A 144,179-nucleotide genomic window follows, 5' to 3' on the forward strand; every position below is an offset into this window, starting at 1 on the left:
ATTAAAAATCTTCCAACAAACAAAAGCCCAGGACCAGATGGCTTCACAGGTGAATTCTATCAAACACTTAGAGAAGAGTTAACACCTACCCTTCTCAAACTCTTCCAAAATATAGCAGAGGGAGGAACACTCCCAAACTCATTCTACAAGGCCACCATCACCCTGATACCAAAACCAGACAAAGATGTCATAAGAAAAGAAAACTACAGGCCAATATCACTGATGAACATAGATGCAAAAATCCTCAACAAAATACTAGCAAACAGAATCCAACACCACATTAAAAGGATCATACACCATGATCAAGTGGGGTTTATCCCAGGAATGCAAGGATTCTTCAGTATTTGCAAATCAGTCATTGTGTTACACCATATTAACAAATTGAAGGACAAAAACCATATATCTCAATAGGTGCAGAAAAATCTTTCAACAAAATTAAGTTGTTTTGTTTTTTTAAAGAAAGAGAGTTCAAACGCCATTCATAGTAAAAACAAATTTCAACACACCCTGTTGAAATTGGTGAATAAATAAGCTACTCCAAGAGTTAAATAATGCCAATTTCATACAAATGATATATTCAATAAATATTACTTTTATCTCTTAATTTAAAAAAATCTCTAATGTCCATCTGAAGAACATATGTATATATATATATTTATTTTATTTTATTTTTGGCTGTGTTGGGTCTTCGTTTCTGTGCCAGGGCTTTCTCTAGTTGCGACGAGCGGGGGCCACTCTTCATCGCGGTGCGCGGACCTCTCACTATCGCGGCCTCTCTTGTTGCGGAGCATAGGCTCCAGACGCGCAGGCTCAGTAATTGTGGCTCATGGGCCCAGCCGCTCCGCGGCATGTGGGATCTTCCCAGACCAGGGCTCGAACCCGTGTCCCCTGCATTGGCAGGCGGATTCTCAACCACTGCACCACCAGGGAAGCCCTGAGGAACATATTTTTAATCTAATTTTATCCCAAGAAGAAAGTCATTTGTTCTTACAGATTCAGGATTTACTCACATTGTTCCTATCATAATAAATAGTTTAATATAAACCATAAAGCACATTGCTTATAAAAGTGGATTCGAGTTTTTGAAAATATCTTTAAACAAATCATTAAAAAGTAATAAATATGAGAATTAAAACATAAAGTCTATCCGAAAATTTCATGTTTTCTCTTCTCCAGTAAAATCAAAATATGATGTGGAGGCTACTATTTTCTAGCTTTATTTTAATCATCTTCTGATATATTTTAAAAACATGGGAATCCAATAGAGGTGATTGTCTCAGATCTTGAAAATTATAAAAATTAAGAAAACTCCCCTACAATCTTTTACAGTACTCTACACAAGACACATTCATGTTTGTAGGTAAAGAATAGAAGATATCAAATATCTACTGTGTTCCAGGTACAGAGCTAGACATTTTCTTATAATTTTCTGACAGTCCCATGATTGAGCTCGTGGGGTTTGTCATGTCCACAGTAGTGCACAGAAACAATGATTGGGTTACATTCACCAGGTTGCAGGGAATTAAAAGATTTATGACTTGCAATAAACTGTGGGAGGAAAGGCATGAATGTTACAAGACTTATGAGAAAAAACAAATCTTTATAAAAGCAATTTTTCTTTCTCTAGCAAACCTATAGCTTAAGTTAGATTTAGAGGATTAATTCTGATATTTTCTTTAGAGGATTTTTTTTTTCTTTTTTTTCTGAGCTGGACTCCCCTACAGTGAGGTAGCAGTTTAAATTTAAAAAGATTAAATAACCCAGGAACTTCATCTCAACCTACTTAATTTCCTAGGATTCCTGGCTTGAATACTAGGCTGTTTTATAAATGTACAACAACCTAAGATCGTGGGAGGGTTTGAATCTATTTGTGCAGCAGCTAAGCAATAGAGTGCGAAAAGACCAGGATTTTTACTCCGAAGATCCAAAGTTAAGCCTTGGCTTCAACGTAATTTTGTGTTTGGTTAAAACTCTTCCTTTTTCCAGATCTCAATTTACCTATTCGTATATGAGGAGTTTGAGGATTATACTCGCCAGGACTTTTTCAGAAGCAAATGTCAGAAAGTGCATTAAGAAAATAAGAAATTTATTGGTGCACATAACTGAAAAGTCCAGAGTTACAACTAGCTCTAGGTATGGCTGGATCTAGGGGCTGGAATTACGTTGCTAGGTTCTGTTTTTCTACATCTTGCTGCCCTACTTTCCTCAAAGAGTTGGCTTTATTTATTCATTTATTTTTGGCTCTAGGTTTTACTCTTTTCATCTAGCAACTTTTAGAAAAAGAGGGTTTCCTTTCCTAATAATAATTACAATAAAAGGATGGAATCTTTTTAGTCCAACTTGTTTCATATGCTCTGCCTTAAACTATCACAATTTATTTGTTTAACTAACTTATTTACTAATTATTATTTGAGCTCTACAATGGGATAGGTACTATGGTCCTAGACATCTGTGATACAATGATGAACAAACATAAAAAAATATGTAAATATATAAATACCTCACCTCCAGAGTGGGACAGCTAGGCAATACACTAATACATGAATAAATATATAATTTTCTGCCATGCTTGTCATGTTTTAAGGAAAAATAAAGCAGGACAAGGGAATAGAGAGTGATAGGGCCTATTTTGTATATGGTGATCAGACAAGCCTTTTCTGATACAGTGATTTTTGTGATTCTTCTGGGAGAAAAGTGACTCTGGAAGAAAACAATAAATTCAAGAAGCTTGTTTATTCTGTCACGGAATAGCAAGGAGTCTAGAGTGGATGGAGCAGAATGATTTAGGAGGAGAGTGGTAAGGCATGAGGATAGGAAGGTGGTGTCAGGTTTTATCCTAAGTTAGAAATTCTGGAGGACTGAGAACAGTAGAGAGACAGGAGAATTATCTAACCTATGTCTTCAAAGGATGACTCCTGTTAGCATTTGGAGAATAGACTGTAAGACACAGAACTGGAAGCAAGGGATCATTTGGGAGGTTATTCCACTGGTATTGGTAGGAGATGCTTGTGGCTTAAACTACAGTAGCAGGTGGAGAGAAATGGTCAGATTCAGGACAAATTTTGAAGGTAGAGTTGACAGGATTCACTGATGGATTTAAAATTCTTCCTTAAAGAGAAAGACCAAGAATCATAAGACAGGAAGAATTCATCAGACACTCCAGTCTTCCTCGGCATGTACTGTAAATATACAATTAGATATACATGTCTAAGGGATTCTTGGCTATTTTTCTGTATATTCTATAGTAACATTTGTAATGATATTTACAGCTCTGGCATGAATATGGAATATACAGATGTTCCTTTCCATTGGAAGTGGATGTTAGGTTAGGCCATTTGAACCACACCTATTGAGAGTCAAGTAGGATATTTCTCTGAAACAAACCTTCATGCTGTTACTAAGGGAGAGTGAATATTGGACATAAAAAAAAGTCACAGAAGACGTCTAGTATAAAAAGATGTTTAGTGTAAAATTATTGTAAACTGTAGAGCTTTTACCATACCTTTCTGTTAATTCTCAGAAAAAAAAAAGTTGTTTTAATCTTTGTAGATAGCGAAGCACCTACCCAGATTCCTTAATCTGAAATTTGAATCTTTGCATATGCATCATCTCCATTACACTTTCTCTTCGCTTCAAGTACACTGGGTCACTTCCCATAACTTACACATTTTGTTCACTGCACTGCTCGATCCCTACACCTCTGCACACTCTGCTCTCTACTGGGGATGCTTTTCTTTCTTTTGCCCACCTGGTAGATTCTTGACCATTCCTCAATGTTTCCCTCTCTATCAGCTTTCTCAGACTAAGTCTCCTCCTGTCTCTGGGCTCCACTTAGTACTTTAACATCAATAGTGTCACCTCTATTATAACACGGTCATGATATGTACATGCGTTGGCTTCTCAAGGATACATATCTCAAATTGACATTGCTGGATCACAGTGAAAGATCAACTTTTACTAGGCATTTTAAAATTGGCTCTCTATAGCAGTTTATCAATTTACACTTATAAATGAGGGTGAGCACTCCTTTCTTCATATCTAAGCCAACCCTTGGCATATTTAGATTTTAAGATTTTTACCAATCTGAAGAATATGAAATTAATCATTTTTCCTGATTATTAGTGGTCATTCAAGGTTCTTACCACAAACCTGATTTGTATCCTATTTGATTTATTTTTATGTTTCTTTTTATCCATTATTTCTGTTTTTGTGGCCTGGGCTATACACTGCACAGCCTATAGGGGGCATCATTCATGTAGACTACTGTGAGAATGGTGCCAGTTTGGGTTTTTGCAAAAAAATGGCCCTGAGGCAAAGACTATGTTTTACTCATCTTTCTACAGCAATTCTGTTTGGTTCAAGATTTGGCACAGAGTAAACACTAAATAAATGTTGCATTGAATAGAGGATAGTTTCACTGAACATTTCAGCAAAATTGCTTTGTTTCCAACATCTTATGAAGAAGTAAAATATGTAGTAATCTGGCTGCATCTAGACATTATTTTTATTGTATTTACATTTTCTGTTTTATCCTTTTTTTTTTTTTTTAAGAAGGCACATTATCAGAAAATGTGCATGTCTGTATGATACATTATGATAACTTGGCTTCTCAATTCTGTAACATGGGACTCTCAATGCTGAGTCTATATATTAATCTGGAAGACAGACAATGAGGTAGGTTAACATACAGAATCAGAGAAAGACTCTACTCAATCAACTGTGCACTTGAAATTGTCAAGATAAAGGCTTCAATTTCCCCAAAAGAATTATGCCTGAGAACCACAATCCTTTACATTTGTTCAATATTTTTGGTTTACAAAGGACATTCACGTATATCATGTCATTTGACTTCCACTAAAATCCAATGGGTTAAGTTGGACACATATTATTACTGAAGCTAAGAGATATTAGAAACTTGGTCAAGGTGTTGTAGCTAATGAGACAGGCAAAATCTGATTTTCATGGGCAGCAATGTGCCCATCTGTGATACTACACATCCCAACTTCACTCATTGCTAGATGCGACCACAGAAACACCATTTCATCCAGTGAGACATAAAAGTGGAAATTGGCTGAGAATTTCTTTGTTTTATAATGTATTTCCTTATTGTCTTTTCTAATACACTATTTGCTGCAAACCAAATAATATGTATGTAATATATGTAAGTTTTGAAGAATAATAATTATATAATGAACACCTGGGAACCCACTCACTACCTAACCCAAGGAGTAGAACATAACCAACAACACTTATATGCCTATAAGTTCTTCACCTATCCAACCACTGTTTTCTTCCAGAAGTAACATTATATTGAATTCTGTGTTTATCATTTCTGTTTTTCCATAGTTTTGTTTCTTATTTATAATGCCTTAACAATATATTTTTTAGTTTTGCTAGTTTTGAGTTTTATAAAAATGATATATGCTCAGTGTGTTCCTCTGCGACTTTCTTTTTTTCACTCAAAATTATTTCTTAAAAACATCCATTTTATGTACAACTATATTCTATCTATTTTTACTGCCATAAGATATTCCATTGTGCGAATATACCACAAATTATTTACCATTCCCCTACCAATGGACATTTGAAAAGATTCCAATTTTCTCGCTATTACAATTACTATAGTTGTTATTCTTTTTTTTTTTTTAAATTAATTAATTATTTTATTTATTTATTTATGGCTGTGTTGGGTCTTCGTTTCTGTGCCAGGGCTTTCTCTAGTTGTAGCAAGCGGGGGCCACTCTTCGTCGCGGTGCGCGGGTCTCTCACTATCGCTGCCTCTCTTTTTGCGGAGCACAGGCTCCAGACGCGCAGGCTCAGTAATTGTGGCTCACGGGCCCAGCTCTTCCGCGGCATGTGGGATCTTCCCAGACCAGGGCTTGCACCCGTGTCCCCTGCATTGGCAGGCAGATTCTCAACCACTGCGCCACCAGGGAAGCCCCAACAGTTGTTATTCTTATATGTGTATCCTTGTATATATGTAAGAGTTTCTCCAGTAGTGAATTTTTATATGAATTTGGGTATTTAAATTTACAGTATAATGCAATATTTCAAAATTTGTTGGACCAATTGAGAGAGACCCACCACCACTGATCCACATTCCCTTCAACACTTGTATTATTAGACTTCTTAAATGTTGCCAATCTAGAGAATATGATTGGGTCTAAATTTGCATTTTTATTAATTTTATTAATAATCTTTTATTATTAAGGTTATTAATAAGGTTGAGCATATTTTCATACTTTTAATGACTTTGCATCATTTATCTTTTGTGAAATGACTTTGCATGACTTTTGCTTATCCTTCTATTGAGTTGTGTTTTTTAATTGATTTATTGGGGTTTCTTTTAGATTCTGGATATTAAATCTTTGTTTATTATATACTATGTGCTGGTTATCTCCTCCCCATTGTAGACTGTCTTTTTATGTTCCTACTGTGTCCTTGATGAACAGAAGTTCTTCAGTTTAATGTAGTTGTATATATCCTTTTTTAAAAATATGGTTTGCTTTTTGTGTCTTATTTAATAATAAAAAAAAATATCCTGTAATTCATGGTAAAGAATTCATTCTCCTATTTTTTTATTCTGACATTTTTTTAAAGTTTTGGTTTTCATATTCAAGTTTTTAACCCATGTGGAATTGACTTTTGTATATGGTAGGAGTTAGAGATTATTTTTCCCCCACATGGATACCCAATTTCCACACAACATATATTGAAGCATCCTTCATATCTCCACTGATCTGCAATACTGTCATGTCTTATATCACGGTTTTACATATGCTCGAACTATTTTGGACTGTTCATCCCACTGTTCCCATCTCACTGTTAAGTTAGTTTTTCCTTCCACTGGGGATTTCTGAGAAAGTTTTGATTTTCTGATATACGTGCTATTACTTTCTATCTTTCTCTTTCTTCCTCTTTTTCTTCTTCATCTTTGTATGTTGAATAAGGTAATGAGGGTGAAGGAAGAGTAGCAGTCTTGAAGCCATAACGTAGCTATGAGAATGGAAGCCACCTACTAAGAATGATAAAGTATGAAGATAGAATATACCTGGTTATTTGGCTGTGTTAAAGATTCTTCATGCCATATTTGGATTACCTACCTCTGGATGACTTGTTATATGAAACAAACAAAACTCTATTTGGTTAATTCTCTGTACTTTTATGTGAAATTCAGGAGGTGCACTATTTACGTTTCTCTTCAAATAAGAATCTGCCATAGTGGGGACAGTTTGCCAAAAGCTTTCAGCTGCACTGCCATTGGGATCTGCTGCAGCCTTCCAGCTGAAGCCACACTTTTGCTGGACAGCTCCCAGATAATGACTAAGTGCAGCAGGGGTGCTAGAGCCTGTCCATTTCTGCCCAGTGCAGGACTCTTCTATGGACATCGTTTAAACCACAGCCCCCCATGGACTGGCCCCAAGACTTTCTCAGAGCTGCACATCAGGTTGAGGCTTTTCCTGCAGAATTATCCTCCCTTCCCTCTCTCCTTTCACAAGTGTTAGACCAGGCTGTGTTGACTAACTATAGCCCATGGACCAAATTTGGACCACATCCTTTTTTTTTTTTTTTTTTTTTGTATGTTCTGTAAGCAAAGAATAGTTTTTGCATTTTAGACAGTTGTAAAACAACCAAAAAGCAAAAGCAAAGAAGAATATGTAACAGAGACTATATGTATCACATAAAGTCTAAAATATTTACTATCTGGCCCTTTACAGAAAGTTTGCCAACCCCTGTAAAGGCTTTCCTGTCTATTCCTGCTTTCTTTACCCTTGCTCTTCAGGAATTGAAGGAATTAGCAGGAATTAGCATTCCACCTCTTGCAATTCTAACCCTGTCTTGACATTCTGCTTCCCAGAATACTTGAACTGAGACATTTGGTCTCTGCTACTACATTAAATTATTAAAATGTAATCATTAAAAAGTAGATTAGTAAAGGGCAGAATCAGGACCAAAATCCAGGGCAGGCCTATGACTCTAATACACCAGACTTCTTTGAGGATACTTTTGAGAACACTAGAATGAAAAATTTGGAAGATAATAAAATATTCAATAATGGGTAAAATAGATTTGGTTTCTACTTTTATTGACTTTTTAACCTAGTGATTATAGGTATCAACTTAAATGTCCAAAGATTGGGACATACTTTCAACTTGGTAAGTCATATGAAACTAATGTTTGACTTCTCTCTTCTTTTGAAAACACTTTCTCCACTCTAGATTTCCATACTCCTGCCTTTTCCCACTGTCTACTGGTCATCTCTACTTGGATGTGCAATAAGCATCTTAAACTTAACATGTCCAAAATAAAACCTCTGATTTTCTCTTTATACCTACTCTCCTGTAGTCTTCCCTCTCTGGTTTTTGGCAGCTCCATCCTATCAATTGCTTGGGCCAAAAATCTTGGAGTCATCTTTGACTCTTATTTTAACATGACATCTCACATCCAGTCAATCAGCAAAACTGGCAGGCTCTACTTTAGAATGTTATCCAGATTATAACCACTTCTTACGGCCCACTGCTATCACCAAGCCACCTCTTGCCAGAATTATTGGTAATATCCTTCTATCTGAACTCACTGCTTTTCTCCTTGCCCTCCTATAGTCTATTCTCAACACAACAGAAAAAAATACATCTTAATTTAGATCTTGTGCCTTCTCTGCTCAAAACCTAACACTGTTTGTTCCGTTTACTTAATAGTAGATGAAGTCCTTACAACAGTCCACCATGCCCTATACGGTTTAGATTCCCCTTCTTTTCAAGCCTTCATCTCCTATTACTCTCTTCTAGCTTAAAGCATTCCAACTACACTGGCTTCCTTACTCTTTTTTGAACATTTTATACATAATTCCACTTTTGAGCATTTAAACCTGCTTTTTTTTGGAATGGTCTTTCCCCTAGATAATTGATTTGCTTCTTATTCTCCTTGATATTGTTTCTTAAACATCACCTTTTCATTGAGGACTTCCATGACCTTATTATTTTAAATTGTTACCCTCTTCCAACCTTCCCAGTCTTGCCTACTTTAGTTTTTATCTATATGGTTTATCACCAACTAATATACTATATATTTAGCATGTCTATTTTACTGTCTATATTCCCATATAGAATGTAAGTTCTAGGAGCAAAGGGTTTTTTGTCTGTTTCATTCATGGTGGCTACATTGCACAAATCCAGGGCCACCATTTCCTTTGTGGCAGAAAATACTTGGCGAATATTAGCTTCTTAAAAATATTACTGAATGAATGAATGAATGTTTATGAACTCTGCATGGTAACAGTATATTACTATACACTTGAATGGAAAACAAAAAAGAAATCAAAATTAGTTTTACTATGTGAAACTATGAAAAAAAGTAAAAAATAACAACAAACTCCAAAGCTGATCTTTGGGAAAGAAAAGGCAGCTAGAGAAGATCACATCAAATTATTAATAGTTTTGCTTTTGAATAATATGGCTATTACAATCTTTAAAATAATTATTTCTACTTTTCTATATTTTTCTACTTTATTATTAATACATTTTAATTTTATTATCGGGAAAAATAAATATTGTGGTAAAAAATAATTTTCAAAAATAAATTCCTTTTTCCTTGCTGTATTAGAGGTCATTTTTCTTTCATGTATTCCACTCTCATCTCTAAGGAAATATTCTCTGCTACCCCTGACCCTTGTTTCAGATGTCTGCTTATTTCAGGTCTCTTATAGGCTGTTGGACTTTTTATAGTTAGGCAGCAGCAATAGACACCTGGGGAAAGCACAACGTTAATGGAAACAGGAAACTTAATGGACAAAAATGATTAAAAGGTAAAAAGCCCCGTTGGGAGAAGAAAGTGCTCTGGTCCAGGTCATCTCACTTAAGAAATACTTGTCCAGTTTTCAAACTTTATCTTTCCCCAACTGGTTAGAGTGTGTGTGTTTGTGTGTGTGTGTGTGTGTGTGTGTGTGTGTGTTTACTTTTTCTTCTTGGGGGAACAGAGAATAAAAGCAATAAATCATGGAAATTATTACATAAATAAAATCAAATAACAGAAATGTTATTCAATTAAAAATAAATGTAGCAAGATTATACTTTGGCTAAGGACTTTCCTGAAATTTTCATATAACAAAGGAAAATAACTCAGCGATTATAATACGATAAACACTTATACTCTTGAGCTAAAATTATTTGTTAAACAGAAGGCTGTTCTTTAAACGAGAATTTGCTTTGTATTAATGACTATTATTGGTGGTGACTTAAAAAATAATAGAAAATGACAAGAAAGAAGGTTATTTACCAAAGAAATATGACAACAGTTTCTGAAGACCATCTCCGTTTAACTCCTTCCTTCCTCTCACCAAAACAAACAAACAAAAAAACCCCTAAAACCAGAAAATAGAACCATAATGTTAGAGAAAGGGTAAATAAACAACCTTTCATCTATGAAGTGCCTGGATGTGGTTTATATAGAAAATTTTTTGAGCAAGCTTGGTCCTGAGAGATGACATAGCCCAGTGACGTGCAATTCAGAACGTGCAGTGGAATCCCGTGGGAAACTCATACCTGATACCTTCCTCTCAGAGATTCTGATTCCCCTAACCTGGGTTTAAATCCTTGGAATTGGGAAGTTTCAAAAACCTCCAATGTTCATGCTTCCATGTTGTTATAGATAAGAACCAATGCATGGGGCCAAGCTCTTCCTTTTACAAATGAGAAAATAGTGGATGGAGATCTCCAGAGCTCACAATGGCTGATCAATGGCAGAGCCCAGTGCTAGATTTCAAATTCATTTTTCTTCCCACTTAAAACTCTTCACCCTCCTGGGGCCCAGGAGAGGGTCTTATTTATTTTCTATATCCTTTATCCTTGTCAACATTTGATGGCACTGGCCCATGGTAGGTGTTCAGTAAGTATTAATTGAATAAAGTCATATCTCTTGTCTAATTGCTGATATTGGCCATGTGGGAAAAACCTGTCAATGGAAGATGGGTATTAAAAATACCGTGAGTTCTGCAGAGTTTCAGAGCATTGAGAACGTTTCTCACTGTGTTTTTAAACTCAACAGTCTGTCCCCACATAATCCTGGAACCTGCAGTGACTTCTGCCAGTTTCCATGGTACCAGCTAATTATAGAGATTTTAGGGCAGGTTGGGGGTACCTGGGGTATAGCTGGGGTGGGGGAGGAGGAGACTGCAGAAATCTTATACCTGAGCCACACTCAAAAGGAAGGAAGAAAACCCATTACCAGATTTTACTAGGATTAACAACAGGCTTTAAAATGTTGGAATGTGGGAATGGTATGGAGTTTTCCCTGGACCTGGGCACGGATCCACATAGAAAGTACTAATTGATGAGTAGGAGAAACAACATGGTTTGCAGGACAATGGCATCCATAAGGAGGGGCTCACACAGAGGGGGTGTCTACTTGGTATGACTGACAATCCAGGTTTTCTCTTAAGAGTACTTGTCAAGAGCGCTTAGGAATTGTATTACCTCTCAAACTTCATGGGCCTGGACCCCTCCTCAGAAACTTAAATTCTGTAGAAAGAGTGGGGATTCTGATACATCTGCTTAATTTAAAGGGACCAAGAATAATCTTAGTCTCTCACCCTTAAGGCTAATGCCCACATAGAGCTCCACATAGAGCTGCAATCTTTTGTCTACAAGCCTGTCTCTTTAATATGTAAATTGCTTACGGAGAGGTTACAACTAAGGCTTTATCAATTATTGATATTTTCAGATAACAGGTGAATGAGTTTCATCACTTGCTTTCCTAAGAAGTAGTTTTGGTAATAATCATTACAAAAATAATAATGGATTTCTGGCTGTCTTTCTCTCTTCCAACTTGTGAGAAACACAACTGCCTTAAGCTTTCACGATGATTTACAGTTGGTGATTTTATCCCTTAGTCATTTATTGTAGCATGCCCCCTTTCTATGGATGAGGAAAATGAAGTAACGTCTCCTGACATTCTCTTGTATCACCACCCTTGACGAGGAAAAGCACAGTTGGAGAGAAATAGGGCATTCCAGTGGGTGGAGCCACTCAAATAGTTGACAGGTGGTGCAAAGGCAACATAGCTCTTTCCCAGTAACACATGGTGAGTCAGATCCTATCCCAAGCCATCTCTTCTTCCAAGCACGGCAATCTTGAAATAAATGATTTAAAAAAAAAAAACAAAAACAAGGATTTATTTTATATTACAAAAACACAATTTATTGAAAAAGAGTAACACTTTATACAATTCCCATTACAAAACCCTAAAATACCTATTTGTCTGTTTCCAGGTATGGTAGCAGAGTACAAAAATATCAAAATTAGATAAATTTTGATGTAACCATTCTGTTGGTCATTTTGGACTGTAGATTTCAGACTTTAGCAACTAGTAACCACATGTATTTATACTTGCCCATCACTAGGATCTATGTGGGTAGCAGTTCTTTGAATTATACATTCTAGGAGCACAGACTTTCAGGTTTGGAAGACACACTAAAATTTACTAGGTTCAAATCATATGATGGAGTCCTTTGGATAATGTCCCCTATATGGTTTCACTATGAGTTACATTCCCAAACTACCTAATTTAGCAGTGTTAGCTGCCAGCTAATAGCAACACCTCTGATGACATCGCAGAACAGATATCCACCTTGTATACCTTTGCAAGTTACTAAAAGAAAAAAATCTTCCATTCTTTGGTTTGCCAACATGTACACTGTTCCACCCATTACATCTGCAAACTTGTCCTAGGTCAAGTCCGCATTCCTGAAAGGAGAAAAGCTTAGCCACAAAAAGCATCAGGCCATAGTGACTGAAGAAAATTAAGACTGCCCCAGAATCCTTTTCACTTAGTAATCTGAAATTCACTTTAGTGTCTCATCACTTGAGAGGTTGGTTAAAGCAAGAAACCTATTGCTTACAATTTGTCTCTTTTCAGTCATTTGAAAAGTAATCCAAAACCTATGCACTTAAATTCCTTAATTCTTTCCCCTAGTATAATACTTTTTACCTCACAAAATCACACTTACATGTATCCCATCTCACTGGATCCCCACAACAGCCCTGAGAGGTAGGCAGGTCAGGAAGTACAATCCTCTTTTTATAAGTGAAGCAGTAAATCTAGGGCAACCAAGTGCCCTGCCCAAACTCACACTGTAATTGATAGCACCAAGACTCACATCAGGTCTCCAGACACCGAAGTCAACACCCTTCCCATTACATCATCTTGCTCGAGTGAAGGAGCATTTTCCACAGACTGGAAAACTAAGGGCAATTGTTAAAACGGAACAGAGCACCAACAGCATGGTGGCCACCGTTGAAAGGAAGGAAATAGGTCTGTGGAGAAAGGAAGGTGCCGAGCAATGGGATGCCTGTGTCTAGGTTTGGTTCAATGACTTCTTAACAGACAATTTAGCAAACAGAGACACTACTTAGGCATACTTCATGTTCAAAGAATGAGCATAATATCAACTAATTAATACTTACACCACTCTAGCAGCTGGTTAAGTATCATTATCTCAATTTGACAGATGGGAAAAGAGGAGAAAAATTAAGTGACTTGCTTACAGCTACAGAGAGAATATTTGTCATCAGGTTGTCACTACAGAAGGTCTAGCACTTCATTCAGACAAAAAGGCCATCCCTCTCTGGGACGAGGTAAACTATATGAGAAAACAATACAGTTTGAGGAAGGGAACAAGAAAAAGGTAGTTTGGGAGGATATACAACTGTGAATAAGTAGGTCAAAAAATTCAGTCAATAGAATTGTGTCACAACACTTGGGAAAGCAGCACACAGCTCCTCAAGGGGACAAATATTTTCAAAGCAAACAAGTGTGTTACAGGTCAGAGTACAGGGAGCATATGGGAAGGTCAACAGGAATATACCATCTGGTCACACAGAAAGATCTGCTCCCAAAACTCTGGTCTGTAAGAGATTCTTATTGACTTTAGGAATTAAACTGTAGGCATATAAATGTGTTATCAGAATCTAGAGTTAAGCCCAATCTCACAAAAAACAAAGTCATGAAGAATGACTGAATGGTGACAGAGTAAGTGCTATAAGATCATAGTAAAAAAAATATGATACAAACATATTAAAAGGGCACATGTGAAGAACTGAAATAATTCATACTTGGTAAAGTAGGTCAGGTCTTCTGTGAAAGACATTAAAAGCTGATGAAGGAGGGTAAATGGTATTTGACATATTATATATGTATACATAAAGAAAGAAGAGAAGAATACCAAATAAACTACTTATTTAATCAATATAAATATATTTTTCTTCTTTTAGATATATTTTAAGAATGCTGGTACCAACATAATGAGGTTTTACTACCTAACTTTTTTATAGAAAAACATGTACATGTACATATCTATATATATTTAAGGAATGCCCTCTCCCCACATTTGAGATGATGACTCAGTGGGAAGCAGTAATACAAATAGAAAAGGCTTCCCTCTTATATTGAGGAAAGGAGATAAAATAAGACTAAGTCATTTTTAGCAATGGGTATTTAACAAAATACGTTTTTTTGGTAATACCACAGTTCAGACTACAATAGTCAAAATCTAACATCTTAATGCCAATGACAGTATTTCAACGTTCATTTTCTGATTGTTCCAACAGGGTTGTCTCCTTTTGCTTCTGTGTCACACGTAGTCTTTCCCACTGGAAGGTGCAGGTTTTGGATAGGGCCTTGGTGTTGGGTAAGATGTTGTTTTCCGGGGACAGGAGCAGCAGAGTAGGGCACCTCCCAGAAGGCAGAGGGAAGCAGCAGCCCAGCCAGTGAAGAGAGCCTGACCAAATTCATACCTAAAAAGAAGGGACAATGTATTTGCTTAATCAGTGAATCACTGGAAACTTCTCTAATATAATTAAAGAATGAAATCAATATCATACTCATTATATTTTTTCCACTGAAAAAAAATCCCCCATGATCCCTTTAAGTTTTGTGAAGTACTTTAAGGTTTGTGGACACACACACGAGAATGTTCACATTGCAGTTGTTGACAATTTGCAATAGCAGATCAGGCAATGTGGCATGCAACACCAGGTTAATTATACAAATAGTTCCAAAGACTTTTTCATGTGTAGGAGACTTTTAAAGCATGTTTATATACTTTGGAAGTCAGGTTTGGACCATGGTTCTTAGGCTAAAACTTAACAAGTCATGCTATCACCAAGTAGTAACCAAATTCTACAAAGAAACTGCTAGAGGGTGTTGGAGACTATTAGAGTTTTCAATAGTCAATCACTGATAAACACTGAAATCTGAAATTTATGGTTTTGCGAAAAAGACTTCTAAGCAGCTCATAGATCATTCTAGGTTAAGTTGATCCAGGTGGATGTATGAAGCCATACTTCTGGGGAGAAGATCTGTGACTGATGGTGGACAATAAGGAGAGAGAAGGGCTGGATCTAGAGTTATAAGGCCTGAGTTTGAATTCTGATGCAAACTCTCAACTGCTAAATTGTGGGCCAGTAACTCCTCTTCTCAACCTCAGCTGCTGCTTCTCTTAAAGCAGGATGACTCCATCTGCCTCACTGGACTGCTTTCAGGATCATGTGAGACAATGTAAATAAGCGTACAGTGCCTAGCAATTTATAAAGTGCTTTCATATCCATTACTAGTAAAATTTTAGCCTACTGAGCTCCAGCAGATTCTGTCTTTACAGTGTAGATCTTATGGGATGGGTTCCAACACAATCACTGCAGTATGTGTTCTCTATGTGGGTGATTTCACACAAAGAAGCACACCTTATCTCTCCACCACTGGGATTTTTCATCCATTCATCTTAGCACTCAACAAACAATAATTACATCTTAACATTCTGACTCAGAATATAGTTATTTGGCTTTAAAGATGTGAACACAGTGAGACAAAGAGCGTGTCTCTGATCAAAGCGTGTCATTACGTGAGAGCCAAGAGTCAGCTCTTTAACTTCCACAACCTGCAATATTAAGAAGGATGACCTTTCTAAAGTTATTTTTATGGTTGTGATGAAACACAACATTTCAAAGTGCTAACTTGTCTTTTTCATAAATAAATTGTTTTTTCATAAACAGGATTAAACCATTAGAAATGACGTATTATTTGTTAACCTCCACAAGAGTACTATTTTTTTTTTTTTTTATTATGTTTATTTTTGGCTGTGTTGGGTCTTCGTTTCTGTGTGAGGGCTTTCTCCAGTTGCGGCGAGTGGGGGCCACTCTTCATCGCGGTGCGCGGGCCTGTCACTATCACGGCCTCTCTTGTTGCGGAGCAGAGGCTCCAGACGCTCAGGCTCAGTAGTTGTGGCTCACGGGCCCAGTTGCTCCGCGGCATGTGGGATCTTCCCAGACCAGGGCTCGAACACGTGTCCCCTGCATTGGCAGGCAGATTCTCAACCACTGCGCCACCAGGGAAGCCCAAGAGTACTATTTTTTCAATGAATCATAAACTGTGTCTAGTTACAAATAATCACAAGTGTTAAAAGTTTCAGAATACACTTCAAAAATAAAAGTTCAAATATGTTGGTATCTTTATTAACATTAAAAACAGTTTTTAAATATGAAAAAAGGGCCAGCACATACTTGGAAAGTATATAGCTTAGAACTTTTCTACTTTGAAGTTCATTTTGTTATCAATACAGGCTGTTAAAGCAATTATCAGACTATTTTTAACATGAGTCACAGGCCATTCAAATTATTTCCAAGTTTGACAGAAGTTCCATAAAATTCTGGATAGCAAATCTGGGAAGCTACGGCACTAGTTGGACTTTGCAGAACATTAAAAGGGTATTTTCTCAGAGAACAAACTATTTTAGGAGTGAACAGCATTACCTGGCATTGACTGGGGTCATGGGGTCATAGAATTCTTGAACAATTCTATTGCCATACCATGCTGTGGCAACTAAAATAGCCAGACCTACAGAAATTCAAAACAAAAGACTGTTAATCACTATGGAACACTGAGCATAAATATACGGCTCATTAAATTTACAAGTATTTTATAAGAATTAAATCTCATCAATAGTGCTGACATTTTTAATTTAATCCATTTTAATTCAGACGACTTTAATTTAGGGAGATTAGAGGTTCAGACATGATTTATTCTAAGTATTCTCTTAAGACAGATGAAAATATTAGGTTGGAGTTAGGCATAGTTTATAATGTTCATGACATTTTATTCACTTAGAGTTGAAGGTCACTGGCACAAACAACATTCTGTTGGAAATATTCAGCAGGTTCATGTCATTTAAGATCTCTTTCAAATATATTGTTATACATCAGTGCGTTAGACTACTTTTGGTAAAACCAAAGTCCTTATTAGTAAAGCTAGTCACTTACAATACAAAAGGGAAGATGAAAACCCTTCTACATTCTTCTTGACCAAAACTCAAAATTCACATTTCTGAAGGATCAAAATGAAAGTAAATAGCTAGATTGCAGGAACGAGTAGGACCTGTCTCAGAGTGCACTAGATCACCTAAATTCCTACAGCCTCACTGGCCAGATGTGCCAGGTCTTGCCATGAGATTCGCTGAAGTGCCACATCAGATCAATATGTGCTGAACACTCAATTTCTCATGCCTTTCACATTTCAGTAAGGCCAGAGAAACCACTTGGTCAAAATAACCCACTCTATCATTTGTAAGAAGTATACAACACCTTGATTTTTCTTATCCAAAGAAATTAAATAACTTCTTTTTATAGCCATTCTAAAAATTCATCAATTTAGACAGATTAAATATTTCTATGCTACCCCCTCTGCTCCCTTCCTCCTACAAAAAAAGTGGTCCAACCTAATTGCCTCTAATGCTTGAGAGAAAACACCATTGCTTTGGCTGCTCAAGTAGACCATGCAAATGCTGTGGAACTTGCAAGCCTCACTCCCTAGGAAGTCCCTGAGACTGGGGAAGTGATGGACGGGAGTTACAAGAAGGCAAGCGGAGGAAGGGTCCTACACAGTAAGTGCATTCACAGCCTTTGATGTAAAATTAAACTGTTGGGAATAAAATGCTATCCAGGAGTAATCTGAATAAACTTTAACCAAACCTTTAGCAAAGCCACAGGCACTCTTCCTTCATTATTGATGAAATCCACATACTTTTGTTAAAGAGAAAATGAGAAAAAAGTCTAATTCTAGTGTTTCCTAGTGGTAGATTATATCACTGGTGTTGTTTTCAAAAACAATAGACTACTACATACTACTATTACTATATATATATATATATATATATATATATATATACTATATATATATATATATATATATACTATATATATATATATATATAGTATATATATATATATATATACACACTATATATATAATAGTCCATTTCAAAACAATAGACAACTACTGTATATAATAGTCTATTGTTTTATATATAAACACAATCTTATTTAATATAAACCTTATTATAAGGCTTTACAAGTGACCTGTCCATGTCTTCTTCTGGCTTTCATTTTCTCAAAGGTCACATATCAACACTTGAATAAAGCAATACATACACATTTATTTTCTATGGAAAATGTAATCTCACTCTTTTGTCGAGGTTTTTTTCCAAGGCCTTTCTCTATTGTTTTCTTTCTTAACTCATTTACTCTTATTCCCCACCATTCCAACATTTCGCCTCCATTCCAACTGACCTTTCTCTTCACTGATCTATGGGTAAACCTGTTTATTCTGGAGTCAGATCTGCCCACGTGGAATGATGTCCTCATTTTCCTCCAATAATCCCAGTCTCATTCGTTCCTCACACACCTGTATGATTGACACATTCTTTATGTTCTCTCTCACCATTCCCCATCTTTCCCACGTAGTATCGGAAGAGACACTACAGAAATTTTCTGAATTACATAGAATTGTCCCTCAGTGTTTGCTAGATAGAAAAATCTCTCTTCACCTGGGGAGAATGGTTCTAACAACCGGTTGGCACCTGAAACCTCAAGGAATAAACCTGTCCACTGTGAATACAGATTTTCATTTGGTTCCTGTCTGAGAATGTGAAACTCAAATGGACTTAAGGTTCCTACGTCTTCTGATTTTAAAGGAACTGAATTCAATCGATTCAAGTGCAACAAATCCACCATAATCTAAGGAAACCAAAAACTATACCTTAACCCATGTCAGAGAGAGTTTAATAAGGTCTAAGGGGGACAGGGCCTCTCTTACCTGAAATAAGAAAGATCACGCCCCCAATGACAGCCATCCGCATCTTCTGTACCTCGTTGTCTTCCAGGCACTTCATACACTTCATGCCGACAGTGGCCACAAAGATGGCTACTAGTCCCAGCAGGATGCCAATCACCATCAAGGCGCGGGTTGCTTGCAGAGTGCCTGGCAGAAAACATTTTAGAACATGTAAAAATCATGCCTAAACCAACAAGAGAAGAGTGGTAGAAGACCAAGTATATTTCAATGTTGTATGGAAGAGAGAAAATCTAACCAGGAGTCAGGAGACCCTGGTTCTAGGGATGTTTCTGCAGGTAACCAACATAGTTTATTCTCCAGAAAAACAAATACCTGGCTGAATGATGAATAAGAATTCCTCCAGCTCTAACAGCTTATGTTTTCAACATTAAATTCAAAATCCTCTGAAAAAAATAATTAATGATTTGGTTGAATAGGTTTAGCTGAACTAATACATTTTTAATCCTTACTAATGGAGTTTTTAATTCTGAAATAACAAGCATATGTGTTATCCTTAATGTTAAAACATTTATAATTAAAATGGTTTACAATATATCTTGGTAATAGTCAATAGTTTTATACTCCACTCATCAAGCTGCAGAAAATCTGGGTGGGTGAACTTGGAAGACAACACGTGAATTCCTCATAGATTGTCATGGCTGGAGCAACACGTGTATCTCCAGTGATGGGGGTGGGGTGGGAGATACGAATGAATACCATTTTCTTAGAACAAAGCATAATAGCCTTTGAGATGTTATTTTGGAACATAGTTGGTTTATATTCGGAGATAACACCAGTTTTTAAAACTATTTAAACTGCTATATTGTAAAATAGCAGATAATTCAATGTAGTATTTCTCAGGATTCCACTAATTTTCTAATTTCCTGTTATTGTCATTGGTATACTAAATCACAGTCAAATCAATAGGGCCAAGTTTGAGATTATGCCAGTAAGTATCTTAAAGAGTAAAAAGGTGATACCATCACTGTGGCATAAAGACACACAGACTTTCAAAGAAAAAAGAGCTGAAACTAAGCTGGTTAGATGAGTTTGATTAATTCTATCTTTATTTTCTCCTTCAAATAAAGATCATTATCTCTTTAACAGTGTTAACAGGAGACAAGTCTTTTTGCATATATAAATATTTACATTGTAACTGAGCATGCTATCTTGGGTGAGCTACTTATTATTCTTTGGGACCATCTTGTTATTATGTAAAGTGTGAATGATGGTTATCTCTAACTGAGAAGTTGGAACAATTGACTTCTTGATGGTCTTCAAAAGTGGCTGACATCATGGAAAGGTTTTATATCTCACTCTCTAATTTAGACCTAGGCTCAGGGTCAGTATTTTCAGGGTTGAGAACCTAGGCTACAAATCATAATTAAGACTAAAGATTTCTAAAACATCATTCAATTTTAAATTGTTAATTTTTCCATCCTTGCCATAACCAGGCAATCTATGATAAAATCATAGTAACCACTTTTTGAAAGTATCAAAGGCATTTTTTAAACTGCATTTGAGAGATATTTTGGAAGCCAAGATAAATTTTTACTTGATTCAATTAAAATCAAATCATAGGCACTTCCATGCTCCCCTCATAGATCTACTTCCCCATAAATGTGTGTGGGCAAGTGTGCACCGTACCCACACACTTATTGTAAGATTCCATGGTGGTACAAGAACTCCTGAATCAAAACACAGGTTTCATGGACCATGGGTTTGTGAAACTTCTTCCTTGGAATCACAAACCATACTGTGGCATGAAGAGGAAAGTACTAAGCACTTCACAGTTATGGTGTGTCCTTCCTTTTGGTTTACCAACAGTTTTTGCAAAGACAGTCATTACTTAGAAGGAAAATTAAAAGTAAAATAACTAAGCTCTTATACATCACACAGATTTCAGATTTGGTCCTAAGTTTCACTTAGAAGGAAAGCATTTCAGGCAAAGGAACACTGGAAGAGGAGACACTGAAAGTCACAATGATCCATGTGGAGGACAGGGCGACCACCTGTCCGTTTGCCGAAGACTCTCTCAGTTTTAAAACTACAAGTCCTGACTCCTGAGAAGGTCTTCAATCCTGGACAAACTGGCAAAGCTAGTCACTACTGGAGGATGGCAGGATGTAAAAGTAAAATGAGGTGGGTTAGCAAGGTAGGCAGAAGGCATTTATCATGTAAGACTTTGCAAGCTAGGGGAAGGGGTTTGGAGTTTATTCTAAGTGTGATCAGAAGTCACTGGAGGGTCTTAAAGAAGAGGTGACAAGATTTTTACCCTCTGTCTTCATATGAGAGCCCTTCAGGTAGGTATAGCCTCTTACATCTCTCAATCACCTTTTGCTTTGTTTGTCCATTAAGCTCAGTTTTCCAACCCTTTATTCACCACTGTGGTTGCTTTCTCTGATTGCTAAGTTTTCTACTTTGTTTGAGTTGTAGGGCCCCAAACCAGACCCAGCTTCTATAATCATTCTGATCTGTGCTTCATGTGAAAACAGCAGGCCACCAGCCCAGCAGGTCTAAGCACTTGGATCACAAGGTACTCTTCACGAGGAGTCTGCTGGGCCTCAATCTCCTGAGTCAGGCTTGTATAAAACCACCCAGGCAGGGAGCGTGCATGGATCAACCACTCCAAGGCTCCACCTGCACTCGCCTGGAATTATCTCATTTTCACTGTCTTCATCTCTAAGTTTGTTCCCCTTTCAGTTCTCAAAGAAAGCACATTTAATTCATGCCCCATTTTACTCTTTCCACTACTTTTACAGAATTTCTAAGGGGGAAGGGACAGATGTTTTGTTCTGTGTGCTACAAACCCTAGTATGTTTTATTTCTTTATAGAACAATGTATCATTTTCATAACGCACAAAAAATTATGGAGAAAATGGGGGAAAAAAACCCGGGGGATTTTTTTCCATGATACTCAGGAATCATGTAAACCATATAGAGCAAGGGAATCATGTTTTGTTTTGAAAAATCTGACAAAGCAATAGTGTTATTTTGTGAAGCAATTTTTTTTTTTTCATTTACGTCCTGGTATCCACTGACTTAGGAAATGTCACAAAATCTCATCTTGCATCACTGGAGACGTCTGGATGAATTCTTAACTATAGTGATATGTGGGGGGGGGGGGGAATGTAAAAATACAAAAAAAAAGGCTGAGAATCATAACAGCATGAAAACTCACTAGCTGGGCATATGTACTGTTGAATTACAAATCAAAGTAAGCAAGTGTTGTATTACACGTTATGAGGGTTTTATGTGCAGATAGAATCTAAACTGCACAGTTTTAAGCTGGAACCAGATGAATCCTTCATATTAACATCTTATGGAAGCCTTTTAAGTCAGAGATCTAAAATATGTAATTGTGAGCTCCTTGATGACTTGGCCAAATATTTGTTCATATTTCCATCCAAAGCATTAAGAACAGTACCTGGCAAGCTTCATGGATTATTCAATCTGTGTTCAGTGAATTTAAATTTGAACATGTCTTTATCCTTTAAAAATTCTACTATGATAGGTAAAACTACTCTTTTGTGTTAAGCTTAATCTTTGAAATAATACTGAGAAACGCCTTCCTAGAAAGCCTCAGCATACTAAAATCTTGCTACATAAAGCCAGATCTAGTTTAGATCATTAAAAACTAGAAACTCATCTAGGGAGAAAAAATTCATACTTTTTGTTTAACCCAATATAATTTTTAAAAATTTTCTAAATTTCTAAATTATGCATCTAATTAGCTTCCAAGATGAAGTTTTTCTTCTGGTGGAACAATGATCAGTAGGGCAGAGAAGTTGAGAAATATTTGAAAGCTGCAAAATATTTTAGACTAGAGAGATACAGTCTTGAACTATTATCTCTGAGTTGACCTGATTGGCTCAGATCTAGAAGCAAATATGTTCCTTTCCGGCCCATTAAATTTGCAGATACCTCTACAATATTATTATCACAGACTAAAATTGTCTTTGGAGAAAATGGTTAGCAAACATTCAAAAAGTTACACTATTGCTCCTCATCATTATCAGCAGTACACGGAGAAGGCAGTCTTTTAATTATATTATGCTTAGCTAGACTGATAATCTTGAGATTAAAGACTTCTTAAGGAGTTCTTACCACTTGCAACCTGAAAGTATAATTTGAAAACATACTTACAAAAATCTCTACTTATGAGACAAGAAATGAGTTAGAAGTTACTGGTCTACTACAGTGAAGTTAATCAACATAAGCGTAGAAAGACAAGCATAGACAAGTCAGTGGAATTTTTTTTTTCTAAAGCTTTTCTAAAGTTTTACTATACAAGCAGCAGAATCTCCTTTAACTACGTGACATTGCTCACGCTGTTTACTAGCCATATTACTATATTTTTACCCTATGATTATATATCATAAACAAAGTAGATTTTAATTACATCTCTATCCTCACACAGTCTCTCTTTGCATCAGTAGTTCCTTAATAAGTATTAGGCAAATAAATAAACTGACCACTGGCTGACTAGAACAAAAATCCTCTTCTCTCCTCTGCAATTAAATGAACTCATCACAGAGTGTCACAGAACTATACTCCCATGACTTCTTCCCTTATTAAATTGTTCACTTTTGCTCAAGTTCAAAGTTTCTCAAGAGTCCTCATTGTTAGCATTTCCATTTGATTGACATATGCACTGGTGGCCGTTGGGTGTGACCTTAGGACTCCAGCACAGTCAATAACTGTGGTCTGGGATGAGGCAGGGCCCACCCCTTTTCAGGACGTGCCAAGCAGTTTTGCTACCTTGTTTGTTTCTTAGAGAAATTGCCCCATGATTAAATGTACGCTTCTATGTTACCTCTGTGCCTCTTACTCATCACTCCGATCAAGGAAACCTAAACTATGCCCCTTGCCTGTTTCTGCTCCATCACTGCAGTTATTAACAAAGAATGTTGGCACTGGGAGGAATCAACACTTGCATCTTACCAATCTTCTTAGCTGCATTTCTAGGAACAAGGATAGGGCCTGGCTCATGCTTGTCGAATGGATGAATGAGTCATGGATTCAGCTCCGCATTCCTCCCACTCTGCCCTATTTCATAAGCGGGGAAACTACAGCCCAGAGAGATTGAGTGGGTCACCATTATAAACATGGCTAGTTAGTGCAAGACCAGGGTAAGAATTGAGTACTCAAGCCTGGCTTTGGGTTTTGACTTTCATCATTCCAAAAGTCAGAACTAATTCTTGAAACGGATCTGAACACAAATGGCCCCTTAAACACCCTTGGTTCAGCAGGCATAACGCAGTCTACAGAAATGTAAGGAGATGCCCTCCTCTCTGCCTGTGCTTCAAAGACTGTCCAGGTCAGTGATTTTGTTCTTTGATTGAGCCTAACATCATGGTGAGAGTGCTGGGAAACTTCACCGACAACCAATACTTATTAAAGCGCACCAACACACATGTGGATTCATGCAAAGCAAGTTGAACAGCCTAGAGGAACTTGTAAACAAATTACAGAATCCCAAGGCTAGATGAGACTTAGATAAAGTCTAGCCTAACCTCCCATTTGTCTGGGACTTGGATTTTTCCCTACAACATTCCTTCAAAACGCCTACTTATTCCTGTTTTCACACCTCCCACCATGAAACCTCCTGGGGCAACCCACTCTTTGGACAGCTCTAGCTATTAAAGTCAAGCCAGAAGAAGCAATTAACTAAGCACGTGAAATAGGCACTAGCTTGCCAAAAGTTTGAGAATTGGATCAAAACAAGGCAAGATGCACAGTTTAATCAAGGAAAGTCGACTGCAACTCTATCTGACACTCTTTTTTGTATATTCCAGCTATCAGTCATCAATGTCAATAAACACCCATACTTGGATGGAAGTGAAACTGTCTCAACCATAGTAAAACCGCAATCCACGGTGTAGGATTTGTTTCCCCAGGAAGTTCCCAGTTACATTTTCATAAACTGCTTTGCAAGAACCACCTAAAGAAGGCTGGCTGTATCTCCTTTCCTATATTGGCTTATGCACACCGTATCCCTATAGACACTGTCATGTGCTTTTTACAGCTGAAACTAATTAGAGAAAGGGAACAAGGGATTTTAACATCATCTAGTGCTACAACCTTGATAAACCCCGGAATCTCGGCCCTAAGTTGCCAAATGGGCTCCACTGGCAAAAAGAACAAGGTACAATTTCAAGAAACTTCTAGCTAAGCTTTTTACCTAACAGCACTTTGTGGAACACAACTTGTTACAAGGAACACTGCTTAAATGTACAGATAATCCTGTTCACCTCTAGATGTCACAGAACTATACCAAAACCAGCCAATGAATCACCTCCCCAGCTCTCTACATCAGGTGGGTGTGCGCACAACTGTCCAGGTAGGGAAACGGAGACAGGTAGGTTCTCTGGCCTCCATCCAAAGACATCTAGTTAGTTACTGGCAGGTTGGAGAGGGTACAAGTGAGTCAAGTTTCCTTCTTCTGGGAATCAGTTTTGAGAGAAAGGCCTCAGCCCCACCTTCGATAAACTCTGCCTTTAACGAAAATGAAAAGAGAGATCTGATCTGGAGTTAAAAAAAATTCATCAGGAAGAAGTCTCCAAACTGTGTATGGGGGTAGAGGGAAGGTATTGTTTAGATCTTCTGCCACAGCTTTAAAAACTGTAACAGCTATATTAATTAGGAATAAATGAAAATAAAACATTTTAACACATTATCATGAGTAGGGATGACCTGTTTGAGTATTGACAACATGGATCAATCTGATTTCATTTGGTCCTTTAAGGCAGTTAACAGGAAACCTATTTAAACGTGTAGAAAATGAACTATTTTGATCAGAGGAATCAGAGACCTCTCTGGAATCGCCCTTAGAACGGTCTCCATCTGCCAATTCCTCAACATGACATGCCTGATACAATTCCTTACATGTATTTATCCATCCATGGGTAGATTCAATGATTCTATAAAGGTGTGTACCTAATATACTCCTTATGTTTGGCATAAAAGAATCCTAATACGGTAACTTTGAAAAGCTGAAATGACAACACTAAAAACTACCGTATGTACACTGACTCACCAAATTCCAGAGGTACTCAAGCGGTTTAAACAGATTTGGCACAGATTTAACAACTCTAAAGTATATAGCTTTTGACAAAACCACATGCAGGAGGGGGACAAAACAACTGAAGTAACGTTGAGCGACGACAGCACTGCTTACCATCAGCACACAAAGGGGACTTGTGGGCAGGCTTGTCTGTCTAGGCAAAGACTAAGGAAGCTTTTCTTCAATTCAGTCCAAGTGCATGACAGACACAAGGTTCGGGACAACTAATGTAATATCTCAAGGAAGATACTCTAGCCATGAATTGTTATTACCTAAGTAAGTGGGAATTTAATGAATTTCTGACAAGGCACTCAAAAGCTTTTATTTAAAAAAAAAAATGAAAGGAAAAAATTCCTGTCGTCTTTCCACCATCTTTAGGACTATTTCTCTCTACATAATCCTTTCTAACCCGACAGAAATAAGAAGCCAATATCCATGACACAGAAATTCCTTTGTGGAAGGCAGAAACTCAAGAGAAGACCCGCCCTCACTCTCCTGAATGCTGCACCCATCAGCTGTGTCTCCTTTGTGGCATTTGTCTTCAGGGGCTCCATTCTTCCCTTCATATTATGAAGGGAGGTTATTTAGAACTTCTTTTTGTTGTCATCCTTTTTCCACCTGCCACCCACCTTTGCTTTCCAAAATAACGTTATACAATCTGCCTCCTCTGAACACTCTTGGCCTGAAAGCTAAACCCTCTGGAGAATCTTAAGAGGCTTCTTCAAGGGACTTCCCTGGTTGTCCAGTGGGTAAGACTCTGCGGTCCCAACGCAGGGGGCCAGGGTTCGATCCCTGGTCAGGGAACTAGACGCCGCATGCATGCCGCAACTAATAAGTCCTCATGCCACAACTAGGAGCCGGCATGTCGCAACGAAGACCCCTCGTGCCGAGACTAAGACCTGGAGCAGCCAAAAAAAAAAAAGTTAAAGTTGCTCCTTTATTTGAAAAAAAAAGGAGTCACGGAAGGGGATGCATAGGGGTTTCCTCACACTTACTGGATCTTAAAAGTCAAAAGAATCAAAAGATTCAAACTCAAGTGAGTAGAAGACACTAGGTTGAGACATTCCATGTAGGAATGTGATTTTTCCTATGAAAACCCACAGTAAAGATAGATTGAGAAGAAAAAACAAAATCCTATCTAATAACTTTGGGATTATCTATTTAATTTTACAAACTGGAGAAGCTACCAGGCTCCAAACTTTTCAAGGCATATCATTTTCTGGACCCAACCCTGCAGTTCTTCAATTTTCACAGAATCTGAGAATGTCCAGGAGAGGCCTAAGAGCTCAAGTTCGAGTCTGGCCTTCACTCGCTCCATCACCACCCCAGTCGTGGGCATGTAAGATGAAACCACACCTACAGAAAAGTGTCACCCAGGGTGTCAGAGGAAAAACAAGAGCTTAGGCCTGGGCCTCCCCTTCCCCAAGCCACAGGTCTCTCTCACTTCCTCACGGCAGAGCACGTGATCAGAAGACTTGATCCACTGAAGGTTGATAGACATGTAATCACACAACAGGGTCGTTCGGTAGCTACTACTCCAAAACGGAGCCACTGGGGGGTTGGGTCCCTGGGTCACAGCTGCGGGAGTAGGGAGTGCACTCACTGTTCAGATTCAGCAAGGAGTCGAAGACTTTGCACTGTATCTGCCCGGTGCTCTGCGACACGCAGGACATCCACAGCCCCTCGTAGATGGCCTGGGCCGTCACGATGTTGTCGCCAGCGTAGGAGCAAATCCTCCACTGGGGCAGCGCCGTGCTGACGATGGAGCCAATCCAGCCCAGGAAAGCCAGGATGAAGCCCAGCAGCTGCAGCCCCGCGTTGGCCATGGCTCGCTCGGGCTCCCGCACCGGCTGGGGGGCGGCCGTTGCACAAACGGGAGTTTGCAGGTGCGCCCCGGGACTCCCGGGGGTGGCGGAGCTGCGCGGAGGAAGTTACTGCGGGGAGCCCTGCTCCCTGCGTCACCGCTGGAGAAGCTCTGGGTCCGGGTCCGGGTTGGCGCTGGAGTTGGTAGGCGAGAAGCCGCGGCTACTTCGGGGCCGGGACTGAGACGCCGAGCCGCTGGGCGCCGCGATTTAAAGCAGCCCCGCCCCCGGTCTGCCAGACCGCCGCGCAGCGCCCCCTGGCGGTGTCGGGGCGGCTTACGGGGAAGCGAGAGGGAGCGTGGGAGCTCGCGATGGCCCATGCGGCCGTGGCCGGAAGGCCCCGCCTCCTAAGTGGGGACAGGCCGAGGAGGAGCAGGTACGCCGAGTGTTTCCGAGCTCACGTCCTCTCTTTTCTCCCCTAGCTCTTTTCCTCTGTTAGCCTTCCCAGGCTTTCCATTCATTCAATCTACGTTTATCCAAACATGACTCCGTATGTCTAAACACTAAAAATGCATGAAGATGAAAAATAGATACCCTAAGGGGCGCAGTTTCATTTTCAACTTTTTTCCACTATCTGATTAAAAGACATTTCCTATCTCTCTCCACCCCTCTTTCCTCCCTCACACACACTTACCTCCCTTCGGTTCGGCCTCCTCCTCCTCCTTTCCTCCTTCTGCCCCCTTCTTCCCGTCAAGATCTCTCCTAGAATCATCTTTTTGCAAGGGTTGTAAGCAATCTTTATACTTTATTGATTGGGAAACTGAGACCTAGAGAAGAAACGTGATTTCCATAAGATCACACAGCAAGTTAGTAGCATACGCAGTACTTGGTTCTCAGCCCACTATGCTTTCTAACTGCTTCTCAGCTTGACCCAAACGTCTGTCCTTTGATCTATGATCATCCTTATGAAAATGCAGCCTACCCTGTCCCACCCCTACACGTGTACACACACACACACACACACACACACACACATACACCCCCCAGCCTCTTCCCCACAGCAGTTTGTCTTAGAGCAGTGATTCAGTCTCAGAGGGACCCGGCCAATCGGCCTCTACTCCTCCAAAGTGTGTTTCCTTAATGAATTACCAGGTGCTATTCCTCACAGGTGACAGCGTCCCAAAAGTCCCCACCCCCAGCAGAAAGAGGCCCGGACTGGGTGGGATTAGGAAGTTCAGGTTCTGACTCCGTTTTTGCAGTGACTGGCTATGGCCAACACCTCAGGTTTTAGTCTAGTTCAGCCTTTGGTTTCCCTGTATGGGTCTCTAAAGCTTCCTTCTTAATAGTTACTCAGAAGTGTACCTCAGGTGTTGTGGTCTGGAATAATTAAAATGTTTTCCCGGCTGCTTTGTGTGTGTGGTGCCAGAGTGCTGGAGGGAGAAGCTTCTATGGTTTTAGTAAGAACGGAAACGCCTGGGAGGCAGAGATAAACATGCTAAGGAGAAAACAATATATGCTCCGATATTTGCTATGGCAGCTGCCAGTTTGTAACAAGGAGGGAACAATTTAAAAAGAAAAATGTTAATAGTGTGAAAGAGAGGAGTGAAAACAACTCTACCCCTTGGGGGATTTTGGTAACGGGGGAGGCTATACACATGTGGGCCAAGAGGGAACATGGGAATCTCTGCACCTTTTGCTCAATTTTGCTGTGAACCTAAAACTGCACTAAAAAAAAAAGTCTATAAAAAAGCGAAAAAGCAAAACACCCAAAACCCTACCACCCTCACTTCCACCTGGCTGTATCCAGATATCTTCTGAAGGTTTAAATCCACAGGATAAGTCTGCACAGAGATTTGGGGACTAGCAATGAATAGGGTGATACATGAGCTGGATGAAGAGATTTAATTTGGAGTAAGCAAGATTAAAACAAGTGGGTGATGTCCCTTACCTGAAAGCCACCTCAGACCCCAGGAAGGCTCTCAGGCAGCTCTGTAGGGCAGGACCACATCCAGGTTGAGTCCTCAGAGTCTGGGCCCACAGTTAGCAGTTCCTTCTATGTCCAGATGAATGTTCTGTGGGGTCCTGTGGTTGTAGATAAAGAGGTGTCAATCACATCTGATTTATTTGTTCCCCAGGACTATTAAGCTCAGAGGAGGTTCTCATAATATGCTATAGGACGAGACCACCACCATGTGAATCAAATAGTCCTGTCTTTTTGTTCCAGTCAGTTCAGAATTAAAACTATGAGACTAAGAATGATAGAAGAGAGTAGAGACAAAGAAACAATCACAAGAGGAAGCATGGCAGATTCTCAGAAACTGGGAATGATGAGCATAGGAAAGCCATTGGGAGATAAATGTTTCACTTAGTGACAATGCGTGTTACTGTTGACTTTTCAGGCTTTCTCAGGTCGTAAAAGCAGAATGGATGAACACATTTCTAAGTAAACAATTGGCTGTATAATTATTTAGGGCTTGAGAGAGGAATCAGTACAAATGTGAAAGTTTAACATGAATTCTAGTATTAGAACATGAAGGTTACCAATACTAAAAACCATTGGTGCTTGCCTGTCATAACTACTATTTAAAACAGTCCTTTGAGTCCCCTTGGAGTTTTTGAGAAAGTAACGAGGTGTTAAGTGGTTTAAAGCACAAACTTTTGAATCCTGGTTCTATCACTTACTCGTAGAGTAACTTCGGAAAATTTATGCAACATACTTGAGCCTTAGATTTTTCCTCTTTCAAATGAGTCAGTAAAACTCTACTTCATCGTGCTGTGATGGTTAAGCAAGTTAATATGTGTGCATTACTTAAAACAGTAGTTAGTACATAGTAAGCATATGAAATGGTGGTTATTATATCAAGCAGAACAGATATATTTAATTTACTAACCCTGCCATTTACAAATGATCCTCACATTTTTTCAGAAAGACTCTTTTTCTTGCCTTGATTATGTTAGAATCCCACTTAATGTCATCGTTAAATCATGGTCACAGGATAGGAACTGTTTCTAGCAGGCAGATATTTTATATTCAGAAATCGAAAAGGCAGTAATGAGAGGGATGGGGGGCTTTAGATGAGATTTCTGGGCCCTTTCTCCTGGCCCTCGACAGTGTTCCCCTCGAAGTCCTGTGTAGTGTCCTTTCCGAGAAGGGATGAGCCAAGAGCAGAAGGATGGAGATACGGTACCGCATGACTGCAGATCAGCATGTCTCTTCAGAAGGTTAGGTGGGAAAATCCTTAGTTTATGATTTGTATTAAGTCTCTGTCTAGTTATCATGTGGACATAAATTTCCCCCTTAGTCCCTCCCATCAGCTCCAAGCCTAGCAGATCTATCTCTTCAGAAAAGAGAGAGAAGAAAAGATGGAATTTTGCCATAAAATCTACTCTTTGAATCATAATAATTTACCTTGAAGCAAGCTGGTGAAGGACTGTTCACTTACTTTATCCCTTTGCTTATGTTCTGTTTGGAGGAAGGTTTCCTTTTAAATGTCAGAGATGTTAGAGACACCCCACTAATTTGACCATCAAGAATCAAGGTCAAATTATGATATTTTACTTTTAATCTCCTTAATGTAACACTAACTGTATGAGGCAAGGTTCTCCGGAGAAACAGAACCAATAGGAGATATAGATAGATAGATAGATAGATTCCTGTATAAAACATGATGTTAGACAAGTTATATGCATATAATATAAAATAATATGTTACATATTATATGTATATACATAGAGAAGGAGAGACTTATTTTAAATAATTCTTTATTTATTCTTTATTTATTCTAACTATTCTTTATTTTAAAGAGTTGGCTCATGAAATTGTGAGAGCTGCCAAGTCTGAAATTTGTAGAGTAGGCCAGCAGGCTGGAGACTCAGTAAGAGTTGATGTTGCAAGCTTGAGTTTAAAATCTTGCAGGCTTGAGAATTCTTTTTTTTTTTCAGAAACTTCAGTCTTTATTCTTAAGGCTTTCAACTGATTAGACGAGGCCCACCCACATTATGGAGAGTAATCTGCTTTACTCAAAGTCTAGTGATTTAAATGTTAATCACATCTAAAAAAATACCTTAACAGCAACATCTAGACTGGTGTTTGACCAAACAACTGACCACTGTAGCCTAGCCATGTGGAGACATAAAATTAATCAATACACTAACTAATGCTTACTGATCATTTAGATTCTAAGAGCTTTATCTGTATGAATTCACTTAGTACTTAAAACAGCCAGTGAGTTAGGTATTGATCACAGCAGATGAGGAAACTGAGGCCCAGATAAGCAAAGTAGTTTGCCCCAAGTTACACAGCTGGTAAAGGGCAGACTTGGCATCCAAACTCAGTGGATCTGGCTTCTGAGGCAGAGAGCTTATGCGGTGGCCTGTGCTAACCTGAAGCACATGCTTATCTTCACCCTCTTCGTGAGTCTCCAAACCACCCGTACAGGGACATCCATAGACTGAGCCCTCAACAAGTCCTCAGACCAGAGTCATATCAGAGTGAATAGTAGGTGCTCAGGAAGTGTTGGGTAATTAAGTGAATGTGTGAACAGATGAGTGGAGATGACTCTTGTATGCCTGTATGTGATTTAAAATATTTATGCTTAGCCGTTCAGCTGGCACATATTGATTGCTTTGTTTGTCGTATCTCTTATAATGGTTGGTGTGGGAGGAAGACAATGAGGATCTGAACCAGTACTTAACAGTGAGAATGGAGAGTGGGGAGAAGTGAGAAATTTTGCAATGGGAGAAGCTGCCTTATTGTGCCATAAAATGAAGTATAAGTACATAATTAAAATCCCATAACCCACTGAAAAATAACCACAACTAGCTGAAATTAATTTTCCAAAGATGTGTATGTGCTTTTACCTTCTAATTAAAAACTAAACTCTCAAAAAAGTCTGCCGCTGTTTCAGCCCTCCCCTGCATCCCATTTTTTGTCCCACCTGTGAAAGCCTTAGAAAAGATTACTTATTCTATGAAAGTTGCACAAGGTAGAGGTTAAAGCAGGTGGAACCAAAATCAGTGAGTAAACAGGAGAAATACAAAGAGGACAAAGAACACGACATTGCAAGAGCCCCACAGTTGGGAGTGAATTTGAACTGGTTTTCTGTTACTCTGCCCTGTAATATCAGACACATGTGGGATCAATGCCACTGGATGTGTGCAGTTTGCTGGTTGGATACCCTTGACCTTATTGCCGGCAGAGGCCAAACCTGCTGGAATTTGGCTGCAAAAAGTTGTTATCTTCCCCCCAGTAACTGTCTTCCTCTACCTCCTTGATATTAGTGGTGACTGCCACCACATTCCCACAGACTTCATTAAATATTTACCAAGTACATAATCTACTAAACAGGGTTCAAGTACTTTAGCAGGCAGAGACTTGTTTTCTGACTTGCTACATTATCTTGGCAGGATAGGGGAGAAACATTTAATTATAAACCAAACACTAACTGTGCTGTCCAGTTTATTAGCCCCTATTCACATGTGGCTATTTAAATTTTAATTAAAATTAAATCAAAAAATTCAGTTTCTCTGGCGTACTTGCCACATTTCAAGAGCTCAGTGTAGTGAAGGGCTATACACTGGACAATACAGATGTGGGATATTCCATTATCTCAAATTCTTCTACTGTTTAGCACTGTACTAGAGTGTTCTGATCACACTTCTACAATCGCTTTGACCAAATGCACAGGTTCTACATCTAAAAATGTTCTTTTTATATTCCTTTAAAAATGAGTATATTCATTTCCTGTGGATACTGTAACAAATTACCACTAACGTAGTGGCTTAAAATTACACATTTATTATCCTACAGTTCTGTAGTTCAGAAGACTGCAGTGGGTCTCACTGGGCTAAAATTAAGATGTCTGCAGAGCTTCCTTACCTTTCTGTAGGCTCTGTTCCCTTTTTTTGTAGATTCGGGATGCCACCTGCATTCCTTGACTTCTGGCTCTCTTCTTCCATCTTCAGAGTTGGCAACTTTGGCGTAAGTCCTTTTCTCACTGCCAACTCTCTTCTCTCTTTTTTGCCTCTCTCTTGCACTTATAAAGACCTTTATGATAACATTGGTGGCATTGGGATAATCCAAAATAATCTCCACAACTCAAGGTCAGTTGATTAGCAACCTTAATTCCATCTACAGCCTTAATTCTTCTACCATTGCCATGAAATATGACATATTCCAGGTCTGGGGAATTAAGGTTCAGAAATCTTTGGGAGGGGCTATTATTCTACCTACATTAATGAGTAAATGTTTTATAAAGTACAGTGATTCTCCTGGAAAAAAGAGGCAATGTAACTATATTATAGACAATTATTTGTATGTTTCTGATTTAACAAAACCTCTAATTACATATAATGAAATAATTTAATTAAATGATAGTTAATTATAAGAAAAATAAGATATTAATAAATATTATATGCACCAGACACTAAGTTCTAAGATTCTAAGAGCTTTACATTTATGAACTCATGAATGAATGAGTGAATAGAGACATTAATAGCACCTTAATAGTAGTGTGGGATAAATGGAGACAGAGAATATTAATCAGGAAAATGGGGTTCTCTTCCTAGCATAGTCACCTACTCACTTGTGCAATTTCTCTGGATTCAAGTTGTTCACAAAGATAAAAGTAGAAGACCAGATAAAACTATCTCTACGGTCCTTTCCAACTCTTAAAATTTTCCTTTTTGTATTAAGTTAGAAGAAATAAGATTGAAAACAAAAGATAATATTGAGCAATGCAGAGTTGCCCCATTTTACTTCAAAATAAAATAGTAGGTACAGGAAAACTAAACAGAGATGATTTAATCATAGATAATATAGCATGTTTTTATTTTTGTTACTGATAAGATATACTATGATTGAAGAGGTGAAGAAATTGGGTAAAAATAGTCACACTGAGCTTGGGAACTGTGGTTGCATTGACTTTGCTTTACTAAGGATCAAGATTAGAAGGAAGATCACCAAGACAGCACTTGTATTTCCAGTTGGTTTAGACTGACATTATTAGTCTGAAACATGTTTAAACACATTTTCATTTCCTTGCTTTATTTTAATCAGAGTGCTTAGAAAAACAGATGACTATTATTGCCATTAGAAGAGCTAAACTCCTGTCAAAAGCTATCAGACGACGCAAATAAACCTTTGCACTCAACAAAGTTCATAAACAACCAAGACTCCCCGTGCTGAAGCATTAACATGTGTGGCATGCAACAGCTCACTGAAAGATCACCCCAAAGAATAAGATAAAAGCTTTTTCTCCATACAATTCTTCAAGAGAAGCTTTTTTTTTTTAAATAAATTTATTTATTTATTTATTTATTTATTTATTTATTTATTTATTTGGCTGCGTTGGGTCTTCGTTGCTGCACGCGGGCTTTCTCTAGTTGCAGTGAGCGGGGACTACTCTTCATTGCCATGCACGAGCTCCTCACTACCGTGGCTTCTCGTTGCAGAGCACAGGCTCCAGGTGCACGGGCCTCAGTAGTTGTGGCACATGGGCTCAGTAGTTGTGGCTCGAGGGATCTAGAGCGCAGGCTCAGTAGTTGTGGCACACAGGCTTAGTTGCTCTGCGGCATGTGGGATCTTCCCGGACCAGGGCTTGAACCCGTGTGCCCTGCATTGGCAGGCGGATTCTTAACCACTGCGCCACCAGGGAAGCCCAAGAGAAGCTTTTTGAATTAAATAAATTTTGGGTTTGAGAACCCTGAAGAGCCATAATTTTCAGATCAAGGTGTTTTAAAACTATTTTGTCTAAAGGCTGTTCGTCTAGAGATTAATCAGATTCTTAGAAATTTTTGTGCCAATGATACTCATATATTAACAAATTAGCAGTGTTGAGTACCTTAAACACATTAACTTAAATGTATCCTTACTCAAGAACTATAGATAATATTACATATACTAGAAATTGGAAATGTTCTCTGATCCAAATTGAAAGCTAATCAGATAAAACCACCCTAAGTCTATCTCTATCTCTATCTCCTTATCTCTTTCTATATAAGCTATCTATTATCTGTCTATCTGTGATATTCTGTCAAATATTGTGCAACCCATTGAACATGCCACACTTATTAAAATTCCATTTTATTGTAATTTTCAATTCTTCATTTGATTCTAAAAAGAAAAATCTGCTCCCTTTCCCGGAAATTTTATGGTTTGTCACTGTCTCTTACACTCGTTCACTCATTCAATCATTTATCCATCTTTCATATTCTTCAAGGACCTATTATTTGCCAGGCACTGGAAATATAATGATGAAAGGCTCATATTACAGTGCAGGTGACAGGCACCTGACCAAATCATTATAACACCCTATGGTGAGTCGTATGAAAAATGTAGGTCAAGGGTTATAAAAACAGAGTGGAGGGGCATCTAAAATTTGAGACAGGAATGAGAGGCCAGAGATGACATTAAAAAAGATGTTACTTAAAACTGACCCTTGAAGGATATGAATGAATCATTCATTATTTCTACCATTCATTCACTCGTTGCTATTCTGTGGCAGAGCAATTGAAAAACAAAGCCATCTCTCTTCTCAGGTAATTTAAGATCTATTTGAGAAACCGACTCATAAGAACTAGAGTAGAGTGATTGTTGTTAAGATAAACTCTGTGTGTGTGTGTGTGTGTGTGTGTGTGTGTGTGTGTGGTCCAGTAGGGGGAAGTTGTGGTAGGGGGGCAGGAAGATGTAATGAGATTGGGAAGGGGAATATCAGGCAAGAAGAAAAGTATTTCAGAAATAAAAGTCTGAGAAATGTTGGCCAGGGCATATGTTATATCAGGTAAATAGCCATGAAGTATAAAGCTTCAAGGGAGGCAAGGAAGAGAGACTGTGAAGAGCCTGCCATGCTGAGGACTGTGGCTTAATCTTTTAGGTTATGTGGGAGCCCCAAGTGACTTTATGCAGAAGCACAGGACCTTTTCTGTGTGCTCCTCTGCATCCGTTATGCAACCATCTCTACCCTGCTCTGTGTCCTAAGAATTGTATCTTTATAGTTGCATCTGTGGTCTCTCTTGCCCTCTGACTTTGATCAAAGAGAAGCACCTTTAGGAAATCAGAAAGCTGGAGGGGAGGGGGACTGGTGTTGCCAGAATGTTACACTCATTCCCCAGATGCTGCAGGTGTTGGCTACTGACAACTTATATTTTAGCAGTAATGGGGAGAGCCTTTAGCTAGTGGGCACTGCCTTACCAGGAGATGCCTAGAAAGTTATGCAATCCTCCACTTTACCAGTGGTCAGTTATCAGTGGTCGACTAATACAAGGATATAACAACCCAGCATCCTTGGATATAAGTAGTGCAACCTCTATAAACAATTGAGACTTCAGAGCTCTTCATGGGTTCAGGTTGAGGATGAATTTCTCTTGAAACCATATCTTTGTCTAGCTTCTTCTTTGCCCTGTCCTCTTTTCCTCCCCTCTTTAAAGGTTTATCCTGAGAACATTCCCTGAATAAATCACTTGTTTTAGATTCTCTGCCTCAGATTCTGCTTCTAGGGAACCCAATTTAAGACAGTTCGTACCAGAAATGGTCCTATAAAGCAAACTCTAAAGATTTAATTCTGGAGTTGGATCATATACCAGCTGAATGGCAATGAAGATCCTGTCCCTAATGACAAGCAGTGTGTTGATAGTTCCTTGGATGTCATAGTAGTACAATTGCTAAGTTGATGGAAGTGCACTAGCTTTTACAGGGTCTCTGACATTTAAGAGATAGAGGGAAAATAATAAAATTAAGGAATATGGAATTGGGTGACTACTGGTGAGTGCCTGCTGGTGCATTCTGGAGAGAAAATAACTAATCATCTATTAAAGGTAAGTGTGAAAGTCAGAGGTCTTCCTTGGCAGTCTTTAAAGAGATCCTTATCACCTGCAACTGAAAGGCATACTGAGCTGCTGAATAGGCAAAGGACTTGATATTGAGAACAGCAGAACTTCAGAGAAAGCTGAATTCACAGCCTAGGTGACTCTGGATGCCATGATAAGACACACAAGCTTCAGAGAGTAGGAAAGATAAGCCATACAGAGATCCAGTGGCTTGTCACATCTGTGATCCTTTTAGGGAGTCAGTGGTCTGGGGCCCTGGTCCAAGGCAAAGGGGAAATTATTTCACCTTGTGCATTCTACCATTAAATAAGAAGCAATGTGCAGCAAACATCGCACTGCACTGAATGATTTAGCAAGTTATGTGGAAAGCTTCCAGGCTTCAGTAGGGACCCTGGGCAAGAAAGGACACATAGAGGCCATAGTACAAGTAGTCCTACCACTTGGATCATGTAACCCAGAAGATCCTATAATGGTGCATGAGTTATTTGTAGGAGATGAAGATATTCATGGAGTCTCTGGCAAGCCCCAACAGAAGAGTTTCAAACAGGCAACTGAGATTTTGGAGCAAGAGCATGCCATCTGCTGCAGAGAACATCATTCAAAATGCAGCTGCTGGAAAGTTGCTCAGCATAGTGTATTAGTTCAGGTTCTTTGGAGAAACAAACCAATAATACAGAAAATATATCTTATAAGTATAGATAAAATTATATATATGTGTATTTATGATAGGACTTGGCCTTGATTATGGAAGCTAAGAAGTCCTCCAATCTGCCATCTGCAAGCTGGAGACCCAGAAAACCTGGTAGTATAATTCAGTCCAATGCCAAAGACCAGAAAACTAGGAGCACCAATATCTGAGGACAGAAGAAGATGGATATCTTAGCTCAAGCAGAAAGCAAATTTACCCTTCTTTTGCCTTTCTGTGCTATTTAGGCCCTAAGTGTTTTGGATGATGCGAACCTGCATTGGTAAGGGAGATCTTCTTTACTCAATTTACTGATTCAAATGCTAATTTCTTCAGAGACACCCTCACAGACACACACATAAATAATGTTTTACAGATATGTGGGCATCTCTTAGCCCAGTCAAGTTGACACATAAAATTAACCATCACAAGTCTGCCTTTTGTCAACTTGGCATCTAAACATATGTTTAATTTTAATTTTATTTTATATTTTTATTGAAGTATAGTTTACTTAAATATTATATTAATTTCTGGTGTACAACATGGTGATCCAATGTTTTTTTAGATTATACTCCATTTAAAGTTATTATAAAATACTGGTTATATTCTCTGTTCTGCACAATATACTTTATAGCTTATTTATTTTACACATGGTAGTTTGTACCTCCTAATCCCCTGCCCCTAACTTGCCCCTCCCTCTTTCCCTCTCCCACTGGTAACCACTACATTGTTCTCTATATCTGTGAGTCTGTTTCTGTTTTGTTATATTCATTCATATGCTTTATTTTCTTTTAGATCTTACATATAAATGATACAGTATTTATCTTTCTCTATCTGACTTATTTCATTAAGCATAATACCCTCCAGGTCCATCCATGTTGTTGAAATTGGCAAAATTTCATTTTTTTGTGTGGGTAATATTCCATTTGTATATATATATATTCCATTGTGATATATGTGTATATACCACAACTTCTTTATACATTCATCTGTTGATGGACCTTAGGTTGTTTCTATATCTTGGCTATTGCAAATAGTGCTGTTATGAACATTGAGGTGCTTCGAATTAGTGTTTCTGTTTTCTTGGGGTACATACCCAGAAGTGGAATTGCCGGGTTATATGCTAGTTTTATTTTAGTTTTTTGAGGAACCTCCATTCTGTTTTCCGTAGTGGCTGCACCAATATACATTCCCATCAACAGTGTACAAGGGTTTCTTCATATCCTCACCAACATTTGTAATTTGTAGTCTTTCTGATGAGAGCCATTCTGAAAGGTGTGATGTGATGTCTCACTGTGGTTTTGATTTGCATTTCTCTGATGATTAGCAATGTTGAGCATTTTTTCTTGTTCATGTTGACCATCTGTATGTCTTCTTTGGAAAAAAATGTCTATTCAGGTATTTTTCCCCATTTTTAAATTGAGTTGTTTGTTTTTTTCATAGAGTTGTATGAGCTGTTTATATATTTTGGATACTGACCCTTTATCAGTTATAACATTTGCAAATATTTTCTCCATTTAGTAGGTTTTCTTTTCATTTTGCTGATGATTTTCCTTGCTGTGCAAAAACTTTTAAGTTTAATTAGGTCCCATTTGTTTATTTTTCCTTTTTTTCTTTTGCCTTAGGAACAGATTAAAAAAAAAACATTGCTATGATTTTTGTCAAAGAGTGTTCTGCGTATGTTTTCTTCTAGGAGTTTTATGATTTATAGTCTTACATTTAGATCTTTAATCCATTTTGATTTTACTTTTGTATGTGGTGTGAGAAAATTTTCTAATTGCATTCTTTTACATGTGGTTGTCCAGATTTCTCAGCACTTCTTATTGAAGACACTGTCTTTTTCCATTGTATATTCTTACCTCCTTTGCCATAGATTAATTGACCATAAGTGCATGTGTTTATTTCTGGGCTCTCTATTCTGTTCCATTGATCTATGTGTCTGTTTTTGTGCTAGTACCATACTGTTTTGATTACTGTAGCTTTGCAGTATAGTCTGAAATCAGGGCATATGATACCTTCAGCTTTGTTCTTTTTTTCTTAAGATGGCTTTGGCGATTTGGGGTCTTTTGTGGTTCCATATAAATTTTAGGATTATTTGTTCTAGTTCTGTGAAGTGTCATGGGTATTTTGATAGGGATTGCATTAAATATGTAGTTTGCTTTGGGTAGTATGGACATTTTATCAGTATTAATTCTTCTAATCCAAGAGCACAGGATATCTTTCCATTTGTATCATCTTCAATTTCCTTCATCACTGTTTTATAGTTTTCAGAGTATAGGTCTTTCACCTCCTTGGTTAAGTTTCTTTCTAGTTATTTTATTCTTTTTGATGCAATTTTAAACAGGATTGTTTTATTTCTTCTTTTTCTGGTAGTTCATTATTAGTGTATAGAAAAGCAACAGATTTGCATGTATTAATTTTGTATCCTACAATTTTACTGAATTCATTTATTAGTTCTAATAGTTTTTTGGTGGAGACTTCAGGGTTTTCTATACAGAGTATTATGTTATCTGAAAATAGTGACAGCATTGCTTCTTCCCTTCCATTTTGGATGCATTTTATTTCTTTTTCTTGTTTAACTGCTGTGGCTAGGACTTTCAGTACTATGTTAATGGAAGTAGCAAGAATGGGCATCCTTGTCTTGTTCCTGATTTTAGAGGAAAAGCTCTCAGCTTTTCACTAACTGTATGATGTTAGCGGTGGATTTGTCATAAATGCCCTGTATTATGTTGAGATATGTTCTCTCTATATCCATTTGGACTAAAGTTTTTGTCATGAATGGATGTAGACTTTTATCAAATGATTTTTTTTTTACAACTATTGAAATGGTCATATAATTTTTATCCTTCCTTTTGATAACATGGTGTATGACTGATCGATTTGTGGATCTTGAACCATCCTTGCATCCCTAATAAATCCCACTCAATCATGGTATATGATCTTTTTAATATATTTTTGAATTCTATTTGCTAATTTTTCTAAGGATTTTTACATCTATATTCATTGGCGATATTGGTCTGTAATTTGCTTTTTTTGTAGTGTCTTTGTCTGGTTTTGGTATCAGGGTAATGGTAGCTTTGTAGAATGAATTTGCAAGCATTCTGTCCTCTTCAATTTTTGGAATAGTTTGACATGTTAGCTTTTCCTTATATGTTTGGTAGAATTCACCTGTGAAGCCATCAGGTTCTGACCTTTGGTTTGCTGGGAGATTTTTTTTTTAATTCTAAATTCAGTTTCACTACTACTGATCAGTCTGTTCTGATTGTCTATTTCTTCCTGGTTCAGTCTTGGAAGATTGTATGTTTCTCTAAATTTATCCATTTCTTCTAGGTTGTCCAATTTATTGGTATATAACTTTTCATAGTCTCTTATGACTTTATGCATCTCTTTAATATTGGCTGTTATTTCTACTTTTTCATTTCTTATTCTATTTATTTGCATCCGCTCTCTTTATTTCTTGATGAGCCTGGCTAAAAACTTACCAATTTTGTTTATCTTTTCAAAAAACTTGATCTTGGTTTCACTGACCTTTTTTATTCCTTTTTTGGGGGTCTGTATTTCATTTATTTTCTCTCTAATCTTTATTATTTCCTTCTTTCTTCCCTCAAGGTGTGCTACCAGCTATGACCTTGGTGGAAGGTGGGACTGGAGAGTCTAGAGCCAGAACCAGGTACGAGCTAGGACTTCTCTTCTGCTTAGTGTCAACACTACCTTATTGGGGGTGGGATTGGGTCCCAAGTTGCTGGAGTAGAAGCCCTGAGGATCCGGTCTGAGCTGTTTCTGTTCCCACTAAGTGTGTTCTCTTTCAGCTCCCAGCACCAGCACCCTCACCCCAGAGGTGAGCAGCGCTGGAGCAAGAGGGCTTGGAGTGGACACCTGGTGTGGGCCAGGGTGTGCATTGCAGTGGTCCCAGCACACCAGTTAGAGTTCCAGACCAATCCTGATCTGCTGCCTTCATGAGCACCAGTAATGGTTGCCCTTGCCCCACTCAGATGCTGTGCTGAGTCCAAACCGGCTTTGTCCCCCTCAACTGCGTTCTCTCCTCGGCTGTGGCAGCCTTTACCCTAGTGTGGAGCTGCACTGAGGAGCAAGAGGGGTTGGAGAGGGCTCTAGTCCTGGGCTGGGGTGCATGCTGGGATGGTTGCAGGAAACCAGCTAGAGTCCTGGGCAGTTTTAATCTGCTCCCCCCAGCCTGTTTCTGGAGTAATCAAGTGTGTGTGCACTCCTCATGAATGGAGTCTAGACTTCTTACAGTCCACATGTCAGTCCACTGGTTTTCAAACCAGATAAGGGGACTCAGGCTCCGGGTCTCTGACCTATGTGGTTCAAACTGCTCATTCCCCAGGCAGGATCTCTGAGCCTGTGTCATCCTCCTTCTCTTCTGTGTCCCTTACTAGGGGCAAAGGTCCTGACATGATCACTTTTCTTCCCTTCCTACCTGATTCCGTGTGGATCTTTCTTACAGCCTTGGATGTGTAAAAGTCTTTCTGATAGTCTCCAGTTTGTTTCAGTGAGAATTGCTCCACATGTAGATGTATTTTTGATGTGTTCGTTGGAGGAGGTTAACTCTGCATCCTCTTATTCTGCCATCTTGGTCTCCTCCCCATACATATCTTCTTAAACCATACTTAATCTCCAAAAAAGATAATAACAAAGTCATAGTATCACCTTACATGATACAGCTATCCTGCATACAACTGAAAATGCACTAATATTTTCTCCAGAGGAGGAAGTAAAATCCTTGACTGATGTTTACTCTTCTCCTGCTATCCCATAATTTAAATACTATGATTTAAAATTAACAATACTTAAATGCTGATAGAAAGTCAATAAATCTTATGTTATATGGTAAGGAAATATGAGAGGAAAGAAAACAAGGCTATTTGCTTAATATATGTATAAATACAAACAAAACTAATTCATAACAAATTAGGAGGAAATACTCATGATAGTTATAGTCATTATTTCTGATGCTAGTCACATGGTCACAACTGGTATTTATAAATAACTTCTTCTACTACCCATTCTGTATTTCCTTTACCTTCAGCAAATACCTCAGCTGGTTATGGTCCTTTATGTGGCAGTGTGACCCAAACCTTCATTTCCAAAGGATCTGGTAGTTCTTTCTGGATTATGTTGTTGTGCTTTTCCATTGACCTTAATCACAGGGCATGTTAATACTAAGAGATGCCCTAACGGATCTCCTGTATTTCAGACATACTTTTCCTTACCTCCATTGTGGAGTAGTAGCCCAACTTCTCCTTGATAGTCAGGATCACAGGCAGAATAAATATCTGGCCAAGGAACATCAAGTAGCTGTGACACAAAAACTGCTCACTGCTGGTGGCTGTCAAACCCACCAAATCATAAACTTTAGCAGCCCAAGCAGCAATTATTTATAAAAATGGAAGGGTTACATCTTAGATCAGCCTTAAGCAGTTCCAAAGGGCATAAGTGAGCTGGAAACATAAGTGTCTCAGACTTCCATGTCACCCAGCACAGTCTCAAAACATACCACTCACACAGCTCACAACTGTGGTCTCATGGGGTGATTCTTTATGACCAGCTTAGGAGAAGAAGAAAATAACCCAGACTTGGTCCATGGATAGTTCAGCCTGGTGTTTTAGTTTGGGCCCCAAATGGGCTGCGATTACAGTACAGCCCACTCAGAGGAAGGCTTGAAAGACAGTAGTGATGAGAAAATTCAAACAGTAGAGAGGGCTTTGGTCAGTATTATTCATCACCCAATTTTGTTGAGAGACATGTGACTCAAAACAAAGATATACAGGAATGCATAGGCAGTGGTGAATGAATTGGTTAATTGGCTGGAGGCATGTAAGGAACAAAATTGGCAGTTTAGGGACAAGGATGTCTAAGGAAGTAGAATGTGAGTGGACATATGGGAATGGACACAAAATAAGAGGAATTTACCATATGTTGACCAGGTATGGAGGATGACTGGTCCAATAGATTATAAACCAACTTATATGCTTGCTGAATAGACTCATGAATGGAGTAGCCATGATGACAGAGATGGAGACTACCTCTGGACCGAATAGCATGGGTTCCCTTCTCACTGAAGTTGATCTAGCTAATGCCCCAGCTAAATGTCCATCCTATCCAGAAACAGATTCTAATGCTGAATCCCTGATATGATACCATACTTTGATGAAACCAAACAGACACTTGATGGTAATTTGATAACACTGTGCCCTTCTTATCCTGACAAGGGCAATAATTTGTCTTGAGCAGAGTGACACATATTCCAAATACGTGTTTACCTTTTTTCTTTAACAGCAGTATCTCAGTCAGCATAATATGCAAGGGCTCACAGAGTGATGTATAGAATGGGATCCCACATATTGTCTCCTCAGACCAAGAGACCCTTTTAATGGCAAAAGAAGCATGATGATGGGAACATGGCAAATAAATCCTCTGATGTTACCATATATTGAATCATTTGGAGGCTGCTGACCTGACAGAGCATGGAAATGCCCATTTAAGGCACATCTGCAATATCAGTTTGGAGATGATACCCCTTAATGGGGGCACTATCCTTCAGAAAGCAGTACCTTTACCCTAAACCAATGGCCATATATGGTGCTATGTCCTGTATTATTCAATGAGTTCAGAAACCAAGAGATGGAGGAAGGTGTGACTTCATTTCACAGTCACTCCAGGGCCCGACTGAGAGAATTTGTGTTTTCCATTTGCTCAACTTAAGACCCTGTGGACCTAGAGGTCCTATTTCCCAGAATAGGGATGCTTTCACTCAAAGACACTGCAAAAGTCTCACTAAACTTAAGCCATGGCTGACAGCTGATCACTTAGAGTTTTTCAAATTGACCAGCAAACAAAGAAAGGAGTTACCATACTGGCACAATGTATACACTTGGGTATTTTAACCTGATGATCCTAAGGAGATATGGTTGTTGTTACTTAATAGGGGCATGGAGGAATATGTTTAGTACTTAGATTAACTACAGGATATTTCTTGGTACTTCCATGCCTAACCTAATTATAAATGAACAAGTACAGCAATCATTGCCTGGTAAAGGTATGGTAATGATGGTATCAAGCCTCTCAGCGATGAGAGTCTGAATCATCTCACCAAACAAGCTACTGAGGCCATCTGAAGTTCTAGGTGAGAATAAGAGGAATTTAGAAGGAGAAGGAGAAGGAGATGATAAGTATCATTTACAAATTTAAAATCAATTGAAGTAAAGAAGGCTGCAATTCACCCTACTAATACTTCTTTTACAAGTTTTTCCAGAAATTTAGACCAACCCAAGTTCTACAATCTATGTTCTGAAGTGTCCTATGGGATTAGATTGAACCTAAACCTCTCCTGAAATCACATTTTTGCTTAATTTCATCTTTTGCCTTTTCTCACTCTCCTTCCTCCCTTACAGATTTCACCTCAGAACTTCCTCAAAGATCACTTGCACAAGACTACATGTCTTATGCTCTACTTCTAGGTTACCTGATCCAAATCAATTGGGTGTGGCAACAACTGCTTACCTCAACCTAGGGCCACAATCTCATCTGGAAGTCCTTTCCTGTAGCTACAGATCTCTTGCCTGGTTTTGGTAAAGGCCCTCTCCCTTTTCCCTTTTAAAATGCCTTGTGGTAGTGTCTTTCTCTTGTTGAGAGTCCTGAGGTCTTTACCATTCCTTTGACCTTGCTCATATCTTTGAAAACAGTCCCTTCATTTAAATCTTCTCCATTGCCCCATTTGTGTGTGACACTGATTTCCCATCACAGTCCTGACTAATAAAGTAGGGACAAGCAGGGAGTGATCTGATCAGATTAACATTTAGAAAGATCAATTTGGCAGCAGTGTAGAAGAGAGTATAAGAAAGGCAAGTCCAGCTGCAGAGAGATTATTTAGTGGGTGATTGTAATAATCCAGAAAATAATTGAAAATGTTTAAATGTCAATATCCATGGAGATAGCATATTGGGGGTAAATTTGAGAGATAAGTAAGCAGTAAAATTTAAGGATTAAAATATCCTAACATCCTGAGAGAAATAAAATTACGTATGATGTCTTATGAATTCATTAAACAATGATTGTGTTACTACTTCAAATACATTTACTCTTACCCTGTAAGACTTGCGGTCTGGATGGAGACTCATTCCTATTTGGTAGTTATTATAAAAGGCAAAACAAAGTAAATGTTATACTAGAGTTATCAGCAAAAGACTTTGAAGGCACATAATAAGGAATAGCCATCACTCTAAAGTTATAAAGTACAGAATTACCTAATTTCTTTAACTAAACATATGTCTTCAAAGAAACTGCTACATTACCCAAACATCTCTGATTAATTTCTTAAAGTCTTCAAAAGGACATATGTGGATTTTTAGGCATTCATTTCCCAGGGGGAATATTTAACTACCTTAATCATATTCACTGCTACTATTAAAAGAATTACAAAGAAATGCCTATTAAATATTATTTAAACTGTCATTAGCATTTGATGAGTATAATGTGCATATAAATTGCTAACTCTAAATTTTCATATAAGTATAGTGGAGTAGTGACTAATGTCTATAATATGTATATAGACTTCATAATTAAACATGCTGGATACTTTATTCCTTATTATATATAATATATATGTGAAAATATATTAAAATAATATAATATATTAAAATTGTGTGTGATTATATAATTTTAGCCCAAATTTTTATTTTGGCAAAACATTCAGAATTGAATAACTAAATAACCCCTTTCTCCTCCAGACACAAACAAAAATGTGAAAATGTAAAAAATACAGTAAGTCCCCTACGTATGAACAAGTTCCATTCCAAGAGGGCATTCATAAGTCCAATTTGTTAGTAGGCCCAACAAATTTAGCCTAGGTACCCAACTAAAACAATTGGCTATATATTACTGTACTATAATAGATTTATAATACTTTTCACACAAATAATACATAAATAAACACAAAATAATGAAAACACTTTTAATCTTACAGTACAGTACCTTGAAAAGTACAGTAGTACAGTACAACAGCTGGCATACAGGGGCTGGCATCGAGTGAACAGGCAAGAAGAGCTACTGACTGGAGGAGGGAGAGGAGGTGGGAGATGGTAGAGCTGAAGGATCATCAGCAATAGGAGACGGAGGGCAAGCTGCAAGTTCACTCACGCCTGACGTTGATGGCACAGGTTCGGTTCCTTGCTGGATTCAATTCTATCTACCCTCTTGAAAAAATGATCCAGTGATGTCTGGGTAGTAGCTCTTTTTTTCTCATCATAGATGACACAGTAGCACTGGATTGCATTCTGAATGGCTGCTGCAACCCTCATGTACCGTTTTATGTTTGGGTCCTGTACCTCATAAACTAACAGTGCCTCCTCAGATAAAAACAATCCCCTTGCCATTTCCTGCATTGTGAATCTCTTCGGTTCTTCAGTTACTTCTTCTTCCTCTTGTCTCTCTTCGTCCTTTTTCTGGGCTTCCAATTCCATCAGGCCTTCATTAGTAAGCTCCTCGTGTTGCACAGCAAGGAGTTCAGTGAAAGCGTCCTCTTGCAGATCTATCTCCAGCTTCCTGCTGAGGGTCACTAACTTGCTGAAGACTTCTTTGGACTCCTCATCCACCTTCTCAAATACACGGAAACTGTGAATAAACTGCAGGCAAAGCTTCTTCTAAACCCTGTTCATGGTGATGGCTGTAACCTCATGCCAAGTGAAGTCAATGTTTTTTATGGCTTTGTAGATGTTATAGTCCTTCCAAAATTGTCACAAGGTTGTTCCCAATTCATCACTCACCTTTGCTGCCTGACAAGAAATGTGATGTAAATAATATTTCTTGAAAGTCGCTATAACTCCCTGGTCCATAAGTTGGATAAGCAATGTAGTATTTGGTGGCAGATGCACTACTTTGATGTTGGGATGAAAGTCGTCCATGAATGTGGGGTGGCCTGGAGCATTGTTGAGCAGCAAAAGAATGTTGAATGGGATGTCCTTCTCCAAGCAATATTTCTCCACCTCCTGGATAAAGTGGTGGAAAAACCAATCCTGGAAAACGGCCTGTGTAACCCAGACTTTGGGGTTACTCTTCCACACAACTGGGAGAGAGCCCTTGGCTATGTTTTGAAGGGCTCTTGGTTTCTCTGAATGATAAACTAAGAGGGGCTTCAGCTTCATATCACCGGAAACATTGCCACCAAACAACAGTTAGCCTATCCTTTGCTGCTTTATAGCCTGGCATCAACTTTTCCTCCTTCCTGATGTAACTTTGGTCTGGCATCCTCTTCCAGTACAGTCCTGCCTCATCTACATTAAAAATCTGCTCGGGTAAATACGCGCCTTCATCAATAATTTCTGAGAGCACGCTGCGGGGGCCGCCCCAGCTGCCACCGACCCTGCCGCATCTCTCTCTATGGTTTCTCCCTAGAGCTTTGCCTTTGGGGATAGCTGCTGCGGCTCCGCCCGCCCCGCATGGCAGCGACATGGAGGAATTCGACTCTGAAGACTTCTCCACCTCGGACGAGGACGAAGACTGCGTGCCATCGGGTGGAGAGTATAGTGAAGATGATGTAAATGAATTAGTGAAGGAAGATGAAGTGGATGGTGAAGAGCAGACACAGAAAAACAAAGGGAGAAAAAGACAGGCTCAGAGCATTCCGGCCAGGAAGAGAAAACAAGGCGGCCTCTCATTAGAAGAGGATGAGGGGGACGCCAACGAGGAATCTGGAGGAAGTAGTAGCGAGGGGGAAGATGCAGCTGCAGAGCAAGAAAAAGGCATTGAGTCAGAGGATGCAAGGAAAAAGAAGGAAGATGAACTATGGGCCAGCTTCCTCAATGACGTAAGACTAAAATCAAAAGTGCCTCCGTGTACACAAGTTAAAAGAGGAGAGGAGGCTGAAGAGACAAGTTCAAGTAAATTGTTGGTCAGAGCAGAAGAGCTAGAGAAACCTAAAGACACAGAAAAAGTTAAAATCACCAAGGTGTTTGATTTTGCTGGTGAAGAAGTCAGGGTAGCTAAGGAAGTGGATGCTACATTAAAAAAAGCTAAATCCTTCTTCAAGCAAAATGAGAAAGAAAAAACCCCAGGCTAATGTCCCTTCAGCTCTGCCGTCACTTCCTGCCGGGTCAGGGTTAAAAAAGATCAAGGGGCACGAGCAGCCTTTTGGGGAAAATAGGAGCCAAGAAGCAGAAGATGAGCACCCTAGAGAAGTCCGAGCTGGACTGGGAGGACTTCAAGGAGGAAGAGGGCATTGGCGAAGCACTAGCCATCCACAATCGAGGGAAGGAGGGGTACATTGAACGGAAAGCTTTTCTAGACCGAGTGGATCACAGGCAGTTTGAAATCGAGTGAGATCTCAGGCTGAGCAAAATGAAACCCTGATGTGATGAGGAACCTACAGCAGCTTAATCCTGTTTACACCGTGAGCTTTTTGTGCGTCTATGAAATGCTTCCCGTGTTTCCCATTGATTGTTTCCCAGCAAGGTCTTTTTTTCTACATTGAATTTCTGTCTTTGTATCTTGATCTCATGTGATTTCATTCATTTTACCTTTAATAGTTTGTCTTTTAAAAAATAAAAATAAAAAAGTACAGGTTGGTCCTGTGGGGGGGAAAAAAAATTCTCAGAGCATTTCAGGAAATTTCCGGGCAGCTACTGTATCTGCACTTGCTGCCTCACCGCTTACTTTTACATTGGGAAGGTTGGCTCTAGCCTTGAACTGATGAAACCAGCCATGGCTGGCATTAAAAGATGTGCCCTCTGATTCTTGGCCATGTTTCTTCTTCAAGCTTCATAAAGGCTTTTGGCTTTCTCTTGAATCAGCATTAAGCTGAGAGGGACTCAGTGCTGATGCTGATTCTGCAGCCACACACTGAGAAGCTTCTCTATCTCCTCCATCACTTTTCCACGCTTCTTCGCTATTATCATTGACATCATCGGCACAGCAGACTTCACATATTCCATGATCTTGTCCTTGTTCTTTAGAATTGTACTGATGGTTGAATGATTCATGTTATAAGAGTGAGTGACATTTACTGTTTTTTCACCTCGCTCCACTATCTCAATTATTTTCACTTTTGTTTCCATCGTTATCACTTGGCGCTTCTTAGCAGTACCACCTACATCACTGCTGCTTTTACGCTTGCTTCCAGACATCCTGGGCTTGAAATAAAGATACTGTACTCTCTACAGTCCTGTACAGTAAAGTACACAAAAGCACAACCACTTGTAGAGGATGCACGCATGTGACAATGTATGCCAGACACGTGAACTAACTTATGTGATCGGACATGAGAACGCATGTTTGCATCTTTCAAATTTTGCAACTTGAAGGTTTGTATATAGGGGACTTACTGTATGTAAAGATTTCAGAGGACAGTGTGGCCAGAGTATAGGTTATATGAGGATAAATATTCGGAGAAAGGGTTGTAAAAGTAGGCTGAGACCAAGCTATAAAAAGTCTTCTTGTCCGTGTTAGGAATTTGGTTGGGATTTAATAAGTGATTGGATATTGGCAGAGGAGGGTCAGGTAACTATGAGTTTTCCAGATTGGTTGATTGAGTAGATATAAGTCTATCTACCCAGAAGTATAAGTAGAGTGAATAGGAAGACTGGGCTTTTACTCAGAGAAAAGTATAGGAAAAATAGGCAGAATTCTAGGATAGAGGAAGAGTTAACACTGGAATTTGTGGATTTAGGGTGTAAAGGAATCTGACTAAAGACACTTCCTCCCCGCCCTGATACACACAGTGCTGCTCTGTTATCTGTGTTAAACTGCACTGTTGGTTCCTAGTTCTTGTTGTCTTATCAATCTGATGACATCCAGGGAGATAGACAGTTGGCGAGAGCTATTAGGGACAGGTAGGCAGGCAGGATTTGGGCTTGGATGGATACTATTAGATAACAGGTCTTTCATAAATTCTCTGTTCCTTCTGCGGTGTATCTCAATTTAGGGAATTTCTCTTCTCTTCCTTCCCGGATCACACACTTGTTGCACTTCAGGAATTTAATTTATCCTCCCTTAGTTACACATCCTCTGACTGCACTTAAGGAATTTGAGTTCCTGCCTATCAGTTTTGAATCACCCTATTTGGCAATCTTGGAGTCATTTGAACATATTCTCATCTCATCACTATTATTTCTATCCTCTGTAAACAAGTCTAGTGTTTTCCCCAGGTTCATTCTTTCAGTTGCATTATCTCTTATTCATTTATTTTTTAAAGGTCCCGCATCCATCTCTCTTAGTATAAGCAGCATAATGCTGTGGAAGAACTCTTTGGAGAGGAAAAGGAACACTGGTTCTAGTTTTGCCATTGATGGCTATTCAGCTTTAGGCAAATGCTTTACCTCATTCAGCTTCTGGATCATAAAATACAGGAAGGCGCTAAAATAAATGTGCTTCGGAGACTTCCTATTCACAAAATTCTATGACTCGCAGTTTGTCCTAGGTGGCCTGAGAGCCTACCCATCTGTTCTCCCTTTGTAGGCTACGATTGTATCTTTATTATTGTATTTATGGCATTGTAATTAAATAATCTTATTCATTTATTTATGTAATATATATTTATTGAATTACTGCTGACTATATGCCATATACTGGCAAGCACAAAGAAGAGAACAGTTGTGGTCAGTCCTTTTAGAGTTTACAGGGTAGCTAGGAATGTGATATGATGATATATGACTTGATGAAAGTAGCAGAAGATAAAAGTACAGAATATTAAGGGATTCAAGAGAGATCTCTCCTAATCAGGAAAGCTTCCCTTAAAGGACTTTATGCAGAGTCCTAGAGGAGGAGAAAGGAAAGGGAAGAATGCTCCAGACAGAAGGAATAGCATGTTAGAAAGCTTGGAGATGGGAGAGCACAAGGGTTTCAAAGAAGGTCAGTATAGTTGGAGAAGAATGAATGAAGGAGAGAGAAGTATACAGAAGCGGTTGTGTGGTCAGGTTTTGTTCAGGGCATTTTGAGCTGTCTTAAGGTTTTAGATTCTATCCTGTGGGCAATAGAAAGCCTCTGAAAAGTTTAAAGTAGGAATGTGCCCTTATCATATTTACATTTTGTGTTTCAATCTGGATTCATAATGATAATGAAAATAAAATAATAACTAATTTTTATTGCATGCTTACTGTAGGCACGGCTATAAATTCTTTACAGAAATTGTCCTACTTAATCCTCACAGTAACTTTATTAGTTTCCTAGGGCTACTGTAACAAATTGCAGCAAACTGAGTGACTTAGAGTAACAGAATTTTTTCACAGTTCTGGAGTCCAGAAGTCTGAAATCAAGATGTCTCCTAAGTCATGCTCTCTCTGAAGGCTCTGGGGTAGAATACTTCCTTGTTTCTTCCTATCTTCTAGTGGTTGCCAGCAATCCTTGACATTTCTTGACTTATAGATTTATCATTGCAATCTCTGCCTTCATCTTTACATGGCATTCTTCCCTATGTCTCACATTTTCTTCCCTCTGTCTCTGTCTCTGTGTCCAAATTTCCCTCTTCTTATAAGGATACCAGTCATTGGATCAGGGCCCATCCTAGTGCAGTATGACTCCATTTTAACTCGACTACATCTGCAAAGACTCTATTTCCAAATGATTACGTTCTGAGATTATGGGTAAACATCATTCTGGGGGGACACATACCTACCACAATAACATTAAGAGGTTAACCCAGGTTGAGATGTGAGGAAACATAGGCACAAATGACTGGCATTTATAGAGGTTAGATTAATTAATGGAACCTTTTATTATTGTTGTTGTTATTAATATTACTTCTTAGTTTTTTTTTTTTTTAAGTGAAAAACATGCATTAGCAGGTCTGGGCTGAGGACTATCTGTTGCTAGGGAGAAATAGGTATAAAATAAATGGAAATGAAATAATAATCAAGAAACACACTGTATACACAATTAATGCAAATATAAGTAGTCAAATAAATCACAAAGATGTAAGATTATTTCACCTGTTAGCCATCTAAAGTGAAAGGTGATATTTGATCCCAGGGTGAAGTAACCTGGCCTTGGTGTTATAGAGACACTGGGGATTGATTTTTCTTTTGATGATGGAAAAATTCAAGAGCATTTAGGTTAAACCAGGCCATCATTTCCCAAGGAAATCAGAATGTCAGAGAGAGGTCTAGCAAGTGCAGCAAAATGTTTTTTCCTAGCTTGAATTATCCCAGTAATTATATACATTCTACATTTTGCTTAGGTTGAGGGCACACAGGTAATTAATGGTCTTAATTTGATAGTGATTACAATTTGGATCATGCTTTACTCAACATTATTTGACTGAAACTGGAGGGCAACTGAAGGTGGTTTTTTTGTTTGTTTGTTTTTAAGGAAAATAACTTAATAAAACTTAAAAGGGGAAGGGAGTTCAGGATTGCTTCTTTCTAATGTCAAACATAATTAAAAATTTTTAAAAAATAAGGAAGGATTACTGAGGGAATTAGTTTTCTTTTTCAAAACACTGTGCCTAGCACATAAATTTTCAATAAGTATGCTGTATTTAATTGTACTGGAATATTTCAGAAACAGGATACAGCATTGGAATCATGTTTGTGTAGGTCTGCCCTATATACCTAAGTAGAAGGATGAACGAGATGATCGTTCAAGATCATTTCCAGCTTTAAGAATATTTATAACACTATTTTGGAATGTTTAATCCAACTGTAAATTCCACTTTCTAGTAAAGTCCTGTTTGAATTACTTATTTCAGACAGAGCTAATCAGGTTAACTTCTAATCATGTAATTAGAAATCAAATTAGATATGGCTGGGAAAAGTTGGACAAAAAAATTTCTGTATTTGTTTTTTTTTCTTTTTTGGGGGCTTATTAGTATAAGTCAAAGCTACAATTCTGGGACATCAAAAAGACCTTGAAATGTTGTTGTTGCCTCAGAAGAGTTTGGGACCCCCAGTGAGCATCTCTTAGAGTTTATCAGGGTTCTGTTGCTTTCCTCATATTAACTTCTGCAGGTAATGAGTAGATCATTAGTTTTAAGCAGTTACAATAGTGCTAAATTATTTCATATTTTACTTTCCTCTTTTTTCTGTCCTTCATTCTGCCCTTCAGAAATAGGTGTCACACAGACCTGAATGTGACAGCATCTCAGTAAGTAGAAGCTGTGTGTCCTTGGGAAAGGACCTTGACCCCAACTTAATCTTAATTTCCTCCCCAATTCCTAATAAACTACTAAGCCCATAGTAAATACTCAATAATATTTGTTGAATAAATGATTTTGTGAAATGGAATCAACAGCATATTTACCCCAAATAATTATTATGAGTATTAATACAAAGTCACTGAGACTGCCACACACTTGTCAATCCTGTATGTTGCTAATTATTATATTATTAACTATATTAATGATAGGACTGTGCTACCTTCATTCACAATTCAGTTTGAATGACCTAGTGTGAATAATCTACTCCAATAACCTCTTAACCTCTCCCTGTTTTCTGTCTCTTCTCTTTAACCCTTACTTTCCACAATAATACCAAAAGTTTTTTTTTTTAATATAAATTTTATTATGACAAGTCCATGACCTGGAGCCTCTAATAGCTCCCATTTTTTTTATGGAAATGGCCTTCAAACTCCTAACAGTAAGAAAACCAAAAACAACAGAAAAGTAAAGCTCATCCCCCCGAAATATGTATATTTAATTATTTACTTATTTTATCCATGGACCACTAAGTTGTCATGCTACTTACATTATAAAACCTAAAAATAAACCTTAAAAAAGTTGTGATCATGATTAAAAGGTTTTGCTGATCATGATCAAGGTGGCTCTATTTTAGTATTCAAGCCACCATATACACTTAGGATAAAGTCCATATTAATAATCGAGATATCAGGTTGTCTTCTTGATATATATATATATATATATATATATTTATTTTTCTGACCTTGCTAGACCTGCTTGAAATTACAGTTTTATTCATAAAGTTGCTGACAGAGAGCTGGTTCTAGTATTAAAAGTGACAACCCTGCCCTTCTCATGGAGTTGGCCTCTTTGTACATGATTAGTCTTACCTATTCATGGTTTCTGTGTTCATTTCCTACGGTTGCTGTAAAAAATTACCACAAACTTGGTGGCTTAAAAGAACAAGAATGTATTCTCTTACAACTATGGAGGCCAGATGTTTGAAATTAGTTTCACTGGGCTGAAAACAAGGTGTTGGCAGGGCTGCATTCCCTCTGCAGGCATCCTCAGAGAACGATCCTTGCGTTGCCTCTTCTAGCTTCTGGTGGCTGCAGGGATTACTTGGTCTGTGACCACATCACTCCAATTTCTGCCTTCATAATTACATTGCCTTCTCTTCTATCTCTATCAAATTTCCCTCTATCTCTCTTTTATTAGGATGCATGTGATTGCATTTAGGGCCTGGATAGTCTACCCATCTCAAGATCCTTAACTTAATCACAGCTGCAAAGTCCCTTTTTGTAATATAAGATAACATTCACAGGTTTCAGGGATTGGGACATAGATATCTTGCGTAAGGGAGCATTATTCAATCTACCACAGTTTCTCTGCAGAAATGTTTAATAAACCTGGGTAGGCAGAATTCTGCAATGACTCTCAAAATTCCCACTCCCTGGTGTGTATGTCTTGCATGAGTGCCTCCCCTTTAGTGTGGGTGGTGCTGTGATAGGATGGATTTCATTCCTATCATTATGTTATGTTATATATGGCAAAATGGATTTTGAAGATGCGATTCAGGTCCCAAATCAGTTTATTTTGAGTTAATCAAAAGGAGGACTATCTGGGTGGCTCCAGCTTAATCAGGCAGAAGCCCTTACAAAGGAAGAAATTTGAAACATGAGAGAGATTTTTCTCTTCCTGGTGTTGGAAAAGGTGGAAGCCATTGTGAGTTCTACAGCCAAAAGGAAGTAAATTCTGCCAACAACTTGAATGAGCTTGGAAGAGGATGGAAAGTCTCAGGTAGGATGGAAGCTCCAGTCACCACTTTGATTGCAAACATATGAGACCTGAGCAAAGAATCCAACTGACCCATGCCAGACTCCTGACCAATGAAAACTGAGATAATAAATGGGTGTTCTTTTAAGCCACTTAATTTGTGGTACATTGTTAGTCAGAAACAGAAAATAGTAATAGAATAGCAGTACAAGGCCACTTAGCCTTTTCTGAGAATGAGATTAGCTAAACCTAGACAAAATTGTCCACTGATAGGAACCCATGTAAACTGCCACATGTGACTGTACTCTCAATGAGAATAAAGGAGAGGAAGTGCCATTGTCAATCTCTCAGCCATGTGGGCCTCCCAATTTATTCATCTTAGGGTACTTTGTTTAACATGTATTTGACATATAACTGGTGGACAAGTTGAGTATCTGGCTGGTCTAACAGTATCTGAAATTATCACCATGACATTTAAGGACCTCTACAGTGTGGTGTCAACTATGTTTTGATTCCTCTCCCTCAGTCCACCTCTCATCCTCTTGGTCCATTTGTTAAATGATGCTGGAACACTCACTGCTCTCCAAATGCACAGTTCTGTTTTCCACGTTTTTTAAAACTGTATTTCAACAGCTTCACTATGAATGCCCTGTTTCTCTTCACTTGCTAAACTCTCTTTCATTATTCAAGTTCCAGCTCAAGTACAACCTCTTTAGGAATCCTTTTCCACCAAATACCATATTTGGTAGAGCTAAAATTTGTCATTGTCCATTAGGCCTTTGCACATATCTTGAGTATAACACTCATATTACAGTATTATAGTTCATTTTTATTGCATTTATTGCTAAATTGTGAATGTCTTGAGGCCAAGAACTGCATTTTGTCAATGTCTCATTTCCCTGTGGTGGTGGGCATCTCCCTTCTGATAATAGAACATCCTTTTCCTCGGGAAGCACTTCTTTCTCCATGTGTTTTGTGTTGACCATCACGGTTTTCTTGCCCCATGTTGGCAAGACAGGTGGACCAATCATCATAACTTGATGTCTGAGCCAAAGACTGGGATGGCACAAGACATAAACTGGGCCATTACAAGCCCTTTCTACTTTGTAAAAATGATTCCAATAGGGAAGAGTTCTCTTCTCTTTGTAAGATTGTGGAGAATGGAAGACTAGAACCACCTGAAACCATAAGCTGGGTCTTGTGGAGTTTCTTTCACTAAAGGATTAAGCCAATAGGTAGGAGAAGTAAAGAGAAGAGATGGGAAATCCTAAAGGACCCTGAATGGGGATGTCCCTGAGACTAGATATAGCCCTGCCTTTTCAGATATCCCTACCTTTTTATATTAGCTCATAAAGTCTTCTTTTTTTGCTCAGGGCAAGTGGGTTTCTATATACTTTACAGAGTTCCGCTTAATACTTCTAGAGTACCTAACAAGTAGACTGGCTCACAGACTATGCACACAGTAGTTGTTCAATAAATAAACATTATTCTAAAGATTTTTAATTTTTTGGTGTGTGTGTGGGGGCACTATTATATTTACCTGAAGAAAAGAGATTAAAAGAATCTCAAACATACATGAAACATTAAAAAGTTATTGTTAGAACTCCATCGTGTTGACCTTACTCTTCCACACAACAAATCCTCCTAGTAATCTGGCCTCTGTTTCTTATACCATCATTACACACTTTCAGAGGTAATTAAATGTCTATGATGAGTAGGGATTACCATGGCTAGACTTAGACTCATTTGCTTTTGACTTGTTAACACCTTTAACTTTGTTGTTTTCATATTTTCATTTCTACTAACACATTGGTTTCTGTGATCTTTCTTTACCCCACTTCAGCCAAATACTTAAACAATTACTGACTTGTGGAAAACCCCCAAGTCCTAATCCTTTCTCTTTCAATTTTTGATTTGGGAATACAAGGGCAATGTACTATGCACTTCTGTTTATTCATTACGTTTTGAAAACTTTCTAAGAAAAACTATTTGAGAAATAATTTTGTAGGCAGCGTTACTTTTTCTCTAGGATGATGATTTATAATAAGAATTTAGAAAATCTCAGGTCTCACATTATTACAAAAGGTGTAATTTATGGGCTTTAAATATCATTCTCAATAATTCTAATAGTAAAAACTTAGGTTGTTATACTTTCTTAAGAGAAAAATTTCCTCACAATCCTGTGAGAACCAATATAGGACATTTTAATGGAGTGTTCCCACTCACAAACATCCCAGCGGCATGCTCATAGTCAATGCCAGGAGATGACCCATATAGAAGGAAAACTGCAATATAATTAATGATTACTGGAGCTTAGGTATGCAAACAAAAAAGAATGGAGCAGTACCCAGGTCCATAACTAGATTTTTAATTTGTGGATTTTTTAACCTATTTTATTTTATTTTTTTACTTTTCTATTTGACAGACATCCGAAGTCCTCAACTTTTACTTTTTATGGTCTGTCACATGAAGATCTTCAGTCATTAAAAGTTGAACTGAGGGCTTCCCTGGTGGCTCAGTGGTTGAGAATCTGCCTGCTAATGCAGGGGATACGGGTTCGAGCCCTGGCCTGGGAAGATCCCACATGCCGCGGAGCAACTAGGCCCGTGAGCCACAACTACTGAGCCTGCGCGTCTGGAGCCTGTGCTCCGCAACAAGAGGCGCCACGATAGTGAGAGGCCCGCGCACCGCGATGAAGAGTGGCCCCCGCTTGCCGCAACTAGAGGAAGCCTTCGCACAGAAGCGAAGACCCAACACAGCCAAAAACAATAAATAACTAAATAAATAATAATTAAAGGTGTTAATAATTTTTTAAAAAAAAGTTGAACTGAGCCTAAAAGAAATTAAGAGGAAAACCAATATGATTTTTGCAGAAAGTAGTAAAAACCACCATCTTCGTGGACTGTGAATGTGACACCTTTTTTCTTTTCAGGTTCATACATCAAACAAGTGCAAACAATAATTAATAATTACATCTTTATTTTTATAACTGTATTTTATGAGATTGACAAACAAGCTTGAATATGTCTTTTTTCAGAGTGTTTGCTTTAATTACTGGTAAAATACTGTTATAGTAAGCATAATATGATCAGAGAGCTGCAATAACTTTCAGATTTAGATGATTCTTTTTTGTAACACAATGTTTGTATACATGGAGCATAGATACATCGTGTCTGGACGAATCTGTAGATTTTCCGACTAATGGAAAGTTTTTGAACTGCCAGGCACAAATAATACTGTAGTAAATTACCTATCTGTGGTAAACCAAAGGCATGTTTAACCAAAATGATTATATAACCCTTCCCTAGTCTCATCTAAAACAAAATGTTATTCATATTGAAACACATAAAGTAGTTCGTAACAAAGCTGGCATTTAAAACCGTAGGGTTATGATATTCAATAGGTGGTATTGAAATAGCTCTCTATTTTGAAGAAAATAAAGTTACATCTTTTCCTTACACCATAAAGTCTTGCTCAAATAAATATTCAGTGTTACAAAAGAAAGCAAGGATTATCATTATGACTATAAATCATTTATATCATTTTGAATTTTAATGATTACAGATAACATTAATCATTTAGGTTTAAAATACCTTATTATTCAATGATTAAGCATGTTATGCAATATTGTATTCAAATTTGGAACTTGTGTGAATTAGTAAATAAGGACATTAGTATAGTAGGTATATGATTCTTTTTTTTTTTTTTAATTTATTTATTTATTTTTGGCTGTGTTGGGTCTTCGTTTCTGTGCGAGGGCTTTCTCTAGTTGTGGCGAGCGGGGGCCACTCTTCATCGCGGTGCGCAGGCCTCTCACCATCGCGGCCTCTCTTTTTGCGGAGCACAGGCTCCAGACGCGCAGGCTCAGTAGTTGTGGCTCACGGGCCCAGTTGCTCCGCGGCACGTGGGATCTTCCCAGACCAGGGCTCGAACCCGTGTCCCCTGCATTGGCAGGCAGATTCTCAACCACTGCGCCACCAGGGAAGCCCTATATGATTCTTTATACTAGATTATACACAGTCCTGCATTTTATATTCTCAAAAGATAAAAATTAATACTTCATATTATGGAAATACCTTCTGATTGTTATCTGATTATGCAAAATCCTTTTAAATATACCTACTTTAAAGGAATTCAACTTAATCATAATCCTCACTTTTTGTTTTTTAACTTAAGAAATTGCCTCCATTTTTACAGAGGATGTTCATATGGCATGAGTATCCTATGGAGTGTGTCGTATTAGCTAAATTTTGGCAGAATTCTGGAGATGTGCTTATAAAACATGAAACTTCTCCAAGACTATGTAACTAGTAAACATCAGAGCTAGGATTAGAACCAAAAAAACCTTGGCTATACTTAATCATTAAGCTATACTCTTCCCTGAGAACTTTGAATTTGTCTCTGAAAAATTTCTCATAGGGCTTCCCTGGTGATGCAGTGGTTGAGAGTCTGCCTGCTAATGCAGGGGACACGGGTTCGAGCCCTGGTCTGGGAGGATCCCACATGCCGCGAAGCAACTGGGCCCGTGAGCCACAACTACTGAGCCTGCGGGTCTGGAGCCTGTGCTCCGCAACAAGAGAGGCCGCGATAGTGAGAGGCCCGCGCACCGTGATGAAGAGTGGCCCCCGCTTGCCGCAACTGGAGGAAGCCCTCGCACAGAAACGAAGACCCAACACAGCCAAAGATAAATAAATAAATAAATTTTAATAAATAAATAAATAAATAGCACCACAAAATTAAATTAAAAAAAAATTTCTCATATTCATCGCCTCCTCTTTATCCTCACAGTCAACACTTTGGTTCAGATGCTCTTCACCTTTAAAAAAAATTATGTGGTGAAATACATGTAATAAAATTTGCCACCCTAACCATTTTTAAGTATACAAGCCAATGGTATTAAGTACATTCATAATGTCATGTAACCATCACCACCATCCATCTCCATAACTCTTTTCATCGTGTAAAACTGAAACTTTGTACCCATTAAACAATAACTCTCCATTTTCTTCTCCCTCCAGACCCTGGCAACTACCATTCTACTTTCTGTGTCTGTGATTTTGACTACTCTAAATACCTCATGTAAGTGGAGTCGTACGTACATGTAAAGGTTCTAAGATCCTATTACAATGTTGAGGGTGGAGGTCACCTAAATATCCACCAAGCAATTCTCTGTGGCCCTAGCTGGGTATACTACAATGTAACTCAATTCTGACACAATCTACCTGGAGATGGTGTCAGATCCCACGGGCTCAGTCCCACAAGATGCCCCTCCCCTGTCGCACACATCAGAAGCCCGGTGCAAGCCCAGGTAATCACCTGTGCTTCTGATCAACCAGCTATAGAGCAGAGGTTTCAACTAACTACCCTGTATTTGGGTTCAATTAGTTTGCTAGAGCGGCTCACAAAACCCAGGGAAACACGTAGTTTACCAGTTTATTACAGGATGTGATAAAGGATACAGATGAACAGTCAGATGAAAAGATACCCTAGGGCAAGTTCTGGGACAGTCCTAAGTGCAGGAACTTCTATCCCTGTGGAGTGAGAGTGTCTCACCCTCCCAATGTGGATGTGTTTGCCCACCTGGAAGCTCCCTGAACCCTGTACTATTAGGGTTTTATAGAGGCTTCCTCATATAGGTATGATCAAATATTTATGCCATTCCAGCCTCTCTCTCCTCTCTGGAGGATGAGGATGAGTGTGGGTGGAACTGAAAATTCCAAGTTTCTAATGCTGGCTTGATTTTTCTGGTGACAGCCCCTATCCAGGAGTCATCCAGGAGACTACCTAGAGTCACCTCATTAGAACAAAAGGTTGTCCTAGTGCTTTTATCACTTAGAAATTTACAAGGGCTTAAGGAGCCCTGTGTCAGGGATGGGCTCAAAGACAAATATTAGAACAAGAAATGCTCCTGGTGCTCTTGTCACTTAGAAAATTACATGGGTTTTAGGAGCCCTGTGCCAGGCACCAGGCCCAGAGGCATATGTGTATGAATGTGTGTGTATATATCATATATATATATATAGATATATATAGATAGATAGAGAGAGAGAGAGAGAGAGAGAGAGTTTTTTCCCCCTCTTATCTCAAATACAGTATTTGTCTTTTTTGACTGGCTTGTTTCACTTAGTATAATGTTCTTAAGATTCATACATGTTGTAGCATATGTCAAAATTTACTCCTTTTTAAGGCTGAATAATACTCCATTGTATGTATATACTGCATTTTGCTTATCCATTTATCCTTTGATGGGCACTTGGATTGTTTCCATGTTTTAGTTGTTGTGAATAATGCTGCTATGAACAAATATTCTTCAAGACTTTGCTTTCAGTTTTTTTTTTTTTTTTTGCCTGTATACTAGAAGCGGAATTACTGTATTATATGGTAATTTTATTTTTAATTTTTTGAGGAACTACCATACTCTTTTCCATAGTGACTGTATCAGTTTACATTCCCGACAATAGTGCACTAGGGTTCCAATTTCTCTACATCCTTGCCAACACTTGTTTTCTTTCTTTCTTTCTTTCCTTCCTTCCTTCTTTCTTCCTTTCTTTCTTCCTTCCTTCCTTCCTTCCTTCCTTCCTTCCTTCCTTCCTTCCTTCCTTCCTTTCTTTCTTTCTTTCTTTCTTTCTTTCTTTCTTTCTTTCTTTCTTTCTTTCTTTCTGACAGTAGCCATTCTAATGAGTATGAGGTAGTATCTCATTGTAGTATTGATTTGCATCTTCTTAATAGTGACATTGATCATATTTTCATGTGTTTATTGACTATTTGTATATCTTTTTTGGAGAAATGTCTATTCAAGTCCTTTGCCCATTTTTGAGTTGGATTATTTGTGCTTTTTTGTTGAGTTTTAGGAGTTACCTATATATTCTGTTTGTTATTCCCTTATCAGATATATGATTTGCAAATATTTTCTCCCATTCTGTGCATTCCTTTTTTATTCTATCAATATTGTCTTTTGACGCATACACTTTTAAATATTCATGAAGTCCAATTTGTCTATTTTTTCTTTTGTTACCTATGCCTTTGGTCATATCCAAAACATCAATGTCAAATCCAACGTGAAGATTTTGTCTTCTGTTTTCTTCTAAGAGTTTTATTGTTTTAGGTATTATATTTAGGACTTTGATCCATTTTGAGTTACTTTTTTAATATGGTACTAGGTAAGAGTCCAACTTCATTCTTTTGCTTGTGGATATCCAGTTTTCTCAGCACCATTTGTCAAAATGACTGTCCTTTCCCCATTGAATGGTCTAGGCACAGTTGTTAAAATCATTTGTATGTATACAGGAGGGTTTATTTCTGGGCTCTCTATTCTATTCCATTGGTCTATATGTCTGTCTTTTTGTCAAAACCACACTGTTTTGATTACTGTAGATTTATAGTATGTTTTGAAATCAGAACTGTGAGTCCTCCAGTTTTGTTCTTCTTTTTTATAATTGTTTTGGCTATTCAGGGTCTCTTGAAATTCTATATGAATTTTAAGATGTGTTTTTCTATTTTTGCAAAAAACATCATTGGGATATTGATAGGGATTGTATTGAATTTATTGATTGCTTTGGGTAGTATTGACATTTCAACAATATTAACTCTTCCAATCCATGAACATGAGATGTGTTTCCATTTATTTATGTCTTTTTAATATTAACATTATGTCTTAATATTATGTCTTCTTAATTTATTTCAGCAATGTTTTGTGGTTTTCTTTGTACAAGTCTTTCACTTCCTTGTTTAAGTTAATCTCTAAGTATTTTATTCCTTTTGATGCTATTGTAAATGGAATTGATTTTGTAATTTTATTTTTAGATTGTTCACTGTTGGTGTATAGAAATGCAATTGATTTTTGTGTGTTGACTTTGTTTCCCACTATTTTGCTGAGATCATTTTAGTTCTAACAGGTTTTGTGTATGTATGTGTGTGTGAAATCATTAGGGTTTTCTACATGTATGATCATATCATTTGCAAACAGATGCTTTTACTTCTTCCCTTCCAATTTGGTATTTCTTTTTCTTGCCTAATTTCTCTGGCTAGAATTTCCATTACTATGCAAATGCTCTTTATCTTTGCCTGGACTAAAACAATAAGCCCGAACTATTTTCCTTGTTTTTATTTTTTAATTTTTCTCTCCTCATTTCAGTTATTCTTTCACATTTTATTCTGTTCTAGAGGAATCTTTCTACACTTCAAACATGATCTTTAAGGGCCTCTGATTTCCCAAAAACTAAAGTCCAATTTCTTAGCACTATACTCAAAGTTCTTCATAAACCTGATCTGAACTTACCTTTCTGATTCCTACACCACACCCTGCACTCTTTTAGATAGACTACAATTTACATTTTCCCACTTTGGTGCTTTACTCATGGTTTTCTGTCAGCCTAGATTGCAGGTCTTCTTCTTTCTTGCCATTCATAAATCTTCTCTTCCTTTAAAATCCAGTTTAAACATCTCAACCTGTCTAAAGCCATCTTGGAATCTCCCTGTCACTTACATTTCCTTCTAATTTATCCCATGACACTTTATACTAGTCTCATGGCCCTTTTTACACTTTAATTCATATTAGCATTACTTTATCTCTCTGCCACAACCTTTAAGTTCCTTGAGGGAGGGATTGTTTATTTTACTTTTTACGTTTGCATCTTCTCCAGGTCATAGGGAGTAGCACAGAGGCATGTTAGTAGTAAATGTTCAATACATAGTTGCAGATTGGGATTCTAAATGTGAGATTTATAAATGTTGAGGAACAAGAAGTACAAAATAGTAGGGATCTGAGATTTTGATTTCTGTTCCTTGGGTTCTCTGATCTTTACATTTCTTTCACAAATGAGATTAAATATAATTTTTCTTTGTGATATGGGGAAAATTATTTTCTTCCTGTCTCAAATTCCTGTTTTGTAAGCCCAGAGTGTGACTCTGTGAATTTTATACCATAATAAGGGCCACTGAGAGATGCTATAAAGATAAACCAGAAATAAGTATATTTTATAGAGCAAGTTTTCTCTCACAATGTAAGAAGAATATCTAACCATTAATGCACTCATTTCTCCAGTTCAGCAATTTTCAAAGTAGAATTGCTGCATAGGCCTGAATATGTAAAGTAGAATAAAAACCTGGCAAATCCCTCCTGGGTACAAAAAATGGATCAATCAGATAGAGAAACTCACTCTATAAATTCTCCAGCACACAAAAAAGGTAGATTAGAAAGTAAGAGCATCCCCAGAGACAGCACCACTTGCAAGAGGATTGTAAATTGTGTGGGATTTTGAGATGAGAGCTAGATACTTATTCCCAGTGTATCATAATTAGTCTCTGCAGTGAATTTTTTCCTGGAAAATTCAAACTTTAGTTCATTGCCCGAGACTTTAACAAGCCAAGATTATATTAGAAAACAGATGGTGTCCTGAACAATTGTATGGGCCCATCTAAATTGACATACAATGAATGTAATATTTTAATTAAATCAAATCCTACTGCAGATCATATTTCTTTCTCCCAGTTGTCATTCTTGGAAGGGCTTCAGTAGTTCTTGAAATTTATATTTCAATTTAGTTGGTAAATTTACCTGAATAAGAGATATTATGACCCTTCCTTTGGAAAATATTCAAGATCCAGGACATTACTGAAACCTAATTTATTATTATTATTTTTAGAATACAATCTTACAAATTGCAGGTGGTCTCATTATGGAATAACTTCCTAATATTCTGTTGTTTTGATACATACATTTATTCAAATTAATTAATAAACTGTTGTTGAAGCCTTTTGAACATTTCTTATAGCACAGTAAGTATGATTTGTAATCAGAGTATCAATTTTCTGTATTGGATACTTAAAAAGTGCTAGAATTTGGTTATCAAAGTGTTTTTAGCACTTTCCTCAATCTTGTTTGTACTATAGTTTGCCCTATCTCTGCAAAAATGTTGCCGAATAAAGATTATTATCAATTTTGCTCCTGAACAAACATAACATTTAAATTAAGTTCAGACTTTACACACCTTATATGAGAGACTTCTAAATTTGACCTCTCTCTACCTATTCTGTATTATTAACCATAAGTTCCTTCCCTAGACTCTTGAATTCTAACTCTATGTAAGTTCTTAGTGAATTCTGGTTGATTTAAATGAGTGAATTCAGTGCGATTTTATTGCAATTCTACACTTGTTTCTAACCAGTTAATGAGTATAACTCTCCATTCTTTTTTCATAGGTTTCATGTTCTAGGTTGTGACAAACTATGTTTCCTCAACTGTCACTTAGTGAAAATCTTTTAAATATTTTCATTAGTAATAAGAGCAAAGAGGATACAATGATAAAATCTTTTTCCTCACAGGTTAATGGTTGGAGAAGGCAGACAGTACTTAACAATTTAATGTGATCTGTCCTGGTTCAAAGTAGCTTGGGACACTGAGGAAGAGGAGGCAGACTAACTCTGATTATTATAGTAGGTGTGAGATTTCAGCCACGTCTTAGAGGATGAGTAAGAGTCCCCAGAGCAGAGAAGATGGTTAGGGTATTTCAGAAGGAAGAGGGAGCATAAAAATGCAAACGAATGACATGGAAAGGCATGTCCAGGGAATTTCTGAAATTTTGTAGCTGTAAGCTATGGTTTAAGAAGGAGCTGTGGGGCATGACATGAAGGAAACTGTGTGGTTGAGCTTTGACAATGCAAAGTATTTGAATGTTCCTGCTGGCCAAGCTGGTAATATTCTGACAAAGACTGGGATTCTTAACTGGGTTTAGCTACCTATGTTGTTGGGTTGGGCTCAGTCGGGATGGAGGCTTGGTTGACCTTTTGCCCCTAATTGTGGAGCAAAGAAGAGACTGACTACAGTATTTAGGACAAAGTAAACAGGAAACAAAGAAACCTTGCAAACCAAGTATAGATGCCCGAAGAACTAGAACAGAGAGTCAGAAATCTAGTCCAAGATAAAAGGTCTGCAAAATTCTCTAAAACAGTAGAGGCTATTTCCAGGAAGGGCAATAGGGACATTTCCCCAGATTCCAACATACAGGTCCAGACCCTCTTTTGTAGATAAGAGACCTGTAACCGCATATCTAGGTGGAAAAGTAACTGGTCAGGCAATAAGCAGGATTGTGTGAGCTGTTCTGTGACAAAGTTTGGGTTTCAGAAAGATTTATCTGGTATTGGTGTGGCATGTGAGGAAGCTGAGGCAGGAAGACCATTTTAGGAAGCCTTCTCAGTCATTAAAATGGAGATGATAAGAAACTGAACTGGTATAATAAGAGAAAAAATGGGGAGGACGAGTGAGGTAAGAACAATGTGTAGCTAGAGTTTTCAGGCCATTTACATTTAATGCAATTATTGATTTGGTTGAAATTAATCCTACCATCATGTTATTTGTTTTGATTTTTCCCATTGTTTTTATATGTCTTTGTTCCTCCTTTGCTGCTTTCTTTAGATAAACTTTGATATCTTCTTAGAATTTCACGTAATTTTCTCTATTGCCATTTTGACTATGTCCTTTTTTTTCCCCCCCCAATGTTTACTCTAGGGATTAAAATATGCATTCTTAAATTATCACAGTCTATCTAGGGGTAATATTATAACACTTAGAAAAGTAAGACCCTTACAAAACATACATATATTTGCCCCTTCTCTTCTCTGTGCTATTTTCAAATGTGATAAAACCCATAATTCTTTGTTACTGTTCTTGCTTTAAACCATCAAATGATTTTTAAATAAATTAGTTTAAGGAAATTAAGGCATTATGTTTAGTGTGAGTTTTCTGGGAGGAAATAATTCCTTAAATTTTTATTTATCAGAAAATGTCTTTTTCTTCACCTTATTGTTATTTTTTCTGATAAAGAGCAAACATTTATTATAATCACACAGACAAATGTAATGAGATTATTTCATTCTTTCATTTGGCCAATATTTATTGAGTACCCACTACATGAGAGTTACCTAATAGTCAGCGAGAGCTTAGTCTTTGTACTATTTATGAAATGTTCATTATTGATTGGACATTTGAGCATGCATTATCTCATTTAGTCCTTATTTTAACTTCATATTTGAAGGATATTTTTATTGGATTAAATTTATAGATTGACCTTTTGTTTTGATTTGCTTTGGTTCTACCCTTTAAAGTGCCCTTCTATTGTTTTTTAACTTGCATTGTTTCTAATGAGAAAACAGTCATTCCTGTATTTCTGTTTCCCTATACATTATATGTTTTTTTCTTTTCTTTTTTTCTTTGCCTCTGGCTTCTTTCAAGATTTTCCCTTTATTTTTGGTTTTCCTCAAAAACATGTCTAGGGGCTTCCCTGGTGACACAGTGGTTAAGAATCTGCCTGCCAATGCAAGGGACATGGGTTTGAGCCCTGGTCTGGGAAGATCCCACATGCTGCAGAGCAACTAAGCCTGTGCACCCCAGCTGCTGAGCCTGCACTCTAGAGCCCGCAAGCCACAACTGCTGGAGCCTATGCACCTAGAGCCTGTGCTCCGCAACAAGATAAACCACCGCAATGAGAAGCCTGCCCACTGCAACAAAGAGTAGCTCCCACTCACGGCAACTAGAGAAAACCCACATGCAGCAACAAAGACCCAATTCAGACAAAAATAAATAAAATAAAATAAAATAAATTTATATTAAAAAAAAAAACGTGTCTAGGTGTGCTTCTCTTTGTATTTTTCCTGTTTAGGTTTAATGAACTTTTTGGATTTGTACATTGATATTTTTTCATCAAATTAAAAAAAAATTGAGCAATAACTTTTAAAGTATATTTTTCCCTTCCAATTTTATCTTTCCTTTCTTTCTGAGACTCCAATTACGACCCTGTTACACACTTGCTATTTATTCACAAGTTACTAATCCCCCCAATCCCCACCTTTTTTCTCTCTGTTTCAGTTTAGTTTAGGTTATTTTTATTGGCTTATCTTCAAGTTCACTAATTTGTTTTTCTTTTACTTTCCAGTATGCTATTGAGTCCACTCAGTTAATATTATAATTTCAGATATTGAATTTTTCAGTTATAAACTTTCCTTTTGGTTCTTTTTAGAGTTTCCATTTCTTTCTCTCTCATTGTATCTATCTTTACCTGTAAAAGTTTTATCACATTTATCACATTTATCTCTCATTGTATCTATCTTTACCTGTAAAAGTTTTATCACATTTATTTTAAAGTCTTTGCTAATTCCAATAAATAGGTCTGGATCATTTGTGAGACTGTATCTATCAACTGTGTTTTCTCTTGATTATTGGTCACAAGTTTCTGCTTCATTGACTGCTTTATACTTTTTAATTATATTTTTATTTATAGTTCAGATGTTGAGAATAAAAAGACAGTGAAGACCAAAGTATCATTTTGCTTTGTTTTGTTTCTTTCCTCTGTCTGGCAGTTAGGGTAATGTGCTGGTCAGTTAGATTTCTCCAAGTGTTGAGTTGAGGCTAATTTATGCAGCTATGCAAACAAGTTATACTTACTGGCTGATGTCAACTGCCTATTTGATTGTTTATTGCCTCTTTCATAATAGATATCCTCTGGTGGGCATTAACATGTGATCCAAGGATCACACTTCGTGCCCAGCCCCATAGATCTATCCCTAGACCTCCTTTTTCCAAATCTAATCTTTCTTCCAGTCTCCTGGCCAACCATTTGCCATTGTCCTTGAGGTTATGTATAATCTTACTAAGAAATATTTATCTTATCACACATGGTGAATGATTACTTGTACTACCTGAAGTTCTGCCTACTAGGAGGATTTCTCCTCCCTGCTGTTTTTAGTGCTGTCCTGAATAAGGCTGAAATGTGAAATGATCCACTTTTGGTTCTCAGCACATGTTGAGTCAAACTATCTGTGAATGAAACTTGTCCTTTTTCCCTCTTCCTTCATCCAGCCAGATATAAGGAAGCCCTATGTGAACATACTTTTGGCTCAGAGACAGGTACCAATATTACAGTGATATATGGGTTGGGAGTCCAGACCACCTGTTCATGTAGCTCTGGCCCTGTTCATGCCATCCTGGATGTACCTCTTCGGTCTAACAATAAATTGCTGTGGACATACATGCCTGATCTTATGACTTTGTGGTTCTGATAGGATATAGTTCATGATGGGTAGCTCTCGCTAAATGTCTTTTTGTTGTCCCATGGATACTCTGTCTCTACCAGGCCCCAGTAACACATCAGGGACTATTTTCCAAATGGTGTTTACTTGCATGGCCTTTTACCAGAACTTGCTCCATAAATCTAGGGATTTATATGTTATTCTCCTATCGGAACTTGCCATACTTCTAGTAACATAAAGGTTTGCTTGTTCATATGGCTCAAGTGATAAGGCTGCCTTCACTAGAGTCTAAATTAGTAACAGAACCCTTTATGATCTGGGCCCTCTCAAAGCTGGCAGACTTGCATATCATTTGGTAAATGAGGCAGAATATATTGTCTTCAAAGAGGGCTGCTCAGTGTTTTTTGTTTGTTTGTTTGTTTCTGTGAGAGAAGCCTTAGCATGTCTTGCACTAGAGAGTCCCTCAAAACTTCACTGGTGTGGCAGGCCCCTGGATATTTTTAGATGTTCTCATTGAGACCTTGTCTCTCATTTCTCTCCTTTAGCCAACGGGTGCTGTTCTTGAGAACTGGCTCAGATCTGGAAACTAGGACTTTTATTAAGACAGTTGCTCCCAGCCTCCTATTTATCCATCCTTGATTCATTTGGTTGTATAAATTAAGCAACACAGTTTTGGCTATCCAATTCTCTTGTGCCTGAGAACACCATGGTCTATTAACCATCTTCATAGGTGTGCACATCTCTCACCTCCCCTGGCTGCCACTTTGATCTTCACGATAATTACATGTCTTTGATTCGGATGGTGAGTTGCCACCACTGGCCTATCTTCTTCTGGAATCCTCATAATTCTGTAACTGCCTCTCCTGTCATCAGTTTTCATCTACTGATGACAGCCATGACTGATCTTTTCAACCATGCTGATGCCCCCCTCATTCTTTATTTTATTGGTAAATGGAACATCTTTTGGGCTTTTCCATAGAAAATAATTGGGTGGTGGGCTTCCAGCCTTAGGTAGTATAACTGTTCTGGCATACTCATGTCTTTATTTATTTATTTTTTTAATTAATTAATTAATTATTTAATTATTTATTTATGGCTGTGTTGGGTCTTCGTTTCTGTGCGAGGGCTTTCTCCAGTTGTGGCGAGCGGGGGCCACTCTTCATCGCCGTGCGCGGGCCTCTCACTATCGCGGCCTCTCCCGTTGCGGAGCGCAGGCTCCAGACGCGCAGGCTCAGTATTTGTGGCTCACGGGCTTAGTTGCTCCGTGGCATGTGGGATCTTCCCAGACCAGGGCATGAACCTGTGTCCCCTGCATTGGCAGGCAGACTCCCAACCACTGCGCCACCAGGGAAGCCCCATACTCATGTCTTTAAGCCACTTGATATCTCCTGCCACCATCCTGCATGAGAGTTCTAGTATTTTTACTTCACCTAATATGAGCCATTTCTCTCCTCAAGCTTCCTAGAGCCATCCTAGAAGCCTGTTAGTACTGTCTTCTAGAGTCCTTGATCGAGCATTAAATCTTGCATCATGGAAGAGTGATTCCCATATCAATCAATCTTCCTTACAGAGCTTTGAGTTCTGCCCACCCTCTTTCACTTTGCACTCTTAGGACCTCATCCTCTACATACTCTCCCACCTCCTGTCACTGTATTTTGGCTAAATCCAGTAATTTCTTCAGCACTGTGTCTCATTCCTCCCTTATGTGGCCCAGTTTTTCCCAGCCATGTTATGTTGTTACTTAACCCTAATTACTGGTCTAGAGGAGAAGTGTTGGTATATTCAAAGGTGGGGGGGGGGAGGTATGTATTGCCTTGCAAGGCAGAAGCCTCTACATAATTCTCAAGTAGGGGGAAACTAGTCTACAACTTGGAGGAGTGGGCCACTCTTACAGGCCCAGAACATTCAGGTTGAGTTCTTCCAGTTCATAAACACAGTTATTCCCATTCCAAATCTAAGGATCCTACTCCATCCCAATCAGAGCTCTGATCTTGGCATAGCAGACTTTCCAGGCAGCAGTTCAATACTCTTTGGAGCTCTTGAGTCCTGCTTTGCTCCCTTCAGCTATGAGAGGTGAGAGTCTTTGTATATATTGCCTCTGAATTGTACTTTAAGTTGGTAATTTAAATAGGTAATTTATCACCTTTGACTTTTTGTTGTTTTTCTTCACATGTATGGCATATTGTACCATCAGGGTATTCCATTCCAACATTATGCCATCCAAGTTAATCACCAGTGAAAGTTTTAACAATTTCACTAATATAGTATGACAATAACTATAAGTACTCCACCAGCATGTAATCTGGCTTCTAAAATCTCATTTTAAAATCTGTTTTTTAGTCCCACTCTGAATACTAGTGGTCTTAAGTCAAATTCCCTGGGAATGAGGATTCAGAGATGGAGACTAGGAATCAGATTTACTGAGACATACTCATTGGAACATACCTGTGAGTGGTGAGGGGAGAAGATTGGACAGAGGGAGAAGTTGAATTGTGATGCAGTTGCAGCAAGGACTTGGCTAATCCCATAGGGAAATCTTGACTTGGGATGACAAGAGTTGTCCCAAATTGGGGAAAGGGGCCATGAATTTGTTTCCCTACATTCCAAGACGTAAGCTGCTTTTGAGGAGGGAGTATGTGCTTGGGTGAGAAGTTCCCTATAACTGAGAGCAATACTGGAAGAGGGGCTTAGTTAGCTATGATTCAGCAGTATCCAACACTCCCAGAATCTTAATGGAGTGAGTGCTTTATTTTTTAGGGAGGTTTGGGCAACATACCACAGCTTCCACTATATTTGATATGGCATGAGCTGGGGCCTCCAAAAAATAAGAATGTCTGAAGATTACAAAAACCTTAAAATTGCTCCGGGGCAGGAAGTGGGAGTGTTCAAGGAACAAGATAAATGAAAACATTCAAAATGTTCATTTCAACCCAAGATTTGAAACCATGAGTTATTTCTAAATCCTTTTTATTGTAAGTGAAGACTATCTTTCATATTCTGCTTCTTTTTGAGTAGGGAGATTAATTTTTTATTCTGAAAGAAAAGTTTTTTTCTTCTTTGTTTTATGACGGGGTAATATATTCTGTCCTGATAACTACAAACATTTGCATTTGACAATGGATATAAAAAGTGCAGCGTGAAACTGTAGAGTGGGATAGAAAGCAGGATAATATATATCTTTATTACTTCCATGAAACAATCCTTCTATCCTGTGAGCTTCTGGAAAATTGGTGATGCCTAGGACTTGAAACTATAGGCATAAATTATCTTCCCTCAAGAATTTACTCACACTCCAGCTGAAACCTATCAACTAGTGAATTTGGCCCATGAACTAGAGACTCAGAACTACTATTCTAGTGTGAATTTCTCCAGTGGGGACTTTCACTACACACTTGTTGACTAATCAAGGAGTATATAACATATTAGGATTAGAGGGAGATCAAGGTGAAAATTTTCTCCAAGTGTCCAATTAATTTTTGCCAAAGAGAATTCCATAGAAAACAGGGCCCACAGAATATTTTGTTTTAAAAAAGTTTTATTATCCGAAAAGAAACACGTTAGTTTTGTGTTGTTGCCTGAACTCTTCTGGTCACAGACTCCACTTTTTTGTGAAACTCCTTATAATCCATTAGAATTAGTGCTCCATGGGAACACAATGAGGTGTTCCCACGAGGTGTTAGGGAAGTGGATACTGCTCCTGGTTGCAGAGTGGTACATGGATGGGGTAGCCGGCCTCCAAAATAGCCAGCCTCCAAAATAGCTCCCCCATCCTGGTATTCACACCCTGTGTAGTCCCCTCCCACATTTTACAAGTCTGACTGGTAAAATTTGGCAGAATTGATGGTATTTTTGAGATTAGGTCATAAAAATGACTGCAGCTTCCTTCCTGGGAGCACACTCTCTCTTTTTCTCTTCCTGACCACTAGTCTGTGGGAAGTCAGCTGTCATGTCTTGAACACACTAGGCAGCCAATGGATACACCCCTATCATGAAGATCTGAAGTAATCAGCCAATAATCAGTGAGGACCTAGGGCCTGCCAACAATAGTGGAGTGGAAGCAGAGTTCTAAACTTATTGTGATAACCATTTCATGATGTATGTAAGTCAAATCATTATGCTGTACACCTGAAACTTAGTGCTATAAGTCAATTATATCTCAATAAAACTGGAAGAAATGTAAGTGTATATATATATATATATATATATATATCTGATGGATATATTTTAGATTATTTTAATTGAGAGAGTGGTTTACTTATCTAGATTTTCTACTTTTTCTACAATGAACATTCCCTGAATAATAAAAAGGATAGAATAATCAAATTTCACCAATCTTTCACTTCATGTTCCTTTATGAACATTTATTTCTCAAGTCTAAAAGATCTCTTATGTATCCTATATACATTTACTGAGCAACTATTATAAAATCAGACCTACACACAATTTCATTCGAATCTCATAATGGTTTCGTGAGTGAGTCAGTTAAAAGATATACTGGACCTGGGACCTTAGTGGTAATCGCCAGATAGAAAAAAAAAGGTGTGGCCAGGTAGAATGGACCTGTAGAATAGACCTGCCTTTAGCCTGGTCTCTCAAAGGCAGTTAATATCTGGATATGGTGTCTGAATTAGAGAGTGGCATATGGAAACAGGATTTGCTACTCAGTAGACAAATGGGGTGACCAACAGAGTTATGTCGAAGGGAATTCATCTGTTAAGAAACAAGACTCAAGACAGCATAATCCAGAGAAAGGGAAAGGAGAGCTAATCAGGTTGTTAAGCTCTATGACCAGGTGTTTGAGATCCAGAGAATCAGGATATTTTATAAGACTAGTCTTTATGCTCTAATAATACATTATAAGCTAAGATGCTTGTTAAGGTTTAAAGGCATAGTCTTTGCCTGTGTATACACTGAGATATTTCTTTTGGTAGCAAGTTGACAGAAAACACAAATCAAATTAGTTTAAACAACGAAAGTGTTTGGTTGGCTTGTATAAGTGAAAAGATATAGAGGAATGATGGAAACACAAGCAGTTTTTAAAAATCACAGTTCTGGGTATGTCTCCACAATTCTTTATGTTCTACCCTCTTCAGAATGACAGCTTTGTCCTCCAGGTGGCTTTCCTCATCCTGGCAGAATGGATCCAACATTTACATATGCACATTTTACCATCTAAGAGACAGGAGACTCTCCATGTACTGGAATCCCCACTAAGAATCTTGAAAGTCACCCCAAATGCACTAACTTAGATCAAATGCCCACCATTCTATCACTGTGGCAAGATGAATGAAATGCACTGATTGGATTAGTTTAAATTATTACGTTAGGTATCTAATGTTGTATTACAAATTATCCCCAAATTTAGCAGACTGGAATAACAAACATTTGTTTCCATGGGTCAGGAACACAGGGTCAGCTTAGTTGGGTGTTTCTGATTCAGAATTGGTCAGGGCTGCAGTCTCATCTGGAGGCACAACTGTATATATACAGGAATATTACTCAGCCATAAAAAACAGAATGAAATCTTGCCATTTGTGTTAACATTGATGGACCTAGAAGGTATTATACTAAAAGGGAACTATTGACTGTTTAAATTTGGAGTAAATTATCCTAGCCTTTTTCTTACAGAAACTGAACTCAGTAGGTGCAAAATAAATGATTGATTTGCTAATTAATGGATAAGACACTGGATTATTCTGTCCAATTCAACTGGCAGCTGAGATTTTGCCCACTCCTGAACCCTAGTTCGAAGTTAGGCACCCAGACATCTGCCCTCACTTTCTGCCATTCTTCTTGGTTCTATATGTTGCCAGACCCCAGACTCTCTGACACTGGAGCCTACATGCCTGCTGCCCCAAGTGGTTGAATATCTGCCTGGCTGGGCTGCTCCCTGTCCATGGCTACCACGATCTTTTTTTCTGTCTTGTACCTCCTGTGCTGTTTACCTTCATATCTCAGTGGGTTTAGTGTGGCTCTGAGTACCTGCTCTAACATGAAGTATGTCTCATCTCTGGGTCCCAGGCCCTACCTCCTAGCTTTCCTCATTTCCTACTTAGCTCACATCCTGGCAGGACTTACTGTACTTGAAGTCCGGTTAATGATAGATCTTTAATTTTGACAGCATTTGAAGGTTTTTTGTTTTTTGTTTTTCCCAACCTATAGAATTGAAAAGCTTTGCAAAAAGAAACAGGGTTCACTTTCAGCCAAAGGGCTCATCACCAGATCCTTTCAGAATTGACACCCAGCTCTTTCAAGCCCCCTTGAACCTTGGGCCAGTTAGTAACACTCTCTGAACCTCAGTTTCCTCAAAAGTAAGTGGAATTAAAGAGCTAGCATTTGTGGAAATACATAATATGGCCCTTGGCACCTAACAATTACATGCAAATTAGCTCTCTATTCCTTTTCTTAAACAGAAACACAAAGGCTTGGGAATTGGCAAAGACCTACCTTAGTTATCAAGGTCTTCGTAATGCAGGTGGCTTGTTTCTGATCTGTGTATCTGATCTACTTGCCAGGGCCTGCTTCTCAGGCTCCTATTCCTGACTATTGGCATTAGCCTTTGACAGCTCACCTCTGGTATTTGTGGCTGCCTCTCATTCCTTATTGTATATGCTGATATCTGCCCAATTCTCAAAATGCAGCCCCTTTTTGTTTTTTCTGCCTCCAGTCCCTGACATAACTAACCCTACTCTGTCCCTGTTCCGTGTTTGACATATGTAGGGTTTAGGAAATTCAAATTAGAATAAGACTTTTACGGAGCTGAGAGTTCCCTTCCCTTCCTCCCCTTGCTTTGAAGATGAGTCTAAAGGCAATGAAATATTTTTCTTAAAATAATGAATATATGTCTGAGTCAGAGCTGAAACTTGGGTCTTGCAGAGCCTTTGTCCATTGAGTCATTCGCCTTGCTCCTTGTTCCTTATCCATAACTTACCTCCAACTCAAGGGTGTCACTGAGACTATTAGCTAACAAATTCTTACTTCATACCTATGACAGTAGAAACATTTTATTAGTGATTCCATAAACCATACAGGCAAAGAACATGTTGTATTTTTAAGAGTGACTCATTTATGAAAAAAAAAATATGTTCCCTGGTTCCTAGTCTGCTTGGCAAGCTTGAGTAGAGAAACTTTGAATTCATTCTGTTTTTTAACAAAAGTCTTAAAAGAGACTCTTCTTTTTTGAAACTTCTTTAGTACGAGGAGTGTATATGCCTCAAATATAGCTGTAACACATGGTATTTAACTAACTTACATTACCCCAAGTGATGCTATTATGCTCAAGGTAGATTGTGAGCTCCTAGAAAACATTCTGTTAGTCATCTTTGATTATCCAATATCTAATACAGTGCTCAGGCAACGGTTTTTTGTTTTTTTTTTTATGAATAAATTTCTCAGAATCCAGCAGTGATGTAGAAAATCTATGACTGGTTCTTCAGAACCAATCAATGACATAGAAAATATATGACAGTTCAGAATGTGCCCATACTTTTATAAATAGAAGGCAGTCATAGTACTGTTTTTATAGTCTAGTTAGAGATCCAAGAGATCCTTATACATAGTTACCCTGCAATTAAAAAGCTCTTCTTGCTTGTTAGGAAACTCCTGACTCCCCTTTTCTTCCACTTTTGTAAGGAGAAACTTCCCAGGGGTTATCTCGGGTGCTTCTCATCTCTTATACTTGATGACAGTAAGAGGAAGGATTTTAGGCAGCAGAATTTGAGCTTGTTAGTTTATATCTTATGTAAGCATAGAACTCAGACACAGAAAGGTTCTATAGAGATCAAAATGCAGATCAAAAAACTCCAGATACCGAGAATCTATATTGATCTACCATGTGAGAGGTAGGACCATCCATCACTGGAAGCAACAATACGAGTTTCTCCATTTTCCCTCAACATTGAAAATAGCCTGTGTGTGTGTGTGTGTGTGTGGGGGGGGTGGTGGTGGTCGTGGTTTCCCCTGAGACAGTCAGAGGTCCTTAATGTGTACAGGGTCAAACATGTAAGTTTTCAACAAGTTCCATGAACTGCTTTAGACCTGAAAAAGTTCAGTTTCTGAAGGATGCTATTGAAAGGAGTGGCAAGCTGACTGTTTACTTCCCTCTCCTCCTTCCCTTTCTAATACCATGAAACACTCAATTCCCTAACACTCTGCAGGACTGGACTCACAGCTGGCCATCTGTTTGGAAAACAATCTTCTTGTGGTTGAAATTAGTACGTGCAGCATATGCAGTTCAGCAGGTAAGATTCATGAGTTCTCGCCCACATCCAGACACCAACTTATCTAGATAGATCCAGGCACATCATTTGTTAGAATTAATTTTTCAGTTGACACCTATTTAAAAAAAATTCAACAATACCAGTTATTAAACAGAAAAGAGTCTTTTTTGTTGTTTAAAAAAAACTCTGAAGGCTACAATACCTAAAAAACATTCTAAAAAGTTTATACATACTATATGCTGAGTTTTAATCTATAGTTGCTCTAATTTTAAGCCTATTTAATAAGAATATAACCAAAGAGTAATTAGGTCTATCATTGTATGTGGCATCTTCAAATTCAAAGTAGCAGGGTAGGGAACAGTTAAATAAGTTTAAATGGCATTAGATATATAGGTCTATGGATTTATACCTGAACCATGTTTCTTTATAAAAAGGGGTATATGTTTGCAAAACTTTCAAAGATCTCTTGTGTGTTATTGTGAACTACTATATTTCTGTTTTTCTCCTCCCTACACCTACCCCTCTTATTTTTATACATTCAGAAGGAATGTCCAAACTCCAGTTTAGTGAATTACACTTTAGATAAATGGTAAGCAGTCCTACCTTTTCCTTTCACATATAATTCTGGAAGATCAAATAAATGGTGTTTGCTTAAAAACTTACTGACAGCATTTTTGCAAGTGTTAACTGACCAAGGGGATTTAGGCTATTTTATTTTGTTTTGAAGACTTAGCATGTAATTTTGCTTCAACCTCTGGGCTCTTTGGAATGTCAGGGTTATGAGTATACCCTCATTATAGGTCTGAGTTGGGTCAGACCAGAGAAAACCCTTAGCCATGCAGGTCCTCAGCTGAAGGGAGACCCACATAATGGGAGTAAGAGAAAATGCTTCAGACATGGATATGGCTCATTAAGGAAGAAACCAGTTTGTTCTGTGTTGTAACCCAGTTACAGTTGAGAGATTTAGACATGTCTGCTTAAAGAGGATGGCAGAAGTTTTAAAGAACAGAGTGTAATGGTACTACTTGAAATTATGGACATAAATTGAGCCAGATATTCTTTCATGTATTCATTCATTAATTATTTATCTGTTTATTCAACATTTGCAGTTGATTCCCTTCAAGAGTCTACCCTCTACCCAACAAGATATTTGTGAGTTAATCCAAAGTGATTCATAGGTTTCCTATTTTTAGACGATTCAGCTTCTCCAACTCAAATGTTACCTTCCCCTGGTCATGTTCCTTCTCTAAACCTTGTCCATTCTTCACTCTTTCCTTAGCTTAGCTCTTTCACTTAAAAAATACTTGACTAGTTACCTAGTTCCAAAATTATGTCTCTGTTGTCTCAGTATCTTGATTTCAGATTTTCACATCTGGAACAGTAAGTCCAGTAACCACCTCCTTCACTTTGTCAAGCATCACAACCATTCTCACTTACTGTTTTACTGACAGGTCCTGCTTGGCATAGCTTGGAACTGAAGGAACATTGGGGTTGGCTGGTTGAGGCACAATTTGCAAGCGAATCCACACTGCCTTCAGAATAAATTTTTCCAAAACCATCTATTACAGATTTATTTATTATTAAGAATCTTGTCTCCTTGGAAGAGCTTCAAGATGGTGGAGGAGTAAGACATGGAGATCACCTTCCTCCTCACAAATACATCAAAAATACATCTACATGTGGAACAACTCCTACAGAACACCTACTGAACACTGACAGAAGACCTCAGACTTCCCAAAAGGCAAGAAACTACCCACGTACCTGGGTAGGGCAAAAGAAAAAAGAAAAAACAGAGACAAAAGAATAGGGATGGGACCTGCACCTCTGGGAGGGAGCTGTGAAGGAGGAAAAGTTTCCACACACTAAGGAACCACTTCACTGGTAGAAATGGGGGGTATGCGGGGGGGAAGCTTTGGAGCCACAGAGGGGAGCCCAGCAACAGGGGTGCAGAGGGCAAAATGGAGAGATTCCCACACAGAGGATTGCTGCCGACTAGCACTCACCACCCTGAGAGGCTTGTCTGCTCACCCGCCAGGGCGGGTGGGGGCTGGGAGCTGAGGCTCAGGCTTCGGCGGTCAGATCCCAGGGGGAGGACTGGGGTTGGCGGCGTGAACACAGCCTGAAGGGGGCTAGTGTGCCACCACTAGCTGGGAGGGAGTCCGGGAAAAACTCTGGACCTCCTTAAGAGGCAAGAGACCATTGTTTCGGGGTGCGCGAGGAGAGGGGATTCAGAGCACTGCCTAAACCAGCTCCAGAGACAGGCGTGAGCCGCGGCTAACAGCGTGGACCCCAGAGACGGGCAGGAGGAGACGCTAAGGCTGCTGCTGCTGCCACCAAGCAGCCTGTGTGCGAGCACACGTCACCATCCACACCGCCCCTCCGGGAGTCTGTGCAGCCCGCCACTGCCAGGGTCCCGTGAGCCAGGGACAACTTCCCCGGGAGAACACAGGGTGCACCTCAGGCTGGTGCAACGTCATGACGGCCTCTGCCGCCGCAGGCTCGCCCCGCATCCGTACCCTTCCCTCCCCCCGGCCTGAGTGAGCAAGAGCCCCCGAATCAGCTGCTCCTTTAACCCCGTCTTGTCTGAGAGAAGAACAGACACCCTCAGGCGACCTACATGCAGAGGCGGGGCCAACTCCAAAGCTGAACCCCGGGAGCTGAGCGAACAAAGAGGAGAAAGAGAAATCTCTCCCAGCAGCCTCAGAAGCAGCGGATTAAATCTCCACAATCAACTTGATGTACCCTGCATCTGTGGAATACCTGAATAGACAATGAATCATCCCAAAATTCAGGCGGTGGACTTTGGGAGCAAGGGTAGACTTGGGGTTTGCTGTATGCAACAGACTACTTTCTGATTTTTATGTTTAACTTAGTATAGATTTTGGCACTTGTTATCATTGGTGGATTTGTTTATTGGTTTGGTTGGTCTATTCCTTTTAATTTTTTAATTAATTTTTAATTTTTTTATTTTAATAATATAGTTTTGTAATTTTTTATTTTAATAACTTTATTTTATTTATTTTCTTTGTTTCTTTTACTTTTTCTTGCTTTTCTTCTGAGCCATGTGGCTGACAGGGTCTTGGTGCTCTGGCCAGGTGTCAGGCCTGAGCCTCTGAGGTGGGAGAGCCGAGTTCAGAACATTGGACCACCAGAGACATCCCAGTCCCACATAATATCAATTGGTGAGAGCTCTCCCAGAGATCTCCATCTCAACACTAAAAAACCCAGCTCCACTTAGAGACCAAGAAGCTCCAGTGCTGGACACCCCATGCCAAATAACAACCAAGACAGGAACACAACCCCATCCATTAGCAGAGAGGCTGCCTAAAATCAAAATAAAATCACAAACAGCCCAAAACACACCACCTGACACACATCAGAAAGACAAGATCCAGCCTCATTCACCAGAACACAGGCACCAGTCTCCTCCACCAGGAAGCCTACACAACCCACTGAACCAACCTTAACCACTGGGGACAGACCAAAAACAACAGGAAAACAGGAACTATGAACCTGCAGCCTGCAAAAAGGAGACCCCAAGACAATACATTAAGCAAAATGAGAAGACAGAGAAATACGCAGCAGATGAAAGAACAAACTAAAAAACCACCAGACCAAACAAATGAAGAGGAAATAGGCAGTCTACCTGAAAAAGAATTGAGAGTAATGATAGTAAAGATGATCCAAAATCTTGGAAATACAATGGAGAAAATAAAGAAATGTTTAACAAGGACTTACAAGAACTAAAGAGCAAACGAACAATGATGAAGAACACAATAAATTAAATAAAAAATTCTCTAGAAGAAATCAATATCAGAATAACTGTGGCAGAAGAATGGATAAGTGACCTGGAAGATAAAATAGTGTAAATAACTACTGCAGAGCAGAATAAAGAAAAAAGAATGAAAAGAATTGAAGACAGTCTCAGAGACCTCTGAGACAACATTAAATGCACAAACATTCGAATTATAGTGGTCCCAGAAGTGGAGAAAAAGAAAGGAACTAAGAAAATATTTGAAGAGAATATAGTTGAAAACTTCCCTAATATGGGAAAGGAAATAATCAAACAAGTCCAGGAAGTGCAGAGAGTCCCATAAAGGGTAAATCCAAGGAGAAACATGCCAAGGCATGCATTAATCAAACTAACAAAAATTAAATGCAAAGAAAAAATATTAAAAGCAGCAAGGGAAAAACAACATATAACATAAAAGTGAATCCCCATAAGGTTAACAGCTGATCTTTCAGCAGAAACTCTGCAAGCCAGAAGGGTGTGGCAGGACATACTTAAAGTGATGAAAGGGAAAAACCTACAACCAAGATTACTCTACCCACCAAGGATCTCATTCAGATTCGATGGAGAAATGAAAAACTTTACAGACAAGCAAAAGCTAAGAGAATTCAGCACCACCAAACCAGCTTTACAACAAATCCTAAAGGAACTTCTCTAGGCAGGAAACACAAGAAAAGGAAAAGACCTACAATAACAAAAACAAAACAATTAAGAAAATATGAAAAGGAACATACATGTTGATAATTACCTTAAATGTAAAAGGATTAAATGTTCCAACCAAAAGACCTAAACTGGCTGAATGGATACAAAAACAAGACCCATATATATGCTGTCTACAAGAGAACCACTTCAGACCTAGGAACACATACAGACTGAAAGTGAGGGGATGGAAAAAACATATTCCATGCAAAGGGGAATCAAAAGAAAGCTGGAGTAGCAATTCTCATATCACACAAAACAAATTTTAAAATAAAGACTATTTCAAGAGACAAAGAAGGACACTACATAATGATCAAGGCATCAATCCTAGAAGAAGATATAAATATTGTAAAAATTTATGCACCCAACATAGGAGCACCTCAATACCTCAATTAGCACCTAATTGCCTCAATTAGGCAAATGCTAACAGCAAACAAAGGGGAAATAGACAGTAACACAGTCATTGTAGGGAAGTTTAACGCCCCACTTTCACCAATGGACAGATCATCCAAAATGAAAATAAATAAGGAAACACAAGCTTTAAATGACACATTAAACAAGATGGACTTAACTGATATTTATAGGACATTCCATCCAAAAACAACAGAATACACTTTGTTCTCAAGTGCTCATGGAACATTCTCCAGGATAGATCATATCTTTGGTCACAAATCAAGCCTTGGTAAATTTAAGAAAATTGAAATAGTATCAATTATCTTTTCCAACCACAATGCTATGAGATTAGATATAAATTACAGGAAAAAAATGTAAAAAATACAAACACATCGAGGCTAAAAAATACACAGCTAAGTAACCAAGAGATCACTTAAGAAATCATAGAGGAAATCAAAAAATACCTAGAAACAAATGACAATGAAAACACAATGACCCAAAAACTATGAGATGCAGCAAAAGCAGTTCTAAGAGGGAAGTTTATAGAAATACAATCTTACCTCAAGAAACAAGAAAAATCTGAAATAAACAACCTAACCTTACACTTAAAGCAATTAGAGAAAGAAGAGCAAAAAAATCCCTAAAAGCACAAGGAAAGAAATCATAAAGATCAGATCAGAAATAAGTGAATAATAACTGAAGGAAATGATAACAAACATCAATAAAACTAAAAGCTGGTTCTTTGAGAAGATAAACAAAATTGATAAACACTTAGCCAGACTCATCAAGAAAAAAAGGGAGAAGACTCAAATCAACAGAATTACAAATGAAAAAGAAGTAACAGCTGACACTACAAAAATTCAAAGGATCATGAGAGATTGCTATAAGCAACTTTATACCAATAAAATGGACAACCTGGAAAAAATAGACAAATTCTTAGAAAAGCACAACCTTCAAAGACTGAACCAGGAAGAAATAGAAAATATAAACAGACCAATCACATGCACTGAAATTGAAACTGTGATTAAAAATCTTCCAACAAACAAAAGCCCAGGACTAGATGGCTTCACAGGCGAATTCTATCAAACATTTACAGAAGAGTTAACACCTAACCTTCTCAAATTCTTCCAAAATATAGCAGAGGGAGAAACTCTCTCAAAATCATTCTACGAGGCCACCATCACCCTGATACGAAAACAATACAAAGATATCACAGAAAAAGAAAACTACAGGCCAGTACACTGATGAACATACATGCAAAAATCCTCAACAAAATACTAGCAAACAGAATCCAACAGCACATTAAAAGGATCATACGGATGATCAAGTGGGGTTTATCCCAGGAATGCAAGGATTCTTCAATATATGCAAATCAATCAATGTGATAAACCATATTAGCAAATTGAAGGATAAAAACCATATGATCATCTCAATAGATGCAGAAAAAGCTTTCGACAAAATTCAACACCCATTTATGATAAAGACCCTACAGAAAGTAAGCATAAAGAGAACTTACCTCAACATAATAAAGGCCATATATGACAAACCCACAGGCAACATTGCTCTCAATGGTGAAAAATGAAACCATTTCCACTAAGATCAGGAACAAGACAAGGTTGCTCACCCTCACCACTATTATTGAACATAGTTTTGGAAGTTTTAGCCACAGCAATCAGAGAAGAAATAGAAATAAAAGGAATCCAAATTCGTAAAGAAGAAGTAAAACTGTTACTATTTGCAGATGACATGATAGTATACATAGAGTATTCTAAAGATGCTACTAGAAAACTCATAGAGCTAATCAATGAATCTGGTAAAGTAGCAGGATACAAAATTAATGCACAGGAATCTCTTGCATTCCCATACACTAATGATGAAAAATCTGAAAGAGAAATTAAGAAAACACTCCCATTTACCATTGCAACAAAAAGAATAAAATACCTAGGAATAAACCTACCTAAGGAGACAAAAGACCTGTATGCAGAAAATTATAAGACACTGATGAAAGAAATTAAAGATGATACAAACAGATGGAGAGATATACCATGTTCTTGGACTGGAAGAATCAACATTTTGAAAATAACTCTACTACCCAAAGCAATCTACAGATTCAGTGCAATCCTTATCAAACTACCAATGGCATTTTTCACAGAACTAGAACAAAAAATTTCACAATTGGTATGGAAACACAAAAGACCCCGAATAGCCAAAGCAATCTTGAGAAAGAAAAACGGAGCTGGAGGAATCAGGCTCCTGAACTTCAGACTGGGAAAGCTGAAGTACAGCTTCAAAGCTACAGTACAAAGTTACAGTAATCAAGACAGTATGGTACTGGCACAAAAACAGAAATATAGATCAATGGAACAGGATAGAAAGCCCAGAGATAAACCAACACACATATGGTCACCTTATTTTTGATAAAGGAGGCAAGAATATACAATGGAGAAAAGACAGCCTCTTCAATAAGTGGTGCTGGGAAAATTGGACAGCTACACGTAAAAGAAAGAAATTAGAACACTTCCTAACACCATACACAAAAATAAACTCAAAATGGATTAAAGACCTAAATATAAAGCCAGACACTATAAAGCTCTTAGAGGAAAACATAGGCAGAACTCTCTATGACATAAATCACAGCAAGATCTTTTTCGACCCACCTCCTAGAGAAATGGAAATAAAAACAAAAATAACAGATGGGGCCTAATGAAACTTAAATGCTTTTGCACAGCAAAGGAAACCATAAACAAGATAAAAGACAACCCTCAGAATGGGAGAAAATATTTGCAAATGAAGCAACTGACGAAGGTTTAATGTTCACAATATACAAGCAGCTCATACAACTCAATATCAATAAAACAAACAACCCAATCCAAAAATGGGCAGAAGCTCTAAACAGACATTTCTTCAAAGAAGATATACAGATTGCCAACAAACACATGAAAGGATGCTCAACATCACTAATCATTAGAGAAATGCAAATCAAAACTACAATGAGGTATCACCTCACACCAGTCAGAATGGCCATCATCAAAAAATCTACAAACAATAAATGCTGGAGAGGGTGTGGAGAAAAGGGAACCCTCTTGTGCTGTTGTTGGGTATGTAAACTGATACAGCCACTATGGACAACAGTATGGAGGTTCCTTAAAATACTAAAAATAGAACTACCATACGACCCAGCAATCCCACTACTGAGCGTATACCCAGAGACAACCATAATTCAAAAAGAGTCATGTACCACAATGTTCATTGCAGCACTATTTACAGTAGCCAGGACATGGAAGCAACCTAAGTGTCCATCAACAAATGAATGGATAAAGAAGATGTGGCACATATATACAATGGAAGATTACTCAGCCATAAAAAGAAACAAGTTTTTGGTAGTGAGGTGGATGGACATAGAGTCTGTCATACAGAGTGAAGTAAGTCAGAAAGGGAAAAACAAATACCATATGCTAACACATATATATGGAATCTAAAAAAAAAAATGGTTCTGAAGAACCTAGGGGCAAGAGAGGAATAAAGACACAGACGTAGAGAATGGACTTGAGGACGCGGGGAGGGGGAAGGGTAAGCTGGGACGAAGTGAGAGAGTAACATCGACATATATACACTACCAAATGTAAAATAGATAGCTAGTGGGAAGCAGCCACATAGCACAGGGAGATCAGCTCGGTGCTTTGTGACCACCTAGAGTGGTGGAATAGGGAGGGCGGGAGGGAGACGCAAGAGGGAGGTGATATGGGGATGTATGTATACGTATAGCTGATTCACTTTGTTATACAGCAGAAACTAACACACCATTGTAAAGCAATTATACTCCAATAAAGATGTTAAAAAAGAAAAAAATAATGTTGTGACATTGTACTCTTGTACAGATTATGTCCTACTCCAAAGGTCTGAAACCTCATCTCTCTTCTTGCTTGGAGATGTGTGTGTGTGTGTGTGTGTGTGTTATACATATATATATATATATATATATATATATATATATATATATATATATATATATATATATGCATACATATACATATGCATACATATATAGATATCACATTGATATGAGTGTGGTCCTCATAAAGCTTGGGAATCAAAAGCTTTGCATATGAGATCAATTTAAGATTATTGGATGTATTTCTGCATGTTATATGTTATGTGATCATAAGGATTTTATTTACTCTGGGAATATGAAAGATTAGAAACCTAAAGAAATTAAAATTTTGGTTTAATTCAACAAGTATGGATAGTGTGTATTGATGATTGCTTAAAGAGTCACAAAATTGAAAAAGACTTAGTCTCTGACATCGGGGGCTCAGAATTCAGAGGGATCCATGCACAAATACATAAATATAAATCAGGCTATAAAGTGTTACAAGAGAAAAAGAAATAAAAATATCTGCCATAGTAATATACAGCAAGGAGAGATTAACTTTAACTAAGAGAATCTGAAAAGGTTATCAGAAAATAATGGTGTAGATATGCTCATGTATAGCCAGAGGAAACAATTTGAGCAAAGATGCTGATGATGATTTGCCCACTTCATTTATTCATCCAGTGTTTATTACTGATCTAATGCCAGCTAGCATTAGAGAAATGGAAGGCATGTCTCTGCTGATAAAGAGCTCTTAACCTGTTAGGGAGGAGAGACACAGACAATAACAGTCTGATGTAAAAGGGAAGTTACCTATGGCAGTAAATTCCCGGAATCTCTGGGAGATATTTAAGAATTTATGATGTTTGGAAATCACAATCTCTGCAGGTATCTACTTTTTGGTAACCACACCCCAGGTGATTCTGTTGAGCAATCAGGTTTTAGAGTCAACCAGCTATGAGGTAATGAAACCTGAGTCCAGAAGGAGGCAGAGGAGTTAGTTAAGTGGTGAGGAGAGGGGAAGGGCAAGGATCTTCCAGGCAGAGGGAAAAGCTTTTTCCAGATGCTGGAGAGATAGTCATTGGTTCAAAGGAACATCACTGCATGTTAGAAGTCATAACAGGTGAATCTAGAGAAGCAGAGAAGGGTCAGATTGAGAAAGATCTTGCATGCTATGTTAAACACTTTGTATTTTATCCTTAGAGTGATAGGAATCTTTAAAAGGGTAATGGGGAGCAATGTGGTAAAGGAGGCATGAAGGAATTACTCCTAATGCATTTGATCCCCAAATAATTTTTTTCACTAATGTTTGAATTTTGGAGTTGGAACATTTCACTAAAATGGAGGAATCACATGATTGGTCTCCTTCTACCATAAGAGTTTCCACTCTTGGGCTCCATTTTGGGCTTTATCAATTTTAGTTAGTTTTATCTCTGTAAATCAGTTTAGCTTAGCAGAATTTAGTTGGTCCCAGGTTAAAAAAACAAAACCCAAACCAACTTTTTGCTCTTCTGTTTTAACGACTCCTTAGATATGCAAGTAAATTATAGTTACTAGTGTGTATTCTATGTGTGTAATTAATAATCATGATATGCTGTAATATCTCAGTGTGTTCTAATTAATGATCTCTGATCACAAAAAATTCCAATAAATTGAATTCTTAAGCACTTGCTATAAACAAGATATCTGTGCAATACTGCAGGTGATAAGAGGATGAGGAGGTGCCCTCCATGGCCTTATGAATCTCTCAGGCACTATGTAAAGTGTGAAGTGGAGGGGTTTTGGGTCTAATTAATCTCAGTAACAATTGAGTCACCTAGGATAAGATATTTTCCTGAAGCCTCAGTTTCCTCATCTGTTAATCCAAAGTAGCTTTCCAATTTTAACCATGGGTTTCCAGTGACCTAGTAGAAAAAGGTATGGTGATAATGCAATGTGGAAGTCTATAGTGCATAGTGATGTCAGGACCACCTTCCCTGGAGTCAGTCAGACCTGGGTTTGGATCCTGGCTCCATTATTTGCTAGTTGTGAAAACTGGGACAAGTTACAATATCACCCTAATCATCTGTTTCCTTATCCATAAAGTATATGTTTATAATAGAACTACCTCTTATGATTGTTGGGAGAATGTAAAAAGATAACACTCAAAAATCAATTAGCTTAGTCCATAGCATGTAATAAGCACTCAATAAATGTTATACAAGCTAAGAGTTAATATTGATTCAAAGGAGAGATTACATAAAAATAGGAGCCTTGCGATGCACTGAAACAATGGTAACATTTGAGAAGATCCTGGAAGATGGAAGAGCATCTCAGCAGGTAGGTTTGGGAGACAAGAGTGAGAAGAGGCAAGAGTGGGAGGAGAAAGTTTTCCTGAAGGAGGGTAGAACTTCACAGTGTTTCTACACGTGCATAAAACAGGACATGAAGTACAATGGAGCTTTCCACCCTTCATGAGTGATGTCACTGCCTCCCTGAGGGCAGATTGGTTGAAACTATTTCACTGATAAATTCAAACAAGTAAAATGACATGCTTCATAGTTTCAGCAGAGAGCTTTCATCCTACCAGGATGGTAATCCAAATATCACGAGAGCCAGGTCCTGATTCTTTCCTATTCAGTGGTGGTTAGGACGGATCTTACATCTGACTCCTGCTTTAGGATTAAGGAGTCAGAATGTTGGACAGGTAACAGGTGGAGTGGAACTGTCCCTGAACACTTGCCAGGTTTAAGTGGGTCTGCTGTCCTCGGGAGGACTTCCATTTCCCTGACTTACCTCCATTGGCTTTTATAGTTTCCATTGGCTGCTTGCCTCTGCTCCACTTTGGTTGCCTTGGATCCAAACCCTGATTTTGCCACCTTCCAGCTCCATCAGGTTGGGTAAGTAATTAAACAAACGATCCTTATTTTCCTCTTCTGTATGTGTGATATGATGCCTCTCCAATTGTGTCTTTAATACAAAATGAAATAATACAAATGAAAATGCCTATAAACTCCAATTAAATATGATTAAAATTAGGAATGTTGATACAGAGTTTTTTCATAAATTCTTTAAGCACTGGTATATAGACCTTTTTGCTCATTTGATGCATAAGTAGAGAAATATACTTGATTTTTTTGTTTTAAGCCTCGGTTATATAGATTGGCTATCTACAATGATCAAATTACTGGACAGTTGTTAAAGGACCTTTTTAACATTTATTTTATTATTTTATTTATTTTGTTTTACAATATTGTGTTAATTTCTGCTGCATAGCAAAGTGATTCTGTTATACATATGTATACATTCCTTTTCATATTCTTTTCCATTATGGTTTATCACAGGATATTGAAAATAGTTCCCTGTGCTATACAGTAGGATTAAATGTCCTTTATTTTCATGTAATACAAGCTAAGAAAATCTAAAATGTACCTTTGACTGAAACCAAGTATATGGAATTCCAGCCCAATATTTTCTATTAAAATGCCCTGCATCTAGAACATAAGATACATTCCAAATAAGCTATATTATAACTCGGCCACTTTGAAGGACCTCTTTAGAATACTCATGGTAAATTTATAGCTTTATCTCACAGAAAAACATCAAATATCTATTAAGAACCTAAATACTATTGAATATCTTTCCTCCCCTAGAATATTTTGTTCTTTGATGTGTTTCTAGTGCCTAGCATGATGCCTGGCACATGGAACTTATTCATTCACTCAACACGTCTTTATTGGAACCTAGCATTCAATAAAGCTACTCACATAGTTCCTACTTCTATGGGGCTTAAAATTTTAAACAAACACATAAACATCCCCAGCACGTGAGCTTCTACAATGATGCCATCACTGTACTCGATATTGTGGAGCATTTAAAGTACAGGCAAAAAATGAAATAAAATAAAAAAGGATTCCTGCTTGCTTATTGGTGCTTGTCACAAACTCATTTCTCAATAATGTGATGCACATTCACACACCTCTCTCTTTGCTCAAGGTGTTTCCCTTGTCTGTTCCCTTCCTTTATGTTTAGCGAATTATTATCACTTAAGAACCAAATCAGCCATTTTCTTTTCCACGAAGCTTTTTGTAATGATTGCCTAGAGATATCAATCACTCCATCATTTATGCTCCTAAAACATTTTTCAAAAACATATATTTCAATACAAGATCGATCTATCGATCTATCTATCTATCTATCATCTATCTATCTCTTCATCTCTTCTCCCAATCAACTGCAAACTTCTTGAATGGTGTTTTATTAATATTTGGATATGAAGTAACTAACCCTGTGCCTGACACATACTTTCTACTTGGTGAATTTTGTTTGTTTGTTTGTTAAACATCATCTGGAGACATCAAACTAATGTATAGAAAACTTGAAATGATGGCATGCTAAACTATGTGGTTATTGATCACATGTCAAACAGTCAGAGAGGTGAATGAGCTAGAGATATCATATAAGGCTTTGTGAAGTTAATATTCATCCCTTGGTTGATGATTAGGATTATAACAAATGGTGAGAAAAATAAAAAGCATTCCATCCAGAAGAGATAGCATAAACATATGTTAAGGGACAGAAGTAACCAGAGGTTAAGAAAGAAACTGCATAATGTCTAGAATGGAAACTCTGTTGAGAAGGACTGAATGAGCAAAGAGAGGTGATATATAATCTTCTTATTAGATGTGTATTAGGGTTCTCCAGAGAAATAAACACACACACACAAACACACACACACACACACACACACACACACACACACTTGATTATGGAGGTGGGCAAATCAAATCCCAAGATCTGCATGGTGAGTAGCAAAGACCCAGGTGACCCAGGAGAACTAGATACAAAGTGCACAGGTCTGAAAACCAGGAAGGCCAATGGTGTAGTTCTCATTTTAAGGTTGGCAGGCTCTAGACCCAAGTTCAGTTTCAATTCAAGACTGAAGGGAGGAAAAAAGCCAAATGCCAGTTCTAAGGCAGTCCAGCAGGAAGAATTCTCTCTTATTCAAGGAAAGGTCAGACCTTTTGTTCTACTCAGGCCTTCAATGGATTGGACGAGGCCCACTCACATTAGGGAGGGCAATCTGCTTGACTTAGAGTACTGATTTACATGTTAATCTCACCCAAAACACCCTCACAGAAATAGCCGGTTATCTTGACCTAATATCTGGTCACCCTCTAGCTCAATCAGTTTGACACAGAAAGTTAACTATCACAAGATGTATAGAGGAAACATTAGAAAGATAATTTTTATCCAGTATTATTAGTAAGAGGCTTTATGAAAAAGACATCTTTAAGGATATATAGGTTTGGGATAAGTGGACTTTGGGTTTTATTGGGGGTCATTCCTGATGACAAAGCAGCATGAACAAAGGTATAATTCAGGAAATGATAGGGTATTCGTGGTTCAGGCAATGGTCACCTACATGGAGCATCAGTGAGGATACAAGAAGGGAGTGGCAAAATGACTCATCCTTACCTCCTCTCCCCTCAACAGTCAAGACCTTTGAGTTTCTGTTCTCTTCTCATTCCCTCCTGCTTTTCCAGCTCAAAGTTGACTGTGAAAATACTGCTGGAAAAAATTATGAAGATTTACAAAACTTAGGCTGGTGGATTTTTTTATAAATTAGTAAAATTTTAGCTCACCAGCCAAGGAATCAGAGAGACAATCAAGGCTTGGAGTTGCTTCCCCTTGGTGAGCAGAAGGAAATAGATCTTGCAAATTAACTGATACCAAGTAGGGTCCCCAGGACCAGAGCTGCAGAGGATGCAATGGAGGTTATTCAGATTGGCCAGGAGGGTGAGTATGAGCTATGCCTTAGGGAGCACCAAAGGTAAAAGCTAGGGAATACAGTCAACTTCCCAAGTCCAAGGGGTCAGTGCTGGGGTTTAAATGACAGATAAACTACAAAGGCTCTGGATCCAGGAAGACAGGGCAGTGGTACAGGGTGATGTGCAGCAAAGTGCAAGGGACAGAGTGAAGAGGGAGGACCCGAAATAGTTTCCTAAAATATAATTAGTCGACTAGAACTTGTTTTTATTAGCTTTCCCCACACTTGGCTGGTAGCAGATCTTCTGGTTTAAAGGCTAAGGATTAGGGCAGTTAGGAATTAATTTTATAAGTCATAGTAAAAAGGGAGGCTACCTGACCTGTCTGCTACTTGACCACTCTCGCTCTCTTGTCTAAAACCTTCAGTGGCTCTCAACAAATAGCACGTTAATCCACACTCCTTAATCTAGGATTGAGGATCTTCTGCAATGTGACTGTAACTTGCCACTCCCACTTTCTTTTCCTCTACTGTCCTAAACATATACTTAACTCTCTGCACAGCAGAGTACTCAGGGCTTATTCATCATATACTTTGTCCTTCTGCCTCTAGGCCCTTTATACTATTATTTTTATCACTGATGTCATCTAGCACCAGTGTATTGAATGAAACCCCAAATTAGTCATCTATTGTCTTAGATAGGGACTTTGTGCAATTTTCATTCCAAATGAGCTGAGTTAGGAATACATCAATTGGGCTTCCCTGGTGGCACAGTGGTTGAGAATCTGCTTGCCAATGCGGGGGACACGGGTTCGAGCCCTGGTCTGGGAAGATCCCACATGCCGCGGAGCAACTAGGCCTGTGAGCCACAACTACTGAGCCTGCGCGTCGGGAGCCTGTGCTCCGCAACAAGAGAGGCCGCGATAGTGAGAGGCCCGCGCACCGCGATGAAGAGTGGCCCCCACTTGCCGCAACTAGAGAAAGCCCTCGCACAGAAACAAAGACCCAACACAGCCATAAATAAATAAATAAATAAATAAATAAATAAATAAAAGAATACATCAATTAAGCCAACTGGATTGTAAAGGTGAGCACAAGGGCAATGATAAGGACACAACCTGATAGTTTATAAGAACATCTCCTACAATTTCCTGACAATTTCAATATTTTCCTGCTCAACGTGGACTAAGTATACACTGAACATTCACCATTCATATAGCCTTCATAATTTACAAAGAAGAACTGAAACTGACTCCCTAAGTGAATGCTTAAATATGCGGAGAGAAAAGAAGAAGAAGGAAATGCAAAATGGTGAGGAAAAAAAATCACAGTTGTCAAGTGAATGCGCTTGAGTCAAATGAAGAAAGTTCAATTTGTGAAATAAACCCTGATTCTGATAGATTTATTTAATACTAATTTAATAATGAACATAAGGATATATATGGAACGGTGCAGGCCATTCAAGAGAAAAGTTTCATGTTAGAATGGCTTCATGAGTTACCTGTTAACTCAAAGAGAATAACATGCTAACCTTTGATACCAGGTTTATTACATGGCAGTTCCCCTAGAGCACCCTTGATAGCTTAATCATACTGTACCATGATGCAAATCTTGTTTCTCAAGGTGAAATAAGTTACAGAATGAGTAATGATACATACATTGCTGCTGAAGTTGAGGTGTGATTTTTGACGAATGATTCACTGAGTCATCGTTAAGGTTTGCTTAAGAAAGACTCAAATTCTGTGTAAGGTAAGAGATAAATTAGGAGCACAAGATTTCCTGGACCCCATGCTCTCCAAGCATTCTCCAAATCAGAGTACAATTATCCCATCATGAACTGATTCATGAACCCTCTGCCAATGGTAATCCTTTCTCTGTTTGAACATCTCCAGTATCAAGAAACCCATCAGACCAGACCACTTCCCTTTCAGTCAGTTCTGATTTTTGGAAATTCTTCCTGAATTGAACACAACTTTGCCTTTCTGTGCTTTGACAATATTTTCTAGTTATACTATCTGGAACCTTCTCCTCTAGGTGGGCTCCAGCCTTTCTTAAATGATGGTACTCAGGAGTAAACTCAGTGAATCCAGGTGTGGTCTAGCCAGGATGAGCACTAGAGTTTCAGTCTAACACTAAATGAGTGTGTGTAGAGGTTTTTCCATTGAAACCGTTTTAGTCCCAGTTTTTTTTTTTTTTTTTTTTTTTTTTTTTAACATCTTTATTGAAGTATAATTGCCTTACAATGGTGTGTTAGCTTCTGCTTTATAACAAAGTGAATCAGTTATACATATACAATATGTTCCCATTTCTCTTCCCTCTTGCATCTCCCTCCCTCCCACCCTCCCCATCCCATCCCTCTAGATGGTCACAAAGCACCGAGCTGATCTCCCTGTGCTATGCGGCTGCTTCCCACTAGTTATCTATTTTACATTTGGTAGTGTATATATGTCCATGACACTCTCTTACCCTGTCACATCTCACCCCACCCCCTCCCCATATCCTCAAGTCCATTCTCTAGTAGGTCTGTGTCTTTATTCCCGTCTTGCCACTAGGTTCTTCATGGCCTTTTTTTTTTTTTTTTTTCTTTTTTTTTTTTTTTCCCCTTAGATTCCGTATATATGTGTTAGCATACTGTATTTGTTTTTCTCTTTCTGACTTACTTCACTCTGTATGACAGACTCTAACTCCATCCACCTCATTACAAATACCTCCATTTCATTTCTTTTTATGGCTGAGTAATATTCCATTGTATATATGTGCCACATCTTCTTTATCCATTCATCTGTCGATGGACATTTAGATTGCTTCCATGTCCTGGCTATTGTAAATAGAGCTGCAATGAACATTTTGGTACATGACTCTTTTTGACCTATGGTTTTCTCAGGGTATATGCCCAGTAGTGGGATTGCTGGGTCGTATGGTAGTTCTATTTGTAGTTTTTTAAGGAACCTCCATACTGTTCTCCATAGTGGCTGTATCAATTTACATTCCCACCAACAGTGCAAGAGTGTTCCCTTTCCTCCACACCCTCTCCAGCATTTATTGTTTCTAGATTTTTTGATGATGGCCATTCTGACCGGTGTGAGATGATATCTCATTGTAGTTTTGATTTGCATTTCTCTAATGATTAATGATGTTGAGCATTCTTTCATGTGTCTGTAGGCCATCTGTATATCTTCTTTGGAGAAATGTCTATTTAGGTCTTCGGCCCATTTTTGGATTGGGTTGTTCGTTTTTTTGTTATTGAGCTGCATGAGCTGCTTGTAAATCTTGGAGATTAATCCTTTGTCAGTTGCTTCATTTGCAAATATTTTCTCCCATTCTGATGGTTGTCTTTTGGTCTTGTTTATGGTTTCCTTTGCTGTGCAAAAGCTTTTAAGTTTCATTAGGTCCCATTTGTTTATTTGTGTTCTTATTTCCATTTCTCTGGGAGCTGGGTCAAAAAGAATCTTGCTGTGATGTATGTCATAGAGTGTTCTGCCTATGTTTTCCTCTAAGAGTTTGATAGTGTCTGCCCTTACACTTAGGTCTTTAATCCATTTTGAGTTTATTTTTGTGCATGGTGTCAGGGAGTGTTCTATTTTCATACTTTTACATGTACCTGTCCAATTTTCCCAGCACCACTTATTGAAGAGGCTGTCTTTTCTCCACTGTATATGCTTGCCTCCTTTATCAAAAATAAGGTGCCCATATGTGTGTGGGTTTATCTCTGGGCTTTCTATCCTGTTCCATTGATCTATATTTCTGTTTTTGTGCCAGTACCAAACTGTCTTGATTACTGAAGCTTTGTAATATAGTCTGAAGTCAGGGAGCCTGATTCCCCCAGCTCCATTTTTCGTTCTCAAGATTGCTTTGGCTATTCGGGGTCTTTTGTGTTTCCATACAAATTGTGAAATTTTTTGTTCTAGTTCTGTGAAAAATGCCAGTGGTAGTTTGATAGGGATTGCATTGAATCTGTAGATTGCTTTGGGTAGTAGAGTCATTTTCACAATGTTGATTCTTCCAATCCAGGAACATGGTATATCTCTCCATCTATTTGTATCATCTTTAATTTCTTTCATCAGTGTCTTATAATTTTCTGCATACAGGTCTTTTGTCTCCTTAGGTAGGTTTATTCCTAGATATTTTATTCTTTTTGTTGCAATGATAAATGCGAGTGTTTTCTTAATTTCACTTTCAGATTTTTCGTCATTAGTGTATAGAAATGCAAGAGATTTCTGTGCATTAATTTTGTATCCTGCTACTTTACCAAATTCATTGATTAGCTCTAGGACTTTTCTGGTAGCATCTTTAGGATTCTCTATGTATAGTATCATGTCATCTGCAAATAGTGACAGCTTTACTTCTTCTTTTCCGATTTGGATTCCTTTTATTTCTTTGTCTTCTCTGATTGCTGTGGCTAACACTTCCAAAACTATGTTGAATAATAGTGGTGAGAGTGGGCAACCTTGTCTTGTTCCTGATCTTAGTGGAAATGGTTTCAGTTTTTCACCATTGAGGACAATGTTGGCTGTGGGTTTGTCATATATGGCCTTTATTATGTTGAGGAAGGTTCCCTCTATGCCTACTTTCTGCAGGGCTTTTATCATAAATGGGTGTTGAATTTTGTCGAAAGCTTTCTCTGCATCTATTGAGATGATCATATGGTTTTTCTCCTTCAGTTTGTTAATATGATGTATCACATTGATTGATTTGCGTATATTGAAGAATCCTTGCATTCCTGGGATAAACCCCACTTGATCATGGTGTATGATCCTTTTAATGTGCTGTTGGATTCTGTTTGCTAGTATTTTGTTGAGGATTTTTGCATCTATGTTCATCAGTGATATTGGCCTGTAGTTTTCTTTCTTTGTGACATCTTTGTCTGGTTTTGGTATCAGGGTGATGGTGGCCTCGTAGAATGAGTTTGGGAGTGTTCCTCCCTCTGCAATATTTTGGAAGAGTTTGAGAAGGATAGGTGTTAGCTCTTCTCTAAATGTTTGATAGAATTCACCTGTGAAGCCATCTGGTCCTGGGCTTTTGTTTGTTGGAAGGTTTTTAATCACAGTTTCAATTTCAGTGCTTGTGATTGGTCTGTTCATATTTTCTATTTCTTCCTGGTTCAGTCTCGGCAGTTTGTGCCTTTCTAAGAATCTGTCCATTTCTTCCAGGTTGTCCATTTTATTGGCATAGAGTTGCTTGTAGTAATCTCTCATGATCTTTTGTATTTCTGCAGTGTCAGTGGTTACTTCTCCTTTTTCATTTCTAATTCTATTGATCTGAGTCTTCTCCCTTTTTCTCTTGATGAGTCTGGCTAATGGTTTATCAATTTTGTTTATCTTCTCAAAGAACCAGCTTTTAGTTTCATTGATTTTTGCTATTGTTTCCTTCATTTCTTTTTCATTTATTTCTGACCTGATCTTTATAATTTCTTTCCTTCTGCTGGCTTTGGGGTTTTTTTGTTCTTCTTTCTCTAATTGCTTTAGGTGCAAGGTTAGGTTGTTTATTCGAGATGTTTCCTGTTTCTTGAGGTAGGCTTGTATTGCTATAAACTTCCCTCTTAGCACTGCTTTTGCTGCGTCCCATAGGTTTTGGGTCGTCGTATCTCCATTGTCATTTGTTTCTAGGTATTTTTTGATTTCCCCTTTGATTTCTTCAGTGATCACTTCGTTATTAAGTAATGTATTGTGTAGCCTCCATGTGTTTGTATTTTTTACAGGTCTTTTCCTGTAATTGATATCTAGTCTCATAGCGTTGTGGTCGGAAAAGATACTTGATACGATTTCAATTTTCTTAAATTTACCAAGGCTTGATTTGTGACCCAAGATATGATCTATCCTGGAGAATGTTCCATGAGCACTTGAGAAAAATGTGTATTCTGTTGTTTTTGGATGGAATGTCCTATAAATATCAATTAAGTCAATCTTGTTTAATGTATCATTTAAAGCTTGTGTTTCCTTATTTATTTTCATTTTGGATGATCTGTCCATTGGTGAGAGTGGGGTGTTAAAGTCCCCTACTATGATTGTGTTGCTGTCGATTTCCCCTTTTATGGCTGTTAGTATTTGCCTTATGTATTGAGGTGCTCCTATGTTGGGTGCATAAATATTTACAATTGTTATACCTTCCTCTTGTATCGATCCCTTGATCATTATATAGTGTCCTTCTTTGTCTCTTGTAATAGTCTTTATTTTAAAGTCTATTTTGTCTGATATGAGAATTGCTACTCCAGCTTTCTTTTGATTTCCATTTGCATGGAATATCTTTTTCCATCCCCTCACTTTCAGTCTATATGTGTCTCTAGGTCTGAAGTGGGTCTCTTGTAGACAGCATATATATGGGTCTTGTTTTTGTATCCATTCAGCCAGCCTGTGTCTTTTGGTGGGAGCATTTAATCCATTTACATTCAAGGTAATTATCGATATGTATGTTCCTATTCCCATTTTCTTAAATGTTTTGGGTTTGTTATTGTAGGTGTTTTCCTTCTCTTGTGTTTCTTGCCTAGAGAAGTTCCTTTAGCATTTGTTGTAAAGCTGGTTTGGTGGTGCTGAACTCTCTCAGCTTTTGCTTGTCTGTAAAGGTTTTAATTTCTCCATCGAATCTGAATGAGATCCTTGCTGGGTAGTGTAATCTTGGTTGCAGGTTTTTCTCCTTCATCACTTTAAGTATATCCTGCCACTCCCTTCTGGCTTGCAGAGTTTCTGCTGAAAGATCAGATGTTAACCTTATGGGGATTCCCTTGTGTGTTATTTGTTTTTTTTCCCTTGCTGCCTTTAATATGTTTTCCTTATATTTAATTTTTGACAGTTTGATTAATATGTGTCTTGGTGTGTTTCTCCTTGGGTTTATCCTGTATGGGACTCTCTGTGCTTCCAGGACTTGATTAACTATTTCCTTTCCCATATTAGGGAAGTTTTCAACTATAATCTCTTCAAATATCTTCTCAGTCCCTTTCTTTTTCTCTTCTTCTTCTGGGACCCCTATAATTCGAATGTTGGCACGTTTAATATTGTCCCAGAGGTCTCTGAGACTGTCCTCAGTTCTTTTCATTCTTTTTTCTTTATCCTGCTCTGCAGTAGTTATTTCCACCATTTTATCTTCCAGGTCACTTATCCTTTCTTCTGCCTCAGTTATTCTGCTATTGATCCCATCTAGAGTATTTTTAATTTCATTTATTGTGGTTTTCATCATTGCTTGGTTCCTCTTTAGTTCTTCTACGTCCTTGTTAAATGTTTCTTGCATTTTGTCTATTCTATTTCCAAGATTTTGGATCATCCTTACTATCATTATTCTGAATTCTTTTTCAGGTAGACTACCTATTTCCTCTTCATTTGTTAGGTCTGGTGTGTTTTGACCCTGCTCCTTCATCTGCTGTGTGTTTTTCTGTCGTCTCATTTTGCTTATCTTACTGTGTTTGGGGTCTCCTTTTCACAGGCTGCAGGTTCGTAGTTCCTGTTGTTTTTGGTATCTGTCCCCAGTGGCTAAGGTTGGTTCAGTGGGTTGTGTAGGCTTCCTGGTGGAGGGAACTAGTGCCTGAGCTCTGGTGGATGAGGTTGGCTCTTGTCTTTCTGGTGGGCACGTCCACGTCTGGTGGTGTATTTTGGGGTGTCTGTGGCCTTATTATGATTTTAGGCAGCCTCTCTGCTAATGGATGGGGCTGTGTTCCTGTCTTGCTAGTTGTTTGGCATATGGTGTCCAGCACTGTAGCTTGTTGGTCGTTGAGTGAAGCTGGGTCTTGATGTTGAGATAGAGATCTCTGAGAGATTTTTGCCGTTTGGTATTACGTGAAGCTGGGAGGTCTCTTGTGGACCAGTGTCCTGAAGTTGGCTCTCCCACCTCAGAGGCACGGCCCTGATGCCTGGCTGGAGCACCAAGAGCCTTTCGTCCACACGGCTCAGAGTAAAAGGGAGAAAAAATAGAAAGAAAGACAGAAAGAAAGAAAGAGGCTATAATATAGTGAAGTAAAATAAAGCTATTGTAAAGCAAAGCTATACAGACAAAATCGCACCCAGAAGCATATACATATACACTCACAAATAAAGGAAAAGGGGAAAAATTAATATATCCTGCTCCCAAAGTCCACCTCCTGAATTTGGGATGATTCGTTGTCTATTCAGGTATTCACCAGCTGCAGGCCCATCAAGTTGTTTGTGGAGTTTTAATCCGCTGCTTCTAAGGTTGCTGGGAGAGATTTCCCCTTATCTTCCCTGTTCGCACAGTTCCTGGGGTTCAGCTTTGGATTTGGACCCGCCTCTGCGTGTAGGTCGCCTGAGGGCGTCTATTCCCCGCACAGACAGGACGGGGTTAAAGGAGCAGCTGCTTCGGGGGCTCTGGCTCCCTCAGGCCGCGGGGAGGGAGGTGTACAGAGGAGGCGGGGTGAGCCTGCGGCGGCCGAGGCCGGCGTGACGTTGCACCAGCCTGAGGCGGGCAGTGCGTTCTCCCGGGGAACTTGTCCCCGGATCACGGGACCCTGGCAGTGGCGGGCTGCACAGGCTCCCGGGAGGGGCGATGTAGAGAGTGACTTGTGCTCACACACAGGCTTTTTGGAGGCGGCAGCAGCAGCCCCAGCGTCTCACGCCCGTCTCTGGGGTCCGTGCTGATCGCCGCGGCTCACGCCTTTCTCTGGAGTTCGTTTAGGCGGCACTCTGAATCCCCTCTCCTTGCGCGCCGCGAAACAAAGAGGCAAGAAAAAGTCTCTTGCCTCTTCGGCAGCTGCAGACTTTTTCCCGGACTCCCTACCAGCCAGCTGTGGTGCGCTAACCCCTTCAGGCTGTGTTCACGCCGCCAGCCCCAGTCCTCTCCCTGCGATCCAACCGAAACCGAAACCCGAGCCTCAGCTCCCAGCCCCGCCCGCCCCGGCGGGGGAGCAGACAAGCCTCTCGGGCTGGTGAGTGCTGCTCCGCGCCGAGCCTCTGTGCGGGAGTCTCTCCGTTTTTTTCCTCTGTGCCCCTGTTGCTGTGGGGTCTGCGGTGATCGCCGCGGCTCGCGCCCTTCTCTGGAGTTCGTTTAGGCGGCGCTCTGAATCCCCTCTCCTTGCGCGCCGCGAAACAAAGAGGCAAGAAAAAGTCTCTTGCCTCTTCGGCAGCTGCAGACTTTTTCCCCGACTCCCTCTTGGCTAGCTGTGGTGCACTAACGCCTTCAGGCTGTGTTCACGCCGCCAACCCCAGTCCTCTCCCTGCGATCCGACCGAAGCCCGAGCCTCAGCTCCCAGCCCCGCCCGCCCCGGCGGGGGAGCAGACAAGCCTCTCGGGCTGGAGAGTGCTGCTCGGCGCCGAGCCTCCGTGCGGGAACCTCTCCGCTTTGCCCTCCGCACCCCTGTGGCTGCGCTCTCCTCCGTGGCTCCGAAGCTTCCCCCCTCTGCCACCCGCAGTCTCCGCCCGCGAAGGGGCTTCCTAGTGCGTGGAAATCTTTCCTCCTTCACGGCTCCCTCCCACTAGTGCAGGTGCCGTCCCTATTCTTTTGTCTCTGTTATTTCTTTTTTCTTTTGCCCTACCCAAGTACGGGGGGAGTTTCTTGCCTTTTTGGAGGTCGGACGTTTTCTGCCAGCGTTCAGTGGGTGTTCTGTAGGAGCAGTTCCACGTGTAGATGTATTTCTACTGTATCTGTGGGAAGGAAGGTGATCTCCGCGTCTTACTCTTCCGCCATCTTCCCCCCTTAGTCCCAGTTTTGACTGAAGTCACTAGACAGTAAATACCACACTCCCGAAGCAGGAGCTGCAAAAGAGGTGTCTTAGAACCAGTTTTGCAACTCTTAGTGGGCCAGCTATCTCCACCCTGCCCACTCTTCCCCATCCCTCGACAAAAAAAGACAAAGTTATCTCCAAGAAAAGAGATGAATGTTAGGAGAGCTTTTTGGAGACTGACATGTATTGAGTCCCACTTCCCTGGCACCATAGAGGAGAATGATAGTTCTAATACCTTACTTTAAGCCCAGAGAAAGGAGTTCCAACTCGTCTACACTGAAAGCCTGGTATTTGTTCCCTGGACCTGGAGAGACATAATGGACTGCTATTCGTCTGGGGCCCAAGAAATCTAAAGGACAGAGACCGTGGCAGGCGCGTTGCTATGAGGGAGGCCTGCACGAAGGAGGACTGGCTACAAAGGGCTTGGCCTCTGTACACTAGTACAGATGTTTACATAACTGGAATGAGGCTGTGTCTTTGTGCCTTGAAGTGACCAGAAGAATTTATACTACCTAAGAATGACAGAAATGTCATGGGACCTACCCTAGATTTCATCCTAGAGGCAGGGGAAGAAATGGCCCAAAAACGAATGGATTTGAAAGGATCATGGGAGAGAAAAATGAAATTTCTTCATGGTTACACCTTTTGTTTCCTCTGTGTTCAATTGACTAAGTTGTTTTACTATGTATCTATGTATGTATCTATGTATCTATGACGTCTATGTGTATGTACATATATGCATACATCACGTATACATACCTATACACACGTGTGTATATATTGATATATATATATATATATATACGGCACATATGTAGAAGAGCAAGATTGTAACATAAAAATAATAATAGCTATAACTTATTGATTGTTTATTATGTTCCAGGCACTGTATTAAGACCTCTACAAATGTTATTTATTTTTCACAGCCATCTTAGACAGAATATGTCATTTTCATTTTATTGAGCCAGCTATTAATTAAGTAGCAAGTAGTGTGCCCAAGAGCTCACGTATGTTAAGTGGCTTAGTCTGAACTTGGGTCTGCCTGACTCTGAGGTCCAAACGTTTTAACCACTGGTTTATTTTGCCCTTAGTTATAGGCAGTATGGCCTTTGACAACAACAAATGATTTTATTATGTACTTTTTTTCCAGTGAACATTGGGAAAGTAAAAAGGAGTGAGAAGATTATTCATAAGATGTGGTATAAATCAGCTTATTCCTCCTAAGGACGTATAATGAACATAGAAGGAACAGTGTGTGACCCTAACAGAAACAACAGTTAGCACAAAAACAACTTGCTGTTTTTCTCAACTGAAAATGCAGAGCTACTTCCACCTGCAGGCCAAAGGGACAACTGCAGTATTTATCCAGCTGAGCAGAGACCGACAGTTAGGGTGCTGGACCGAGGGCACCACTCACTTCATCACCAGGTGGCTCTAATTCTTCAACCAGGAGTAATGCACGTACTGGGTGAGTGGGAACACAGTGCTAACGAATCGACCACGATGTCTTAGGGATCCTGCAGAATGAAAAGCTCTGGAGCTGCAAAGATGACTGAGCCACTTCTGCCAGCCCAGTATTTATCCTGGGGACCCTGGATGATTCAGAAAGAGGAAGCCCACCTTTACTATCTCTTCTGTCGAACATGGGGGCTTTGAGGATTAAATGAAATTCATCACCTAGTTGTTGAGAGCCTACTATAGGCCAGGCAGAATTTTAAGCATTTGGGGTACCTTGAGGAATAAAATAAAGCTGTCTGTCTTCACGGAGCTTAGATGAGATAATGTATTTGAAAATATTTGATAAACACTACTGGGTCACATGCAGAGGGATGATTGTCCTTTGTGTTTATACTATAATGGGAATCCCTGCATTTTTTTTTTTTCTTTTTAACATCCTTATTGGAGTATAATTGCTTTACAATGGTGTTTTAGTTTCTGCTTTATAACAAAGTGAATCAGTTATACATATATATATGTTCCCATATCTCTTCCCTCCTGCATCTCCCTCCCTCCCACCCTCCTTATCCCTGCATGTTTTTAAGCAATGTGCCTGTGTACTACTATTGGAAGTCATACTATCACTTAAGACTGTACTCAGGGTTGCCTGAACGGAGCTCTTCACTTCCTCTCATGTGCTGGGCTCTGGTCCACTCACTGTAGCTTCTCAAGGACAGGGACCAGGTCTTCCATATTCTATTTTCTCTGTGTCTCCAGGACCTAGCATAGTGCTGGTCAGAGTAGGCTATAGGTATATGTGTACTGAGTGGAATGGAGCTAAAGTAGGATTGAGTAGATAAAGCTAAGTATTGGAATCTAGAGCATGGGCAGAAAGAAGAATTGATTTAATTACATAGCCTCATGAATGTTTTTTTGTTTTTGTTTTATTGAAGTATAGTTAATTTACAATGTTGTGTTAGTTTCAAGTGTACAGCAAAGTGATTCAGTTTTATATATATATATATATATATATATATATATACACACACACACACACACACATATATATACATATATATAATTTCTTTTTTCAGATTCTTTTCCATCATAGTTATTATAAGATACTGAGTATAGTTCGCTGTGCTATATAGTTGGTCCTTGTTGTTTACCTATTTTACATATAATAGTGTGTATTTGTTAATCCCAAATGCCTATTTAACCCGTCCCCTGTCCCACTATCCCCTTTGGTAACCATAAGTTTGTTTTCTAGACTCGTGAATGGTTTATTCTGCATGTGCACCTCCGTGCTCACAGCTCCCAACACATTTGTCTCGTCGTTTGAAGTGCACTCACACTCCACCCATGGAGTCCTTCTTACTCATCGGTTAGTCTGCCTGTCTCTCCTTTCTTGGATCTCCTATCATATTATGGCCTCACCCACAGAAATGGACCCTTAAGCATGCTTGTCTTACATTATTCTCTAAAAGTGCTATACTTTGATTCAGGAACAGCTCTATAGTCACATTACTAGTCTCCCAATCCTTAACCACATAAGACGTCCAGTACAATTTGGGGAATGAAATAAATTAAGGTACAGCCTATATATTTCCTGTGAAGGAATCTCTGATTTCCAGAGATATATGTGTACTGGTGTGTGTTTGCATGCATAGTGCATGCACGGTGCTCAGTGTTTTTTTCCTTTACTTCACTTTCTTCATTAAGTCCTGATATTTGGATTTGGGACCTGTTATGGTACTAATTAGGGAAGACTTTGGTACCAAAGATGTAATTCTGGTGTCCCCCTCCTGCAGCTTTGTCTGTGAGCTATAGTATATGAGTCTGTAAAGTAATATGCTGGTTTTAATGCTGATTTTTCTTCTCTTCTTCTTAGTCTCTCAAAGCATGGTCCTCTGGTTCAGAATCAGAATTTTATACAAGACATTTACAAAATGTGAACTCTTGACTTCCGTTCCCAATTTCCCGCATCCAGATCTCTGAGGGTGGACCTCCCAAGTCTGCATTTATAACAAGTGGCTTTGGAGATTCCATTGTGCACTCAAGTTTAAGAACCATTGCCCTGGGGTGCACTCTTAGCAGGAAAAGTACATTGTGGAAGGTCCCTGGGTGGCAAGCTAGCAGCCAAGTCCAGGACTTTTCCTGTAATGGGCATGTGCTTTTGGAATTGGTTTCCCTCCCAGATCAACAGAGCATGAGCATTTTAGATTTTAGGGCACAGGGACAGATTCGCTTTGATTCACCAAAGCGGCATGTGTGCGTTGTAGCTGCCTTACACCATAGGTAGTTCCATTCTTTGAATGAGTACTTTAAAAAATAAGTGTTCTTTTCCCCAATTGTTAAATGAAATAAGTCAAATAGAATAAATAAAATTAAAAGCAATTGTAATGCCGCTCACAAACTAATGATAATTACTGATAACATATATACTTTATTTATGGCAGTAAATAGACATATTCCACATATGGTTTTACAAATGATTTTACATTTATATTTACAGCTTATACTTTTGAACACAAATCAATTAAAATTAGAAAACAACAAATTTTAGTCACAAAAGTTCATTATTTTAATATAGACTTGGAGGATGTTTTATCAATACTGATTTTAGTCTTTTACCCTAAATATTATGACTGAATCATTATTAAGTGGCAAAAAGTAATCCCTTCCTGAGCTGTCACTAAAATAACTTTCTTAGTAGATGATTCTTCCCAGAGTAATGACCTATTTCTCATCCTTTTTCCTTGTTCCTCTTTCTCTTTCTCTCTCAATCTCTCTCTCTCTCCCCCTGCCTTTCTCATTCCCTGTCTTGCATTAAAAACCATGTAAAATATTTTTTATTATCACTTAAAAATCTGTATTTTAGCGTAGAGAGGTCTATCTGATAATGATTAAATGAGGGTATGTATGCTGTTTTAAGTATTTTTTTTTAATTCTACTGGTTATGGAATATTTATACTCAATAAGGCTACCCATTCGGGTGTAGGTAAAACTCTAGTTGCCCCTGCTATATCACAGACTTAAAAAAATCCTTTTATTCTAGAATAAACAGTTTCTTTTTCAAGCATATTTTCAAACATTGGTTCATGGGGGAAAAGTAATCATATAGGGAATTCTTGGCCATGTTAATATTTACCATTTAGCTACTTTTGTCAGACACTGTTCTAAGTGATTTACAGACACAGTATCGTTTAATTTTCCCAAACATTTCCTGATGTCTGTTTGTATTAATATCCCCATTTTACAGAAACCACAGCCCAAGTGCCTTCAGCCTGTAAGCTTCAGAGCAAGGATTTATACCCAGAGCTCTTTGGGTTAAAATGCGCACTCTTTCCCACTGAATGATGTCGAAAGGTTAGGAGCCATGGCTCTACCTGGGGCCCAGGTGCTTGGAAACCCTTTATGGGCTGTTCTGCCCAGCACTTTGGAATGCAAACTCCCTTGAGCAAGCCCTTGTTAGCATAGTTTCACCAGTGGCCTGTCTGTCTAAGGTAGTCAGCGAATATTAAAATAGTCCTAATAATAAAAGCACTCAGTCAACCATATAGCCCCCTTACTGAGGGGAGGAGGAGAATAGCTCACTTTCTCTGGAGGGCCTGAGAAAGATCAGTTTACAGGCGTCAGCATGGGGTGTAACCCTTCTTCCTTCTCTCCATCTTGATGCTGGCACGTGCCTCTGGTGACCATCATCTCACACTAGCCCAAGGTCTGGGCAGAAAACATTGCCGGGGCTCCTTTTCTCCCCCACCCAAAACATTCTCAGTCCTTTCACTGACCTGGCTTCTGATTGGAGGCTCGTTGCTTCAGATAATGACCTCCAGGACCCCTCTGTGGGTTACAGCCTGTTCATATTACTCTTACCGCAGCTTAAGACTCCTGCAGTGGGGAGTAAGGAAAAGGAAAAGACCAGCATTTTCAACATCCCCAGGTACCAGAAGCACAGAAGACTGATGGCATTCCAGCTACCTGCATGGGTCCAGGGCTGACAGCTGCCCATGTGTCCCTTGCAGACAGGCTGTTCGTTAAGATGAGGGATCTTTTTCAGTATGTCGCCTGCTTCTTTGCATTTTTCTCTACTGGGTTCTTGGTTGTGGCCACCTGGACAGACTGTTGGACGGTGAATGCAGATGACTCCCTGGAGGTAAGAAGTCAGCAGCTTCTTTTACTGACCCGAGCCTGTCCAACTTTTCTCTAAGCCCCACTGGCCCATTACATTCACTAGGACTAAGATAGTAATAATAGCCAACATGGTTGGACTTGCTTCTTACTTACTATTTACTGAGTCTTTACATTATTAGCTTATTTAATCCTCACAGCTCATCTATGTGGTAGGTATTGCTGTTATCCCATTTTACAGATGAGGTAACTGAATAAGCCCTTTTTTCATAAAGGTAAATTTACACAAGCGTAATTATATAATCTTTCCAGAAATTCACCTCTTCCATTGCTGCATATACCAAATTGAATAACATTCCATTAACATCCTTTCTCACAAACAGAAATTTGTTAATCTTGAAGACAACATTAAAAGTAGTATGATAGACTTTCTTAAGGAGTGATCAGCTAAATGTTGATCAAGTGATCAAACTCAAGCCATATAAAACCTACCCAATTACTGTGCAATGGAGAAATGTCATTGTAAGGAGTTTCCAAGTAGGAGAAAACATTCTGTGGGAAACCAAGTTTTTCCAGTGCGTCCCAAAGTACAGGAGACAGATATGGGTTTAAGAAACCCTCTTTTAAAAATGAGTTGCTCTTGGGAACCTACTGTTCATGTACAAGATGAGTGAGTGGTTCATATTTGAAAATTTTATTTTTCTCACTGGAGAAACTCTGAAAGAAGTAATTTTCAAATTTAGAATTATTTTCTGTGGTTATAGGAATCTGAGAGAGGTAAAACTAAGTAAAAATCAATTCTTCCGACTCAGCAACTATTCATTTGTAAGGTTTCAAAAAGTGTAGGTGAGAGAAAGAAAGAATATATCAGGAACTCACTGAGAATATACAGCAACTCACTATGTTCTCCTATGTACATCCTGAATGGAACAATTTACTCTAGCAAATGCTATACCTTTATGAAGTTTAAGAAAGATACCTGAGGGCAAGTTTTTATATTTTTTCTTCTAATTTTATTTATTAAACTCCCAAGTTGGAGTTCGAATGGAAAGTAATAATCTTTTATTTTTCTGTGTATTATTTTTGTGTTTTATTTTTTTCTTGCTTTTAAATTTCCTCTGACTCTTACATGGTATTTCAAAACCAAGAGAGTTTTTAGTACTTCTTTAGCACTAGAAAATTATTTTTCTGAAAATTGTGATAGAACTGAAATACTATAAAGGATGTCTGCTATATGTTAGTCCAGTGATGCATTATCTGGCCATGCACATAAGTGGTGAATGAAAAACACAAACCCAAACTGTCCTTTGAACAGTACTCAGAAAAGTGCAGATAGAAATGTTCTGCTGCCATTAGCTTGCTAGAATATGGGCTGCCAGTAGTAGGTGATGAATACAGAAATATATTGGACTTGAGCTCACTTAAAATTATGTTTTTAAAAACATGCAAAATCTCATCTAAAAGCATTCTTAAAATATTTTCCAAAACAATTTGAAAATCTTTCTCCTTAAGCTGATGGAACTGCTAACTTCACTTGATAAGAAATGAAAGTTTAGAAAGGGTCAGACCTTGCTGAGGCAGATTGGGAGTTCTGGTATTTAAAGTGCCTTCTTGCTTTCATCTCAGTACATACAACCAATCTGCCATCTGTTCTTTGCCAAGAACACTTCTAGGTAAAATGAGTGGAATGAGTAGTCTCGTTCATTCACCTTGAGTAAATCCTTGCTAACCTCGGACTATAGTTAGTAGTTCTTAGCTTCTTTCATATTTCCCATACTTGAGATGTATTGCAATAAATCTTCCCCAAGAAGCCTCCCCATTAAAAGAAGAACCCTTTAGTCATTTGTAGAGACGTGGATGGATCTAGAGACTGTCATATAGAGTGAAGTAAGTCAGAAAGAGAAAAACAAATATTGAATATTAACGCATATATGTGGAACCTAGAAAAATGGTACAGATGAACCGGTTTGCAGGGCAGAAATAGAGACACAGATGTAGAGAACAAACGTATGGACACCAAGGGGGCAAGGGAGGGTGGTATGAATTGGGAGATTGGGATTGACATATATACACCAATATATATAAAATAGATAACTAATAAGAACCTGCTGTATAAAAAATAAATAATATTCTAAAATTAAAAATAAAAAGAAGAATCCTTTAACAAATGAGGCCCCCTTCTCTCCAACAGTCTCTTTATTTGCCAGTATTTTTAAAGGGACATGGATCTCTCATAACAATTACTCCTTCAGTTGGCAGATAAAGTCATAATATTATCCATAAATGTCAAGGTTCTGATACTCACTGACTCAATTTTATTGTTCTGTCTCTTTGCTTCCTTCCTTGTGTATATATCGTCATTGGTCCATATTAACAGCTCACTTTAAACAACTACTGGACAAAAATTGACAAAATAAAAGGGCTTTTAAAAAAAAGCATACCCATAGAAAATTTAAACAAAAAGGAATATAATGAATTTTTCACTTTGTTAATCTTTGAAAGTGATGTAGGCATCAGTGTTGGAAAATGGATTCTGTAGTTCAGTTCAACGTAACAAACATGAAATGTATGTCATTTCAAAGGTGCCGTGCTAATACTCCAAGGGGAGTCAAAGCTAAAGCAAGAGCCATTCCTGCCTTTCATGAGAGCACGTTTAGGGAGGAACAAAGATGCACATGAAACTCTAATAAAGGGTGTAGGCCAATTCATATTTGAGAAAGAAATGAACAAAGTGCCACTGGAGGAAAGAAGAGAGAATGATTATTTCCTGTCAGGGACATTGAGACAGGCCTCAAGGAGGAAAAGACATTTGAACAAAGCGTCAAAAAAGATGCCAAGGATTTCAAAAGGTAGAAATGGCAGCAGAGGTCTTCCAAGAGAGAGGACAAATAACAAAACTACAGGCTAAAGGTGAGTAACAGAGAGCAAGAAGCAGATAGAGCTCAGATATCCTTTTGCCTTACTAGAGAATACTCAAAATACTACAAAATAGTATTGGGCCTCATTTATACCTGTCTTGAAGAGGAAAGTTCTTTGCGTTAAGTAAAAACATTAGGAAAAAGAAATAGCACACGGAATTGTGCACAGCCCCAAGTCAGGGACCAGGGGTCCTGAGCTACCATGCTGCCCCTGTCATTCTTGATTCATGTGTGTCTTGGGGAAGACTGATGTGTGAAGAGAACTTGGGTTTTGAAATTATTCCAGCCTGTGTTCGCATCTTAACTGTCTTCTATTGAGCAGTCTCAGCTCGTGTCTTCGGCTCAGTTTCCTCAATTATAAAATGAAGTTGAACTCAGTTGTTTTAAAGTCCTTTTTAGTCCTCCATTCTTTAACATCAGAACTCCTTGACTATGACTATTTCTAGAGACATGACTATGTCTTCTAGAGAGATGGCCAGCCGCTGGAGGACTGATGGCATCTAGAACCTCCCTAGAAATTTCCACTAGGAAATCTAGTGTGAATAGTCTTCATTTTTCTGTTAACTTTATATGCTCTTTCTTCCTATTCCTCACTCTACTTCTCTCCTTACTTTTTTTCTCCCTTCCTTTCTTCTTTCCTCCCTGCCTCTTTCCTCTTTCTTCTTCTTCCTCTTCTCCCTTCCTTCTCCCCTTCTCCCTTTTCCTCCCTTTTAAAAAACCTTTTATCCCCTACTTTTCTTTTATTCTTCTTTTTCTCCCCCCCACCTTTCTCCTTTTTCTCTTTATCTCTCTTTTTTCTGCTCCCTTTTTTTTTCTTTTCTTTCTATAATCTTTCATTCCACAAATGCTCTTTGATATCTACTATCTACTTCGTATTGTGGTGGGTACAGGTTATGAAGGAGGAAGAAACTTAGATCTTCCTTAGGTTTCTCCCAGCATATTGGGGGAGACAGACAGGTAAACTGATAGTATGATATGACCAGTGCTATGATTACAAATAACTCTGAGTGGCCAGCTCACTCAATCGTGTATAATCAGTGAAGGTTACCCAGAAGAAATAGATAAACTAGGCTTGAAGAACAAGTGAAGGGGGCAGAAAAAGTAGAGAGTATTGCACGCACAGGACATGATATAGGCAGAGATCTAGGTATGAGAGTGCTGTATGTTTATCACTTTGGACATATTGGAAAAAGTTTTCAACATAGGGAGGAGAATATAGGGGCTGGATCATTGAGGGATTGTGTTCATGTAAAATATAGATCTTATACCATAGACAAGGGTGGTTCACTGTAAGCAAACATATATGTGTGTTTTAGAAAGAGCAATCATTCTGGCTAATGTGGGGAATGATTAGAAAGGATAAAATGAATTATAGGGAGATCAGCTAGGCAGCTTTTCCCATAAAACAGGAGGAAAACATTGATGGTCTGAACTAGTGTGGCAGCAAACTTAAAAAGGGTACAAATGAACTTGTTTACAAAACAGAAGTAGAGTCACAGATGTAGAAAACAAACTTATGGTTACCAGGGGATAAGCAGGGAGGGATAAATTGGGAGACTGGGATTGACATATACACACTACTATGTATAAAATAGATAACTAATAGGAACCTACTGTACAGCACAGGGAACTCTACTCAATACTCTGTAACAGCCTATACGGGAAAACAATCTGAAAAGAGTAGATATATGTATATGTATAACTGATTCACTTTGCTGTACATCTGAAACTAATACAACATTGTAAATCAACTATAATTCAATAAAAAATTTTTAAAAAGGCATAAAAAGGCATAATATGGGAAACTAAAGAACTCAAATTGATGGGATTAATAATTGATTGCATGTGGGGAAAGAAGGCTGATAGAGAAGGAGTAGTAAAATTTGAAATATACTTTACTGTTTCGGGGTAATTGGAGGAAGGTTGGAGCCACTCACCTAGAGCTTAAATGGAGGAAAATTAGTCTCTATACAGAAGTCATTAAGCAGCAATATCCCTGGGCCATGCCACTATTTTTTTCTTACTTAGATTGTTGCACAGCACCTTGAGGGGGCCAGGAAGGGAATGCTTTTCAGTGTGGATGTTTACAGGTTGAACTTGATGTTACAGGGACCTGAGATTAAATCCCACCCTGCCAGGCAGTAGCTGTGTGAATTTAGACAGATGTTTAAGTTGTGTAAAACTGCATTTCTTCTTTTATAAAGGGAGAGTAACAATATGCACATGGTAAGTGTCTTGTGAGGGTTAAATGAGCCTGTGTATCTAGTTTACCGCAGTACCAGTCAAATACAAATCAGTCAATAAATATTAGATATATTATCGTCTATTTGCAGTTTATTGTTTTGTTTTTGTTCTGGAGGAGGAGATGACATTTTGTACAATGTTCACTGAAGGGAGAAATATGAGATTTAAGTTTTATTCCTATTTTCTCTATTGATTCTCTTGGACAAATTTTGTTTACTTCTCTGAGCTGTTGTTTTTTCCATTTTTACACTTATGACTGTTCCCTTTTTGTCTAACCAGGGGAATAAGGCAGAGAATAGAGACAAAATAGCATAAGTTATATATTAAATACATTTTAAAAGAAAATAAATTATGAATTAATAACATAAATATGTTAATTACATCATGAAATGTGTAATTCTTCATTATCCACAGTAAAATAGAAAAGTAGCTTCTTCACAAAGTTACTGGTCTCTCAATTATCAGAAAGAAAAAAATGTTTTAACAAGTTTATTTCATTTTTCAGTTCAACTTTTGTTAATTATTTACTGAGAATTTGTCATGTACCAAGCACTGTTATGATTAAAATTTTATGACCTCAAATGAAAGGTAATCCACATTTGGATTTATTTTATCTTCATTACCAGGTTCTCCCCTGGGATTTCTATTTTCATTAATGATGCTACAATTCTTTCATACATAAATATTGAAATTATTAGAGCTAGCATGTACTCTGATTATCTATACACTTGCTTTGCTTTCCAACTGATTTTAAACTCCTTTAGCAGACATTTGAGCCTAGAAATATTCTTTAATTCACCTCATGGTCTCCTACAGCTCCTAGCACCCCCTTCTACATAATGGGAACTCAGGATGCATTTGTTATTATGAAGTGAATGGGTACCTATTATGATACTTGACATACTTACTAAAAGAGTGAATAAATGAGTGAAATATAATGTGAAGTGATATTTGGAAATCTCACGTTGAACACTAAATAAGAAGTATCTCTGTAGAAAGACCATCACTTTTTCTTAGGGAAGATCTTTCATCTTGCTGCAGTTTAAATTTTTTCAAGATATGGATTTGGTCCCTCTTTTTAATCAGATAGGAAAAAGGAGCCAATCCCCTGAGATGTATAATAAAGTTGGTGAAGAGTGTATTCCTACCTAGAAAATATAGCTTTTCTTCCTGGTGCTTCAAAGAGGGCAAGAAATGAAGAAAAGGAGTGAGAGAAAAGGAAATTAATATTTTGTAATAATTCACTCAACGTAAATTGTGATCTCTGCCACTGGCCAGTAATCTTTGCAAAGTTGTGATTCCATACTTTCATAAGGAAAACATCCTAAAATGATTAAATGTATGACTTAAATTAAATAATAAATATTAAGATTGAAATATTTATATAGTCCATATATGTAAATTAGGTAATATGACCATGAAGGCCACAAACATTATATTAATACCTACTAGGTTTTCATTATCACGTTCTTGCCATTTATACCTTTAGCCAGTGCTCCACAGCTAAGCAAGAAGAGTTAAACCAAATATATTTTAGCAAATAAACTCATGGTATAAATGGAGTAAAAAAGAAAGGTGACATCTATTATATTTATTTTAATCTTGCTTTCTCATCCTTATAAATACCTGTCTTGAGTTCTTTTAGGCCCTGGGATAGTAAGAAAAGGAAAAGAAAATGCAAAAATTAAAAGTTCAGAACTCTAGTATGAGAAAATTCAAATGCCTTTTTGTTCAAAGTGAAAATGTTTCATGTTTTAGGAGTAAAACATTATTTACTATAGTATTATTAAAACTTTTGCACCCCAATAAATATATTCAATTAAGTACTGGAAACAAGTAAGTTGCATCTTCAACATTAAAGTACACTAGCACAGGGATGGTAAAGTGATGTGAAAACTATAAATCTCTATTTCATGCATATGCAAGGTGGTTTTTAAAAGAATATATCTTCATGACTTATCCCATTTTTCTTTTGGCTAATGATTATTCTTCCTATATATATTACATTTACACATAAATCCCAATGCATATGCATTTATAACATAATGCATAGTGACAAAGAAAAATCTTGTTTAATTGTGGTCAACCAAGAAAAAACATTTACTAAGCCTGCTGTGTATAATTACTATATATATTGGGTTGGCCAAACGGTTGGTTCGTTTTTTTCCATAAGATGGCTCTAGTAGCACTTAGTTGTCTTTTAAATTCATTCAAAACAATTTTGTTAGATTGTATGTGACAGCTGTCATATCAGTATGCATTTAAAAAAGATCAAAGTTGGTGAATTTTTGTGTAGCCATTTTAATATTGAAGACGGAAGAAAAAAAAGCAACGTTTTCAGCATATTATGCTCTATTATTTCAAGAAAGGTAAAAATGCAACCTAAACGCAAGAAAAGATTTGTGCAGCATATGGAGAAGGTGCTGTGACTGAAGGTGTCAAAAGTTGTTTGCCAAGTTTCGTGCTGGAGATTTCTCTCTGGACGATGCTCCATGGTTGGGTAGAGCAATTAAAGTTGATAGCAAACAAATCGAGACATTAATTGAGAACAATCAACGTTGTACCACATGGGAGATAGCCGACATACTCAAAATATCCAAATCAAACACTGAAAATCACTTGCACCAGCTTGGTTATGTGAATCACTTTGATGTTTGGGTTCCACATAAGTTAAGTGAAAAAAACCTTCTTGACCATATTTCCGCATGCGATTCTCTACTTAAACATAATGAAAACATTCCGTTTTTAAAACAAATTGTGACAGGCGATGAAAAGTGGATACTGTACGATAATGTGGAACAGAAGAGATCGTGGAGCAAGCGAAATGAACCACCACCAACCTCACCAAAGGCCGGTCTTTATCCAAACAAGGTGATGTTGTGTATATGGTGGGATTGGAAGGGAGTCCTCTATTATGAGCTCCTTCTGGAAAACCAAATGATTAATTCCAACAAGTACTGCTCCCAATTAGACCAAATGAAAGCAGCACTCGATGAAAAGCGTCCAGAATTAGTCAACAGAAAACGCATAAGATTCTATCAGGATAATGCAAGACTGCATGTTTCCTTGGTGACCAGGCAAAAACTGTTACAGCTTGGCTGGGAAGTTCTCATTCATCCACCGTATTCACCAGACATTGCACCTTCGGATTTCCATTTATTTTGGCCTTTACAAAATTCTCTTAATGAAAAAAAGTTCAATTCCCTGGAAGATTGTAAAAGGCACTTGGAACAGTTCTTTGCTCAGAAAGGTAAAAAGTTTGGGGAAAATCGAATTATGAAGTTGCCTGAAAAATGGGAGAAAGTAGTGGAACAAAACGGTGAATATATTGTTCAATAAAGTTCTTGGTGAAAATGAAAAATGTGGTTTTTATTTTTACTTAAAAACCGAAGACACTTTTTGGCCAACCCAATAGATATATACATAAATTTCTCCTATGTAACAGGAGGAGAAAATGCCAATTAATTAAAGTATTTTTAAGTTTCTCTCTTCTCAAAAGATATATAAAATATATGGAGGCATGGCAGGCACACTCAAAACTGCAGAAGATAAGACAATGCAGGCAAAATTGTGTGTTGCTACTTGTAAATATTTTCAGAGGGATAAGAAAAGGGAAATTGGCAAAGGCTAGGATAGAGAAACCTCAATTGGAAACTGCTAAAGAGGTTAGAATAAGAAATTCCAGGATTAAGGAATTAATTTATGCCATTATAAACTCAACTAGGAAGAGGGACCATCAGTGCCTCTTCCTGAAAGTTTCCTGAAACTATTTTTCTATGTGGTATCCTGCTTGCTCATCCTTAGTATTGTGGTAAACACTTTCCAGAGCCAGTTGAGTAGATAGGGTCCAGGCTGACACCAAATCAGCATAAACTCTCTGGTCTCAATAATATTTCTTTAACTCCTGGATTTAGACATTCTAGTCTTTTCAGTCAAGTCAAAAGGAGATATTAAGCATCAATTGTGTGTACAGTGTATCAGTAACTATTTTCTATGCCAAATGAGAAATGAGAGTTAATGTGTATGAATTAGAAAAATTGACAAATATTTTCCTTCAGTAAACATCTATTGAGCATCTATTATATACTGAGAAGGAGGGTTTGTAAGCTCCTTGAAGCAAGGTGCCATGCCTATCTTGGTCATTGCTGTATCCCCAGCACTTGGCCGGTTGACTGACACATGACAGACATTCAGTGAACATAGTTTGAAAGGCAGACTTGGGAGACAGATGCACATAAATGCACATAAAAAGGTAATGCAATATTATACATGCTATAGAAATATGGACTAGTTACTGTGGGATCCAAGAAGAGATTAACTCCAGCTGGAGAGACTGGGAGAATCTCATGGAAGGAGGAATATCTCTGAGGTGAGATTTAAATGAGAGGTAGAAATTTGAAGATCCACTCAGCTCCTGCTAATTGCTGCTGTGTGGAGCCAGGGAGTCCAGGTGGCCAGACTGACCAAGTTTCCAAGGGAAGCCAGAAATCTGTACTCTTCTGTAAAATCTCTATGTTTCACTGTCGGCAGGTAATTAATATTAAGAAATTTAGTTTGGCCTCATGTTTGTGACTTGCACCTTTATTGCCACACCTTGGATAAACTGACTTCTTCCCACTTCAGGACCAACAGATATTTATTGAAATGATATAAAAATTCCCTGAGTATTATTTTGTATGTTATTTATGAATATATGAATCACATGATAAGAGCACAAAGCTTAAATTTGTAATCGTCTATTTTGGACAACGCTGTGAGATAAAATTATTAGTTAACATTGTTTTTACCCGTTAAGTAAGGTTAACCATAATATTTTAAGCATGAGTCTGCTTTGTAAAAACCTTGTCTTAAAACTTTAAAGAATGTAGATTTGCTTGTTTTAGAGAGTTCTTAATAAGCCATTGTACAACAGGAGGATAAGTGAAGATTCTAAATTATAGGCAAGGAGGGCTTTCCTAAATGTGATAAATAACGAACAGTCTTTTAACCTTGTATTTTGTGCACAAAGGCACCTTTAAGGGTGTCTCCAGTAAGTGCTATATTAACACAGAAGTTTAGTTAATTACAGCCACTATTCTCACGTACCTTAACTGAGTGTGAATACCAAGCAATCTAATATTGTGCCCCTAAGCATTAATACCTAATGAAATTGGATTCCTTGTTTCCTTTAATGAGCTCATTGCTTTTCTAAATATGGTCATTGCAGGTAAATGATCAATAGCCTTGAAAATGACACCACTACTGGTTTATTTTGGCAAGAAAAAAATACTCTTTTTAGTCTAAATATCCTCACATATATAGCTCAGCTCATTTTCTAAATAACCTCACATATAATGAGAATGACTATAGTAGGTTTTATTTGTTTGTCTTAGTGGCTGAGTTAGACAGCAGGAAATTGGGGACAGTCACTCTCTGATTATAGAATAGTGACTTCAGGTCCATATAACCTAGCTCAAATTGGAATGAACTGGATCCAGTGTGTTCCTGTTAATTGAGAGACTGAAGGGTAATAGGCTATGAGAAGGCTTGTCTTCTGTTGTGGTATAATAGTTCAGTACAAATCGTCTCTACTATCCATTTCCTAGGGCTTCCATAACACATTGCCACAATTTGGTGGCTTAACACAAGAGACATTTTTCTCTTACAGTTCTGAAGGCCAGAATTTTGAAATCAAAGTTTTGGCAGGGCTACACCACCTCTGAAGGCTCTAGAGGAGAATGCATTCCTCGCCTCTTCCAGCTTCTGGTGACATAGGCATTCCTTGACGTGGGCCCACGTCACTCCAGTGTCTGTGTCTGTGGGCACGTTGCTTCCTTCTCTTCTGTCTGTCTCTCCTCTGTGTGTCTCTTCTTATAAGGACACGTCATTAGATTTAGGGCCCACCCTGGTAATCCAAGAGGATCTTCTTATCTCAAAACCCTTAATTTAACTACATATGCAAAGTCTCTTTTTCCAAATAAGGTCACATTCACAGGTTCTGGGGATTAGAACATGGATACATCTTTTGGGGGGCTGCCATTCTACCCATTACATCTACCTTTCTCCACTTTCATAGTTAGTTAGTAATGCTGAACTTAGTCACTACTCAGGTTACTATGCTGTTTAAGTACTTTACTAGTATTATCATTTATTGAGCAAATCATTTATGTTGTGTGTGTTTGTAATTTTTAATTCTTATAGTCACCCTAGCATTAGCTCCTTTATAAAGATAAGGAGATTGAGGCTCAAAAAAGGTAAGGCCTTGCCAAGGATGCAGCACAGCTAATAAGAGTGTCAATTTAAAGTCTGTGTTTTTTCAGTTATAGCTTAAATTTCATGTGAATGTAAGTTTAGATATTCACATCCTTCTTTAGAAATTGATATATTAGGTTTCACAAGATGGCTTTTCTTTATTAATATTTTGGTCTCTGTGGTGCCTCAGGTCAGATAATATTCCAACATTCTAAAACATCACTACTAGATCTAATCTTAGGAAGAGAAAGCCAAAGTGGGGTTTCATAGAATAATGGCCATAGAATGAGATTAAAGTTAGGGCTTACTACTTCACCCAAAACTATCTTCCAGTTTCCAATTCTGGAGTACTTTCACCTGAAGTAAAATTGGAATTAAAAAAAATAGGTTTTAAGTATACTGCAATGCTTAAGAGCGTACACACAGACTGCTGTGTTTGAATCCTGTCTTCTCCATTTAACTACACTTTCTGGGGTTATCACTTAACTTTCCTGTGCCTCATTTTCCTTATTTGTAAAATGGACAGTAATAATGATAGATCACAGGATCCTTTAATTAATAAGTGAGGTGATAATACACTTAAACAGTAACTGCTTCAGAGTATAGATTCAATATAGAATTATTATTACCAATTATAAGCATTTTACATACAAAGTGAAAATAGAAGTACAACATTCAAAATTGTGATGGAGTAGCCAGCAGTAGAGTTTTATTTGGTGCACAACACAACTTCAAAGCAGAACATGGGTCAAAGAGTTTCATAGAGCAAATATTCTCTGATATCATTTTCTTTTGCAAATCAAAATGTTTCATGTTCCTTCCTTTCTTCTCCGCGCCAGTTATAATCTCCCTGTCTTTGCATTTCTCTTCCCACTCTGCTCTGTTATTTATTCTTACTTTAAGGAAAACTTTAAGCTTTCATTTTCCAAGATAATTTGTGGTTAAATCTTACTAAACTATTTCCAGATTGCCAAGGTAATGTGAATCGGTAATCAAATCAGAATAAACAGTCATATTAGTTCTGTTCCATATGTATGAGCTCTGTCAAGAATACTTGAAAACATTTTCTGTTGGCATGTTTCCAATTCTAGAAAATCTATTTTGACTTACAGCTTATAGGTAAAGTATGAGAAGGCTCAGGACACTTGTACCTTTTAGCTCTAAGTGGATACTTAGAATCATCTGTACAGCATTTCTAAGTGATTTACGACTGCAAGGTTGTATGAAATTAATGTTCAGTTTGTTTACATCCATCTCATAGCTTAAACATTGGTAGTCCGTCAGTGGAGCAAGGAAGAAGTAGTATGGTCTTTATATTTCATTTATGGTCGTCTTTATGTATAACTTTCTTTGACCATTATTTTAAATTTATGAGCCTCATATATAATAACATGTTTCTTCATGGGACTCATTGTTCATGATGAAGAAAAATTAATGTACATTCCTAATAGACTCAAGATGTCAACAGTTATCACCTATTGTTATATTGATTTTTTTTTTTTTTTTGGATAAGTAAATGTCAGCATATGGTAGTGAAATGAATTGTCGCCCTATTAAACTGACTTGATGATAGAACCAGCCATAGGCATTTGCATATGTTTAATTCTGATTTTATCCATCTTAGGCATGACTTCTTCCTGCCCCCCCACCCCCAAATCAGGAAGTGATTTTACTTCCTGGTGGTGAAAGCCTTGAATTGTTAGTGCTTAAGGGAAAATACTCTAAAATGCATTGTGTTTGTTGTAAATGAAATTCCGATCATGCTTGTAACCACTGTACTTTGCTATCAAACTCACAACAGCCAAGTTCTTCCTTTGATCAAGGTGAATTGAAGTGTGTCTGCCTGAATTGTTTCACACAGTGTCTTCTCCAACATCTAGGTGAGCACAAAATGCCGAGGCCTCTGGTGGGAGTGTGTCACAAATGCTTTTGATGGGATTCGCACCTGTGATGAGTACGATTCTATATTTGCTGAACACTCCTGTACGTATGCCTTAGACATCACCCTTGTCAGGGAGGGAAGACCAAAGGAAATTGAACTCAGGTTTCCATTATGTGTTTTTGTTTTTTACTATTCTATATTAAGGTTCTGTCCAGTTTTAAGTGTTTCAATTAGAAATTTAGTTTATTTCTAAAATGTGAATTGAAACATTTTTAGCATATTTTATCTTTTCCCATGTATTTATAAATTCCTTTAGGGTAAAAATATTATCTTATTCAGTTCTGCTCTCCCACGAAGGGTCTGGTATAGTGTCTTATACACAGCAGGCTTATAGTAAACAATTTTTAAATTGAAATGAAATCTTCAGGGTGCAGTGATTTTATGATTAGAATTGACCGGTCAGATGAAAAGCATTTCAGAGATGTCTTTTAGCTATGACTTAGGTCAGATAGAAAGTTTACAGTATTTCAATGGATGACTTGTTAAGAAAGAGAGACAGTGGATATAGAGGGGCAGAGACAGAGACAGAAAAACAGATAGGGAGACAGATAGGCAAAGAGAGACCAGACTGTGGGATCAGGGAATGAAAAACATTAAAATATGTGACACATTCTTAGCAGAAATAATAAAGCCATCTCCTTCACCTTCCCTACCTTTAGCTTTAAATTATAATTAGGTGTTAACAAGGCCCATGTTTCTATGAATAAAAGATTTCATAGATTGAAAAACCTTATTACTGATTCTCTCAACTCTTCTCCATACCATTTATTTATTTATTTGTGTGTTTGTTTGTTTATTTATTTACTTATTAGAACACCCAATCGTGCCAAGAAATACTGGTGCTGTTATTAAAGCAAATTGGTTTTAGTCTCTTTCAAATCAAATGATGGGTGGTGGTACAATATCACAACTTCTTTTCTCAAGATAAATGAAAAGTAAACCTTTAGAGTGTGACTTTTCCCCTGAACAGCTATTTCAGTCCAGGGAAAAGCACTTAAAAGGAGCTGTGCTCTACAAATATCTTTCTCTGCCATTTAGGATTTGAGTGCCTGAAATATTTTTTAATTCATAAAGCTTTTATTTCATTTTTTAGAAAAAGGCCTTTTATGTTTTCCTCTTTTTTCCCTTCTTGCACTAACCTAGTTCTATCTACAAAGAGGCACGATTTGGTCAATAGGAATGGGCATTCATGTTCATGTGGACCCTAGGCTATTCCAGAAATACAGTGCTATGGTTAGAGTTGAGAAGAAAATAGAAAGATGAAATATTTCAAACTTTTAAATATTTGTTATGTACATTTATGTAAGAAGAAAATAAAATTATTCATAAGCCTACTACACAGAAAAAAATCACTGTTTATATTTTAAAATGGTCCTTTATCTTTTGCCTATACTATCTCACATTTGTCTTTTGATATATTTTTACCTATTACTTTCAAATAATATACTAAAAATCCATTAATTTTCTTTAAAAAATTCTATCATATGCTTAAAGACAAGAGAGATGAAAATGTGTTCTAAGAAAATAATATAACTGTACCCTCTAAGTTAGGATGTTACCTGTAAGAGAGTAGGATTTTATTTTTAGTCTTTGGTATCTTTTATACAATCACAATTAGATCACCTTTCTCATTACCTTGTATACTTAGAGTATTTAGACCCAGATGCCTTTTTTAGGGTTCCTGTTGATACTGTTAATTTTAACCCTTCTCCACCCCCCAAATCAGGGTATTTAACATTATTCTGGCAGCCAAATCTCAGATAATCTCCAAAAGGAAATTCCTGGCTGGCCAGCATTAACAATCTCTTGCAGAGCTGCCCTCTTGGAACTGGGCTAGCCATGTGGCCCCTGGATGACACCATAGGCATGAGTCCTGTAGTTCCACAGACCATCTGAGACACACTTTGTATGGGAGCAAGGGTCAGAGAGGGGAAGACCAGGGCCCACAATGATTTCAGGGCACCCCATCCAGATAGCAACCCTGGCCCTGTTGATCCCAGGTTCCAGAAGAGGACTTAGAAAATTTCAAGGGAGGCACTCCAAAATGTGGGACCACTTGGTTTGGGGTGCTGAATAGGAAGCCCACTTATATATAACATTTGAGGATCAAGGAGATCTGCGAAAATATAAAAACTGATATCACCTAATGAGTTACATATTTTTCTCTTTCCTTAATTTGGAAAAAAAAAAAAGAACCTTAGATTTGGCCTAAATTTGAAATTTGAGCCTAAATTTTAAAAAATAATGTCACATTTTGAGATCTTAAATATTCACCTATTAATAAGGTAGAAACTGATTTTATGCATTGATTTCTTCTCTTAGATGGATTATAAAAATATTTTATATTTGAAATGAGGAAAATTGGCCACATTTTTACAAGCCATCTATAACTAAATAGCCCCTAAAGTTGTCTCATCATTGGGGAAAAATTATTTCAATACAAGTAAACTCCAGATCACTATGAAAATAAAACATAATTATGATACCATCAAAGGAATAAATTTTATTACTCCTCTCCAGTAGCCAGCTAAAGTAACAATAGTTCTGACTTCAGATAATTAACCCTCCGTTTGTGACAACATTATTCTAGTTTTAATTTAGTGTCACTGGGACTCACAGGTGAGGAGGCTTTTGCAGTTGATGGTGCTCCCATTGCAGGTGACTGCTACTATTCTACTTCTATTTACCTGATCTTCTCTTTCCTGGACTTTCTACCACATATTCTCATTGGCAATAGCTTTAAAATATGCTACGTTGACAATGCAAGGTTGAAGGATTAATGCAGGGTGTTGGCCGAGAAGGGTCACAACCTGAAGGAATAAAAGAAAATAAATAGTCTTCTGTTTAATAACGGAAGCTCCTTCTCCTTCTAAAGATCTGCTGATGGCTCCTACCTGAACTGGCATGAGATGTCTTGAAGTATTTTATTCTGCTCCCCTATTTTAACCAATTTGTTACATTTTTTTCAATAACACTTCAAACAAATGTAGTGATTATTTATTTATTGAATATTTATTGGTTGTCTTCAGAAGAAGAGATACTCTACTTTCAATTCAGCATTAAGCTAATACTTGTGAATGAGACTCATTCCAAAACAGGAGGCAAAAAGGAAATAGTTATTTAGTCCCCACCATATGGCAGGCATTTTACTAGATGGCCAACAAGACTATAATAAACAGTCCTTAACCAAATAATACTGTTGATAGTCTCATACTATTTTTGCATTTTATGAAAAATTAAGGGTATTTATTTTCAAGTTCATGCATATTTAAAGTCTGATTTTATTCAGTGGGCGTGTGTTAATGTACGTGGTTGTCTGTTATTTGGTGTACCTCTGTGTATTAACATGTCTCCTTCCTCTGATTATGCTGAAACCACATGCTCTGATCTTCTAGTGAAGCTGGTGGTAACTCGGGCACTGATGATTACTGCAGATATTTTAGCTGGATTTGGATTTATTACCCTGCTCCTTGGTCTTGACTGTGTGAAATTGCTCCCTGATGAGCCATACATCAAAGTCCGCATCTGCTTTGTTGCTGGAACCACATTACTTATAGCAGGTATTGGTCTGGACTAGTGATGGGGATAAAGATACTCGACTAAGGTCTTGGGATGAAGAAGGGTGCTGTTCTGAAGTAGTTCATTTTAGGATAATATTTGACTTGTTTTTCTAGATTGAAGGAATAAGGAGCACATCCACCAACCCTGCTTTCCTTAGTTTTGGAATCAGATAATTAATCTTTTGTTAATATCCCTGGTCAGGGTTTATTGATGTCCTTGAACTATTTTTTAACTATTTAAAAAGTTATATAAAGCTTTAAATTAAAAAAAAAGTTTTGTGATTATTCCTGAAGTTAAATCCTAAAATAAGCCTCCAGCCGCCACCTTCTTGCCTGTACACACCCTTACCAGTTCTTCGTGGCAATGAACTAAATTGTACCAAGTCCTGTGTTAGACTTTTCTCATGTGCCAACTCACATGATCATATCTGTAACAATAAACAGATTATGTTATTGTCTCTACTTAAGAAGCTGGTGGATAAATGGAGTTCTGAAGACATAAATCAAGCATGAGTAATAAACAATAAATCAAGAATCACTTTATATGGTGTTTATTAGTGAAACAGCAAAATTGATATTTTACTGAGGTCTGTCATCAAATTCAATTTAGTCTTCCTTTATCACCATGTCTTTTTTGGATCATAATACAAGTTGGGAGGAAGTACACTGTGAAAGAAATCAAAGTGTAGGAAGATTGAAAACCAATGTGTCCACCCTCCAGAGAGAAAACCATCTTCTTTTATGGTAGCAGCAAAAAGTTAGCAAATGCTTGCATATATACATATATATATATATATATATATATATACACACATATATAAAATGTGTGACCTTAGGCCAGTTAATCTGTCTCCTTTTCTTGGTCTGCAAATTAGGGTGAAGCCTCAGCAAAAATATCTACTCCTAATTGTTGTTGTAAAGATCCCAATGTGGGCAGAGTAAGCCCATAGCTGAAAGTCTCACCCATCACATAGTCAAGAGTGGGGCTTCCCTGATATTTTCACACAAGGCCCTAAGGATCCTTAAGTTGTACTAAAAAGTCACAAGAATTTAGTACTTTTTTTTCCTTTTAAAGATATTCATTCCCATATCCAGCCTAGTGATAACATAAAGCTTTTGTATGTAACAACGTGTTCATGTAACAAATTTAAACATCATTTAATGTTTTGCAATTTTATTCTAGAACGCTTTTTGAGACATCACTAATCTACTCCATTTTTTGTAAAATAGCAAAACGAATTAAATTTAAAGAAAAATAAGTCACTGAAGAAAGTCCCTGCAGGAAGGGCTAAAGAGATACTAAATTAAATTGCCAGAGATGGCCAAAGCCTTGGAATCATCATTTGAAATTAGTATACCATGTATATATTTATATATATACACGCACACACATATATATATATACACACACATAGATATATACACGTAACTAAAAGTGGGGTCTTGTTGCTCGCCACTCAAAAGCCAATAGAGAGGTAAAGATGGTGGAATGGAAAGTTTGCTTTATTTTGGATGCAGGCAACCAGTGGGGAGGGCAGACACCTGTCCAAAGGCTCACCGCCCCCCCGCTTCCCCGACAATCGGGGGGCAAGAGCTTTTATAGGTGGAGGGAAGGGGCTACATGTAGAAACAGTACAGTCAGCTCTGACAGCCATCTTGAAATCGGTCATTGGTGGTCTGACCAGCATCATCTTGATTGTTTTAAGTACAGTTAATCTTCAGTTCCAGGGTCAGTTTGTTCCCATTTCTTTGAGGCCAGTTCTCGGAATTGTGGCAGCTTATGTCATGGCTACAGTCTGCTCATCATGTAGTTAACTTCTTCCACCTGGTAGGGGTTTCAGTATCTACAAAACAGCTCATAGGATATGGCTCAGAGTACTATCCATAGTCCTTGAGAAGGAACTAAAGGTCCTTGACTTTGCTTACTGACTAAACTATCATTGTTTTGTCCTGTCTGACTGCTTTTCTTTTCTTCTGCATTTTCTCACATCTCTGATTAAACTTATTATTTGGCTAAAGTTTTTCCACAGACAAAAGGCAGACTGAGGACATGGGGGAGAAAGGACCATAGGGTCCTGCTCCGTTTCACACACATACATATATATGTGTGTATATATATATGTGTGTGTATATATATATGTGTGTGTATATATATATGTGTGTGTGTATATATATATGCATATTATATATATGCACACACACACACATATATATATATATATATATATATATATATATATATATATGTATATATACCGTGATCTGTTTTTAAGTTTCAAAAAAAGGGTTTTCATCCTAAACCTATGGGTTACAGTATTATGGAAAAGGTGTGGTAATTTACATCCTGTTTTTTAATGGTTACTATGTGTTCATGATCTGGTCCTTCTTAAACTTCTTGCATTAAACAATTGGGAAAATAATGCAATTAAATTGTGACTTCAATAGATATCACACACAGACTTATTAGAGAAAAAATGTGAGAGTTTCTTGGGGGTTACAGATTTCAGAAACACCATTTTCATATAGCCTTTTGTCTCACAACTCCCCACTCTTTTTTCTTACCTCTGAGCCCTGACATGAAATGTATACCTTTAAAGCAAGAGGACTCTAGTGGCATCGTTCCAAGACAATCAATTTTCAGAAAGACTAATCTGTGAGGATTAAATTTTATTTAAAATGAACAAAATTTCTTAGTCTATCCTAATATGGTGTGGGAGTGTTAGATAAATTTTCAATTTCTGCTTTAATTATTTGTTTTTAACCTCAAAGTACTAAAATGAAGGACTTTAAAAACATAGTTTCCATATGGGTGCTGATTATGTAGCTGACATAACTTCAGTCATGGGTCTGGGGAGCCATAGAATACTCTTAAATACAATACAATACAATACTCTTAAATCTCCTTGGATTTAAATTTTTAAAAGGCCTGCATTATTTTTAGCAATTTTCATCTCCTTCAGGTGCGCCGGGAATCATTGGCTCTGTGTGGTATGCTGTTGATGTTTATGTGGAACGTTCTTCTCTGGTTTTGCACAATATATTTATTGGCATCCAATATAAATTTGGTTGGTCCTGCTGGCTTGGAATGGCTGGGTCTCTGGGTTGCTTCTTGGCTGGTGCTGTCCTCACATGCTGCTTATACATCTTCAAAGGTAAGAACAAAATAAAATAGCACACTTCCTTGCCTCCAGTATCATTCCTCCCAACCCAATGGAAACACATCTCACCAGCTCAAAGTAATGTTGATAACTTGATCCCTACCTATTACCATTAGAAATTTCAGTTGTTCAAGGACAACTGATTTGCAATACTAGAACCTTACTATCCTGTTAGTGGTATATTTGTTGAAAAGAAAAAAAAAATACTACAGCTACAGCTGTATCTAACATTCAAATATATAATGGTTATTTTGACGTGTCATAATCTTATATATCTCACTTCACCCAATCAACTAAATTTATATCTAGAGTTAAACAGAGAAGTAGACAGAAAGCCAAGTCAAATGCATACTTGTTGTTAAAGAGTGTAATGTGTTACTATTGGGTTTCTCAAAATGTCACTGAAAAAAAATAAGGAAATCCCTCTTCCCATAAGAAAGAAAAGAAAAGGAAATTACTTGACTGAATTTTAAATGTAAAAATAACTTCAAGTTGAAAATCTTAGAGTTTCTTCTAGGTTCTTAGATGATTCCTTCTTATAATATTTATATTATTGCATCTTTGGGGGAAAATGTAATTTTATATACTCTTACCCAAAAGTTTACTGAGCCATAATTATTTTTATATGGCTATGTTTATTTCTTCCAAACAGATGTTGGACCTGAGAGGAACTATCCTTATTCCAGGAGGAAAGCCTATTCAACTACAGCTGTTTCCATGGCCCCGTCATACGCAGCCCCTCGGACACAGACTGCCAAAATGTATGCTGTAGACACTAGGGTGTGAAGTGACACATATCAGTCTGTGTGTATATGTTGTTTAACTAACCAATCAATATATTCATGTTAATAAAATAGCTGGCCAATCCAGGAACAGTTATCTAGACTTCCTGTTCAACTAAATTAATTGCTTAGCTTAATCAAAAAGTTTGATTCTCCTATCACTTCTCCTTCTCAATTATTCTTATATTCTTCCACATTCTTTTACCCTCTCTCTCTCACATATATACACATGTACACTTTCACTGTATTTTAAGATAAGGTTGCTGGGATATAAAACTGTTTGTTGTGATATTGCTGCTAGAGATAGTGACATGTTGATATTAAAATTAAATGACACTTTAAGAATAGAAAACAACTTTCAAAAGAGGTCAGAGATTCTAATCTTTGAAAGGATTGACAAGCTCTTAGCTCTTTCCCTGGCTTTTGGCTCACTTTTTGTATTCTCAGCTGAGTGAGTTATTTGATAACTTTGAAGAAGATGATTCTTCCAAATTCAAACCAGTATATCAAAACTTACCATTGCTCTGATACTGTTAAAATAGAAAAAGAAAATAACAGCTTCATGTACCAGCCACTGGTGGGAGTTAAAGATAAAAAGGTCCCCCTCCAAACTCTAAATGTCAAAAGCAAATGCTAAATTAATACCAGAGTCAGTGCTGACCTTCTTCCTCATTAACCACATTAAAGATCTGTGTATTTTTGTAATCACTACTCCAAGTTTGCCTATATATTTTCAAATATTAAACTACAGCAGTTAATACCTAAACCGGGGAGTTCACTTAGTATTGATTGAGCATCCAAATGTATCTCAAGAATGTACCATGTTAGAATTTGCCAGTTCAGGTGTCCTCTCACCACTGGATCCTCAGCACCCAGCAAAATAGCTGACATATGATAAAATGTAAAAAATATTTGTTGCTTGAAAGCAGTTAAGGCTCAACAATTCTCTACTGAAAAAAATCAATTTTCCTCACAAAATATGTGCTTTTTTGAAAAAATAGAATTATATACACACTGAAAGAAATCAATGAATAATTGCTAATGGGATTTTGTTCATATCCATAATATAACCATATTTCAATTTTTTTAATTGTAGAGGTTTTTTTTTTTAAGTTATAAAATTTAACCTCAGGTTTTCTGGTTCCTTGAAACTCACATGAATAGCATTAATAGCCATACAGTACCTTAACAGACTATCAACTGAACTAAAAATTAGTTCTTTGGAAAATGGAAATTTAGTTGTGAACATCTGAAGCTCCCAAAAGAAGTGTTTCCAATTTAAAAAGCTAAAAATAATGTGAAAACGAGATGATGGAAACTGGTACATACATTGCTGAGAATGATGTTCATGACTTCATATGACATCTCTTTACTAGTATCTCAGGAGAATTTATAATCTAATCTTAGAATTAAGAGCAATTGATTCACTTTTATTTCATGGATGTTATTAACTGTAACTGACATTTAACAAAAGTAATTGTAGATTATGTTTACTAGTTATGTGGGTATTATTCTAAGCATTTTAAAGCTTATTTTGTGTTGTTCTTTTTTCTCAACCTGAGCTTTTAAATTTTTTATTCCCATATTTATTTTATGATATATTGTCTGTCATGTTTTATATATTCTAATAAGTCTCTTGAAATACTTCTGGGGAAAGCCAAGGTAAAATTAATTAAATAATTAATTAGATTTTAGAGATACAAATTTTTCCCTCCTTAAAGGTTTCATTTCTATGAGGAAATATTTCAGAGGATTATGGTGATAATCGAAATCTATTAATGTTTTGAATATTTTTCTCAATAAAAACATTTTGCATATCCTGGGAAGAATATTAGTTTTTTTTTTTTTTTAAATCCCGTTGGGAATTTTCATTCCTAATCCACTGTAATCTAATGAAGCATTCCAAAATAAAGCATAACAAAGAATATACTTTGTATAGCAACTACAAAATATATTTGTTGTATAGTGAACAGCAAAATAAATATCAAATTGTGAAGAAGCAATAATTGACATAGTGGTAGCTCAACATACTCAGAAAGAAAAAAATAACATAAGCCCAAAGTATACTCATATCTGGTTATTAGGTTGAATCGTTAAAATAGCCCACAAAATTCTGAGTACTATAATTTAGTCATGTCCTGTTAATTGCAATAGGAAAAAATAAAAATGTATAAAGTGGAACAATCTTATTTACCTATCTCTTTATTAATCATGACTTTCTAATATCACATTTTTAACTGAAATTAGCCTTTTGTTATTATAAAAGTTATATATGTGCATTGTAGAAAGTTGGAAAACAAAAACAACCAAAAATGTATCTTGTTTAAATATCATGGGACCATATTCTCTCCACCTATATCACTACTCCTAAAACCCTATTGAACATCTGCACATTCTTCCACGTGTTCTGTTTATACACATAACACACAAAGACTATATATTCTTCTTTAAAAGATCATTCCATATCTGTGGCTTTGTAACCTAATTTCCCCCCATTAATTATCATTGTCTTTTCATAGCAATAAATGTTCATCTTATTGATAACCAATCCATGTTTAAATTTACCCAAGTTTCTCAAAATTCACCATACTACTGGTTTGTTTAAACCAGTATTTGCATTTCCTCTGGTTATTATGCCCCTTAAGTCTCTTAATCAAGCTACATTTTTTCATCATCCCTGATTGATTTTAAAAAAAAGCACAAAAAAAAACTGAACCAGTTTTCCTACAGTTTATTCCACCTTCTGGATTTGTCTGGTGATGTCACTTAGCTTGTTTCTCTATACCTTGTATTTTAAGTAAATTGAAATTTAAATCAAAAGGCTTTGATGGAATCAAGTTAAATAGTTTCTAAAATAAACCATAGGTGATGTGAAGCATATCTGGAGACCTAATATCTTGTTGATTTAGCCTTAATTATGATAAAGTTGTTCACTGGATTAGGGTGATGCTAATCTGATCCCTCCATTCTTCAGTTGTACATACTTCTCCTTTAGTGACAAAAACAAGTGATTATTGTGGTGTTATTTTGGAAACCATAGGAATATCCTATTCTCCATCAACCATAATAATAATTTTAAAATAATACTGTTAACAATTGATAATCTTTATTGGAGTCAGTACATTTGTTACAGTTTGTAGAAAGATGGTTTTCTAATTCTATTTTATCTTCATCTGTAGTAAAAACTCTTCTGTAAAATAAGCCTTGGTCTCTTCATTTGAGTCTATTTAGTTACCCTGAAAAGGCAGGATAAATGCTTAAAATTCTTCCCCTTCATTTATCAATTCACAATACAAAATAAGGCGCTGGCTTATTAGTGAGATAATATGTAATTTATCAGCCAAACAGGGACAATTTGAGAGTAAAAGTGGGGCCCATTAATAATTAAATCCTGGGAAAGTAAGGAGGTACTGTCTTTCTTTTAGCTCAAAGAGTGATGCATATTATTTTTCAATATTTCTTTATATTTAAGTGTCATTGTGAACCTACAGATTACCATTGATTCAATGTGCTTTGATCCATAATAACTATTATTATTATGGTACTTAAATTGTTCATCTTTGGTCTGTGTGGGCTTTTTTAAACCGGCTCCTGTGTTTTCTTGATACAGTACTTAAAAAAAATTTTTCTTTGGTAATCATAATGTTGAGGTACATCCAGAAGAGTACATGTTTACAGATAGATGAATTTTCACAGAGCGAATATACCTGCATAATCTGCATTCATGTCAATAAATAGATTATCCTTTCCCAGAAGCTCCCTTTGCCCCACCTTCTTGTCCTTACCCTCACCGTTCTGTGGGTAACCACTATCCTGACTTCCAAAACCATAGATTAGTTTTGTCTGTTTTCGAACTACTGTATATTTAATTCTTTGAATCTAACTTCTTACCCAACATTATGTCCTAAGATTCAAAATTCATCTATATGGTTTCATGTAGTTTAGTTCACTTATTTTCATTGCAGTACAGTATTCTATTGCAGAATATACCACATCAAAATGTTTAATCCATTTTACCGGTAATGGACATTTGGTACGTTTCCAGTTTTTAGCTATTACAAATAGTGCTGCTATGAACATTCTTTGTTTCTGTTTTTTATTGAAGTGTAGTTGATTTACAATATTGTGTTAGTTTAAGGTATACAGCATAGTGATTCAGTATTTTTGCAGATTATATTCCATTATAGGTTATTACAAGATATTGGGTATAATTTCCTGTGCTATACAGTAAATCATTATGCTTAAACATTCTTGTACTTGATTTGGGGAGAGCTATACCTTCCCTTCTCTGATACCTAGGAGTGGAATTGCTCCATCACAGGTGCGCTTGGGTTCAGGGGTAGTGGATATTGCCAAACCATGTTCCAAAGTGCTTGTACCAATTTACACACTCACAGCAGTACATGATGTTCCACATCCTTGTCAATGCCTAATATTATCTATGTTCTTTCATTTTAACCATTCTAGTAGGTATGTAGGGGGTCAAAAAATAAAAATTTGTAGTTTTTAACTCATCTTCCTAATAACTAATGAAGCCATACACATTTTACTATGGTTATTATCTATTTGAATATTCGATTTAGGAATTATATGTTCAATTTCTTTGCCAATCATTCTATTTTCTTTTTTCTTCAAAGAGTTCTTTATATATTCTTGATCTGAGTCCTTTATCAGATATATGTGTTACAAATATCTTCTCCTAGCCTGTGGGCTGCTTTTCCACTTTATTAATGAAATTTTCTAATGACAAGTTATTTTTAATGTAGTCCAGTTCATCATTTTTTCCCTTTATGATGATAATTTCTTTGTATCCTGATTAAGAAATTTTTGTATACCCAAAATCGTGATGATATTCTCTTCTGTTTTCTTCTAAACTATTTTAGTGATTCCTTGTATATTCTTTTATGTATTTTCTTTCTTGTATTTAAGTATAACATATATACAGAAAAATACACAGAGAATAAGTGTATAATTTGATAAATTTTTACAAAATGAACATACTATGTAATCAGCATCCAGATCAAAATTAATACTATGCCAGAATTTCAGATTTATTTTTAATATACTTCCTAAATGATTCCTATGCAGCTTGCATCGTCCCACTTAATAGACCCAAGGGTGAAAATCACTTTTAGAAAAATATCTGGGTAAAGATAATTTCCATACAAGGAGATAGGATAATACAACTGTACAGATTTCCGATTATGTCCTTCACCATATAATTTCCTTGTTCATATACTGTAAACTTTAAAATTTTCAGATATACTGATATTAGAATGATCAATATATAATTCACAATTGATTGTGCATGCACACGTGCACGCATGCGCGCGCGCACACACACACACACCCCTACATACACAATACTTACCGGGAGTAAAATCAAGTAGAGCAATTGGAGTACAACGTTGAAGAGTTTTTCTTTGGTCTCCAGAGTTTAAGTCCTCTAAACATAGGTTATATTTCATGGGTGCCTGGAATTCATAAAGACTCAATCTTCTATTTTGTTTGAAAGCATGAACAACTGTTTCTTTTTAAGTACAATAGGAATCTCTGTCACTTATCCACCTTGAGGATCAAGTTTGCTACTTAATTTAAATATGAATCCAAGTGTTTTTGAATAAATTTAAAGAACAAAATAAATAGTATCCATAACCAGCATTTTATTGGAAGATTAAAGAGTCGAGGAAAAACCTCTTATACATATCTCCAATGAGTAGGTCAATTGGCTTTAACAAATTTCTTATAAAAGTATTAATGCATTTGGTTAGAATTTGTTCCCAGACAACTGAAATGAGGTCCTGAAAATATAGTTCTAAGATTTATTTTTAATTTGACAATTACTCAAACTAATAATTTTAAAATAACTGATTCTTTTCAGTTTTTCTTCATAAAAATGTATATAAAAATATAAAATATAAAAAAATAAAGGGTGAGGGTATTCCAGAAAACTTTATAATAATGCAAAATATATAAAAAATAATAGGATGTCATCTAGATTATTATTCTATTTGAAAATTAGCCTTCCGTAGTGACACCTATTGGTTTAATTATTCATATCATCTTACCCTCATTTAACTCTCACGTTAGAGAGAAGTAATCATAGAAACGGAAATCTAAGTATCACAGGGTGTCTTAACTAATTCTCTGCATAGAACTAGAAATTCACACACACACACACACACACACACACACACACACACACACACAAACACACACAGAGTGATCATTGGGAATATGGCTATTTTCCTTCAAATTGTTTTTTAAAACATAAAAGAAAAAGTTTAATGTTAGAAAGGAATCACTACAATAATGATTTAGAAGTAGAGATTTAGTCCTAGAATGAATTTTTGAGGTCATTTTATTTAACTCCCTAATTCTATAAATGTGCTTACTGTTTCAATTACTTTTGATAATAACATGATAGAAGTAAAATAGAGAAGTGGCGTGGTGGTGGTGGGATGAATTGGGAGATTGGGATTGACATACATACACTAATATGTATAAAACGGATAACTAATAAGAACCTGCTGTATAAAAAAATAAAATAAAATTCAAAACTTCAAAAACAAAAGAAGTAAAATAGAAGATTTTTTTAATAAGTGGTGTCATACACCACTAGACACAGTATTATTCATTAAACATAGTGTTACTATTACTATATAATATTCTGTAAAAATATTCTTAATATTCTATGAGAATCTGTTATTAATTCATTCAAAAACATTTATGTTGTCCTGTGGGCTAAATACCAGGTATTTTATGCTTAATAGAAAAATGAGAAAGTTGTCTTTGTCTCTCTTATTACCTTCATTTCTACAGCCAGATGAACATTAAACGTCCTTAAAAGCCCTGTAAATCATTGTTTTGGTTCAAGGCATTATCTCCATCCTAGTCGAAATTGTTGTCTTTCCTCTCTTTGATGATGGTGGCAACTTCCTCTTTTCCTTCTTCCAATCCATGTTTACACTACAGCCAGATTTTTAAAAATACATATCCAATCATGTTACCCCTTTGCTTAAATGTCTCCCTATTGTTTCTAGGATAAGGTAACAAAAATTTTAACATGATTTTTAAAGGTCAATCATGACTTGGTCCTTGGGTACCTCTCCTACTTCTTTTAGCACTCTCTCCTTTGCTCCACCCTCCAACCAGACTGCATTTCTTTCTCTGCCTCAAAAGCCCCATGTTTCTCTTGCCTCTGGCTCTGGAACAGCTTCTTCCTTTTCCAGTTCTTATCCCTATCATCCTTCCTATCTCCAGTAACACATCACTTCTTCAAGGGAGGCCTCTCTGACTTCCACTAGACTGGGTTCCCTAACACCTGAGGGCTCTGCTTTCATTGCCCCCATTGCACTTCACTTATGAGTGCCTGATCTCCTGCAAGTTTGCAAGCTCTAAAAGGGTAAAACACTTTATACTTTGTGTACTGCTCTGTTCCCAGCAACTGGCACAGTGCCTGATGCATAGTAGACCTTCAATACATATTTTTGAATAAATGAGTGAGTGAATGATGATAATACCCTAGCCTGGAGAAACTAAGCATTTTATTTGTATCCATTGTATGCAATTATTTGTTCATTGGATTATTCCTTCCATTATTAATGCATACATTTGTGCAGTTTTATTGAAAGACCATCTCTATGTTTTCAAGCAACCAAAGACACAGAGAGGACAGAGGCATAAAAAAAGAAGAAACTTAGAGTACAATAAAATAATTGCTATAATGTGGGTATGTATGGAATGTCATGGAAAAAGCAATCTCTGCACCTGCCTGTGGAGTCAGGGAAGGCTTCATAGAGGAGGGAAATTTCAGTTGCATGAAGAAAGATGACAGGCATTTTCAAAGAAAACAAATTAGGGGAAAGAATTCTGTGTAAAGAGGAAAACATGCACAAAGAAATAGAATCAAGAGAGGGCAAGTAATGTGCTGAAAATTACATGTAGTTCAATGTCCTCAGAGCATAATTGGAATAAGGAGGTTTTGATATATTCACAAATTAACTTTAAAATGAAAACCCTAGGAAGATAGTATTTCCTTCTTTCCAAGTAGGAAAATGGAGATGAAGATGTTTGCTAAAAAGCCCTCAATGCCACCATTAGAAATGCAAGCCAAGGTCATAAGGTGCTAGTTTTATTCTGTAGGATAACTATCCTGGTTTCCCTCCTACAGTCAGCTGCTTTGAGGCATGATCCAAGGAGCAAAGTCTTATTAAAGACAACCTTCACCATCACAGAGAGAAGTTTCATTCCCAAATTAATATTCCTACCATATCTTCTCCTTTACACTTTCATCTTCTTTCAAATCAGTTCTTTTACCTTTTTGGTTTTGTTTCTTTATCTCAACATCCTCATGTTGGAGAGAAGAGTTCCAATTTCATTTTAAGGAGATAAACTGGGGATTATGTGGAAAAAGCATTCCTAGAGCAGGTTCTGCAGCTTTTGAGCTACGAAATAATTGCTCTCCAGTGAATAATGTTGGCCCTTGATATGCTGTAATTAATTGGAAAACAATATAATACACAGTCCTATATTGGTTACTCTATGTTTCCATTCAAAAAAGCTGGTGATTTGTCATTTAAAATTTTATTGAAGTAATCTTTACTTTTTTAAAACAGAAAAGAATAAAGAATAAAACAAACAAAAACACCATTTATCCCTGTACCCAGAGAGTGTTTGTTAACATAGAGGAAAATTATACGTGCATAAGATTTTTCAGAAATTAATAGCACAGAAATGTAAATATTAAACAATGTCTCTCTTACCCACCTCCATGGTTTCCCCCCACCAACTCTCTCCCAAGAGATGTACCTATCACATATTTCTTATGTCTTTACAAAGAAAATAAATTTTATGGCATATATAGATCCTTTGAAAATGTATACACCATACTCTTACTCTTTATCTTCCCTTTAAAAATAAAATTAATAGTTAAATATACTTATTGGCATTTTCCATATCACCTTATTCTTTTTAATGGCTGCATAGTTCTTTGTTCATATGTACCATTATTTGTCTAATTTGTCCCCTTAAACGTCTCCATTGCTTCCTCCGCTTTTTGTATCATAAGCACTGTGGCAATGAATATTCTTTTAAAAGCATCTTTGCCTTCTTATAGGATTACAACTATAGAATTACTTTCCAACTGCGTCTAAAAGTAGAAATGCTGAATCTATGAGAATATGTATTAACATTTTTGATACACATAGCCAAATTGGGTTCCAAAAAGTGTTATGCTAATTCACACTCCTCCCAGTGGTATATAAAAAGGCTTGTTTCCTCATATTCTTGCCAACATAAGATATTAGCAACGTTTAATATTGTTACCACTTTTATGGGTAAAAAAATGATATCATATTATTGTTTTGATTTGCATTTATTTAACTAAATTGAGTACAGTTGATAAACTTTTAAAAATAATCACTAATTGTTTGAATATTTATTTCTGCAGATGGAAATTATTTTTTTATTGTTTTTACTACCCTGCTATGGTCTAGTCCCAATTTCAAAACATATATTTATTTTCTCAAAGTGTGTTATACTTCCTACCCATGGTATTTGAAATATTTTTAGGTGGTACATTGAATATTTTTATTTTACAGCCGTCTAATTATTTTTATGTGGATATGAAAAACCATGTTTTCCACTTAGAATATAATTTGAACTTTTCGTTTAAATACATTTAAGTTTGAAACTGCATTGATTTTAAAATACATTAAATAAAAATAAGTAAAAATGCTTTTTGGGTTATCGAAAATGGGTAAGTCCATATTTGGCTGACTGAATTTTGGTATACAATGGGCTAATCAACATAATATTCTTAAAATAAAATATATGCTAAGCAAAAGGTTCAGTAATTTATTAAGTTTCATTGCTCAGGCAAAGTAGAGCCACAGGCTAGAATTAGAGTTAGCAAGTGAAAAATGGACATATGCTCAAATTCAACCTATAGACTTTCTCCAGAGCCAAAAACTAAGAAAATAAGAGTATTTATTTATTTGGTTATTTAAAATAGATCTCAGAAATCAAATCATTTCACTCATAACTACCTTATTATATATATAACAAAGACTTTTTAACAATGTAACTACAATACCATTATCACAGTCAACAACATAAACAATTAACAGCTCCTTAATATCATTCTTCCCAATGTCTATTTTGTTCCAATTGTCTGAAAAATGTATTTTCCTTTTACTAAATTTAAACTACATTATACAGTGCTTTTGTTTTCTAAAACTATGGAGCAAGAAGTATTGATTAGAGGAGGAAATCAGAGGGGGGCTTTATTTTATTGGTGAAGAGAAAAGCTTCAAGTTTAGTAAATAAAAACAAAATAAGCTAATTTGGTTAATATAGCAGCAACTGAAGCAGTTAGCAAACCTTGTCTAAAACAGACAAAATAAAGGTGAAGGAAACTAAGAATAAAATGCATTATTGGAAAATAAAAATTGGAGGCTAAAAACACAGTGGAGGCTTAATCACATGGAGTTAATGTTCCAGTATTGGCTGTTCTGAGCATATATCAATTCTTGTTTTCTTCTCAATGGAATCCTCTCCTTATGCTAATAAATTTATAGTAAAACTGTATTTATAAAGTAGAAAAACTCTCCTCTGAAGCCTTACGCAGTTTAGTTTTGGTCCCAAACACTTAAACCTTAAACAGCAAAGCAGAGTTCCTGGGGTTACACAGACTTACCCTTTTTAGTGACCATCTATTGTCACTTGAGTGTGTCCCTTGACTGGCTTACACAGCTTATCAAAGCGTTCCTTTCAACCACAAACTCTCCTTTAAAAAACTCTTATCTCCAGAAAGACCTTAGAACCTCAGTAATGTTTTGGTATCCTTGAGAGATTGGCCTCCCAACCCTTCATCCAACTCTCCTCATAAAGCATCAATCTATTTTGTTGGCCATGTCACAGGTGACAAGCATTCCACATGGTATCAGGTAAGCATGCAATCGTCCACTGATTGTTTAAAATCAATCCCTAGGCTTTCTTATTTTGTGTCTCTAAATACTCTTCATGAAAAAATAATAGCTCCAGACCTTCTAAATCTAAAAGGCAATTAGTCAGTGGTACCTAAGGCTTTTTAACAGTATAAATTTATCAAGATTTAGATAAATAAATGAGAGAATAATCTGAATTGACAGATGAATTCAGGTTTCATATTCGATGAAAAAAGTTAAAGTTGACAATTTACTAAATATAAAGAGAGACAAAATTATATTAATTACTAGTAAAAGGGAAATTCTCTTAGTTTTGCTTACTGCATCCCATAAACAGATTTTCCAAAGAGGAAACTTTTCCTCAATAAACATGAGAATGAAACTAAGACACCTGAATTCTTTGATAATTTCAGTGCTTCTGAGTAATACCATTTTTCATCTTACTAATATAAAAATCTGACATCTTGATTGATATACATTGCTTGCTTCATGAATCAGATAGATCTAGGCTGGCATAATTTTAGAAGGGGAAAAATAACTATTTCCAAATGCACAAATATAAATTACATTTTGTTTATCACCAAATTATATCATTTTGTAAAAGGATATTGCTTTCATTTCATTTTCCCAGAACTACATTTAGTAAAATAACAAAAAAAATATATACTATTTTTCCAAGATGTAGTATTAAACAGGAAGAAAAAAGCTTGTATTGTTATTTTGTACAAAATCACAAAGCAAAATGGATTTAAAAGTGAAAGATTCCTTTGGAATGTATACTCTATTTCCTTTCTTTGTTCTGATTAAAAAAATCTTTATTGAAAGTGGAGCCTTATAGCCAACACATTTTCATGGTGTCGTTTTCTCTTATTCAAACCTGAAGTATTTCACATTTTGCCTTAAATATAATATTCTGGTTGAATTTCATTTCATTGTCCAGCTGAATGCTATTCAGTCTTATCCTAGCTCTATTTCATTTCCATGAAAGATATTGAATTTTATAGTTGTCTTTTATAAAAGTTGTGCTCCTAACACAAATGAAACAAATTGGAACCACAAAACTGAAAATTAAAGGGGAACTCATGGTCAGGTAGAAAAGTAATAGACTAGACCTATAGGGTCAGTGCTGTAGATGTTATAGACCACATAAGGAGCATATACACAAATTACCCTGCCTTTTTAGGCAATTCAAACTTACAAGTGTCACCCGCAGAAGTACAAGTATATTTCAAATTTTCTAGACTCTCTGATGGCAGGCGTCTCACCTGATGCTCAGCTTCGTTATGAGCAACACGAGCTAAAGTACTAAATTCCTCTTTGCAAATTTGAACCTCATTATTATTCCATTCTGCTAGAGTGTGTCAAAAACCTAGCTTCATGGTTTCCCTTAGCCATTAAATCAAATCTAGCTATTGGGCTGGAATCATGGATAGGCTTTCATGCCCTCTGCTGGACATTCAAAGAAAAAGCTACACCCTTCAGCAGTAGGAAAAACCTCCTTTTAAAACATGAATGCTCTTTAACATGGGAAGAAAAAGAAAATCTAGTCCTATCAAAATTAAAATCTGAGATGCCAGGTTAAATTGAATTTTAATGACTTACTGATGAACTAAGATGCAGGCAAAGATTTTCAGAAATGAGATGACAGAAAGGAACACAGGCTTCTTTTTTTAATTTCTATTTTAAATATCATGATAATCTTATAACCCAAATTAGTTTTATCATTTTATTATTTGCAGTAGTTTTCAGTGGACCATAAAGGGCACTTGCTACGGAACTTTCAAGTCTCTGTCTGGAGGTCAGATTAAAGTAGTGGAAACTCTAGTATCATGAAAAATAATACTAACAAAGTTTATCAGAGTAATACATCCAGAACCTTGTACAATACTTGACATACAGCAGTCATTCAGTAAGTATTTCTAAGACATTAAATTAAAATGTGACTTGTGATATTCGATAAAAAATCTTTGTCAGAAAATTTCTCTGAAAACAAAGTATTTTCTCTCAACCCTACCCACCCGCTTACAGCCTATTCTCCACACTTCTTCCCCAGCCCCCAAAAGTAAACCAACCAACCACATATCAAGCATGAACTTTGGTTAGACTTGCACTGACACATAAAATTCAAGTCACTTAAAAATGATTTCTGATGGCTTCAACCCTGACTTTCACTAATGTCTTCATCAAACTCCAGCTGCTGAATCACTAGCCCTGTTTCCAGATGTGAAACAGGGCTACTGTGTTATACTTTTCTATGTGTTAATTATAACCTCTGCCTGTTCTGTAACTGGAATGGATTTTAACATACGTAGCTTATAGGATATGACCAAAATCTCTTTTGTTAGAGTTACTTATTTGAAATAAATGTAACTATAACCCACATTCTCTGATGTTTATTTCTATAACCACTTTTGAAGATAAAAGATCATAGTGAAAAAATACTTGCGACAGGAATTAAAAGATCAAAATAGTCTCTAGTTTTGTCTAATTAGCTAAGGTACTAATTAGCTATGTACCTTGAGTAGTCAATTATATTTCCAAAGCCCATTTTTCTCATCTATTAAATGAAGGCAGTGTTTTGTGCTTTTTTAAAATAGAATTTTGCTGAGATTTTCAATTATAAAAGTAATGTACACATGTTATTGAGCAATTAGAAAAATCCAAAAAAGTGAATAAAAAATAAAATCACCTGTAGCCCCACCACCTAAAGACACTTATGTTTAACATTTTTCCTTGTGATATGATTTCCTCTGTTTGTTTGCAACTGCAAAGTATAAATCTGCCAAACCTTTATTTGTTTAACTTTATTTTTATTAAAGTAACACTTGCATTTAGTTTTAAAAGTCAAATAGTACTATAGGCTCATGATGAAAATCAACACATCTCTGCTCTACCTGTTCCCACACAGCATTATCTCCAAATACTATTTCTTGAGGAAACAATTTTCAACTCTTTGGCATTTTGTTTCAGATATTTATGATATTTCCACATGATGTACTTTACTACTATTTCTTGATTTTTAAAAAAATTTAGATATTATTCATTGATTCCACACAATCTGAGATTAGGATATACTTTCTAACCCTAACCCACCTCCCCTCATCCAAACTTTCCTCCTCTGCCTACACTGTCAATATGAATAACCCTCATTTTATAATTCAACAACAATTATTTACATTATTCACAACTTAACCATTTGGGCCGTTAATCCAACTTTTGTTTTTCATAGATTTATAATCACCTTGTTTTTTCAGTTTCTTCACTTTCCATTTACCAATCGTTAGTTTATCACCACATTTTCATTACAGATTTTTCCTTAATCTTACCTCTTATTCTCCTATAGCTATTCATTGTCATGTTCTGACTGGAACTGGCTCTTCTCTAGGCTGCTTCAATGCTATCTTCCTGTAGATGAAGTTCATCATCATTCCCAAAATTCTCTTCACCTCTCTTGCCTCTAACTCTTGGGCATTTCTGCATTGGTACAGCAGGAATTTGCTTGATTATTCTCAGTTTCTTTCCATAAGTCCTTTAGCATAGCGGAGAAACTTGAAACCCCAGTCAGTTATGATTTATCTATCTTTATCTATCTTAGACATCTTTCCATGTACTAAAACTTGTTGCTAATTTTCTTCATCATCTTCTTGCCACTCTCTTTGTTCTTGTGAATTCAAAAGCCCTTTTACTCCTTTACTATAATCTTCATGGGTTTAAGAAGAGAATGGATATGTTCAATCTACCATGTATAACTTAAAGTTATACAGCACTGTCAGCTGTCCCTGGCTCTTAGCCACAGTCACTTTTGTAAGGCTTCATTCCCGTCAAATTCCCGTCCAGTTATTTTTGGAAATTTCGAGAACTAGTGAGCTTTCCTTATAAAATTGTTTGAATACATACTAAGTGCCAGGCTGCTTTAGAGGCTTGGGATATAAATTAGTGTATGACACAAAGATTCCTCCCTTCATGGATTTATGTTCTAGCAAGGGAAGACCGACAG

General features: G+C 37.5%; 3 protein-coding genes and 1 pseudogene across 5 annotated transcripts in view; 2 read left to right on the forward strand and 2 right to left on the reverse strand.

Annotated features, from left to right (window-relative positions):
* Nucleotides 1–12,171: 12,171 nt before the first annotated feature.
* Nucleotides 12,172–28,292, reverse strand: CLDN1 (claudin 1). The gene is made up of 4 exons (XM_082461592.1): nt 27,825–28,292; nt 19,138–19,302; nt 16,800–16,884; nt 12,172–14,789 (listed from the first exon to the last, which is right to left on the reverse strand). The coding sequence occupies exons 1-4, from the start codon at nt 28,045–28,047 to the stop codon at nt 14,627–14,629; spliced, it is 636 nt and encodes a 211-aa protein (XP_082317718.1). The 5' UTR covers nt 28,048–28,292; the 3' UTR covers nt 12,172–14,626.
* A 3,362-nt stretch (nt 28,293–31,654) lies between these two features.
* Nucleotides 31,655–51,725, forward strand: LOC309660635 (craniofacial development protein 1 pseudogene; annotated as a pseudogene). The gene has a single exon. The product of its transcript is annotated as a craniofacial development protein 1 pseudogene (transcript).
* A 51,156-nt stretch (nt 51,726–102,881) lies between these two features.
* Nucleotides 102,882–131,077, forward strand: CLDN16 (claudin 16). 2 transcript variants are annotated; one of them, XM_082461581.1, is made up of 5 exons: nt 102,882–108,423; nt 121,593–121,671; nt 125,129–125,293; nt 128,254–128,445; nt 129,104–131,077. In XM_082461581.1, the coding sequence occupies exons 1-5, from the start codon at nt 108,253–108,255 to the stop codon at nt 129,235–129,237; spliced, it is 741 nt and encodes a 246-aa protein (XP_082317707.1). In that variant the 5' UTR covers nt 102,882–108,252; the 3' UTR covers nt 129,238–131,077. The 2 variants fall into 2 exon arrangements, with proteins under 2 accessions (XP_082317707.1, XP_082317706.1); XM_082461580.1 differs by lacking the exon at nt 121,593–121,671 and adding an exon at nt 121,672–121,774 and having other exon boundaries at nt 104,877–108,423.
* Nucleotides 131,078–133,233: 2,156 nt separating this feature from the next.
* Nucleotides 133,234–144,179, reverse strand: part of TMEM207 (transmembrane protein 207) — a 30,454-nt gene continuing 19,508 nt past the window's right edge. The window contains 1 exon segment of the mRNA XM_082461597.1: nt 133,234–144,179. This exon segment is cut by the window's right edge and continues 1,766 nt beyond it. The gene's annotated coding sequence lies outside the window, so the exon portion shown is untranslated.

The sequence above is a fragment of the Balaenoptera physalus genome (assembly GCF_965194825.1).
Source record: "Balaenoptera physalus genome assembly, chromosome: 4".
NCBI classification, from domain to species: Eukaryota; Metazoa; Chordata; class Mammalia; order Artiodactyla; family Balaenopteridae; genus Balaenoptera; species Balaenoptera physalus.

Excerpts from the sequence above, each read along its gene's own strand:
- CLDN1 (XM_082461592.1), bottom strand. The coding sequence starts at position 28,047 with ATGGCCAACGCGGGGCTGCAGCTGCTGGGCTTCATCCTGGCTTTCCTG. Across the intron at positions 16,885-19,137 it reads CGTGATCTTTCTTATTTCAG|GTCTGGCTATTTTAGTTGCC; the intron begins GTAAGAGAGGCC and ends GAATTTCTGTAG. Across the intron at positions 14,790-16,799 it reads ATGACCCCAGTCAATGCCAG|GTATGAATTTGGTCAGGCTC; the intron begins GTAATGCTGTTC and ends CCTTCTTTTTAG.
- CLDN16 (XM_082461580.1), top strand. The coding sequence starts at position 108,253 with ATGGGTCCAGGGCTGACAGCTGCCCATGTGTCCCTTGCAGACAGGCTG. Across the intron at positions 108,424-121,671 it reads ATGCAGATGACTCCCTGGAG|GTGAGCACAAAATGCCGAGG; the intron begins GTAAGAAGTCAG and ends TCCAACATCTAG. Across the intron at positions 125,294-128,253 it reads AACCACATTACTTATAGCAG|GTGCGCCGGGAATCATTGGC; the intron begins GTATTGGTCTGG and ends CATCTCCTTCAG.